This window comes from Fundulus heteroclitus, unplaced genomic scaffold, assembly GCF_011125445.2.
Source record: "Fundulus heteroclitus isolate FHET01 unplaced genomic scaffold, MU-UCD_Fhet_4.1 scaffold_28, whole genome shotgun sequence".
NCBI lineage: Eukaryota > Metazoa > Chordata > Actinopteri > Cyprinodontiformes > Fundulidae > Fundulus > Fundulus heteroclitus.
Genome location: NW_023396689.1, coordinates 5,402,989 through 5,545,627, shown reverse-complemented (window position 1 = coordinate 5,545,627; position 142,639 = coordinate 5,402,989). Strand labels below are relative to the sequence as shown.

At 44.9% G+C, this 142,639-nt stretch overlaps 5 protein-coding genes across 11 annotated transcripts; 4 read left to right on the top strand and 1 right to left on the bottom strand.

Annotated features, from left to right (window-relative positions):
* Positions 1-992: 992 nt before the first annotated feature.
* trappc11 (trafficking protein particle complex 11) lies at positions 993-16,731 on the top strand. 4 transcript variants are annotated; one of them, XM_036130129.1, is made up of 31 exons: positions 1,024-1,349; positions 2,512-2,737; positions 3,289-3,458; positions 4,088-4,158; positions 4,471-4,585; positions 4,655-4,754; positions 5,387-5,460; positions 5,685-5,781; positions 5,889-6,022; positions 7,426-7,567; positions 7,666-7,759; positions 8,414-8,493; positions 8,847-8,925; positions 9,050-9,104; positions 9,196-9,341; positions 9,425-9,486; positions 9,560-9,692; positions 10,897-11,027; positions 11,207-11,332; positions 11,413-11,606; positions 11,688-11,836; positions 11,989-12,110; positions 12,190-12,309; positions 13,473-13,538; positions 13,670-13,826; positions 13,916-14,027; positions 14,444-14,535; positions 14,643-14,776; positions 15,990-16,157; positions 16,254-16,320; positions 16,423-16,731. In XM_036130129.1, exons 2-30 carry the CDS (start codon positions 2,534-2,536, stop codon positions 16,296-16,298), a joined length of 3,372 nt encoding a protein of 1,123 aa, XP_035986022.1. In that variant the 5' UTR covers positions 1,024-1,349; positions 2,512-2,533; the 3' UTR covers positions 16,299-16,320; positions 16,423-16,731. The 4 variants fall into 4 exon arrangements, with proteins under 4 accessions (XP_035986020.1, XP_035986022.1, XP_012733885.2 ...); XM_036130127.1 differs by having other exon boundaries at positions 993-1,038; positions 16,254-16,731; XM_012878431.3 differs by having other exon boundaries at positions 1,025-1,349; positions 16,254-16,731.
* Positions 16,732-19,034: 2,303 nt separating this feature from the next.
* Positions 19,035-30,552, top strand: spdl1 (spindle apparatus coiled-coil protein 1). The gene is made up of 14 exons (XM_036130118.1): positions 19,035-19,172; positions 22,548-22,709; positions 25,592-25,768; positions 25,950-26,144; positions 26,289-26,438; positions 27,575-27,673; positions 27,783-27,893; positions 27,972-28,112; positions 28,999-29,105; positions 29,251-29,371; positions 29,567-29,633; positions 29,704-29,886; positions 29,986-30,055; positions 30,268-30,552. The coding sequence occupies exons 2-14, from the start codon at positions 22,548-22,550 to the stop codon at positions 30,404-30,406; spliced, it is 1,722 nt and encodes a 573-aa protein (XP_035986011.1). The 5' UTR covers positions 19,035-19,172; the 3' UTR covers positions 30,407-30,552.
* Positions 30,553-31,591: 1,039 nt separating this feature from the next.
* On the top strand, positions 31,592-40,975 carry sil1 (SIL1 nucleotide exchange factor). 4 transcript variants are annotated; one of them, XM_036130112.1, is made up of 12 exons: positions 31,592-31,730; positions 31,864-32,021; positions 33,602-33,728; positions 35,817-35,922; positions 36,010-36,094; positions 36,181-36,267; positions 38,372-38,467; positions 38,542-38,663; positions 38,854-38,950; positions 39,028-39,192; positions 39,907-40,071; positions 40,169-40,975. In XM_036130112.1, exons 2-12 carry the CDS (start codon positions 31,935-31,937, stop codon positions 40,364-40,366), a joined length of 1,335 nt encoding a protein of 444 aa, XP_035986005.1. In that variant the 5' UTR covers positions 31,592-31,730; positions 31,864-31,934; the 3' UTR covers positions 40,367-40,975. The 4 variants fall into 4 exon arrangements, with proteins under 4 accessions (XP_035986005.1, XP_035986006.1, XP_035986004.1 ...); XM_036130113.1 differs by having other exon boundaries at positions 31,593-31,730; positions 31,803-32,021; XM_036130111.1 differs by lacking the exon at positions 31,592-31,730 and having other exon boundaries at positions 31,752-32,021; positions 40,169-40,364; positions 40,406-40,975.
* Positions 40,976-44,371: 3,396 nt separating this feature from the next.
* uvssa (UV-stimulated scaffold protein A) lies at positions 44,372-88,223 on the top strand. Its single transcript, XM_036130065.1, is given in 16 exon segments — positions 44,372-44,822; positions 45,407-45,560; positions 45,679-45,855; positions 47,133-47,253; positions 47,326-47,491; positions 47,876-48,117; positions 48,197-48,306; positions 49,226-49,354; positions 66,567-66,678; positions 72,055-72,086; positions 72,088-72,263; positions 72,379-72,516; positions 77,957-78,140; positions 78,234-78,345; positions 87,164-87,341; positions 87,445-88,223. Coding segments are annotated over 16 exon segments (2,235 nt in total). The 5' UTR covers positions 44,372-44,712; the 3' UTR covers positions 87,539-88,223.
* Positions 88,224-90,869: 2,646 nt separating this feature from the next.
* nkx1.2lb (NK1 transcription factor related 2-like,b) lies at positions 90,870-99,371 on the bottom strand. Its single transcript, XM_012878395.3, has 3 exons — positions 98,222-99,371; positions 96,601-96,829; positions 90,870-92,048 (listed from the first exon to the last, which is right to left on the bottom strand). Exons 1-3 carry the CDS (start codon positions 98,516-98,518, stop codon positions 91,315-91,317), a joined length of 1,260 nt encoding a protein of 419 aa, XP_012733849.1. The 5' UTR covers positions 98,519-99,371; the 3' UTR covers positions 90,870-91,314.
* Positions 99,372-142,639: the final 43,268 nt, after the last annotated feature.

Genomic DNA, 142,639 nt, shown 5'->3' with positions numbered 1-142,639 from the left:
GTAACAAGGAACGTGCACGCACACTGGCGTTACGTGAGCGCGTCACAATGATTGGCATGTAGGACAACCAATAGATAAGGCGATATCCCCGGAACTCGAGGGACAGAGGGGGTTGTGGCCAGGACCAAAACTCGACCAATCCCTGCCATTTGGACCTAACAGCAGGGATTGGTGAGTTTTTCATAGACCTCCAGCTCTCACAGAGATAAAAAAAAAATTGAATCCTTTTTGTGAATCCATAATTTATTTACCACTTTAAGGATGGAGGGACAATTTTACCCAGTATAACACAGAATGTTTCTGAATAGGATTACCAGCTATAGCTTTAAGTTAGATTATGGGCATGTTTTATATATGTTTGAAAGGTCCTTATGTATAGTTATGTCTCACCAGCGCAGGCACTGCAGTTTCGAATGCTTATGATGAAGTCGATCAATGTTTCAAGTCTGATAAGGAGTGAAACTGAACTTTTTAGAGGAATCATCATGCAGTCTGGCTGCAATTCACCACTTTACCATCTTTCTCCAAAATGAGCGTAGGCATGGGTCAGAGTTGTCATTAAGACCCCTCATTTTCCGTTTTTTTTTTTTTTTTTTTATAGATGACGAGCTTTGTCTGAAAAGTGACGTATAGTTTCAGGCCCCATTGGTAACGCACGCAAATTTATAAATGAGAGCCCCTTTGACGAAGGAAACTATATATATATCCTGAACCTTTATAAGGGTAAAAAGTTTTTTTTAGAAACTATGTTTGCTATATAAAGTATTCTAGATTAATGCGTTTAAGTTGTAATTTAATGTCTGATTTGTTCAGTTTTGCCACTTTTGGTTCTTATACCTGATCAATTGTTTTTTGGCTTTATAATTGTTGGTGTAATTTAATAACTGATTTAATTACTAATTTAATAACTGAACTATTTAGTTCTGTATTTCTTATTAACTTTGTTAGACATTCTTCACATGCTTTTATTTTTTTAAATGGGCAGTCTGTGTCACTTTTATTCTGACAGGTTGAACCGGAAGTGATCCTCTACCGGAGGTAGCTAACTAGCCGTAGTGTTTGTTGTGGTTTCAGCGGCCGCTGCTGACTAAACTAGCCGCTGTTGTGTGTGTGGTTGGGGTGGTCAGGCCAGGGACGAGCCGCTCGGCAGCAGAGCAATGAGCCAGCAGCGGAGGCGGACAGCTTCCTGCTAACAGGGCGCCGAGGCGTCGCCCAGCAGCAGCTAGCTCCTCTGCTTCAGCAGCAGCTAGCTCCTCTGCTTCAGCAGCTAGCTTCTCTGCTTCAGCAGCAGCTAGCTCCTCTGCCTGCTGCGCTGCTCCCATCAGGTCCTCCAAAGGGATGCCACTGAGGTAGTCTGATCCCCCCCTCCACAGAACATGCAGGGTCACCTGTAGATGTTGTTTAGTTCAGAATAACCAGAATCCGCGGCGTTAGCCTAGCTTGGTTGTCCTGCTAGTTCCGCTTTCGTATTGGGATCTGATCTGAGCGTGGGGATTATCTGTATTATGTAAACTCCAGGCTGTCCGCCTCTCGGTGAAGATCCTGTAGGTCGCCGTGTCGCTGTCACGCCTTGCTGCGGCGTGGATTGGGGTGATCCGGGCTGGGCTTTGGTCCGGACCGGGTAAACAGACCTGTCACTGTTAGCAGCTCTGCTAGCAGCTCTGCTAGCCTCCGAGTCTTGTGACCTGTGGCTCTGCAGCTGGTCGATCGGGCTTCTCCCCTGTCAGCTGAACGCCAGTGGGGTTTGAGGCAGAGATGATTGTTTTGCTGTCAGCTCCCCCACTGTGGGAAGAGACCAGTAGTTAGTGCAGGTATGTTTGCTCAGTTGTTGCGGCTTCGTTACCAGTCTGCAGTCTTCCTGAATTCACATCGAGACCTGTGGAAAGCTGGGAGCGAAAACCACGCAAAAAAAGAGCTAAAAGTTATAAACTGATTTTTAAAAGGAATTATTTTGAAATGTGTTTGGTTATTACTTCAAAAAGCTTTTCAACCTGTGATGAGTGAGTAATGAACTGGTAACAGAGCCTTTATTCGGCCAACTTCACATTAATGTACTATAAAAGATACTCAAACAAAAAGGCATTCAGCTTGCATTGTTTCTCAATAATAATAATAATAATAAACTTTTTTTAATTTCCGATCTGTGATTGAAGCTGCACTTGCAGGTGCTCATTGAGTGTATGATCAGGCTGTAGCAGAAGATATTTGGAATCTAGTCGTTTAAAAACATTCGTAAATCCTGCTCGTCTTCAGTTACATCAGACATGGTGTTGTTGGAGCTTTTAACAGGAAACCCGGCTCTGCTGTTTACAGGAGTGAAAAAAGAGAGAATCCATGAAATCCAGTGTAGGTTTACCTGCGATCTGGCAAACAAAGGAAAAGCAGCTGTGGACTCGCTGATAGTAGCATGCTGAATATGTCTGAATGTATTAAAGATCAGCCTTCATGTGTGGAGGGTTCTCTGTGAAGCGGGTGACTGTTTGCCTCTGATGGTGCGTTGCTGCTCCGCAGGTCTGTGTTTTGAACCTTCGTGATGGCAGGATCCCAGTGGGAGCTTCCCCCAGAGCTATGCTGCAGGCCCATGGCCTTCGTAGCATTAACCGGGCTGGACGTGGTCTACAACGCTGTGCATCGAGCCATCTGGGACGCTTTCTGTGCCAACCGACGCGCTGACAGAGTCCCCATCTCTTTCAAAGTTCTCCCAGGAGACCACGAGTATCCCAAATGTCGCACCAAGGTGAGCTGTGGCCTTGGCCGGGGGTTTAACCGGCCATCATCAACGCCCAAACACACAGGTTGGATTAGGACTGTGCTCTCAGGGCTCTGAAAGGGGGGGTCGGGGTGCACAACAAATGGTATTTAACAGCATCTATGTCTAAATGAAGGACATACAAACATGTAGTGACACACGTAGTGACCGGTGCATGGCTGAACATGCTGTTATAGCTTAATGCAGGTTCTTCAAACATGCACTCACTTCTAAAGACACACGTTTCCTCCCTGGCCAAAGGGAACAGTAAAGCAGGTCAGCATGCAGTGGTTGTGCAGGAGCTCCCACTGTGTCACAGCAGAGCTGTGTGGATCTGACCTGATGAGACTACTGTACACCTGTTGATTGGAAAAGTGTAATGGATGCTTATTACCCCCCCCCCCCCCCACACACACCCACACACACACACACACACACACATGCACACACATCAGTAACACCAGCTTAACACCCCCTGATTAATGCATCTAAAATGATCCTTTTGTGAGTTACCGTGAAGCTCTCTGCTCTGTGTCCAGCGGACGTCTTACGAGTGGTACATCCCAAAAGGCATCCTGAAGACCGGCTGGATGAACAAACATCTGAACCTGGTCCCCGCTCTGGTGGTTCTGTTCTACGAGCTGGACTGGGATGACCCGCAGTGGAAGGAGAAACAGTCCGAATGTGCAACTAAAGTGGAGATCGTCAGGTGTGGGCTCCCTGGGGGAGTTAGTCATTGGAAAGCGGACTCAGTCATAACCGCGATGGGTTCATGTAGGGCTGGGCAATATGGATAATTTTTTTTAATTTATTTTTTTATCAAATCCGATTAATTGATTGTCCTCCCTCTTGTTTGGTAAAAAGAAATTGCTGGAATTATTTTTAGACACTTTTATTTCAGTATTCTCATCTGGGAGTTGACCTGAACTCAAAGTGCAACTTATTAGGAGCTTTAAAACATGCCTGTAAAGCAAGATGGCTGCCCTGTCATCGTCAGTGATGACAATATAACACAAAACGTTTGCTGCTGGCTGTATTGAACGTCTAAGAACAGGCTTCACTAGTGTAACTGCACACCAACTTAAAAAAATAAGTAAATGAATAAAGGTTTACTCATTGGAGTATTTTGACAATATATTTTCCTAAACATATATTCAACATCGCAAAGTTTCATGGCAAAAATCTCAATCTCCCAGAATGAAATGCTGCAAATTGGAATAAATGTCTGAAGTGGATTTCTCGCCCAGCCCTAATTGCCGGTGATCTCTGCTGTGTGGAGACAGAGGAGGAGGTTTCAGAAGGTACCAGAGGTATAAGCAGTGCTTTTTTTGTCTCTAGGACCAGTCTTCAGGGCAGGAACACCAAAGTGGCGGTGGTTTTAATCCAAAAGAAGACTCCTCTACCTCCAGGTACGTCTCCCGCCGAACAAGATACAGCGTCTTGCAAAAGTAATCCCCCCCCTTGACCATCTCTACCACAAACTCCAGCGTAACCTTTGGGGTTTGAATCAGAGACCAGCACAGCGTAGTGCTAGGCTGGGAAGGAGAAAACAGAGACGTTGGGGCTCAGCTCCTCCAAATGTTCCCCCACCAGTAGGGGAGGCTTACTGGGGTGCGAACACCTTTGCAAGGCGCTGTGTTGGAGTCATTATGTCCATGTGGTTCTGACCTGTGTCACCGTCACTGACGTTGGAATGACACGGGCCCCTGATGTGTGCACAGGAGAGGACCTGGTGGCGTCAGAGAGAGCCTCGGCTCTTTGTAACTCCTGTGACCTGTCAGGCAAGAGCCTCTTCGTGCTGCCTCACACCGACCACTTAGTGGGCTACATCATCAGGTACGGTACAGTGGGGAGGGTCTGGCCCGCGGGAGCCTGAGCTCAGCATGCTGCTCTGTCCCCTTTCAGGTTGGAGAACGCCTTCTATGAGCACGCTCAGACGTACTACTACACAGAGATCCGTCGGGTCAAATCCCACAAGGAGTTCCTCAACAAGACCACCCACCAGGTAGGAAGCGCTGCCAACCACGCGGTGGGACATCCTGCGCCTGATGCTAGCACAAAGGACCTTAAACCTGTTCCCAGTTTGTCACGTTAAAACTGCTAGGTCCACAGGAGCCCTGTCTGTCCCCTGGCCCCCAGGATCTTAGGGTCCTTGTTCTCTAAATGCTGTATTCTTCCTTCTGTCCATCCTTTCCTCCTCCTCTCTCTACTCCTCTGGGTCCTCCATCCCCTCCTTGAGGTCTACCTTCTCTTCTGGGTTGCCATCCTTCCTTCCTTCCTTCCCTGGGTCCTTCTCTTCTGTGTGTCCTTCCTTTCCTTCCTTCCCACCCTCCTTCCCGTTTCTAGACGGGACAGGTTCTGAATTTAAAGCCTGCCCCCTGTAGGAATATCTGCTCTAATTGTGTAGTGGACAGTGTTTAACCCTTTAAAGTGAACGCAAAGGACTGAGGAGGGGAAAATTGAGCCAAACCCAGAAGAAAGAATGGGAAAATGGTGCTAATTTTTTTGAACTGGGAAGACATGTGATGTGTTTTTCTGGGTTTGTCGCTGGTAAACGTTTAAAGAGCGTGTTATCGCGTGCCTCCAGCACGGCTCTTCCTACTCTGAAGTTGTTCTGTCCGTGTTTTCTCCCTGCAGCTGCTGTTTGTCAGACACCAGTTTAAAATGGCTTTCCTCAGTGAGCTCAAACAGGACACCCAGAACGCTCTCAAGTAAGTCTAATCTCTGACGTTGCTCGGAAACCGTCAGTATATCAAGGGAAAAAGCTTTTTCTGAATGAAAGCCCTGCACAATAGCGATGTCGGAGAATCTGAACCGTCCTTGGTGACGTCTGACCTCGTGTTTGATGTGATGGCTTATCAAATCAGTGATAATTTCCCTGAGTAATACTGACTTGGAGCTGCTGAGAGCTGAATGTTCCCGTTTGGGGCTGCAGGTACTACAGAGCTGCCTACAGCCTGGTCCATGAGCTCAGAGCACACGAGACCAACATGCTGGAGATCAAAACCCTGGCAGGGTTCATCAACTACAAGGTGTGTGGCTGCTCTCCTGCGCCCTGCTCTCCACTCCTGGGTGGAATATTGATGGAAAGCCTTTGGTGTGAGCCTCTTTCTCCTCTCCGTGTGTCTGGTCGCTGCAGATCTGCCGCCTGTGTTTCCAGCACAACACTCCTCTGGATGCTATAGCTCAGTTCAGGAAGCACATCGACCTGTGCAAGAAGAAGATCGGCAGCGCCGAGCTGGCCTTCGAGCACTCCGCATGGATGTCTAAGCAGTGAGAGACGCACGCTGCACCTGCACACACCATAATGTGTAAATTCAGTCAGGATATGGAAACCTTTACCGTGTGTTCAGGTTCTTTCAGTCCACAGCAGAGTTTGGGTTCTGGATTAATTGATGACAGTGTAACATGTGAGCGTCGCACCCCTGAGCTTGTGTTAAGCTCCTGTTAGAACCTGGAGACAACATGATTGTTTCCTGGCAGGTAGCACCTAGAACCATGCCTGGTTATCATCAGATAATTGTCAGGTGTGGATGTGTGGAAGGAAAAGCTTTGTGTTTCCAGGCTTTTTCTCCTGCGCTCCATGTGTGTACACCACCCCCAGGTGTAGATTATAAACCTGACCACTGCTCAGCTATCTACCATACACTACGTTCACGCTGCAGGTCTTCATGCTCAATGCACTATTTTTGCTGAAATCAGATTTTTTTTGAGGTACTACTATTAAATGGGGGCGCCATCAGACTTCTGTCTGAACGTCTCCAGACCGCAAAGCGACCCGCATGCACACATGGAGATGTCACAGAGCAGCGCACTGTTTGCAGAAGCAATGGTGAATGGAATTGTTTCTAGAGATGTTCAATAAAGTTTCGGTTAAAAACAAACTTGAGAAAATGTAAAATAGTGTATACTGGCATCTCGCCTTGTCATTAGAAAGCTGTATGGGAGGCGAGAATATTAAGACCACATGATAGTGAGATGAAGGTAAGAAGAAAGCAGCAGAGCTATCAGCAATGGTCTGTTATGGAGCGCTAACTGCTGCTGCTGTGTGTGGATGTGATGTGTAGTTTGAGTCAGGAGAGTAACGTGAAAGACGGATAAACTGTGACATGACCGATGCGTATCTGAATTAGTATCACATATGGAAGTGGCCCAGATCGTGTTTTGGGGGGATGAGAAGATCATATGTGGGAGGCATTTCCCTGCAGCGTGAATGTAGCTACAGATCGCTCTCTAGCTCAGGATTTCTGCTTTAAAAAAGGCTCAGCATCCTGAAAAAGTCTGGAAGTTGAGCCAGAGAGCTGTAGGAACCCTTCATGCATCTCAGCAGCAGAAAGTAGCTTTCCTCCGTTTCTGGTGTTATCGGCTAGTTTGTATTGTTTGATAGGACCGTGATTAGTCCTGAGAAATAAGCTTAGATATGTGAATAAAAACTCACTGGAACAAATAATGGCCTTTTTTTTCTACTTGTTCCTTTATTGCACCATTTATTTTTCCATTTTGTTTACGATTATGTAATAACGTTCACAAACCAGTGCAGTAGGCAAAATCTCGTGCAGATGCGCACTGGAGAGCCAAGATATGATCAGAACTGAAGCCGGGGGGGGGGGTGACCCGGTGTGACCCGGTCAGGGCTGTGTGTCAGGGCCTCAGGCCGTGCTTGTGCTTCCCACCAGGTTCCAGTCTTTTGGCGAGCTGTTCGATGAGGCGATAAAGTTGGGTCTGACGGCCATCCAGACCCAGAACCCGGGCTTCTACTACCAGCAGGCTGCCTGTTACAGCCAGGACAGGAAGCAGATGGCCCAGCAGCTCTGTCAGGTCAAACCCACGCTGCGCTGTCTTTCTGCATGTCGCCGTTAACGCTGCTCTGCTTGGTAATCCACCTGGAGGAACTGTTGCTATGTTTGTTTCTCCAGGCTGGAATGACCTACCCTTCCCCTGACCCCCTGGACACCCAGAGTGGAGGACTGGACTTCTACGGCCAGAGACCCTGGAGACAAGGACACCAGAGTATGTTTGTTACCCTGACCTTAGAGAACTAGAGCTGGATCAGAGTCGTGATGGCAGAGCTGATGTGTCCTCACAAAGCAGACATCTGCTCACTTGTTGCTTTGAAAACATTTTCTGCACAGGTTCTAACATCATCAGCTGCTGAAGACCTGTCTACTAATCTGTCATGGTAGTCAGTAGAGACGTTTACATGCAGAAGTTCTCTGAGTTAGATCAGTTTTGTTCCACGCTGAGATTAGACGGACAGAAGCTGCGTTTTCATCAGTTTCCGTCCCGTACCTGGTCACTTCAGAGCAACGCTTTTATTTCTTTTAGCAGAAGCTGAGAACGTCACCAGACTCCATCTTTAATTGGGTGCACAAAGAAACCACAGATAAAATGATTGGATCTATACAATGTATCAATTTTAATCCAAGACAGTGATTGTGGCGCAGTTAACCCAGAACCTGGCCTACTGTAGCAAGGTAGCCCTGCAGCCTTTGAAATGTTGAAGAAAGCTGCTCAGCTGACCTGGAAAACTGTAGTTCCAGGTCCCTCTGACGCTCCTCAGCCTACAAAAGATATTTACAAGAACAAAGCAGTCATTGGTAAAGACGCTACGGTAGAGTTAGAAAGAAAGAGCTTCTAAAGTCACAGCATTGCCGTTATTTGCAGGTATCGATCCAACAGATCCAGAGAAGGAGAAGATGGGGATTCTGGCCCTGCAGATAAAGGAGACAGATGTCCCACACTCGGTAAGCAAACACCTCAGTAACGTGGTGCTTCATTCATTCTCCAAGAGCAAAAGTCCCAGTCATGGTAAAAACAACGTACACAGCTTATTGGTATTAGCTTTTAGTGATGATGTCTGTTTATGAGCTTTAACATGGAGGTCCTGCAGCTCTGAGGGGTTCCCACAGCACCACAGTCGCAGTGTTTATGACAAAAAGGTGAATTGTAGGTCAGTACAGGAGTGGCCATGGTCACGCTGAGTGTAGAGGGTGTCTGGTGGTGAGCACGCCCGGCTCAGCAGGACCTGTTCTGGATCCAGCCTGGCATTTAGAGCAAGCCTCAGCCTGACCCGGTAAAGCTGTGTCTGCCTTCACAGGAGCTGATCATAGCGCTGCTCAGCAATGCCGTGGCCCAGTTCAAGAAGTACAAGTGCCCTCGAATGAAGAGTCACCTGAGTGAGTAGTGGCGCTCTGCGTTGTCCATGTGGACTGCTGTGCTCCCTTCCTGACAGGAAGCGCAGGGTGTCCCCCCCCCCGTGTCTCAGCTTTCATTCTGCTGGCTCTTTCTTCTCCTTTGCAGTGGTGCAGATGGGAGAGGAGTACTACCACGCTAAAGACTACACCAAAGCCTTGAAGTGAGCCCTCGCTGGCTGCGTCTCTGCCGCTCTGGGTCTGGTCAGTCAGTCAGTCAGGACTAACTGGCCGTCTGTGTTTGCCTTCAAACAGGCTGCTGGACTACGTGATGTGCGACTACCGCACAGAGCGCTGGTGGCCTCTGCTGACGGCCATCTTGACCACGGCGCTGCGCTGCGCTTATCTGATGGCCAGCGTCAAAGACTACGTCATCTACTGCATGGAGCTGCTGGGCAGAGGTACCACGGGCCCAGAGGATCACTTTCAGCCGACTCAGGCTGAGCACAGACTAACGCTTCTCCTGCTGCCATGTCGCCCTCAGCTTCTACCCTGAAGGAGGAGCAGAAGTCAAGGATAGAGAAGAACCTCTTCAAAGTGTTGATGGTAAGCAGCCGCAGGGTACGCACCCAGAACCAAGGGGCTTCAGCCGGTCCACACCGCTCTGTCCTGTCTGCAGAACAAGGTTCCTGAGGCGGAGGCAGAATGTGACCCAGCCTCCGTCAGCGCCGCCCGCTCGCTGTGGACCGACCGCATGGCTCTGTCCGGGTCAAACGAAGTGATGGTGGACATGCAGGACTACATCCCCTTCAGTTAGTAAACACACATGGCTTCACTTAGAGCGCCGCTTTTCTGTTGGGCCCCCCTTTGGAGGAGGAAAAAGCTTCTGGCCCCCCATCCCGACAAAATGGGTCAAACATTTACCTTTTTTCGTTTTCTGTTTTTAATGCATTAAAGCTGTTGTTATGAAGATTACCCAGAATTCCTGATAAAGTTTAGAACGTATAACAATGGTTTCTAGCAAGTAGAATGTTTCAGCGCTGCCACATTTTATAACTATATAATATTAACAGTGACATAAATGGCTTTTAGCCCGACTCGTACCACAGGCATCTCCAGTCCCCAGAGGACAGGAGACTGGATACGGGTTCTTAAAAACATCATTTCTGTTATTTACATTTGAAGAAAATAGCAGTCGCACCAACAGGAGTTGAACATGTCGGCTCAGCACACAGGCCTGAGCTACGCGCTCATTGGTTAATGGTGTTTAATGGCAGGTGGGCCCGGGGGGGGGGGGGGGGCAGCTGGAGCAGCTTCCACTGCTCTGGGAGGGTTTCCCCCACGTTGTGACATCACGCTGGGATCAGAAGGCCTGGCTCCCACTGTCAGCTCATCCCTCAGGTGTTCTGTTGGGTTAGGGTCTGGACTCTAGGCCGGTCACATTCTTCCACAACACACTGGATCATGCATGTCCTTATGGCGCTAGCTTTGTGAGCCAGGATTCATCCCTCCATAGAACATGTGGCTTTCTGGTCATGTGGATTTACAACACTTCCTCCAAGGTAGAGTTGTGATGTAAGACTAGGCTGCATGTTTTCAGCCAGGGAAGCACCATCATTGGTCCTTAGCTGATCTGGGGTCTGGGGGTCTGTTGATGGGTCTATTGACCCTGCAGGATGCTGCTGGCCTCTGGGCTCCTCAGCATCCTCTGGAACAAGGTTTTTGCACTTAAAATAGGAACAACTCATCTCAATCGTCGTTTCCTCTGCAGTACATCTAATTCTCTTACTTTAGGGGTCGGTAGATCTTCTTATTTACCTGCTCAAATCAAGGACAAATACTCATTTGAAAAGGTTTCTTACTTTTAGTTCCCTTTTTGCAGCGTGCTGAGCAGGTTTTTGCATCTTTCCACTGATGTTTGTGAGGAATAATTTCAACATCCGCCTGTCTCTCTGTGAGCGAAGCACAAAGAAGCTTCAGCGTTTTGATCTTAGACTTTCCTCTCTCTCACACCAGTTCAGTGCAAAGCCAGGTTCCAGTCTCCAAGCTTCCACGTGGACCAGCCCATCCAGCTGCAGGTGTTCCTCAGAGCAGACTGCCCCCACCCCGTGTCATTCAGCAAGCTCACCGTCAGCCTCAGCAACCAGGTACCCGCCCCCTTTGCTTTGCTTTGGTGGGATTCTGAGCTGCCAGCAGCGTCCAGAGACCTCAGAGACTTCAGATGGTGCCATCTGACAGCTTTCTGTGCTAATGCCAGCCGGGTCATCTTCTGAAGCCTAACCCAGCCACCGCTAACTGATGCTGCTTTGTCTGTTTTCCCTCCCAGGAATACAACCAGTGGTGTGTGGCGGAGTCGTCGGGTCAGGACAGCATGACGCTGTTACCGGGAAAAGCCAGATGCTACGACTTCAGCTTTGTGGCTAAAACGGAAGACGTGGGGAAGAAAGTGGAGGTAAGCCTGTGTGCCAGCCTGTGTGCGGCAGACAGAGAGACGGGGGCAGGGAGCGGGACTGACTGGGCCTGTTGGTGCAGATGACAGGCGTGGAGATGATGCTGGGCAGCGACAGCGGCCGCTGCGTCTTCCTGAGCTGGAGAGGCGCCGGCGGAGACGCCGCCTCCACCCAGGAGGCCCTGCAGGCCAGCAGGTCGTCACGGCGCTGGGGGCGCGGCGCCGAGGCACGTCAGGAGCCGGACTGGGACAGTCTGACGCTGCAGCACAGCACCATGTAACGTGATGGACGGCCTTCACTCTTCTGTCACGGTCCGCTCGGCTGAAGGCCTAACGAGGAGTGTCTGCTTCTGTTCAGGATCATCTCCAGAGTCCCAAAGATCCTGGTCCAGCTGTGCCACCAGCCTCCTGCACTCACCAACGAGATGTACTGCATCAGCCTCTCTGTCCAATCACAGGAGGAGGATGTAGCACGAGACGTCAAGCTCACCGCCGGCCTCAAACCAGGTACGCTCCTTCCACGCCTTCAGCTGCAGCAGCCGGTCTGCTGCCTTTGTGGACCTGAAAGGATCCTCGTCATTCATGTCGTCGTCTCTGGGAACCAGAGAAGCACGTTCTACCCTGTATGAGAGCAGGCTGTCATCTGCTGGTGTTTTCAGGCCAGGAGGCAGGCTTGGGCCAGTCCACCCATGTGACTCTTGACGGGTCGAGCGTGTGTGACGACAACGCTCCGGCTCTGCTCACAGACGTTCCTCTGGGAGATCTGAAACCAGGAGAGAAGGTGCCGCTGCCCGTCTACGTTCCCAGCTCTTCCCCGCTGGAAAGCCATCCCTCTCACCGTGTCTTCTGTCCGCCTCTAGTTGGAGAAATGTGTGTATATGAGGTGTGTGTCGACCGGACCGAGGGTCTTCCTGTTCCACGTGGCCTACAGCATCGATACAGCCGTGGAAGGACGCCACATCGTGTGCAAATGTCATAAGGTAGAGAGCTTCCTCTGCTGCATCTCCACGAGTCAGAATATCTCGTTATACAGAATCATTACACACAAAGTGAAATAATTAGAGGTAACCTTGATGATTCTGGCTTTGAGGTAATCTTATCTTATCTTATCTTATGAAAACCCAACGTTCAGTTTCTCAGAAATGTCCAATATTCCATCAGAGCAATAAAAGCGGGTGGTTAAGGCAGAAGTATGGACCTACTGAGAGGTCTGTCCATGTTCTGTACGTTACCTGAGTGTAAATACTGCATCAGTGCAGCGCGGCATGAGGCCATCCACCTGTGGTTCTGCTGAGGTTCTGCTAGGAGCCCGGGTTTCTCAGAGAGCAGCCATCACTAAACACAGGGGGAGGATTGCGCTTCTAACTCCCGTGTTTACAGAGATTACTTCAGCATGTCATCATCATTCTGATGACCCAGGAAAGTGATGGTGGGTCACTGATTTGCAGCTGACTTTCTAGAACTAACAAAGACTCCTGGATAGGTGTCGAATCGTCTTCAGAAAGAACTGAACTAAAGTCCGGTTGCCTTCCCTTTAACTTGGTTCTGCAGCCGGGTCAGCTCGGCCGTACTGAGTGCGTACCGGGAGCCGTGGTGACGGCCTGCAGATGTTTTATCCTTTATAGTCGGGCATACCAGAGGCATGAAGCGGGGCGTAGTTAACGTATTTATTAAGATAGGCGGCACCCAGACCCGTTTGTTCTGCAGCGGAGATCCACCACACCACACAGAGAGGCTGCAGCGCCACGCATCCACGCCTGCTTGGAGCATTTCAGCACATCCGCTCTGAATCACAGATGAACAGTTTGATGGGAAGACACCTTCCTGCCGAGCAGATTTCTGGGTGACTGTGGTCGTAGAAACAACTTTGCCTGCCTGGACTCATGTCCACGAGGGAGGGAGCCTCAATGTTTTTTTTTTTTTTTTTTTACTTTTTTGTTCCAAAAAAGTGATCAGCTCTTTGCTGGCGCTCGTGTTTCCATTTGACGGCGGGTGTGCGCTGAGCCCCCCACAGTTCTGTTTGTCTGGTAGATTCATGGTTTACTTGTTTACTGTAAATTAGTGTTATATGGGCCCCAACAACTAGCTACTTTATTTATCCCTTATAGAATAGTTAATAAAGGTCTTTTTCCTGTGTTTCCAGGATGAGACTGTGACTGTAGAGACGGTGGTCCCCTTTGAAGCGTCTGTCAAGTTTGTATCTACTAAGGTCTGTAGCCCATGCCTTTTACCGGTCCTGCCGTACGAGTCACCGTGTTTACACGCATCTACGTTGAGGTTGTGTTAGCGCACTAGCAGCCAGCAGAGTGTGTGTGTGTGTGTGTGTGTGTGTGTGTCCAGTTCGAGCCGTTGGAGCGGGTAGCGGTGGACATTCCCTTCCTGCTGATGACAGACGTGGTCTCCTCTTCGCCGTGCCCTCTCCTGCTGAGCTCCTCCTGTCTGCAGCTGCAGACCATAACCAGCAACACCCCCCAGCTTCAGTCGCAGCTGCAGCAAGGTGCCGCAGCCGCTCCAGCACACACATCTGTCCCCATCCACAGCCGCAAAGACGCGGCGAGCTAACCGCGCCTGTGTTTGTGTGTCCAGTGGTCCTGCAGACGGGCGAATGCGCCAGCGAGTGTTTCTGTCTTCGATGTCCACCGGGCACCAGCAGCAGTAACACCGTGGCTACAGGACAGTACGTCATATCATGGAGGAGGTACATGGACACACGCAGACAAACCTGTAGAGGAGCACCAGCAGCTGTGAACGTCTGTCTTCTCTAACCCCCAGTAGGTCGAGGCTGATGAGCCTGGTTCTGGTTCTGCTGGATGTTCTCCTCCCCGTTAAAGGGGAGTTTTCCTCTCCACTGTCGCTTCATGCATGCTCAGTATGAGTGATTGCTGCAAAGCCATCAACAATGCAGACGACTGTCCACTGTGGCTCTACGCTCTTTCAGGAGGAGTGAATGCTGCTTGGAGAGACTTGATGTAATCTGCTGGGTTTCCTTAGAGAGGAAACTTTTTGACTAATCTGCAACATTTAATTGATTTTGACTTTGTAAAGTGCCTTGAGATGACACGTATCCTGAGTTGACGCTATATAAATAAAATTGCATTGAACTCTGTTAAACAGGAAGTCTTCCGGCGCAGACAGCCCCCTCATCCAGACCACAGTCTCTCTACCTCATGTCATCCTGGAGTCTGTCCCTCTTTACGTCTACGCTGGTCAGTGAACGCATCGCGCCAGGAGCCGTCCTGCCGCTGCTTTTGTTTCCACTGGAAACGTTCCTCCAGTCGTGCTGTGAGTTTCTCTGTTTGATGTCTCCGTGCAGATTTGCCTTCATTTGGCCGGGTCCGAGAGTCTCTTCCAGTCCGGTACCACATAGAGAACAGAACAGCGCAGGTGCAGGAGGTGGAGATAGCCGTTGATCCATCAGACGCCTTCATGTTCTCCGGACTCAAACAGGTGCGGCTGGTGGCCATATGCTGCATGTTGACACAGAGTGAACCTAACCTAACCTAACCTATGGCTCGCCTGCTTCATGGGCGGTGTAGGACTTTAATGTGATGGAGCAGCAGACATGAATGTATAGTTGTGAAGTGGACCATGTAGGGCTGGGCAATATGGCTTAAAAATAAAATCTCTGATTTTACTTTACCAAATCCGATTAATCGATTTATTTTTTCCTCCTTTTCTTTTCATAAAAAAACCCGAAAAAAATTAATTTAAAAACTTGCTTTTAAGAGCAGGCTTCACATCACTAAAAAAATAAGTAAATGAGTAAATTAAAATGCCTCGCATTACGGTAAAAAAAAAAGGTTTCCTTTTACACTATTTTGAGAATATATTTTCCTAAACATATATTCAGCATTGCGTGCTGATCTCTTCACGGAAGCCCAATGATTAATTTGGAAAAATAAAATCCAGATTTTCCAAAAATGTATTCTTAAAAAAATGTAAACTTGAATGAATCGCTTAAATCGATTTATCGCCCAGCCCTAGGACCATGGTCAGCCCTCTGTAGAACCACCTGTCACTTCAATGACATTCCCAAGGCTTCTTGGGTCCGTCTCCACAAGCTTTGCGCTTGTAGAGACTGAGATGTTTCCTCTTTTTTTTTTTTGCAAAGTAGCTCAACCTCAGACAGAACGGCTAGAGCGCATCTGTGAGCATTGATTTAGAAATGAGTTGGACTGGAAACTTATGAAAGAAATGCACCAAACGGGACTAAAAACAGCTGCCTGCACCACTTTCCAGCTTTTTATTGTCGAAGCTTTTGGAAACCATGTTTGTTTTGGTTTCACGTCACGACCATGTGCCCTGTAAGGTGAGCTGACACGTGGCGGGGCAAGAGGCCTGATGTCACCAGCGCTGGGGGAACAGTGGTGCTGGGGGGCGTGTCCTCTTACAGCAGAACCGCCTAAAAAGTCCCGCCTTAAGATGGCAAAGGAATGCAGTGACCCTGATCTGACCCAGGCTGTGTGGCCGGTCAGATCAGATGCGTGAGGAACCATCAGGGAGGTTAAGGGGAGACGTTTGGATGCCTTATAAGCCCTTTGCTGTTGTTCTAGATGGTGCAAAGGACACTGATAGCTGCCCTAGTCCAGGTTTAGACCACTAACATCACCCAGCCAAAGGAGCCCTAAAGCCAGCTGTGCCCCTGTGTGTTGATATGCAGGTGCGTCTGCGTGTCCTCCCCGGCACAGAGCAGCAGATGCTGTATAATTATTACCCCCTGATGGCTGGATACCAAACACTACCGCAGCTCAACATCAGCCTGCCACACTGTCCGACCTCCACCAGCCCCGCCCTGAGACGCTTCCTGCCGCAGCGTATCTTCGTAAAGGTAAGGCGGGAAGCGGGCGCTCCGAGCCGGCAGCCGGTCTCCGCTGAATTCCTGGACGACGTCTGAATCCTTTTTTTTGTGTTTCCTTGTGTTCAGCCTCAGGGCCGGCAGCCAGACGACGCCTCCATCGCCGCAGCCTGAGGAGAAAACAAAAGGGTTTCCTGTAAATACAACAGCAAAGCAACGTCGTGTGTGCTCTTTTAGCCGCCTCATTCCGCACAGATGTGGTCATTAACACATCTGGTCCCTGTCGTCCTGTAAAAAGCACCGTGGACCCCATCCGTCGACCAAACATTTGAAGACTGTCGTTCCCGGCGAGTGAACGCGGTGACTGGAGTTGTGTAAGCAGCTAAGACCTGACCTGATGCTCGTTTAGCCGTGAACCTCCTGTCTGAGTCTGATGGGGGTTCTGCGTCGCTCCGGGGGATGTAATCCACGGCCTCAGTGTGTTGAAGGACTGGTTATACTGAAGTACTTGCTGTGTCTTATCTTTGCATGTCTGCAGAGTCCTTTGACTGTGAAAATGTGATGCAGTTGAGGACGGGTGGGGGGAATAAAAGTTTAACACCCTGTTTTTACCAGTCGGTGTAATTCTGATGTGCTCAGGTGTTTTCCTGTTTCTTTGTGTGCCGGGGTTATTTCCCTGCTGGGAAATTCCTGCTAGTCTGGACGTGAGGTATGCCTGGCTCCTTTCATCCCGCCTTTTGAACGGATGGAGTCTGCCGTACGGGGAAAGGCGCCCAGGTGTTCCCATGTCCGAACCTCAGCGTTGGTATTCATTCATCTGCCGTCCTAACGTGGTGTGGAATGACATGCAGAGTGCGTTGGACCGTTTGTCTCATTGGAGCAGATTCTGGCTCCAGTACGTCAATAAGGGATCCAGACTTTTTGCAGCAAACCTTACATGAGCTCCAGCGCCGCATTCTTTTGACTCTTCGGTCAGAAGCCGCTGGTTCATGGTGAAATGAGCTTCACTCTTCTACTTTAGGATTACAGGCCCAGCCGGGCTCACTGGAACACGGGGAAGGAGACCAACAACAGTCTGGAATAAGCCCCTCACTTCAACCCAGCAGAACATGCTTGTGCCAAACTACTTCTTCTTCTTCTTCTTCTTCTTCTTCTTGTTTTTTTTTATGGCGGTTGGCAAACAACTTTCAGGTGCATTACCGCCACCTTCTAGACTGGAGTATGGATCAGATGTAAAACCACTATAATCTTCCCATAATACCTGTTCTCCTTAGAAAATTAAAAATACTATTAAAAACTACATCCCCCGATGATCTTTGAAGCAAATTTCTAATATCTAACTTATTTTTATTCCTATTTAAATTTCTAAATAACTCCTCCCTTTCTCGAACATACTACATTCTAAAAAAAATTTTGTATTGTTTCCAATTTCCCACAATAACTACAGAAACCTGTATCATGTTTATTAATTATTTTAAGAGTACTGTTTAAACCTGTATGTCCAAACCTTAATCTAGATATAATATCTTCTTCACTTGTGCCAAACTACTAATGATCAAACCTTTTTAGGCCATTAATTAGCACTAAACCCGCAGATATTAGCTTGCACTGATAGGGAGGCGTGTGGTTTTGTAGACTTACAGATTTCAGCCGGTTTCTTGGCTTTCTGTGCCTTTTTGCAGCTTCTGTACATCATGTCCAGCGCTTCTACCCTGTGTCCACTTTATAACCCTGATGTCTTTGAGATTTCTCTGCATGTGTGGATTATTTGGCCCAGTGGCGACATCTTTGAGTCTCTGGTCAATAAGACCGTTATAAAAATGTTGCCGTGTTCATTACTTATTGGTTCCCTTGTATTCTCAAAGTTTAATTTAAAATATCACAATGTATGCTTAGATTTTCTCTGTATGACTTTAGTAAATGCGGGATCTCCTAAGTGATGGAAAAGTGGGGTATTTAGCAGCTTTTCAGGCAGAATGAGACCTGTTCAAAGTGTGAATCCACAGCGATCACGCCTCACTGGGAAGCAATACAGCCAGGTACCAAGCTGCTTGACCGTTCTTTGGGTGTTTCATTCATGTTGCAACAACGTTACTGGAACAAAATGTCAAGTTATGCTGCAAAATACTAGAATATGAATTGGTTGAAACTAGATGAATATGTTCACTAAGAACATGTGTAGAATAGGTGGGACCTTGAAGCACATGGGCTTCTGCAGCAGAAAGCCACACCTGCTTCCACTTGTGTCACAACGCTCAGATCATCTCACAAATCATTGCCTCTGAACAAGGCAATGATTTGTTGGTCCTCAAATGGATTCCACAGCCAACAGATCCCAGTCTGATAGCAACCTTAGGGTGAAGTGGAACAGCAGGTTCCCATCATGGATGTGCAATCAACAAGCTATCATGTAAACATAACTGAGGAATGTTAATGACACCTCGTTAAATCAATGCCATGAAGAATTAAGGCAGTTCTGAACCCAGTTCTATTAAGGTGTAGCTATTAAAATAGCCAGAGTAAAACGGGTAAATGAATCAAACGTCTGAATGAACGAAAAAAGTGAATTCAGAGTTATAGTAACGTTTATTAAAATGTATAAAGCACCTTTCAAAAAAATCAAAAAGGTGCTTCACCATAAAACAAGGAATTAAACTTCCATCTTCAGCGGGCAATGGTACACCTGGACAGATCGGCAGCCTGTAAAGGGGCAGAACTAAACACCATAAAGAAGTCACATAACTGATTAACTTAAGAAGAAAGGGGAAATTAACAACACTGCAAAACAAAAACACTTCCATTACCTTTATTAATGAATTATACATGTTATTTTAGACCAAATGTGAAATTGGGATTAGTTTTTAGCTTCCATAAACGATAAGCGTTTGCTAGAAACAGAGCTGACCTCTTAATGATCGGTAGAGGTCGCTGTGGCTAAACGTCATGGGGCGAAACTCTCGTTAGGAACGAGCCAGCGCTATCGCGATAGGTCAGTGAGGAGAAGTGGATTCAAACTGCGGCGGGTTGACAGAAGGGATTGTTGAAAAGGTAATGTGTTACGATCGTATTCCATACGGAATGTTTTTGGTTCTCAGCGAACAGGTATGCTGATGGTTTTTGTGACATTTGAGCTGGGATCAATTTTAAAAGAAGAAGAACGTTAACCGACAGCGTAACTATGTTTGTGAAACGGCTGCTGGGCCTTTCAGACGCTTACTTCACTGCTGCAGTATAACTCTGCTGGAACCTGACTAAAGGCTTTCCTTCCTGGAGCTTCGGTGATGTCGCCACGGTGAACAGAAGTAACTAGATGTGTTTCTACCGGGGCGTCTGCCCGTGGCCGCCATGTCTGTTGAGAAATAAAGCTCCGCGAGTCCCGGTGATGGCATCAAGTGTTGGCCCACTTAGAACCATCATTAAACCCTCCTCCAGCAGTAGAACTGGCTGCACGGGATATATATATATATATATATATATATATGCGCTTGCAGCAAGAAGGTTCTGGGTTCGAGTCCAACCCTGGGTCTGCATGTTCTCCCTGCGCATGCGTGGGTTCTCTCCGGGTACTCTGGCTTGAGTGTGTGTGAATGGTTGTCTCTGTGTTGCCCTGCCACAGACTAGTCACCTGTCCAGGGTGTACCCCGCCTCTCGCCCATTGAATCCTGGCGATAAACACCAGCACCATTATATAAATAAATGTTTGACCTGCCGGGAAAATGGGCTGAAGCAACGTAAACTTTTTCAGTGGACAATAACAAACCACAAAGTAGTAAACCTCACCCGGATACACTGGAGTCTAACTCCGTTTAGTGGTATTTAACTCAAGGTTAAGCGAAACCGATGTTTGTTTACATGAGTTGGATCTTACAGAATCACATAAACTACAGCAACCTCACACACCTCAAAAATGAAGGAAACGACCTCAGCCAGACATAAACTGATCACTCCTCTGTTTACGTCACATGTAGATGGAAATGCGCGCCATCTACATGTGAAAAAGAAAACGAGGTCTGATCGGCAGATTTATTTTCTAACAAGCAGGTGTTTGGACTCCTCAGCTGGAGACAGCCACACGTGTCCTTAAATAGCTGCGTAATCTGCTGCGTAATTGTGGAACGGCGGCAGCGTTGGCACTGCTGGAGGGTCGCCGGTGGAAGGATGTGGAGGGAGCTGGGGTCCAGGATGATGAGTGGCTTCGTCCAATTTTACTATTAGACAGAGGTAGCCTTAGTGAATGCTAAAATTAGTTTAGAAATCATGATTTAATTTATTAATGGAACAAAGCGTAGGTTCAAACCAATCTGGCCCTGTGAGGAAGAGTAACCCAATACCTGGTTGTCTCAACCTTGGTGTCAGCGACTTCCTTTATTGTGATAACTACCAATGAGCCCTTTACGTCACTGTAGACGAATTTTCCATGCAGTGGAATTTTTCCAACATTTCCGTACAAAACACCGGGTACTGCTTACCCTATGGCCTACCCTATGCCCTATTTTTTTGCAGGGCTGGTTACTTGTTTCTCTAACAAGAATGGGCAACTCTGGCTGCCCACACACTTTTTTTCTGAAAAAAGTAGCTGCCTGGACACAAAGGGATAGAATATTCTCCTCAAGCGCTTTCACTTCTATGTAAAAGTACAAATGTAAGTAATTTATGCTGAACTAAAACAGCTATGCCCTCCAACATAGGGCTGCACAATTAATCACATTAGCAATATAATTGCAATTTTAAAAAACGTAATTTCCAAATCCCAGAGGTCTGCAGCGTTTAGCTATGTAACAATTAATGGATCATGGAACAATTAATGGATTAATGGTCCTTTAGGCGTCGGTAAGATGTTTAAAGTGGGTTTGCTCCACATGGAAGGGAAGAGAGTTGCAGCAGTGAGATAATCTCATTTTATTATTTGTTTCAGAGTTTATATAATCATACTGTTTTTACCAGAATCTCCCCAGCGTGAAGTACCGGTCAATCAGTTTAATACACAGACTTGTTTGGTGGTTTCACGTTAGGTTCAACAAGGATTGATGTCCAGCTCAACAAGCTCTTCTCTTCTGATTGATAAAATCAGTTACATTCCTTGTTTGAAATAATCCTCATTTACCAACATCTTTATCTACAGACCATTTTTGTTGCTTGTGGTTAATGCAGAGAAAAGTCAAAATTAAATCGCAATCATGGTTGAAATATATCCTTATTTAGATTTTTGGTAAAATCGCCCAGCCCTACACCACCATGCAGTGTGATGGGTGTGTAGGTGCAGCCCCTTTTATCTGAAGATGTGTCACACAGATTGAGTGGCAGCCCCTGGCCTGGAGTTAGCGGCTATCTTCCCCAAACTTCCTCATTTATCATCTGTTTAACGGTAGTGAAGCTAATATTTTTGTTTGCGGAATATAAGCTGGAGAAGATAGCTTTATGCTCAGCTGTGCCCACCACTGTCTGACGCTTAATATGCGCCGCAAGTTTAGAAATTTGTTTGCGGTGCCAAATTTGTAATGAAAGCTGTGCACTCTTTTATGCATGAGGCCCCAGGTCTGTCAAGAGATACTTGTGTACATAAAATGTAATTTGGATATAATAACAATGCAGAACAAGTTCTGACCCATAGATACAAACCAAATCTGACAACATGGACTGAAAACACATCTCTAATGGAGCTGTAGTGTAACTGTGTGTAACATGGCGATTCTTTAGCTCAGCTTTAAATATGTGTCTTATTAGTACTTTTCAAATGGGTTCTCTTCTACTTGGGAGGGACCAGAAATCTGACACATTCAGGCCTGATAACTTTAACTTCCACGTTCCTCAATGTTCTTTTTGTTGTTGTTTTTTTAGTGTAAATGTTCTATCAGCGAGACCAAGAATCCCTGTTTCTCCTTTGTTTTCTCACAAAGGCGTTGTTACGCCTCTGATCCGGAAGGTTTACAGCTTTTTATATTAGGTGCTAAATAAAGCGCTGACATTTTTCTCCCTCCTCTTCTCTCATCTGTTTCCAACCCGGACTGCACAGTGGTGCAGCTGGTAGACTGTTGACCTCCAGACTGACTAAAAGCTTTTTCCCGTACGCCATAACTACATTAACTCTAGCCTCTTCGGCCCGATATCGCCAATTCTTCGTCTGTGTACACGACACATAACTGGCAAATAAAGCTGTAATCTGAATTTTGTTGTTCTGCCTCAGTTCATTGACAATAAAGGCTTTCAATTCAATACGATTTGGCTCTATCTGTATGGAACGTCAGTGGGCGAAATGTGAAAGCTTAGGGATACTGATGGGAACATTGTGATGACCGACTAAAGAAGAGATGGTAAATGTGGGTTTACCACCACTAATGATCTGCTATACTGCTGTGTTTCAGTGTGACTGGTTGAGCTGTTCTGAATAACAAGGCATAAACCTTCTGTTTCTCTCCCCCTCAGATGGCACCAGAGGATGAGATTGAGCTGCTCAGGAGCCAGCTGAAGGAGAGCGAGGAGCAGGGCCGTCGGGCTGCTCAGGCGGGCCTGGATCTGCTCAAACAGCTGGATGAACTCCAGGACAGGCTGGACGAACAGAGAGTGGAAATGACCAATGCACTAGAGGTGTGGAGCTCTGTCCAAATGACAGAAACACAACGGCATTAGAGGGTGTCCCGTACATAGGCTGTAGTTGGGCGGCCCGCCCAGGAAGATAAAATCCCCCTGTAGGCTTGTTAAACAGCGCACATAGACCACACGCTGCCCCCCAGGTGTGCATCACGCAGCGGCCAGCATCAGCAGCCTCCTTCATGCTCCTACCACTCTGTAAAGCTGGTGCTTCAGTAAAATTTCTCCCATATAGGCTAACCCTGGCAGTAGGTGACGCTGTGAACTCTGGGAAGTGTGCACGCTACCGTGGTGTGCGTCGAGCTAATGACAGCTAGCATGTTAGCTATTTCGACTGGGAGATTTTCTCCCGTACAGGAACTTTACTCACCGTTTTATATCTCTCAAACATCCACGCATTTAAAATTAACAGACGACAGTCTGTGTGAGTTAAGCCTGGCGGCCTACCAGGCTTATAATATGCTGGGAGAAACCCTGGTGATCTATTATATCCATAAAGTAGCTATTCACTGGGGCCCATAATTTCACCGATGTGGAAAACATGGACTTGTTGTGCTATTACACACTGTTTAATAAATAACTCTGTCTGTTAGGTATTGTCCGGTGAATATCAGCCCAAGAGCTGATATCAGGACAATAGCTGAAAGGGATGATACAAGCACTGGCAATCTTTTAACAGCAAACTGCACACATATAGAATAAATGAGTGACAACTTCTCTTCAAGTTCAAGAATTTATTAACAGAAACAAAATTAAGATCCAGAGAACATCACTATAGAATGCTGTTCACCTGAATTAACACTATATTTCAATCAACAAATCCTCTCTACTAGGCTAGTGAAGCTTAACTAAACTACATAGCAAAATGAAGGTAAAAAGGAAGGGAAGCTAAGGAACTATTTACACACCAAAAAGAAACAAAAGACAAAACAAAGTGGTTGATCATCATCAGAATAATTCAGTGAATCCTGGTTCACTGCAAATCTGAGTTAAAGAACCAAAGTTCAACTTAAAGAACATGGAATAGCGTTAAATTAGCTTAACTAATTTAGAACAACATTTGGCAGGTGTTTCAACCCATTCACAATTCAAATCCTGAGTTAAACAAAACATTATTTGATTAAATAACACTTTAAAGAATGATTTTCTTTAAACTATTAAACTTTAGGGATGCTTAAGTTTATTAATGCGATTATTCTTCCGGTACGCTAGGGGTCGCTGTAGCGTTCAGTCGCTAAAATAGGTTAATCCTAAAGTTATACAAAACCACCATTAAATCGACATTAATATTCCATATTAATGCGGTAATAACTCTCAGCACTATCGAACGATAGTGGAGCGAAACGAAACAAACCTCATGTTTGAAACGAACCGTAGTAGCATGTCCGGGAAGAGTGGAAGTTATACGGAAGCTAATAGCATTAGCTAGCGGACATTCGGAGCTAATTTTAAAAAGCGTCGACTTTATTCTGGTCATAATGAGCGGACCGGAAAATGCAAACATCAATATCCCATCTATGTATAAAACCCTTGTGGAGATAATGTTTGTTATAACCATTAAAATGCGTTCGAATCACATCAGCATGGCATGGTTCGAAGAAGCTAGGGGAGCGCTATCCTGTAAGCTCCTTGTGTTTCAAAAACACAGTGAAAACGCATTAAGTAAACCTTCTTCTAAATAAACCATTTAACTATCCCTGTTTATTTCTCTGCCAAACCTGTTGATGTCTCTCAGTTCGGTTAAATTTGGGGCATCCAGTTGGAAGCTGTTGAATTACTCCAAGGGAAAGCTACTTATATCAGCAACGGGCAGCAGCTAGCATGCGGCTCTGGGTCTCTGGCATGTGAAACTCAGCCATGCAGCGGGCGACTTCAGCTCAGTTTTTGCTCTTAGCTCCGGCGTCTGGTTACGCAGAAGCTAGACTGCAGACTTAGCTTCGATCCAGCCTGCAGCTCTCTGAGTCCAGTCAGGTCCTCTGGACGAAGACAAATCCCCCCCTTTGTCGCTCCAGGAGCAACGGGACTGAGAACGATTGTCTGTGGGAACAGAGCTTTATAGCACTGATGGCACCCTGCTGTGAGAGGCGGCCTCTGCGTGGATGCAGCAGTGTGAAATTCCTTTGCTTACAACCCATTCTGATTTCTCCTCATGGCTTGATGGCACAACAGACAGGACCAAATAATTTACAGTGAACAAATAAACCCGGAATCTACCAAACGAACAGAACAGTGCGGGGGGCTCAGCACGGAAACACACCGTCAATTGGAAGTAGTCCGAGCACCCAAAGCTCTTGTTTTGACGACCACGGTCACCCAGTAATCTGCTCAGCCGGATGAAATCTTCCCATCAAACAGTTTTCTATGTAGGGTACTGATGCACTGAACTGCTCCAAGCAGACCAGGACGTGCAGCGAGCTCTTCTGTGCCACATGGTGGCTGCTGCCTTCTGCCTACTGGAGAAGAAACGACTCTAGGTGCCGACTAGTTTACATGCTACTACCAATCACTTACATTTCACAAGAAATGTAAGTGATTGGTACGCTGGATAAAACATCCGCAGTTCACGGTATGCACGCAGGACGCCCGATCAATCAAACCCGGCTGCAGAAAGAAACTAAATGGGGGCTTTCTATTTTTTTTTAGGGGTGCACACTTTTTCGGCAAAGATTTTATTTGCTTCAGGCTGAACAGTGGCTTTGTGATCACTCCTACAGAGTTGCGAAAAAACAACAACAACTATCTCAATAAAATCCCAAAATCTAAAAACAAAATGTCAATTGTGCTTCTTTTGAACGCGTTGGGCTGGAAAAAACACAAGCCGTGTGTGTGTGTGTGTGTGTGTGTGTGTGTGTGTGTGTGTGTGTGTGTGTGTGTCTTAGGCTCTTGAGCAAGACAAGTACTCGCTTCAGAAGGAGGTGGTGCTGAAGAATCGGATGCTGGAGTCTCTGCAGTTGGAGTACGAGAGCGTGAAGAAGCAGCAGGCACAACAGCTTCAGGAGCATCAGGAACATCTGGAGAGGAGCCACAGCATGGCACTGAATGAGCAGCAGAACAAGGTAGAGCTGTTTGCTGCCGGCTTTGGTTAGTTAGAGAGCACACACACTCATCACATGCTCCTTCTTACGGGCTGCTGACGTCCAGAGGCTAGGTTTCATGAGTGTATATCAGCAGAGAGGCCTTTGTGTCTCGGTCCTGGCAGCTCCACGCCACAATGGCTGGCTTTTCTTGCGTGTTCAGGTCCTGATGCTGCAGGCAGCTGTGGAGGAGTACCAGCTGAATGAAAAACAGCTGAAGCACAAGCTGGAAGTGCAGGCCGAGACGCTGAACAACAAGACGGAGGAGCTGCGAGCTCTGAAAGAAGACACCCAGAGCTCCATGACATCAGAGATGATGGAGGTACAGCTGAAGATCAGGGAGCTGGAGAGCATTAAGGTGAGACTAAGGATTCAGCTCATCTGCACAACAGCTATGTTTGACCTCAGAGAAGTGAAGACTCAGCGCATGGATGCTGAGTCTTTGTTTCGTCTGAGTCAGGTGTTGCGTTAGCGAGTGAGATGAAGTGTCCTTCTGATCCAGGTGGAGTTGGAGCAGACCCTGCAAGAGAGTCGCTACAGGGAGCAGCAGCTGGAGCTGAGCAACAGCAACCTGCAGAGGCAGGTGGAGCGCATCACCGAGGAGAAGGAGGAAAGGGAGAAAGAAGCTGTGTCCTGGTTTAACGCTTTGGAGGTAACTACAGGGGCTCAAGTCGTTTCTTTTCAGCTTGGTTTGACTCTGAACCTATGATGATGGGGATGGACGTTGATTAACTTACTGGTAGGTACCTGGGTGTTTATTTAATTGTGTTTCAGTTTTAATCCGGACTCCGAACATTTACTAAAACTATCATTCTCATTGAAGTTATCCCGGTTTACAAATTCCTTACAGGCAATGAGAGCACCAACAACTACTTGAGGTGTGGGCACAACGATGTACAATCTACTGCTTAATAATTACATTATTTGGAAATGAGGTCAATGCTGGAGACTTGAATTAGACAAACCTATCCTTTCATTCCCTGAGGCAGTTTTCCTCATTGATTCTGGTAACAGCAGTTGCTGTCTGACTGGTGCGTTTAATGCTATGGGATGTTAGACAACTAATCCATAGATATCACAAAACACCGCATGCAATTGTGAGTTATCCATGTATTCTTTTTTTTAGGTATGTTTTCTACATAGTAGACAGGGTTTGATGAGTGTGCATATATATATATATATATATATATATATATATATATATATATATATATATATATATATATATATATATATATATATATATATATATATATATATTATATGCCCCACTTGCACATTGTGCGCCTGTTTCTACGTTTTCCTGCAGAGTTTTTTATATTTTATATATGATGTAGTTTGCTGTCTGTGTTTTTATGATGCGAGCGTTGAAATCAGAAGTGCGGTTTATGTTTCGACCCACAAACTTGCAGAATAAAGTTGATTCTGATTTAATGGTATAAATATTTTGCAACTTTAGTCTGGGGCAAACAGAGATATTCATATTAATCCTTCATTTTCTGTAGGATTCAAAACCACTACCTATTTTACAAAATCTGCCTCACACTTTGTACTTATGTGCAATGGTTCTTAGACAGAAAAACACCCAAACAGAAACCGTAAGTTGGACTTTAACAGAAATCAGTGTCAGCAACAAAAACCCAATGGTTGTAGGGAGAGGAAAATTAAGTTTCTGAGTGTTTCTGTCTTGGATTTATCAACTTGATTATAATGAGATGCAAAGCAGTGGGATTCTGTTTATGTCTCAATCTGAGCACACTCAGATGTGTTTGTTTTGTGTCAAAACAGAAATCTCGAGATCTGAACCGGGATCTCCAGATCCAGTTAGATCAGGTTCTTCAACAGGCCCAGGACCCCAACAGCAAAGGAAACTCCCTGTTTGGTGAGGTAAAGAAATGGACTGCACACACTGTCTCTGCTGGATGGCACACTATCATAAGCAAAGCGTTATTTAGCACTAAACCCTCTCAGCAGGACTACGTCTGTTGTATTACAGCTGGAAGATAAGAGAGCTGCAATGGAGAGGCAGCTCATCAGCATGAAGGTCCAGTATCAGTCGCTGCAGAAAATGCACGCCTTCAGAAACCAGCAGATGCAGTGCATGAAGGTACCGTGGCTCCCAAAGCACAGCTGGATTGAGCATGTGGTAAAGTTCCTGCAATGACAAGGTTAACATACTGTGCAGGTCCAGATAGCCACACTGATGCAGCTGCAGGGTACCAGGGCTGACCCTGCTCAGCTGGAGAGGCTGCAGTCCATGCTGTCAGAGAAAAATGCAGAGATCTGGAATCTGATGACCAAACTGCAGAGGCTGGAGAAGATGGAGGTGAGCATCGAGTTTCTGTTCTGCCTGCAGCACAGGACTCAGAAAGGACTGGACAAAACGGATATTTACCAAGTCCACAGACATGTTTCAGCCAGGGACCCTTTGAATGTGAGGAGCTTACTGGGTTGTCTGTTACAGATTATCCACTTTAGTGCGTGGAATAATTCTACTCCTTGAATTTGATCAAACTGTGTCATGTTACAACCAGAAAGATCAAGTTATATCACTGAGATTTATGGGATAGACCAACATAATGTAGTACACAATTGTGAAGTAAGCAAAAGCAATAAATTCTATTAAATTATTTTTTTTTTACTTTAAGGTAGAGTTGGCAATTTAAAAAAAAAATGGAATTTTGAATTCTTATTTGTTTCTGCTGAGGTCTTCATCTCATAAATATGTACTCAGTTTGCTTCTTGCACCTATCCATTTCAAAGTATACGGTGAAAGAAGTGGAGCTATACTGAACGGCTAACACCGAAGCTAGCCGTTTAGCTAACCAGATACATAAACAGTGCGCAACCGCAGCCAGCAAGCAGAAAATAACAAGGAGCATTGACGCATACTGGCGTCATGTGAGCGCATCAGAATGATTGGCATGTGGGACAACTGATAGATACCCCCGAAACTCGAGGGACAAACGGGGTGTGGGTAGGATGAAACACTGAAGGCATCTGATTGGTTCTTTCCAATCGGACCGAATGGCAGCGATTGGTTAGAGCTTTGCAGGCCTGCAGCTCTTACAGAGATCTAATTTTTTCACCTCCTTTTTCTGAATACATAATGTATTAACTACTGTCAGGATGGAAGGACCGTTTTACTCAGTGCTATAGCTTTAAAGTCTGAAAATGTTGCCATGCAATAGTATGCGTTTCTGTGTATGTAGACGTTGCTGAAAGGCCAGCCAGCCAATCCTGTCCAAACGGAGGCTGCTGATGGTCAAGATGAGACGTACTACACCGACCTGCTCAAGCTGAAGCTCAACAGCTCTGTGTGAGTTCAAGTGCTGCACCGCTGTCAATGTGGGGCAATTTAGACAGCTGAGAAGCATAGGAACCCCTGTAACAATGAAACCCATGGAAGGAGCTTAGTTTAAAGGACCAGACGCTAACATGAGCCTGTGTGTGTCTGCGCTCAGCAAGGATGCAGAGCAGCTGCGAGACGAGCTGTCACAGCAGAGGATGAAGTCGCTGTCAGAGAGCCAGAGAGCTCTGGAGCTGGAGAGGAAACTGTTTACGTCTGAGCGGCTCCTCAAACAGGTAACCGCTCTTTGTTTCTGCTCCCATCTCTCACTTCCTAAACTGTCCGTTCACAGCAGCTTCTGCTGCTGGAACCAGCTCCGTGAAGGCTTCGATTTAGCATCTCACAAGAGCAGCTCTGATCTTCAGGCTGCACCACCGTTCCTTGGTAGGACGTCTGCCTTTTTACGAGCTCCTTTGTTTCTTTTCCTACAGACTCAAAGCGACAAGATCAGGCTGCAGCTGCGTGTGGAGGAGCTTCAACAAAAATATGAACCCAAAGGTAACAGAACGGCTCAAACATCTGCTGGTTAGCTGTTCTGCTCTAACTCCGCTGCTTCGAATCTATGCAGAAGTGAAGAAGAACCTGATCCAGTGGAAAAGAAAGGAAAAGCTTCCTGTTGATGTGAAGCCAGAACCTGACGGGACCACCCATAGAGAGCAGACTGTTGCTGTGAAGACGGAGGACACGGACAAGAAGAAAGTGGCCTGTCAGGATGAAAACAGGCCTGCAGAGACAGCTACTGCTACCCAAGGTAGATAGTGAGCCATACTGGGAACCGACTACCACATCTGTACCAAACACCTGGCACCAAAGGAAAGTCTGACTGCTCATCATTCCTTCTCTGTTCCAGAACCTGAGGTGAAACCTGCAAAGTGTGTGAAGATCAGTTCTGCTGAGCCTGATGTCATCCCTGGTCCCAGGTCAGTGTGAGACCAAGCAGACAGTCGTTGACTGTGCTGCTACTGCTAGCCACCGCTAATGACGCCACTTAACTGCCTGAGGAGCATTTAAACTCACTTTTTCTCTTTCTTGGCTTTTTGTTCTTTTATTTTTGAACAAGAGCAGACGAGAGCTTGACAAAACCGAGTTGCCGCCTGAGAAGTGATGTTTGTTTTTGTGGTTGTGCCCTCAGTTGGCTTTCTGACCTGAAAGAAGAGACGGAGGAGAATAAGCAGCAGAACAACCCAGAGGGAAGGAGAAAGAAACCAAAGACAGAAGGGATCTACGTGACGTCCAGTAACACCATGGAGAACCAGTGTGCTCAGCAGTAGAGTCTGCCTCAATGTGTCTGTGGGCCTTTGGCCGCGCTCTGAAAACTCTTTCTTGCAGATCTTTCTCTCCCCACTTTCTAAACTGTTTCCCAGAACATTTGCTGTGTTTGCTATGGATTTAAATATTAAAGTTACTGTGGAAAGTCTTCTGTCATTGCTTTCACTTTGATTCCGACTTGTCTGAGGGGAATTCACCGTATCACTCCTTCCTGGTTCTATGGAGATCCACTGACACTATTGTAAGCCTTAGAACTGTTAGACATTTTCAAACCGTCTTACAGTGCCTTTGAAAACTACACCCACTCAACATGGTACTGTGTATGAATTAACTCGGGTTAAATGGATCTCTGCAAGAGTAGCTAGACACTCCGTAGCCATCAACAAGCTTTCCTAGCATGGTCTGCATCTTAAGCGCAGTCCCAAAATGTTTAATTGGGCTGAAGTCGGCCCCATCAACAAAGAAGGACCTACTGAACTTTATTGTAGTTTTCTCTAGAAGGATTTAGTTCTTTCCAAATTAATAAGTTTGCTTTTCAATTGAGCTTTCAGGTGTTGCTTTTGAAGCAGGAGTTTCTCTGTTGACACCACCCAGGTCCGCTGGTTCACCCAAGCTTAACAAAATCAGAGACATCCCCGGTTGTCAGAGAAATCTGGTCACCTTACTCTAAAATGTTAATGGTTTCCAACAAACGTCACGACTGATTTTGTATACAGCAGGCTAACGGTAATCTTTGTGAAGGACCTGACTTGCAAGGAAACCAACCAGTTTAATGGAATGCCACCACTGGTTGGACATGCTGCTATAATATGCCAGAGCTTGTTGGTGTGCAGCTTGATGAGGGCCGTTTTTACCAAATAGTGCTTATACTTGTAATACATTCAACCTTCTGTAAAGAAACTTGAACATGTGCATACCAGTTCTAGTTTTTAAAAATTCTACAATTTCATCCAGACACAGACGTCTCCCTAAAGGCACACAGTGAACAACATTTACTCTGATCTATCTGCCTTCACCTCATCTATGTTTTTGATACATTTTTGCATGGAGACCTAATAAAATGGAAAATAGCTGGATCCCAGTTAGGCGTAAGCTGAAACATGATTGGCTGTTTCCAGCCTGTGGCCGGGCGGCGGGCGTTGTGTTGCATTTTATTCCCCATTCACTGGCCTGTTGATTGGCTAGAAGAGCGCTCCGCGCCAGCAGGTGGCGCCACTGAGCAGCGTCCCTGCTGAACGACCGCGGACTACGTGGACCAATGGGAGCGTTGGAGCAATCCCGGTGAGGGTGACAGGTGGAGGATACACTCCTGCTGCTGCTCTCCAGGTGAGTTCGGGGTCGCGTCTCTTCGTCATACGTGTTTAATGAGCGGTGGTCATGGTAACCATTCGTGTTCAGATTTCCCAGGCCGGACATGGCGCGTGTTCTTCATCCCCACCGTCTTCCTCTGTGCTGACAGCCAGACCCAGCTCAGAGACGGTCCGCCGGCGCGTTCCCCGCCTCTCTGTTGTGCTGGTCTCCTGTTCCAGGATGTTCTCTCATGCCGGAGGAGGTTCCCTCACATGGTGCTTCCTGGTTCTCCTGCTGCCGCTCCTCGGCTCGGCTCTCAGCCACAAGGTGAGCTCTGATCCTGCTCCCCCGTCGGAGCTCGTTTTTGCGTCACACGTTTGTTTCTGAGCTCTGACCTGCAATGTAGCACCTCGGCCCTTGAATATAACCAACAAACATGCTACTTTCAGCACAACACTTCCAACAATGAAAGGTTTACTGTAAAAAACAAACCCTGAGTTACTCAGGCGGCGTGTCTGCGTCCCCGCAAGGAAACCCTCCAGAGTGGAGGACTGACCCAGCTGTTCAGATAAACCCAGCTCCACACGGTGTTACCCAGTCATTTACTCTTTTTTATTTTTTTTTATTATTATTATTTCAGCTAAAGAATAAACAAGTTCAACAGTATAAAAAAAATATACAAATATGCCAGGGGGTATGTCACAATAAACAAGTACATAAAGTCAGGAGGAAAGACAAACTGACAAACATGTGCTGTAAAAAAAAAAAAAACTTTTCTACAAACATCTACAACATTAAGTTGTTCAGAATTTTAAGTTGGGACAGATTGATATGATTGTTTGTTTGCCTTCTGGTGAGTGGAGGGTCCAATGGTATAAAAATATTGCTTAAGATCAATCAAATTCTGGCTTTTTCTTTAGACATTTAAATTTATGCAAGTGAAATTTGCCTAAGATAATTAAGAGATTGATAAGGAACGTTTAGGGAAACACTTTACTTTGCAGCTGAAAACCAAATAGAATGTTTTCCCATCAAAGCTGAAAATCTTTTAAAACATTTGAATCCGCATAGTTACAAAAGCGTTGCCAGAAAGTTTTAGAGTACGGACACAACCAGAACAAATGTGTAACAGATACGGAGTGTCAGGGTTCAGCTTTCGGCCTTCCTGACTTTGGACAGTTCTAGTCCTGTCCACTTCTCAGCCAGCCCAGTTGCCTTTGGTCTCCACTCACTCATCATCTGCACCTGTTGTGTCTAATCAAGCCTTGACCCAGCGCACCTGTCAACACCTACTTAAACCTCCCTCAGTCTGCTCTTCCCTGCTGGATTGTCATCATTCTTCATTTGTACCTCATCCTCGCCTTGCCTCACGTTTACCTGCCTCTGCTCCTACGTCTGCTCTTAAAAGTGGCTGAATTCCGGCTCAACAACCTACTCCTGACAGGGGGAAGATCACAAAAAGTGCAGTTCACAATAATATCAGATTTGAACTTTTTTAGGTAGTTTTTGGCAGGATTGGATTGGCTCCGATTTCCAACAGGCAATCTGAGACAGACGGCTCCCATTCATGTCCAGCCATAGAAGAATCCTGGTCAACCCAAATTCACTTGATTCAGTCCAGTTCCTTTCAGTCACATCCAGATTCCCAGCCAGTTGGATGCAGACGATACAAAAACACGATCACTTTATCGGTTAATAACTCTGAACAGTTTTTTTGTTGTTGCTCTTGTTTATAATTGAAGGAACCTGCGCTACCTGACATTAACTCAGACTTATCCTCCATGAGGTCTGATAGGATTGCTGTTCTCTAAAGGCCACAATAGTCATGCTTTTATTTAATTTGTTTACACATGTTGGCTTTTTGAAATGATTCCAAGTAAATGTTCTTCCTCGGTCTGGATCGGCAGTCTGAGGGCGCCCTGACTGTGGTGGAGGATGCAGACGGAGGAGGAGGAGGAGGAGTGGGTGGTGATGAAGAGGAGGATGCTGTAGAGGTGTTCCAGCCTAATGAACAGTGGCAAACTCTTAAACCAGGTAAGGTCAGCAGGTTTATTCAGCTGGTGTTAGCTCTGGATGATGAAGGAGTTGGTCCATGGCGGAGCCACGCACTGTCAACGTGCCTTTTAGCTTTTTTGATCAGGGAATCGTCACCAAGCAACCACTAATGAATTACTGCCTCCTTATATTTTGATGGTTCCTGATTTCTGCCTAATGGCTCTGGTCATGGCAGATAACCGGAGGAGAGGCATCTTTTGACGTAAATCATGACTGCCTCCTGTCTTTCTGTTCATGTGAGCAGCTGTGAGGGATGAAGCCATGGGGGCTCTCTGGTTTATGTTCACTCCCACTGCGCACTGACGCTATGTGTGTTTCTCAACTCGGCTTTATTCAGAAGTAAGGGCTAATGGCCGACGAGGTTTCCGTTATCAGAAATGAATGGATGGCATGAACCGTCCGCCACAAAGCAGAAGTCCTTTAATTTCTGATAAGACACTTCGCCGGCCATTATCCCGCTTATACCATGGTCACTTAGGAAATAAATATTAAAGCAATTCAATAATTTACAACAATCAGGCTGTTGGACCGGAACTTTTTTATAGGTGTCCTACAACACTTTTTAACAGACACCCCGCAGCCAATCAGAATCAAGTATTCACCCAAACCATGGTACAAAGTACTTTAAAACATAACTCAGCTGGCCAAAGTGCTCTAAAATAACAGCAATTCAAAGCTTAAGTAAAACCTTAAAGGCAACAAACACTAAATGTGAAATAAAGCTCAAATTCAAAAAAACAAACAATAAAACCTCAAAAGCCAACATCTCCAATAGGGCTGAGAGCCTGATTTATTTAGACATCCAGTCATATCTCATTTATTTTGTTCTTTAAAACACCTTTTGCTTATACCTAAAACATAACTTTATAGTCCTCCACAGCATAATCAAATTGTGTTAACCACACAAAAAAGGCCAGAAAGCATAAATTAAATTAGGATGAGTTTGATTTGTTTTCTGATCCTCTAAGGTCTCGTTTAGTTCTGCTTGCAGTGGGTGATAGTAGTTAGGTCAACACTGTATAGTAGGTACACCTGATCTGGCGTTCTGTTAACTGTGACATCATCCAGAGAAGACGGCTCACCCGCTACTACCATCTAATGTAGAACAGATTACTAGATCAATGTGTGCTTCTGTGCTTTTTTGTTTCTCTTGTTGTGTCTCTGTTCTGTCTTCTGTAACCCCAGTCGGTCGAGGCAGATGACCGTTCATACTGAGCCCGGTTCTGCCGGAGGTTTTTCCTTCCCGTTAATGGGTGGTTTTTCTTCCCACTGTCGCTTCATGCTTGCTCAGTATGAGGGATTGCAGCAAAGCCATGGACAATGCAGACGACTCTCCCTGTGGCTCTACGCTTCTCCAGGAGTGAATGCTGCTTGTCGGGATTTTGATGCAATCAACTGGTTTCCTTATATAGGACATTTTTGACCAATCTGTATAATCTGACCCAATCTGTATAATATGATTGAACTTGACTTTGTAAAGTGCCTTGAGATGACATGTTTCATGATTTGGCGCTATATAAATAAAATTGAATTGAATTGAATTGAACTGTGAGCTAGAGACAGGAATATTTCTGGCTCTGTGTTGACTGGTGTAAACAACATGGAGCTTCATGTGCAGCAGCGTGTTTCTGGATTAAACCTGAAATTGTTCCAAATTAATCCTGAGTGCTAACAGAAGGTCAGCAGGCGACTCCTCCTGCTCCTCTTAGCTGCCCACATCTCTGAAGTCAACGCAGACTCAGGCGGCGCTGCTACAGAGAGCCGAGAACACGGAGCTCACAGGATGTCACGAGGAACCGAGCTGAGATGGTTTCTATCAGATCAAATATGGCAGACGCCACTAAAGCACTGGGAATCAGAACTTTCAGTCGCAGCTCACAGGAGCAACATGTGGATGACACTCACTGCCTGAATGAATAGTGTTTAAAATGCAGTTCTAAGCAAAAAGACAGCAAATGAAAAGCTTTTTTTATTATCCATGGCGGTGTTGGCTCTGCTACACGCCTGACTGTCTGCATGAAAGATGCACACTGATGCCAGCATGGTGTTCTGTTTGTGGGAACCCAGGCCAGGCGGTACCAGCGGGCTCCCACGTGAGGCTGAACCTGCAGACCGGAGAGAGGGAGGTCAGACTGGGGGAGGAGCAGCTGAAGTACTGGACTCAGGAGCACAGGTGGGCTCTGATCAGGCCAATCAGGAGCAAAGGCTCAAAGGTGGGCGGTAGAACGGAACGGCCAGCAGTAACGGTGTGTTGTGGCAGGGAGGGGGAGAAGAGCACGGCCGCCATCGATCCCGACGAGCTGAAACGGGCCATGAAGAAGATCAAAGAGGACCTGAGGAGTCAGGTGGGGACGCGGAGTGGAAGCCCCCCACAGCACAGCTGACGGCTGTGGCTGCAGTCACTCACACACAGTCCTGTCTCTGTCTGCAGGACTCTAAGCCATCCGGGTTCCGGCCCCTAGAGGAGTTGAAGAAGGACATGGCTGAGCTGGACCTGCTGGTGGAGACGGATGTTCAGGTACGCAGTCTGGCCCATCGTGTGCTCTCTGTAGATGTTAACTCCCTCACATCACCCGGAAAGACGCAGACGCTCACACTCTGCTTTAGCCAACATTTAAGCTTGGATCTGCATCTTCCCTCACGTTTGACTTCTCAGCTCTTTTATTCATTTATTTATTTGAATTGGGACAATGCGCATTTATCAACATGTCAGCTTAAAGCATCAGTGTAAATATGCCAGAATTAGCACAACGGCTAATTTGCATCCGCTGTCCTAAGGCAGGTAAGAACAGTGAACATTAAACAAGACACTACGGGAGAGAACAGAGTGGACACAAAGGGATAAGATGCCAATAACATAAAATCACAATAAATTAGGTTTACAGGCCCAAGGAAACAGATCAATTCACCTGTGAACACCTGTCTGGTTAGCCTTCAACCAATGCTTCCAGTGTGTGTCAGTCAGATGATGCCTGGGAGCTGAGCGCAGAGATGCGGAGAGGAAAACGGCTGTTTTACCCGATTCTTTCCCGCCGGTACCGATTAGCAGCGTGTTTAAACCGGACCTGGTATCATCCGTCCTAGTGGGACACTACAAGCGGGTCAGAAACCTCACAAAGCTTCAGCAGAAAACAGCAACACCTGCCGATCCAAACGGGTCCATCACAGGAACACGGGGCGAGCGCCTCAAACCTGCCAGAGGAGGCCTGCAGACGCCTGAACACACGTGATCCGGGTCTTTAACTCTTTTCCACGTCCTCAGGATCAAAGCCGCAGCCCTGCTGGAAGACTCTTTGGCCTTCAGCTCCTCCATCCTTCATCCACCCAGAACATCACTTGTGTGTATTAGTAACTGGGATACTTCTCTGCACAACTATACACTACATTCAGTTTAATTACTATTTTACAAGAGATGCATCTTTTTCCCTCCCAAAGCTCTGATGAAAGGATCGTTTTCAAATGTCTCTTCTTTGGGTGTTTTATTGTTTATTCTTATTAGGAGCAGAGGCCTGCTGCTTTGGGTTGCATCGCTTTAAAACAAAGATGGGATGTTTTTTCCCGCTGGCTGTAGGACCTTATAGTCGCAGTTAGCCATGCTCAACGCTGAGATTTCCATGGAGCTGCCAGCACCTCCACTCCAAGCTGTGGGGGTGGTGGCCCAGCGTCCCCTTTGTAGGAGCTCTGGCTGTGGGGAAGGAGCGCCACCCTGTGGTACCGCCCGGCACACTCCTCCCCATCATTGTGCATCTGGTTGGACACCAGCCAACCAGCCTTGGTGGAGCTGAGTGCTGTCCAGCAGCTTTCTAGTTGTAGAAACTGCGGGTGGTCCAGGTTCCATGGGGGGTTCCTGGTGAGGCAGAAGCTGAAGGCCGCACATATACCAGCATCATCAACATGTAAGAAGGTTTCAGACACGGTCAGTCAGCACACCTTTTCTGTAGACCCCCCCTCTACTTGCAGGGGCCTTCCTGACCCCCAGGCGCTACAGAATACACTACCAAGCTATTTGATAAGGAGCTGAATCCTAAAAGTCCTGCATCTTGCTCCGGCGCTGAACTGAGTGACGTCCCATCCTGCTTCTTTTCATCCTCTGAGCTCTGTTGGTTTCTCCTTTCTCCTGTGTCACATCATGAGCTAGAGGGAGGAGCTGGAGCTGGTGGTGCTCCTCCACCCAGTCCTCTGAGGGCTGACCATGACCCCCGTCGGTTTCACTCAGTCCCACCAAGAAATCTACGGGCAACCGAGGTTCCCTACCTGACGTTAGAAAGCAGGGTGTCATGGCAGCGGACTTTGGAGCAACCTTCCTGTTATCTGCTGGAGTTCTCGCTCTCTCTCACCGTCTCTCATGGAATGAGCCACAGACGTGTTTCCTTTGAAATCGCTGTGCTTCCTCTGGCTTCCTGCATGAACACTTCACTGAAACGGTAGCTAACTCTAAGTTTTCTTCCCACAGCTAACGTCCGCTCCAAGGAGTGTTACCAGATTTAGCTCAGGGCTGGTGCATTCCCTGAACAGAGAAGATGCCGTCCTTATGCTTCACCCAGCCTGTTGGCAGGTTTTAGATCAGATGATCATCCTTCATTCTCTCTCTGTCTTTTACCTCTGGCTGCGTGTGACTGCAGATAATGCGGCGCCTCCTGGACCAGTTCAACAGCAGCGACACCACTACAGAGCAGCGGCTGGCCATCCTGCAGGAGCTGGAGTATCTGGTGCATCAGGTAACGCAGCGCATGCACAGCCAGCTCAAGCTAAGCTGCCATGGTGTAACTTTGCATGTTGGTGTGTGCGTTAGGTGGACAATGCTCAAACGCTGTGCTCCATGGGGGGTCTGAGCTTAATCCTGGGAGGTCTGAACAGCTCTGATGTCAGGTTACAGGAGAACGCTGCCTTCGTCCTGGGCTCTGCTGTGGCCAGGTACACACAGGGAGGGCTTTCATCTTTGTGCACCGCCATGTCAGCAATCCTCATTGACTTGTTGTTATTGACTAAATGGACTCCTAGCTCCTAGAGGACCTTCTGCCTCAGCTGTAGAAGCCATCAGACTGTAGAAAAGATGCGTTGGTGTTCACCACGTGACTCTGATCTGTCCGTGCTCGCCCTGCAGTAACCCTGTGGTCCAGGTCCAAGCTGTGGAGGGGGGAGCTCTGCAGACCCTGCTAACAACACTGGCCACCACACAGCCTCTTCACGTCAAAAAGAAGGTACCACCAGACCCCCCGCACCCCCCCTTCCTTTCCCCCAAAACCACACCTTTGCATTTACGCGTCTGTGCTTCCAGGTCCTGTTCGCACTGGCCTGCCTCTTACGTCACTTCCCCTACGCACAGCACCACTTCCTGTCCCATGGGGGGCTGCAGATTCTGTCGGAGCTGTTCAGGGCGGATGCTGGGGGAATCCTGCGCACACGCATCGTCACCATGTTATACGATATGATCAGTGAGAAGGTAAAACACCAATCAGAAGCGCCAGGTTTACTGATTCCCACCTCATCTTTAATATGACCGCCGGCAGAAAGCCAGTGTTCTTGGTTTTTAACTGTTCAGCTTATTCCTAAAACCTTCTAAGATGCTTCATCTTTGACTACATATAGGATATACGTTATAGGGGCGACGTGGCACAGAGGTTAGGGAGTTCGTCGGCAATTGGTGGGTTGCCGGTTCGATCCCCTCCACTGACTGTCTCTGTCGTTGTGTCCTTGGGCAAGACACTTCACCTGCATTGCCTGCTGGTGGTGGTCAGAGGGCCCGGTGGCGCTGGTGCATGGCAGCCTCGCCTCTGTCAGTCTGTCCCAGGGCAGCTGTAGCTACTAACATAGCTCACCACCGTCAGGGTGTGAATGGGTGAATGACTGAACTGTAGTGTGAAGCGCTTTGGAGGTCGTCAAGACTAGTTAAAGCACTATACAAGTACAAACCATTTACCATTTACGTAGATGAAAGGTTTTACCAGCAAATGTACCCTGAAGTGATAAGCATTAGTATTTTTGCTTGACTTGTCTTCTTTACGGAAACATCAGGATCCTCCTCTGTAAGTTTCCCTCTGCAGTTCAGTTTAGAATGACTGCATTTAGGTTGAAGCGTGTGTTTTTACTCTCATGGATCAGTGAGCAGAGGGCTTTCTCCTTGTTCCTGACGCTCTTCTCTGTCCTGCTCCACCAGGAGCTCATCTTCCAGGCGGGCCTAGACGCCGTCCAGGACCCGTCCCACAAGGAGCGCCAGCGTCAGTACGCTGAGGTGTCGCTGCAGGACCAGCTGATGGAGAAGGGCTGGTGCCGTCTGGTGCCCCAGCTGCTGCAGTCTACGGAGCACGACTACAGGGAGAAGGTGGGCCGACCCGGTCACAGGCTCTGGGCAGCTCCAGCTGATGGGGCTGGTTTCATCAGCAGGACCGTGCAGTTACTCGGTGCCGTCTTGTTTGCAGGCTCTCCGGGCTTTGTTGGCCATGGCTTCTGTGTGTTTGGATCAGTACCGCTCGGACTCCTCTCTGCTGGGTTCTCTGCACTCTCTCCGACTCCAGTACTCGGAGCTGATCCAGTCAGAAATGATCCTCGGTGAGGAGAGCGGTTACTTCGCAGAGATGGTGGAACTTATAGACTCGCTGCAGGTCAAGGTGAAGTGAGCAGGATGTCTTCCTGCAGAGCGGGACGGTGCCGGGAGCGAAGGAACCGCCCCGTCCTGGTGGACCAGCCACTCCTCAGCTGGAACGTCCCTCAGATTCATGGCGATTTGGAACCTGAGCTGTGGACTCTGATTGAAGACTAAACTAATCTGTTAACTGACAGATTTTAGCTGCCAGTGATGGCTACATGTGTGGATTCTTTGTGTTGAAGATCAACACAAACGCCGGCTGCCTTCTGTACAGCAACCAAAGGTTGCCTAGTTCCTATGTTTAACATAAAACAGCAGCCAGATGCTCCCTCAGTCTGCTGCTGTAGTCAGACCAAAGTCTGGTTTGGACCTGCTACTAAAACACACGTCCACTCCGGCTGATCAGGACTGAAACAGACTTGCCTTACAAGGACTAGTTACATCTGCAGGGGTAGGACCTCACTTACCTGTGCCAGGTGTGGCTGGGGCTGCACAGTCACTCCAGCAGCATCCAGTGAGCTACCCGGCCATCATCCATCTCATCTTCCTCGCCGTCTACCACAAGCTTCTACTTGAAGACCTGGTCTGTTGTGGAAAATCGAATAAGTTTTATTTAAAAAATAAATAATTTAAACATAAATGTTGTCTTATCAATTTTTTCACACACAGACATCCATTTGTTGCTGGAGGTACAGTAGCTTGCAAAAGTATTCACACCCCTTAAACTTTTCTACATCCTGTCACATTACATCCACAAACAGAAATAGATTTAATGGAATCTTGTGTGAAAGACCAACACAAAGTGGTATGCAATAGTGAAGTATAACATTACAATTATTTTATTTTATTTTTTACATATAAAAAACTGAAAAGGGCGTTGTATAAAAGTATTGTAACAACAGGTTTTCATCTAAGATTGCCCGGTGTTTGACTTTCCATCAACTCTGACCACCTTCCCTGTCTCTACTGAAGAGAAGCACCCCCAGAGCGTGATGCCACCACCACCATGTTTGACAGTGGGGATGGTGTGTTCAACACGATGTGAAAGTGTTAGTTCTTCACAACTTTATCCCTGACCTGTCTGGTGTGTTCCTGGGACTTAGTGATGTTGTTTGACCCCAGTATTCTTTTAACCAAAACCTTTGAGGTACTACACACAGGTGGACTGTTCAGTCATTAACAATCACCAGGAAACTGCTGAAAGCAATTGGTTGCCCTCAGATAAAAGGGGGCGGAATACTGGTACACATTGCACTTTTCAGTTAAAAATGTTTAACTTCATGTATAATTTTCTTTCCACTTTACAATCACATGCCACTTTGTGTTGTTTTTTTTTTTCATAAGATTCCAACAAAATAAATTTGTGGTTGTATATGTGGAAAAGTTCAAGGGGTGTGAATACTTTTGCAAGCCCCTATTCATGGATGGAACCCTCCTGATCATTAATTTCAGGGGATATGACCCCTTCTTATGCCCTATGACGTATAAATCCAGCTCTTACTCATGCAGAATGCTTCTGCTAACGTCTGTGGAACAACGGGTCGCCGTGAGGATCTCAGTGAATTCCAGTCTCAGCCATCCTTACTGAACCCTGTAGAGCACAGCGTTGAGCAGCAGAGGCATGTTTGGAGTGATAACTCAGGCTTCTGTCTGGATTTGGCTGACCAGGGGAACAGTTCTTGCCTATTTGGTCCAGAGGAGGTAATGCTGAGGGGCTTTTTTTTAGGCTCATCCCGCTAGTTCCAGTGAAAGGAAGTCTAATGCTGCGTTCCATTTACCTTGGAAGTTGGAACCCGGAGCTGGGAATGGCGTAGCACCCGCACGAACACGCCAACAGCGTTCCATTTAGCCAGAGAAGTCAGGATTCCAATCTGGAAAGCTGCTGTTTTGTTCTTAGTACCTCTTATAAAAGTAATTTAAAGCTTTACTGTCCACATGCAAACACCACTTTTATTTTGTCTGGTTTAGACGTGCAGCTGCTACTTGTATCGTTGATTAGACATTATCTTACAACCTTGTCTTGTAAAATAAACAAGTTTCTATCAGAGCTTGCTGTTGTTAATGTGTGGAGCTGCCATATTGGATCCAACAATGGGCCTTAAAAATGTCTCCCACTTTCCGAGTAGGAAGTCTAACTTTCAACTGATTCTTCCAACTCAAAAGTCAGAATTTCCAAGTTGCGACTGCAACAGAATGCAACATTAATTCTTTAATTTCATGCTGGACTTGTCAACCTTGACTGCACAACATTAGTTACATTTACATACAGCCGAACAGAATAAAAATGTGTCATGTAAACAAGCCAATCGTAATCTAGTGATCGGATTAAGCTAAATCGGAGTGAAATTGTAATCCAAACGAGTACCGTGGTTTATTCAGTTCTATTTTATTTATATAGAGCCAAATCGTGATAAATGTTATTTCTATTCACTTTACAAAGTCAAATTCAATCAAATCATACAGATTGGTCAAAAAGTTTCTTATCTAAGGAAACCCAGTAGATTGCATCAAGTCTCTCCAAGCAGCATTCCCTCTTCCTGAAAGAGCGTAGAGCCACAGGAACAGTCGTCTGCATTGTTGATGGCTTTGCAGCAATCCCTCATACTGAGCAAGCATGAAGCGACAGTGGAGAGGAAAACTCCCCTTTAACAGGAAGGAAAACAACCAGCAGAACCAGAACCAGGCTCAGTGTGAACGCTCATCTGCCTCGACTGACTGGAGGTCGCTGATTGATAATCTGATCAACATTCACGTAAACACTTGACAGGATCAAGTTATTCTGAATGTGGCAAACTGAAACGAGTGAGCATTTCCTGATGTAAACGTGATGTATGTCTGCGTTGTTGAGTGCGGAAATACGTCGGGCAGCAAGTCTGTCTGGGCTCCTGATACACCTTTCTATTTAAAACATTAAAAGAGCTCAGAAGTATTAGTGAATCAGTAACGACTAAACCATAATCAGAATCTGGTGCAAGTCCATCCTGGGCGCTTGGAATACAAACAAACTTGTACACAACAGGTCTGTTCACTGCTTTTTGTTGTTAAGCAAAGACAGAAGTACTTCTTCTGTTTATATTAAGGGAAATTTGATAATTTTGCATGTCAGAATGGTTCTATTCTGAATAAAGACAGGTGCATATATACGCACATTATGATCAGAAGTGATTGTGTGCCCATATAAACGGTACAATCTGATTATTTTTTTGTTTTTTAATCCAAATACATTTTAATCCAATCGTGAAAATTGTGTGCATGTAAACAAGGCTAATGTATCATGTAAGGCCCATCCAAGTCATGGAAAACCGAGATTGGTGTGAAAGAATTTATTGGCCCTGCTCCTTTGGGATGAATTAAGAGTTTAAGCCTTATGTTCTGACCCAACATCAGTGTCTGACCTCATAAATGTCCTCTAGGAAAAATGGACAAAAAATCCTATATAAACTGTCCAGAACCTTGTGGGAAGCCTGGAGCAATGATACTAAACCCTGTCAATTAAGAATTGCTGGTCAATCAAGTTTATGTATCATCATGGCAGACTGAATACTTTCAGTAACATAACTATTTTTACTAATAAGTTCAGGTTAATTTTATTTTTCCCATTGATTCAGTTTCTGAACTGCACAGTGATGCAGTTGGTATGAAGATAACCTGAGAGTACAGGTTCCACTTCAAAAACGACAATCAAGCCAGCCTCGCGCGTTTTTGTTGGTCGCGTGAACACCATGAATTACGGTAGCAACGCTTAAGACTACTTTTCAAAAATTAAAAAACAGTGACATGTGTCGACCTTTTTCATTTAAATTGTATTTTATTTGTTCATATATCGACTTGAGTTAGTTAATATAACTTTTACTGCTGTGTGTTTTATTTATATTCTTCGGGTCTGCTGGTGAATATTGTTGCTTTTATTTTGAAAGTAGTCTTTAGGGCTACTACCGTAGTTCATGGTGTTCACGTGACCAAACGCGCGTGAGGACTGGTTTGACCGCAGTGGAAGCGTCGCTAAATTGAGCGGGACTTTTATTCTGAAAAGTCAAACCGGTAGTTATGTTTGACGGAAAAAAGATGGCGACATTGTTGTTGTTCAACTGCTTGACATGACTTTTTAATGGCGCTATTGTGTAATGGAGAGGCGATCCCGGCTCTTTGTTTCTAGATCCCAGTCCTGGAGCTAAACTGAGCGTCAAGAAGCAGCTGGAAGAGATCCGGAGCGCTGGGACTGTTTACAGTCCGGGTATGTAACAGATCCCTCCGCGGCGCTGTCTGGCTGCTCATCAGGAGGAAACACCAGGACCGGAGGGGGTCCTGCTGGGGTTCTGCCGAGGTTGACCGGATGTAGAGCTGCCGAGAGTCTGCAGCATCTCCTCTCTTCCGGTGATGGAGCTGTCTCAGAGGGAGAGACTTTCACAGCTGGTGGAAGAGCTGAGCACATCTGGACAGCCGCAGCTTGACCAGCAGAAGGTGAAGGAGCTGAAGAAGATCTGCAGGTAGGAAGCCTCACTCTGACCCACTCTCAGCCTTCTAGCCTTCTTCTGAAAACAACCCTTTAATGAGCCTGCTGATAATGTGATGAACAGTGTACCTACTCTGCAGGGCCACAGCAGGAGGCCATCCACAATATAGATCTTTATTAGTTAACAGCCGGTTCACAGTCCCTGGTGCCACACTTCCACGGCCCCCTCGCCTGGCTTCTCCTCCACAGGGAAGCTGGTCAGAGTTCATGGATGGATGGATGGATGGATGGATGGAGGAAAAGGCTCCAGAAGACCTGAGACTGGGCTGGAGGTTCTCCTTCCAGCAGGACCCCCCCCCCCCAACATCTGGTTTAGATGGATGCATGTTCATGTGACGGTGGCCTATCCCAGACTCTCTGTCCCAGTCTGACGCAGCCGTGGCGTTTTTCTGCCGGCAGTCTCTAGCAGACACATGGTGGAGAACGGGGGCTTCTGCACCATGAGAAAAACAGAGAGCATGTTCTCGCCTCTGTCTAATGGTGCAGTTTGAGCTCGGAGCGGGACAAAGAGGGACAGGAAGTGATTCTGGTTTCTGATTGGCTCCTTGTTTCTGCCAGAGTGTCCAGTGACTGCATAGACCACGTGTACCATTCGGTCATGTCCCAGCTGAGCCAAGACCACGCTGAGATCCGCCTGTCCGCCTTCCAGATAGCCAGCGAGCTCTTTGGCAGATCGCATCACTTCCGGACGCTGCTGGTGGACAACTTCCAGGTAAGTGAAGCGCTCCAGTGAACGTCTCTGGACGGGTTTAGCTCTGGACCTGGACATGTCTGCCAGGGACGGTCCGGCTCGTGACACGTGCTTCCTGTCACGCCTCTGTGTCCATCAGGAGTTCCTGGAGCTGACGGTGGAGACGGACGTGGAGCAGCCCCTCCCTCCTCCTAAAGAGGTTGCCAGGAAGCTGAGGTCGCTGGCCATCCAGACCATCCAGTCCTGGCAAAGCTCCTACGGCTCGGCCTATAAGAAGCTGGACCTGGGCTACCACTTCCTGCGGCAGGTTAAGAAGGTGAGTCGCACGCTTCCACCACCGCAGCAGCGCCGTGCAGCTCACAGACTCGTCTGCCCGGTTACTGGCTGAGTAGGATGGCGGTCAGGCCAATGGCGGAGCTGCCAGAAGTCTGCTGTGTGCTTTATTTATTGGCTGTCTCATGCATAACATGCAATGTTCTTCATGTTTCTGGAGATCTGATGAAAAGAAATGAAGAGGCTTCAGCCTCAGAGTGGCCTAGTCAAAGTTCTGCTTCCTCACTCGTGCTTTATTAGTGTTGCCTCGGTGCCTCTGCTTCCTTTCTCCTCATCGGTGCATCCGCCGCCTGTGAGGCATTCAGGATTCCAGCTGTTGCCTGTCACCGTCAGACATCTGCTGCAGACACTTGACGGTGATTGGTCCTCAGTGGTTTCAGTGGGGCCGCGCAATAAATCCACTTTATTGGTTCATTTCAGCGTGCAAGTTATGGAGATTGTATTTTTGGAAAGTCAGATTTTTATTTCTTTTACTGCTAATACTCTCCTCTGACTTCCAGGCATCTGTGCTCTGCATCCGTCCGTAAAGAACTAAACTGCGATGTTGGATATCGTCACTGCCCTAAAGTGTCATTTCTGTGCCAAGATGACCATTTATGCCTAAATCAGCTTAATGACTTATTGCTGTATTATTTCATGTTTTCTGAAAAACCTGAAAGAAATGACTTAGGCCGAAATTTTTTCTTAATTTGAGCAGGTAAATAAGACTATTTGCCAACGGAATAATATTTTTGCACTTAAAATAAGTTCATCTCCATCATCTTATTTGGAGGATATCTAATTATCTTATTTTAGGGCTAAAAATTCTCATTCCATTGGCAAATAGTCCAATTTAGTTGCTCAAATTAAGGAACAATAAAGTGAGTTCAAGAAAGTTTAACTTACTTTGAGTTCCCTTTTTGCAGTGAAGATGCTGAAAAGAAGAAACCTTGTTATAATAAGACACGGTTGGTTAGCAGCTGCACCAGTGGCACCTTTTTTAGAACCATGTCGCCGTGGAACGCCAGCAGCAGCAAACATTTGTTATGGTTACACCGGCAGGGCAGCCATCTTGTTTCACCAGCATGTTTCACTCCTTGAATTCAGGCCAACTCCCAGACAGGATGATTGACAGCAAGTTTAAACAAACTTTTTATGAAATTAAAGGGAGAAGAAAGATGTCTGAATCTGATTTGGGATAATGAGGCCGGAGCTTTTTACTGCTTGGCCGTATCCCCAGCCCCAGGCTGCAGAGTCTGAAGGAGTCTGCTGTGTGTTCAGGTGGACTTCCAGGATGCTGAGGCTAGGACGGTCTCAGAGAGGAGGCGGGAGGAGGAGAGGCAGAGGAGGATGGAGCGCATCTACAAAGCCAGAGTGGAGGCAGCAGCCAAAGACATGGAAGGTAAGCACACACACCAGGAGAGCTTCCAGTAACGAGGCGGCCCGGCCACGTCTGACAAAGCTTCTGTGCCAGAGTCGTACCAGGACATGGAGGCGGCGCTGACTGAGATGGAGTCCTGCATGAAGCTGCTGTTCCCCGACTTTGGCCTCAGCGATCTCCACACGGTCAGCGGCCGGCCTGCCGGGGACGAGGAACCCTGCTGCAGCTCTGGGCTGAACCGCCAGGACCCGGACGGCCGGCCGGACCCCAGAGACAAGAGCGGCTCTGAGAGGGGACCCAGCGGAGGAGGCGCTGAGAGGAGCCACGCTGAGAGGAGCCACGCTGAGAGGAGCGATGCTGAGAGGAGCCACGCTGAGAGGAGCCACGGAGACAAGAGGAGCGGAGGTGAGAGGAGCAACGCTGAGAGGAGCCACGCTGAGAGGAGCCACGCTGAGAGGAGCCACGGAGACAAGAGGAGCGGAGGTGAGAGGAGCAACGCTGAGAGGAGCCACGCTGAGAGGAGCAACGCTGAGAGGAGCCACGCTGAGAGGAGCCACGCTGAGAGGAGCCACGGAGACAAGAGGAGCGGAGGTGAGAGGAGCAACGCTGAGAGGAGCCACGCTGAGAGGAGCAACGCTGAGAGGAGCCACGCTGAGAGGAGCGGCGCTGAGCAGGACCACAGAGACAAGAGGAGCGGAGGTGAGAGGGAGGAGGATCAGGGAGGAGCCGCGGGGGAGGAAGAGGAAGGAGGCACGAAGGCAGAGATGGAGGAAGATGCAGAGCGAGCCGAGGAAAGTAGTGAAGAGGAGGATGACGAGGACTCGTTCATCAGGAACTCTGGGCTCATCTCTCACACCTACAGCCTGGACGTCAGCCTCAGTCCTGGTGGGTCCGACGCACACAGAACCCAGTGGGCTTCTGATGAAGCAGCTCTAAGAACGCTCTCCCTCCCTTCTTCCCTCAGTTCTTCGTGTGAAGGAGACGGAGGACAACGAGGCGGTGGTCTCCACCGTGATGGAGCTCCACAGACTGATCAGCACCAAACACCTCCCCGCGGTGCAAGGCTGGGTGCAGGTCAGCACTCACACAGGCCAGCGGGGAGACCCCCCCCCCCCCCCTGCACATCAAACACCAGGGTGCATTGACATACAGAGCCTAGGAAAGTATTCACACCCCTGCAGCAGGGGCTTCAGCCCTGGTCCCCTGGTGCCGCTGTCCTGCATGTTGTAGATGGGTCTCTGCTCCATCCAGCACACGGCCTGTTAGCCCCCGTGGATTTAGGTCAGGTGTGTGGAGGCAGGGAAACATCTACACCATGCAGGACAGGGGGGCCAGAACTGAGGACCCCCGCCTTAGGCCTTGATACAGGTTCAAGTGTCCCAGTCAAAGTACAGACCTGAGATTTTCACAGCTGCTCTCCATCCAGTTGGCCTGAGCAATGTAGCAAAGCACTTCATTTGCAGCTGGCAGAGGTGCACCCCCCAGAGGCTGCAGCCGTAACTGCACTGAAAGGTGCTTCTACCTGAGGAGGGGGCGATTAGGAGTCAAATCAAAACCTCAGTGTAACACCGGGTACGGGGTCCCCAGAATCCCTGCAAGTAAGAAACCGCCCTGAAAACAGGTTGGATCACATTTTAAATGGAAGCATTAATGAGATGTAGCCATGGCAACCATGTCAGGTCATTTCTCAGACACGTAGACGGGGTCTGCAGCTGCAGGACGCATGCTGCTAGCTGTAGTGCCCCCAGGTCTGGGGACCTTTGAATGCGTGGACAAGCAGTTGTGAGGCTTTGGGCTCACTTGTGTCGCCTGCTTCTGTCATAAAGAGGTTAGCAGCGCCAGTACCGGGTCATGGAGCCGCTGCAGAAAGCTAGAGCTGCTTGGTGTGGATAGATACAGCCTTTACAGAATGGGCTGCATGCAGCGCCTCTCATCAGCATCCTCCAGCTGCCGATGCGGGCCTCAGACCTGACCTGTCTGCCTCCATGTGCAGGTCTTCACCAAGTCCCACGCCGAGCCGCAGCTGCTGAGGAGGGCGCTGAGCCTGAGGAGGTCCCTGGAAGCTGCGCTGCAGAAACACCAGGAGCTCCACATCGACTGCAAGACCAGAGTCCGCAGAGTGGTGAGTCCGACGTCTCCGGGGCTGGTCCCAGATCACAGCGTCCTCCGCCAGCCTCGTTGGTTCTTCCTGTCACCAAGACGGAGCGGTGTGGTGCCGCTTCACTGGGCCTGACCTGAGTTATGCAGAACCAGGTCCTCCTGGAAACGGTTCAGTCTGTGGACCTAGCAGAGGTCACACATTACGGCACGGGCCCATTGCCAAACGCATGACGTAGGATGAGGGACGTCACCAGATGTTCTGCTAGCTCCTGCTCAGCTGCCTGACACCAAAAAACGTTTTTTATTCTACCAAGCTTGCTGTAAGAGGGGGCTAGTGATGGGTCCGGCAACACCGATGCGTCGGCGCATGTGTCGGTCTCATAGAGCGAAACCCGTGTCGATGTGTGTATTGCTACGGAAAAGTCACGTGACCAATACAGCACCTGTTTCGAACTGACTGACACGCCAAACTGTTTCTGTTCCCTCTAAGCTGCACGCGTGTGCATTCACGCACAGCAGCGCGCACAGCAGAGCTATGCTGCGCAGTAAATAAAATCCAAGCTGAACTGTAAACAAAATAACGGTTAATAATGGTTAATTTTTAACTATTTTGCAACTCTGGTGTGATGGTGTTGTACCACAGTCTCGCTCTGTGAGCACCAGGTGCTGATCGGAGCGCACCACTGATGGATGGGTTCTGCAACGCTTTTTTGGTTGGGCGGGTTGCGCTGTGCGTCTTTGTTCTGAGCGTCGTTTCAGAAAAAAAAAAACGGCTGATCTACACTGAGTAGAAAGTTGCTACTCTGAGTAGTTTTTCCTCCCTTTGTCATACTCAGCATTTCCGATTTCAGAACAGATGATATCAGTCAGGTAACTAAACACAGCGCCCGATCAACCATTTGTAAAAAAAAAAATTAAAAAGCCAGTCCACAAGCATCCTCCTTCACATTATTTATTGACTGTATCTAAAAAAAATCAAATATATGTTTAATTCAAATGAAAATATAAAATAATACAATGCAACATACAATGATTTAAATTGTATTGTGTATACTTGGTCATCAAATCAGTGTCAGTTAACTCTGTCAACCAGGTTGCCTGTAGTGATTTTTAAGGTCCAGCAGGTGTCAGTATTCAGTGGCACAGTATCGGCACAGAGTTGCAATGTGTCGAAACGTTTCATGACGCCTCATCGACCCATCACTAGAGGGGGCCATCAAAGGGACCCCTGCATTCAGCCTTGGTGAGTGGTATGAAGCTGTCCAGCAGAGGGCAGCATGCCACCACTAGTCAGCCACACCAGCATCATTACTGAGCAGAGCGCTGATGCTGGGAGCAGAACTTGCTGGCTTTGCCTCCGCTTTCCGTCTGTCTGGTTCCATCAGCTAGGAGCTGTGAGATGCTCCCTCGTTCTCAGGTCTCAGGTGTCCCTGTGCTGGTGGAGACGTCCTGGATGAGCGCTTACCACGGCCTGAGCTTACTCCCAGACAGACAGTGGTTCTGGCTGACAGAGACTTGGATCAGCTCGCTGACATCAGAACCACAGAGAGACGAGGAGGATTTCTAGGGTTCTAGAGATAGATGAGTGGCGAACCTGGCGGCTGGAAGCAAAGCCAGCAGTAAAGGCCACAGCCACTGTCTGCATAATCACTCCCCTTTTCAAAGTTAGAATAAAGAATTATTATTATTATTATTATTATTATCATCTGCTGACTATTGAGCCGCTGCTGTCTGCCCACCCAGAGTTGGTTTCAGTGCTCATTAGAGCTGAAGCGTCCTGCCTTCACCCGCTGCAGGGCAGTGAGGTACCTGGACCTGTGCAGCAGCGTTCGTCTCTGACAGAGCGGCCGGTCTGCCCTGAGTAGAAAGCTGCTGCTCTGACTAGTTCTACCTCACGCTGTCATACGCTGTGTTTTCCGTCTCAGAACAGGTGATATCAGCAGCTAAAGTCAGCGTCCCATCAACCCTGAGTTAAGCGTGACAGAAGCCCTCACCAATGGAACGCAGCTAACGTGATTCACCATGGCAACGGCAGGAAATAAGCCTGGAAGTGCACGTTTGAAAATAGAAATAATATTAAGCCATAATTAACAGAACGAAACAATGTTACTGCTGCTGAAAAAAAGTGAGTTAGACAATTTCTGAAAAAGTCAATGCATGAGTGATAATGAGAGTTATTTAACGAAGATTTAAAGCTGTTTTCTCGTATTATACGCATTCAACACGCAATAAAAAAATTTAATAATTTAATAATTAACCAACTAAAGCATTAACTGGCTATAATCAACATTTGCAATCAATGATGGGATGGTGTGAGTTATTGAAGTAACTGATGTGTTCACTCATCCTTCTAAAAATGAGTTGACATTGGTGAATAAAGTGTATAATTTGTGTCAACCTCACTTTATATTAATCATATAGGCTATATTTATATTGTAAGTTGAAGTAAAGGTAGCATTATTTAAGTGATGTAATGTGAGTGCCGTGCAGCCAATTAAACCTAAAATATATGAATGGAAAATTAGAGCTGAACGTCTCAACATTTGATACAGAATAAATTATTGCTTTCATTCTGTGTAGTTCTTTAATTATTCTTGTGGGTCTCTGACTATGGAACAGTGCAACAGTAACATTCCTGACAGCGCGACATACAGCTGCCTCTGCATCACCTACATTATTAAAAAGCTGCCGTTGGCATAAAAAGGAAGTATAACACAAGAGATTGTTCAGAACTGAGAGCGTCCCCTCGCCGTGTTAGAAGAGCGGTGTGCAGGCTGAGAATATTGAGATAAATCTGACGGCAGCGAAAATAGTAACGCTTGAAACTATATTAAGTCATTTAATTATGGTCTGATCAGCCTGTCCAGACAGACTGCTGTGGAGTATTTGTGCTCCAGCATACAGGCTCCTCCAGAAAAGGACACGCCTTTCATGAGGCTTCCTTGTGCAGAAAAACTCAGAGTTAGCTCTAACAACTCTGCTTGGTAGCAGGGTTGTTTCAGTGTTTTGTTGTGATGATTTCACTCAGGGTAGTGGCTTCTGAGCTTTCTGAAACGGACAAGCCAGGGTATGCAGGACTTTACCCCAGACATTGCTCTGGATATCCACTAACCCAGCTTAGGACCTGATGCTGATGCTGCAGAGGTGGGAAGGGAGCAGAGTGAGGCTTAGCAGCATCCACCATCCCATCAGTGTACTGCATGGTTCTCTACCGTCCTGCAGCTGTGGGCTGGGAAGTTTCAGATAGTGTTCAGTAATGAACTTTATGGCCTTTATCTGGCTCCACGGCTCCTGTCTGAGCTCACCTGGATCAGGACCAGGCGGGTCACGTTGTCAAAGTTTGACCCTAGAGATGCACGGCTGGAGAAATGAGGTCTAGTCTCACTGCGTGTGTTTGACTCTTAGACGTGTTTTCTAAGCGTGATGTGGGCACCCGTACGGGCCGGGGTGTCAGAACCGCCACAGAGGCAGGCGGGATGGATCCAGTGAAGGACATGCGGGAGCAGAGGCACCAGGATGCATAATGCAGCAGAGGCTGGAGGAGGAGCTGGGAGCAGGGGGGAGGATGCTCCCATTTATCCACCTCAGCAGCACTGATGTGCCCCGCCATGTGGCAGCTCCTAGGTGGGTTCTGGTGCCTTTGTATCGGGCTCAGCGTCGCAGTGCCGTGTGCGCCGGCCTCTTACCGGATCCATGTTGCCTCCGTTCTGAGCTGTCCCAAAGAAAACTTTAGGATCTGTTCCCCCGAGGAGGTGCAACGTGGCGTTCTAAGAGGTGTGGAGCGTCACACGCAGAACCGGAGAGACGTGTGGGAGAGGTCCACAGCGGGCCGGTGGTTCTGCTCTCACAGAGACGAACCCGGGCAAAGCCACTTTATGCATTTGAGACAGAGCGGTGTGAGCGTTGCCGTTTAGCCGAAGGGAGAGCTGCAGAGTGACAGTGACAGAGCGGCGGGCGCCTGCCGCTGCCTGGTTATCACTGTCAGGGAACAGTCTGCTGCACCAGCAGGCCCAGCTCCCCGATAACCACACAACTTACAGCCCCTTTATCATAATTAGCTTTTCCTTTTTAGCCTTAAAAGGCCTTCCATTACCGGGTCCTTCTCTATCGGCCCGCTGACACGCCACGCGATTGCTTTCTCTGTCTCAGCGGGCCCCTCAATCTCGGCTGGCGCACCAGGGGAGCCCGGAGAGAGGGCGGCATTATGGATGCAGATAGAGGCTTGTTTGTTGCAAAGCACAATAATAAAAGGCAGCGGCACTCTGGGAAAGAGAGATCCACATCCAGCTGGGAGCTTCTCAGCTCTGTTCACGTTTACGCAGTGATGTCAGCTGGAAAGGCCTGGAAACCTCTGGTTCTGTTCAGCTCTGTTTCTGGGCCGGCGCTGATTCAGGGCTAAGGTCCAGTTCCTTCCAGTACAACCCAAATCTGATTCATTTGAATCCAGCGCAGTTCATTCCAGTTCTAGCCCAGCGTGTTCAGCCTTAAGGGCCTTTAATGTGAGGCTGCAGAGGGGCCGGTCATCGGCCCCCTGATTGGGCCCTGCAGAGAGCTGCATGCTGGATACGTTTCCCTCTGAGCATCTGTGGGCGTATAAATGACACCTTGGCCCTAAGTAAGCCGTATAATCACCTCAGACACACACCAGGAAGCCATTTCTACATGGGTGTGTTTTCTGACTGATGGTTCTTGGGTGCATCTTTGTTCTGCCATGTTCTGAAAGAAAACCCAAAATCCCAGTCCAATCAAGCTGGATTGGTTAAAGCCGGGCGTACACTGTACGAGTTTTTCAGTGGTGGTACTTATATACATCTCAAACTGTGCGACGGAACCGCGGGGTTTAAAAAGTTCACCGCTCACGATCTGTGCGGCGCGATGCTCGGACGAGACCGGACTGCTCACACTGTACGTCGTGTCCCCTCTGGGACCGCTCGCTGTGGTGGCAGAGGCAGGCGAGCGACGGTAGGTGACAGGGACCCAGAGCAGGGGTTCGAGCCCAGCTCTGGCGAGGCCCGCAGGAGGCACCGGGCATCGGGGGAACGGAGGGGAGAGAGGAGGGACGAGACGCACCGGCGGCCGCGCGGCACGGCAGGTCGCCTCGCCCGCACCCACAACCCCCCCCCCCCCCCCCGCCCCCCCGCGAGCGGAGGAGTGCCGAAACAGGCGGCCAGCGCGTTGCGCGGACCGGACGGCTTGTTGCCCTTCCCAACACCGGCCGGAGGTTGCTTCAGGGACGCCCGCTTCCCTCCCTCCGCTGGCGGGGACGGAGAGGAGGGGAGGGCGCCCCCTCGTAGCTCTGCTTGAACAGCAGGATGCGCTCACGAAAACCTCACGACGGCCGACTGAATTTCAAACATGTTTGATTTTCACCGACCGTCCGATTCCTGATCGGAAGGTAGTCGTGAGAAGCCATTCCCCCCTCCTCCCCCCCTCTACGATCAAGCTGAAATTCTGAAATTCGGCCCGATTCAAAAAATGCTCGCACGACTGAAGAATCGGCCCGAAAAGGGGAAAAACTCGTACGGTGTACGCCCGGCTTAAGATGCTCAGGACTGGCCCAGGATCCACCAGAGCTCTGTGTGCCGTGGACCCGGTCCACCGTGAAGCCAGTCCAGCGTCGCCATGCCCTGAGAAGATGGCGAGGAGGAACGTAGGCCGGCGTCACTGGGCCGCTGACCCGACAGAAAAGCTTCGGTGACGGGCAGCACATGGGAATGTGAGAGCACGGCGCTAACTGCCCCGCATGGTGGTGGCAGCGTCATGCTGAGGGTCTGTTCTGCTGCTGGTGGTACTGGAGCATCACACCAGGGGAGGAGAGGGTGGAAACAGCTGGACGCTCCTGCAGGACCAGAGGTTCAGAGGTGGTTTGGGAACGGATGAGGCCGGCTGACGGTGGGGTGGAACCCGACTGAACATTTAGGGACTGGGATTAAATGATGGCTTAGACCCATCCTGTCCCCTCATGTGGACAGACTCCAGCTCTCCTCCAGGACCCGGCTGTCTCCTGGTGTCTCCCTGCGGTTATTTCCAGGCAGGCGTTAGCGGGGAGACCTATAGCGGCATCGGTGGGGCGCTGCTAGCTGAGCGCATGGGCCCGTCCTGAGGAATGGATCTGATGCGCAGACTTCTTTAAACACATCTGTTTTTCAGAGCGTATTCAGTCACTCTGGGCTCCATTCATACGGGCCCAGGCCTTGTTTACTGCTGATAACCCATCTTATCACAGCACAATGGATGTGGTCGCTCGCTCTGCACTGCAGATAAACAAAGAGGGACTGTTCCTCTGTTCCTTTATTCCAGAGCTCGCTCCTTCTCATATGTACATTTACTGGCTGAATGGGCCCTGCATACCAGCAGCAGGCTTCTGGAGTCTTCCTTCATGGCGCCGCTCGTTTCCACAGAGTCTCGTTGACTAACTGCCCTTCAGCAGCTTGATTTCTCACTTGTTTTACTTTTATCAGCGGCACATAGTGGAAGACGTTAGAACAGGACAATAAGAGTGCACGGCGGTGGCCTCTGAGGTTTTAGTTACTGACTGGTTAGCAGGGACACGATGTGGGGCTTGACCGGGAGCTCCGGGTAGTCATTATCTTACTGGATGAATCTTTCCGTCTGATTACCTGACCCTCCTTGTGGTTACGTCTGGAATGCAGCAAACGCTCTCTGACTGCTGTGAAATCAGCTCCTCATGACCCGCTGTAACGCTTTGTTTGAAAGCTCTTTCTTCCAGGAAGAAAGGATCGCAGAAGCGTTTGTGTCGCTTCCATTTTTTGACATTTTGCTGTGTCACCATTGAGTTGTATTGCGTTCAGCTGCTCTGCCTCTGAGGACTGCAGCTCTGAACATCAAACAGAGCGCTGTGTGGCACAGCTGCAAACCTGCCAGGACATTCACCTGAACTGACCGGCTAGGCAAGGACAGCATTCACCAGAGAGGCGGCCAAGAGGACCATGGTTGCTCTGGAGGAGCTGCAGAGAAGCACAGCTTGGGTGGGAGAACCTGTTCAGAGGACAACATTCATAAAGCTTACATTCGCATCACTACGTCACTTTCCATACAAAGGCAGTGATCTGGAAGACAAACTTGGCACCGGAATGATGCAAACTCAGTCCTGGTGTGCTGGTTTTGGAGGCCGAGGAAACTGGTGATGCAGATGGTGAAGTGGTGGATTGCAGCCAACCCTCCCCGTCTCCTAGTGTCTCCACCCATCAAAAGCCTCCTCGTTGTTTTGTGACATTGATGTTTAAGATGTTTAACCACAAGGTTCACTTTTTAACAGGTTCTTGTAATGTGGACACCTGTGCTTTCACCTCTGGTTTACACCTTTTAATAAACTCCCCTCTGGGACATCTCTGCAGTTTCTTTGCACTTTTCTCCCAGGGTTGCCATGGTAACCATGAAATACCAGCGATCGGCTGACCCGTTTAAATCCACATGGACATTCATGAGGTGCTTAGCCCTCTGTTTATGATTGAATGTGGGCGTGTAGCGGGCAGAACATGAGGCGGAACCACAGGCACCAAATGTCTTAGGTACAGCTGGGATCATGAAGGAAAACTGTGTGAGGGCGTGCGTGGTTTTATAATTCGGGTCTACTTTTTCTTTTTTTTTTTTTGCCATGTGCCATGTTCAGCTTTTGGGCGTATGTACACTTTTAGTTTGGAATCTACGCAACGTTTTATGAGGCTCCTGGTCTATAGGAGAGTGGCAAGAAGAAAGATGTCGGTGAAGGAAAGCTGGGAGAGGTCCTGTCTGTAGTTGCTCTAAGGCACGTGGGATGATGTGAAGATGTGAAGATGTGACGGATGCATCATGATTCGGGGAGGCTGTTCCTGAGCAGGGAGCGGGAAGCTGACCAGAGCTGATGGATGGAGCTAGATCCAGGACAAAGGATCGCCTCGGCCGAACCTGACTGCCTCAGATGCATGCCGCACTTTTAAGATTTTCCTGCGCTAGCAAACTTGAAACCATGTGTGCTTCTTCTTCTTCTTCCTCCTGAAGTCATGCGCAGCGTTGTTAGGGTCTGTCACATGAAACCAGACGAATACGTCACAGGTTGTGCTTCAAATCCTGACTAACGTGAAGCGCTGCAGATATTTTCGAAAACAAAACTGGGCGCCGATGCTTGAATTTATCGTGGATTTTCTGTAATCCACAAAATGTCAAGCTCAGCAGGCTCTTTGGGCTTGCTACAAAGAAACTTCGCAGAGGCTGAAGATGTCAAACGGGAGGAGATGGAAACGGGAGGAGAATAAAGGGGAGGCCTGGAAAAGCTAAATCACAGTCTGGTTCCATCTGAGGTCTCTGATAGTGGGAAAGAAATGGCTTCCAAATTGGAACTGATGGATCCACTGGGACTGTCCTGGGGGAGATCAGAGGAGGAGGAGGAGGAGGCGGGGAGCGAGAGACGGGCTGGCCGTGGAGACATCTCTGAGCCAGTCTCCTGTCCCTAAACACTGGGCTAAGCTGGCACTCTGGGCTCCAGAAGCCCCGCTGGGTGTCAGGACTCTGAGGCTGGCGCCGCCGACCTCTCAGGTGCCGCTAAGATTACACGTGGAAACGAAACGGCGTAATCTCTGGATGGCAGGGGGCCAGAAAGTATCATAACGACTGTTTTAATCACAGATTGAGACAGACTGGGAGGGGGAAGTGGAGCAGACAGCTGAGAATGGGCTCTTTGACAGGAAAAGGTTTGGGAAGCTCCGAGCCGGCTAATAGACCTGCCAGGATAGGTTAGTGAAATAAAGATGTCACCTTATACATCATATGAGCTGACTGCTCCCCAGAGACAAAGGCTGCTTCGCTGTGTTTTAGGCTGAGAGGGGGTTGAGAGGAATAATGTGGAGACGCAGGGAGGGAGGGAGGGAGAGGAGCGCAAAGCTTTTTCTCATTAGAGGGACATCCCAGGGGATCTTTTCAAGGTAGTAATGAATAGAAGTGCAAGGTGGTAATAGAGATGTGGGATGTTGTGGCCAATCAAGCCTTGAATAGGTCAGACTCCATGGGACGCTTTGGGCCTAATTAGTTTGTAAATATCTTCAAATCAGTTGCATAGAGCTGACCTGGAGTCTCATGGCCAGAACAATATTTAAAGATGGCTGAGACCCGGGCCCGGTTCCGGTCCAGGGTGGCCTCAGCAGGAGCAGCATCCACATCTAGCAGCACAGCAGCCAGGTTTCCAGCGGGCTCCGTTAGGAGTGGAGGCTTCCTGTCGGTGGTGTTCCTGGACAGGACCTCCAACGGTGTTGATGAAAAGGGCCGTTTGGACCGGGGAGTTCAGGATCCCATCCTGCTCCTGCAGATAATCTGCTGCTCCTGCCTTCTGTCAGTGTCCTTCAGTGCTCACTTGAACCTTGAGTCATTCAGTTAAACGGACCAGACGGTCCTTTCCGTTACAGAGGTTGATCAAACGTGGACCGCTTCTTCTAGACTGGGGGTGAGGTGCATGCACAAAGATGAAAGCAGCACCTTAAGGCCCAGAGAGACAGCCCAGGATTAAAAAGCAAAGACTTTTGGTCTGACCAGGCCCACACTTAGATAAATCACAGCCTAGTCGCAGATTTAGGCTAAATGAGGAATCTCTGAAGACACATCAGGTGCTTATGTCGAGTCGGTCCATGGCTGCGCAGCTCTGAGCTCGGGGCTTTCATCTTCTAAGTCCATGTGAAGTTTGAGGTCCTCTTATGCCCGGGGGCTCAGATTGTGCTGCGGTGACGCCAGTGTGCTCGTCTTGTGTGTGATGTCTGCATGAAGCTGACTGGCTCTCACCCTCCCACCGTTAGTTCATGTCGTTTAGAAATGGGACACAGGAGAGATTCAGCTTTCATTTGAGCTTTTAGATGTAAAATGAAGTCGTGTGTGTGTGTGTGTGTGTGTGTGTGTGTGTGTGTAGTCAGGTGGAGAGCTATATTAACTTGTCAGAACAGACAATGGAGACATCTCCAAAGGCTCTCTCACCTCCTCGCGCTCTGCCTCCCTCTCCTCCCTCACCTTTTACTTACTCCTCATCCCCCCCCCTCCTCTTTTTTTTGCCTGTGTGATGCGTAACTCCCCCCCACCCCACCATACACCTGACTTATGGTTGTGCAGTAATAATTTGCCAGACCTTGGCAGGCCCAGTGTACATTAGCATATAAATAGCAGATGCACTGAGTGCCCATCACAGTCGACTACATTTAATTTTTGGTTTATAAGATTGAATGGGTTTTTAAACACAGCGCCATCAAACTTGCCACGAGACAAATGAAGTCAGGGAAGCAGTTGTCCGAGGTGGCGCCCTCACATCAGTTTTGCACAGCCCGGGGCTTACTTCAGGGGGCGGGGGGGGGGGGGGGGGGTTGTGGCGCGGTGAGGTGGTGCTGAGGCCGGGGAGACACCTGTGGAGGCCACATGTAGACACGAAGACATCAGGAAAAGGCACCGAGCCTCAACCGAGAGGCTCAACCGGGGTGAGCCGTGTTGATCGGGAAGTGACCCGTTGCTTCCCCTCCCCCACCTGTTGCTGTGCACTGCTAGGCAGCTAGCTGAAGAAAGGCCATCACACTTGGCCCTCGCTCACATGAAAAAATCTGTTATTTGGAAATATTGTTAAAATGACATATTCATGACATACAGATGTTTGGAGGCAGCTGAATCAAAGCTACTTTTCTTGTTCAGATCAGAGTGGTCAGTTGAATGAAGTTGAGCTTCTTCATACCAAAGTCGGGGAATTTCAACCAGCAACCTCAGGCTAGACATACTGGCTTCCTGCACTTCTTCAGTTTTGTTTTTCACCGAGATGTTTTGTTGATTCTTCTTCACCTTGACCAGAAGCATAGCTGTAGAATCAGCAGAGTTGCTCCAGCAGTTGATGGATGAGATAGACGGGACGGGTCACCAGTCTATCACAGGGAAACACAGAAACACACACAAACAACCACGTACGCACACATTCCTAAGGACAATTTAGAGACCAATTAACCTAACAGTCATGTTTTTGGACCATGGGAGAAACCAGGAGTGCCCAGAGAGGACAGGGAGAACCTGCAACCTCTAGAAAGAACCCGGGGCTGAACCTAGAACCTTCTTGCTGCAAGGTAAGACTCTTTATCCCTGCAGATAAAGAGTCTACATACAGTCATCACATAAGCATTTAGCCTTTAAACTAGAGCCTGAAAATCCCCAGCAACCTATGTATGCACAATTTGGAGCTGTGTGTACTGCTCCCCAGCAGGGATCGCTACCACAGTTACAGCAGTCTCCAGGTGCAAAGAGTGTGGCCGGAGCGTGTTTTCTGTTTTTGTGCTGCGGAGATCAGCTGTTGTTGCGTTTTTCTGCTGTTGTGTGCTGTTTGTTGTTGCAGCCAGGAGAGCGGCAGGGCGCCATGTGGTAAGTTACAGGATGATAAATTCATTTCAGCACGTCTTGCCTAGTGTGGGCGTAGGTTGCCGTTAGGTCAGTGAGGGTACTCATCCTCCACATTCTCTGGTGTCCAAGCTGTCCTGGTGTATGTGGCCCACACGCCATGTATAAACTGCTGCTGCTACCAGGCTTCTCCACAGAGGACCGGGTTCTACATAATCATCTTCTTTGTTCATCGCTCTAACTTTGTTCTTTCCAGTGCAGTTGAAACCAACAATGAAAACACCAGATTTCTCATCTCCCTGCTAAATAAAAACATGGAGCAGACGGATAACGAGGGCATGAGTTCATTTTTATCTGATCTGGTGTGGGGTGACCTGGAAGTAGTTTTGGGAGTTGGGGACGGACACCGTAGGGCTGCCGTGAAGTGGTCGCATGTCTTTTTCACATTTCAGCGTGAGGCTTTCCGCTTTCCAAACGTTCTCTGACTAAATCTGCCAAGCTTTCTCAGCTTCCACTGAATGCTCTCTACTGACGCGCCAGCTGTCTGCTCCTGTTGACCTGCGGACCTCTCACCTCATCAGACTGCTTCCCGTCCTCATAGACCCAAACTAAATAGGAAAAATGAATTTATACGCGCTCTATCTGTGTTCTGCATGTTTTATTGAGTAGGGAAATGTAAAAATGAAAAAGGAACTGCTCTCCATTTTTCCCTATTATTTTGTGAAAGGATTTAAAGAATAAACAGCCTTTGTTTCTCGTTTTTTCCCTGTTGGTTTCATTTCAAAGAAGGAGTGATGCCTGGATTTTCTCTTTACCCTGCGTGTTTGTTATCTTTGCGGCAGCATCTTTGCCATTATAGTCCCACCCGGTCCTCTTTTACTTTAACAACGTTCTTATTTATCCAGCTGGATTGCGGAAGTCTTTTCATTTCTATCTGGGCCGGTTTTTAATGCCGGAGTAACCAATATTTGTTCTGTCCTTTTCGTCTTCCAGTGACTCATGGCTCTCCTTTGCCCGAAGCATCGCTTCTAATTTGTCTGCTGAATCTGGAGTTTCATTTACAGCAGCAGTTTTTATCTGCCGCGGGCCGTTTTCTCCCCGTGTGTGTCCCGGAGAATAAACCAAAGCTTCGTTAAAATGCAAAGCAGCCCCTCATGCAGCCATGCGGGGGAATAGAGGCCATATTTTAGCCGCGCCGGCCGTCAGCAAAATGTTTCTGGAGGAAAGCTAATCCCGCTGTAAGACTTACAGCTCTGCCAGGCCGCGCGACAGCACTCGATGCTATCAGGCTTAAATTAGGGTGAATTAGAGACAAAGAGGCAGAAAGCAGGGGAAAAGGGATGATGTTAGGGCAGGATTTTCCTCCAGCTGGGTGATCACTTCTTAGTCTTAGGTCATTGATCAGAGCAGAATAAACCAGCTGGGATTAAAGTAGACAAGCACAAAACCTATAGAGGTTATATCGGTGCGTAAGGCTGTGGACGGCTGCTGGGAGGGAATCCATCGCGCTCTGAGGATGAATAATAGTTGCAGCAGCACGGAGTAATGGAGAAAGTTTGCTCTGGTGCTTCAAATGTTACACGTTGTTTAGCAGCATTGTCTCCTCCATCTGTAGGGGAATAAATAAGACGGCCGCACATTATCGCAACTCTCGCTTTCATTCACTTAAACACCTTTTCTTTTTCTTTTTTTACCCCCCAGAAGTAAAAAGAATCATTTGTGTGGATGTGAATGTGTTGTTTCTGAGTCAGCGGGAATGGAGTGAGCTTCCTTACATGTCAGACAGATCGTTCAACCTGGTATTAGAAAACCTAAGAGCACAAGAGCCAAGCGGTTTGGAGATCCTTTGCTTTGCCTTTATTTGACCAGACAGCTGGCCTTCAGCCTGCAGCGCTGCACAGAGGTGTCCACGGCCCTCAGACCTGTCCACAAACTGCCATCCATTCTTTAAGGATGTTATATGATGTAACGTCAGAGAGTGTGTGTGTGACTGTAACGTGGAGGGAACATGCTGCATGGCTTGCTACATCTTTTCCAGGTACAAATCTGAAAGGTGTGGCATGCATTTGTGTCAGCCCTTACATGGATACCCCTAAATTAAAATCTAGTGCAGCCAGTTGCCTTCAGAGGTCTCCACAACACTGAACCAAGTCCTCCTGTGTGTAGAAATCCAGCTGCTGGGTTTGTGGCCCCAGAGGTTCGTTAGAGCAATCAGGATCCCGAAGACCCCAGAACCCAGCGGACCGGTCAGGGAGGATGTTTAAAGAATTGAATGCTCGCAATATGGCAATCTAAAGTCTTAATAATAATAATAGTAATAATAATAATAATAATAATAATAATAATAATAATAATAATAATAATAATAATAATAATAATAATAAAGTTCTTCTTCTTCTAATTAATAATAATTAATAATAATAATAGGGCATATTTGCCGATAAAGACGTTTTTTTAAATGTATATATTTCTGGTAGCATTTTGACTCAATTGCTGCTCTATGTTGGTTGTTGTCTGTATACTCCAGTTAACTGATTATTCAGTTACTAAACAAGTTGCTGATTATTTTAAAAATTGATAAATCTGATTAATTGTTTTAGCAGATATCTACGGTGTCCTGACTGGGCCAGAATACCTTAATGCCCACTGAAAACATTTCCTGCTGCCTTAAACCAGCATCAGCTAGCAGATGACTGGCATGTATAGCATGAATGCGTTTCCCAACAGTTCCTTGTGGTTTTGGTAACGTTAACGCTCAGTGATGCTTCATGACTAGAAATATGTGATAGGTCATCCAGCCCTACAGGCCAGTGGCAGAACTGCCAGCCCATCAATAAAAGGGCCACATGGCGTTCTTCACTGGCTGAGCAGAGAGAACATGAACGAGAGAAGCGGCTGAGAGGCCCAAGCCGGGGAACTCTGGAGGAGCTGCACAGATCCCAGGCTGAGGCAGCAGAATCTGTCTATAGGGCAACTATTAGTCGTGCATTCCAGTAATTCTGCCTTAAAAGAAGAGAACCCTTCTAAAAAATAAGTCTGTTTCAAAAGTGGTGCTGCGGGCCATGAGCTGAACACCTTTAGAGGACCGGGTTCTGCTCAGGAGGAACCAAAATAAGTTTTTTTAACAGGCTGAATGAAAAACAGAACCCCACGGTGGTGGCAGCGTCATGCTGTGGGATCACCGTTCTTCAGCTTGGGTGGAGAAGCTGGTCTCCAGCTGTAGGAGCACTTGAGCAAAGGGTCCGTTCAGCAGATAGAAGCTGGAGCCGGTGTCGGCAGCGGTGGTTCCCTCTGGCTCCAGTCCAGCTGTCGTTAAATGAATGTGGCGCAGGTTCTCAGCCGATGGTGGTGGACCGGCTCGCCAGATGGGAGAACAATGTAACAGCAGGTGCCCAGAAAATGCCTGCATGTGTGCATTGCACGTGTCATAACGTCTCTGGCTCACAGAGCTCCCTCAGTGTGTGCTGTGGGAGCTTTAATGAGCGCTAATTAGCCTTTAATTGTTTAGTTGCCTGTTAACGGAACAGCAAGTGTTGTAATGTAAACGCTTTTAATTGTTCTGCGCGCGCCGCCTCTGGAGCTGCGGATGCAGGCTTGTGACATGGTTAGCTGACTCTGTCCGGCTGGCAGCGAGGGCGGGCGTGTGGTGGGGGGAGGGGGCTTCTGGGTAATCACTCACAAACTCATCATTTGTAAACTAATTCAAACATGTTAATGGTCTTTATCTGCCGAAACCCAGCAGCTCTGCAACACACACACACACACACACACACACACACACACACACACACACACACACACACACACACACACACACACACACACACACACACACACACACACACACTGAGTGAGCCAATGCACACAGATGCAGTGAGTGAATGATAAAGAGGCCTGTGGGAATAAGAGGTTAGTTTAACGTTAGGTTTTACTGCACCTCATAACGCTAATCACCGTGATTATGATGCTGCTGAGCTGGAGTGTGTGTTTGCGTGTGCACCCCCAGCGCCACACACACCCTGCTCACGCTTGTGTAATGGAAATGACCCCTCTCCGTACAGGAGTGTTGTGTTCTGCATTGTAGCCCAACCATCGGCTAACAACCTCGGCAGGAAATTAAAAAGCATAAATTTAGCTGCGCCTTGATGGCTGATCATCAAACACAGGCTCACACACACATCCAGACTCCATTACCCCCCCCCCCCCCCAACACAAAGAGATCACACATCCACTTTTAACTGTGTGTCAGCTGCTTGGAATGCATTTCTTGTATGTTTGAGGTGTTATGAGCATTTAGAAGGAAAAGCGGGAGGCATCCAGCATTATTCTCACCATCCACCAATCTGCTGGGAGACAGCAGAGGAGGAAGCTACCCTTGTAACAACTATTGTCTGTCTGAGGCGGGAAGCTGTTTTAAGAGAATGAAATCAATGAAACACGGTGCTGCTCCTTCATTACCATAAAAACTCCCCCTTACAGCGATGGAGTTCATCGTCAGTCAGAGAGCAGCCTCTAAGGGAGGCCGGCCCGCGCCTCAATAATCTGCAGCTGGAAGTTCAGCAAAAGCAAAACAAGTGAAAACTGCACTCTTCAGCTGTTTCGTCAAACTGCTTCCATGTTTCCAAAAGAAGAACCCGTCCAGCTTCTCCGTAGCTGCTGTCTGATGCGGCACTCTGCAGATAAAGGCTTAAAGAAAAATCTGACAGTTCACCACTGCAATTCAAACATGTTCTGTTAACACGACTACCTCGTTTTTAAAGCTCTGTAGCAGAGATTTGCTTTAGGCCAATTCATGCTTTGCTTCGACAGAGTCTCCCTGGCAGCTGTCTGTCACCTCTGAAACAGCGTCATGAGGATCACGTTCTTTGATTTCTCCAGTGCATTTAGTATAATCCAGAACACTCTGGTGGAGGCCTCAACAGTGATCTGGATCAGAGACTACCTGACAAACAGACCACAGTTAGGGCGACTGAAGGGTTGTGTGTCTAACCAGGCAGTCAGCAGCACAGGAGCACCACAGGGGACTGTACTCTCACCATTCCTTTTCACTCTTTACACCTCAGACTTTCAGTACAAGACAGACTCCTGTCATCTGCAGAAATACTCTGATGACTCTGCAGTCGTTGGATGAAACAGAAAGGGACAGGAAGCTGAGTACAGGGAACTGGTGGACTGCTTTGTGGCATGGTGTGGAAACAATCACCTCATTCTAAATATGGATAAAACAAATAGGAATCGTACCAACGTGGGAGTATAAGTGGAGGTGGTGGAGGAGTATAAATACCTTGGTGATCACCTGGACGACAAACTGAACTGGAGACACAACTGTTAAGCTGCCTACAAAAATGGGGCAGGGCAGACTGGACTTCCTGAGGAAGCTTAGGTCCTTCAGAGTTTGCAGCTAGATGCTGCAGGTCTTCTACAAGTCTGTTGTGCCGAGTGTGATCTCCTCTGGCATCATCTGCTGGGGTAGCAGCATCAGCAGCTCTCCAAGCCGATAAAGAAGGCCGCTGTGTTTTATGGACTAGTCTGGAACCTGTAGAGATGATTGTGCAGTGAAGGGTGGTCCAGTTCTACCAGGAAGAGAAATGAGTCTGTAAGAAGCATCGTCACTGTCTACAGCTCTTAAACTGGTTCAGCAATCCAGATTGATGCATCAAGCCAAGTCCAGAGTTTGAGTGTTCTGATCTGGGCCCAACATTAGACTTTATATTTCAGATGTTTCAGTCAAACATTAAAATGTCAGTTGTCTGTAACGTTCAGTCCTGTAGCTAACAAAGCCAGTGATTTGTTGCAGAGTTACCCGTATGTGGGCCCAGTTACGCTGATTAACTACGCACCTTTATATGTCAGAGATGTTTTCTAAAACCCCATTGCCTCCTCTTCCTCAGATGAAGGCGAGCTCAGATGGCGAGGAAGAGGACGATGACGACGAGTTTGAAGAGGTTCCAGAAAAAGAAGGCTATGAGCCCCACATTCCTGAGCATCTACGAGCCGAGTACGGTCAGTGTCCCTGTCCAAACACACACGTCTTTACTCCCGCCCACACACACGTGCACAAACACTGATGGGCAGCTACAAAAGAAGACCCGCTGCTGCCCTAATCTGCTCAGATCTCCACACGCTCAGTAAACAAACACCCAGCAGGGCCTCAAGGAGGCAGCTGATGGAGAGCAGGTACCGTGTTTCAGTGGGTTAAACACTCATTTTAAACGGGTTTAACACTCATTTTATTCTTTATTCCGTGAAATCTTCCAGCCACACACCCCATACCATGCTTACCATATTTTAATAACTTTTAAAAAATGAATCTCAAGACAAAGATTTGAGATGTTTTGATGATTTGTGGGATATTTTCCTCCAGCATATTAGTTTAGTGGACATATATCCTTCACCAAGTGAACGGTAGTAAGAGTAGAAAAAGGACTAGGCCTAAAACTGATGTTAGAAACACTTCTTTTAAACACCAAAGAGGGTCAAGAGTATCACGTTTTATATTTCCACACCACAATAGCCCTTCAGTTTTAAAAGTTTACCAACTCAACTGAAGAGGAATGCTTAACGATCAAATACCCATTTTCAGCACCAAATTCCTCCCAAACATGGAGGAATTTCAAGTGAGCCATTGCTTTGTTTGTCCAAAGCAGGTAAGTATTGTTAAAGCGTACGTTCTGTCGTGACTGAACAGAAAGTGTGCTGGGCTGATTACCATATCTGGACTGAAGGCGGCTGCTGAAAGTGGTTGTTCTTGCTGCTCAGGAGAGTTCCCTCTCCTGGAACACAGTCTAGTTGCTCTTACCTTTTCTGGCTCTGAAAATGATGCTAAGCAGTCAAAAACCCAACTTTAAGCTTCTAAACAGCCACTGAACCGTTTATGTAGCTGTTTCTTTCTAATACAAACATGTGCCCCACTGAATGGTCTGTTCCTGTGTGGGATTATCACAGATGAGCATGTTTTATCGAAATGAAAATGCGACGTCTTGACGCCGGCTCTGGTCTGCATGACGTTTAGCCTCCAGGCAGCGCGCTGAGAGAGACGTCATGTTTAGGTCGATAACCAAGTGGCTGTTTATTTTATTGCTCTGTCAGCTCCAGAACAACATGCTGTTTTCTACCTATAAGATGGTGTTTGAGTGCCTTTTACCATTTCTCTTAGAAAGGAGGTACAAGCCACAGGCATCAGTGAACACCAAAGCCACCATGCTGCTGCTAAGTCAGCCATATTGAACATGTATGTTTTAACTGGGAGGCTTTTTTTATGTCTGTGTTAATGGCACAATATTACAGTTATTGCTGGGTCAGCCCGTGTTGTTTTTGGCCAGGGGCAGGTGACCTTTGGCCTCTGGCTAACACTCCCCTCCTTCTTCTTCGTGGCTCATTCCATTCAGGATGAGGCTTTACTTTACCTACGATCCCGCCCCTCTCCACTTCCTTCTCCTTCCATTACTAATCAATTAGAAGCCAGAGTAATTAGATTGTATCTGCTGGGCCCCAAACAGCTGTGTCTATGTGTCTGTGTCGGGGTGATTAGTAGGGTGAGGTAATGATCTAGAGGGGCCATACCAAATTAACAATGCAACCTCTTTAATGAGCCCCTATTAGCCCTGCACCTAGATTGTACCACCCACTCTCTCTCTCATGCCATCCTGCTGTGGTCTCGCTTGAATAAGAAGGAATGCTCCCTTTTAGTTTACCTTGTATTCTTTTTATTAAACGTATAAATAAAGATCCTACAGGCTGGCTTTAGTCAACTTTTCATCCAAAATAGGGTGTATTCGTTAGGGTGCTACTCTCCAAAAACAGCTTATATCGCTAGCCAGGACAGCATATGATTATCTGAGTAGCCCATAGGTCAAAGTGCTTTAAAAGGAGAGCAGTGATGGTGCGGCTCCACCTTGCTGCTGTGGGTCAGAACCAGCGTGATGAATGAGCGGTAGCTGCCTGATATATCTTTTCTTTTACTAGTGCTAACAAAGACACCAATGCAACAATCTAACCTCGTAAGAATAAACTTCGGTGCTAATTTTGACAGTAGATGCCGTGTTCTTGCAGTGATAGACTCCGATTAAGTGATAGACTCTGTGTTGCGTTCAGTGTTGAGGTCTGAGTCCATCAGTGCACTCCTTGGTAAGTCAGTGCTGCTGCTGGCAGTAGAAAATACAGTCTTCTGAGTTTATCTTTACTTCAATATTCTCCCCTTCTTATCTCATTCATTATTATTTTTCCTTTTCCAGTTTCTCCGATTAGTCTTTTTAACCTTTTCCATCTGTTTTTCCCGTGTCATCTTTGTCTATATTTGCGACCATCATTCTTGTCTCATTACTCATCTGGTTCTTGTCCTCTCTGATCTCTCTCTCCTCTGTCCTTTCTGTTCTGTCTCTCTGGTTATCGGGTCTCTTATCCCTCCCTCTGCTGTCAGGACACCAGCTCTCTTTCTCAAATTAACATTTTAATTACAGGCCCTGCTTAACCCTGGAAAATCAATACTTTCTGCTTTTTCATCCTCTTTTTCTTAAGCTTTGGTAAACCCCCCCCCCCCCCCTCCTTCATGTTTTCCTCACTTTGTTCTCCAACAACCCTCTTGCAAACATACACACACGAAACACATTTCCTACATTGATCTGTGCGTCTTAACATCCACAACAGCCAGTCAGATCTGAGCCTTTGGGCGCTCTAGAAACAGCACATTGACTGTTCACCTCCTGACGGTGTGTGTGTGCGTGTGTGTGTGTGTGTGTGTGGGGGGGGGGGGGGGGGGGGGGGGGATAATGGTCTCTTAACCACTGACATATGTGTTTGATACAAATATTTTAATGCAAACTGTACAAAGAAACCACATATTTGTGACAAACCCAATGCTATTTTATCCTGACCATTAATACGTTGGAACCTTTTTACCACATTTTTTCTTTTCTGGTGCAGCTAATTGGTCTCAACTCTCTAAAGGTTTTTTTTTACCTTCAAGATAACCACAAGCCAAAATAATGGAACTTGGGTTTTAAAACAGTTTCTCCTGCTTTACCCGTAATCAGCATTTACTATCATGACTAGAGATGCAGCGGGCAGAGAGCTTGTGGTTCATTTTTACATCCCAGATTTTGTGATGCTCCAATGCTACAAAATAGCTTTCAGCCGATGAACATCCATCCAGTGTTTGTACCTGCTTATGCGTTCCAGGTCACCTGGGGGCTGGTTCCTATTTCCAGCGATGATTGGGCGAGAGGCGGAGTACAGGCTGGACGGTAGGAAGCTAGGAGAACCCTGGAGAACCCATGCAGTTTGCATGGTGAGAACATGCAAACTGCATGCAGAAAGACCCCAGGCTGGGATTCAAACCCAGGACCTTCTTGCTGCAAGGCTACTGGGCTACCAGTTATTAGGCCCTTAGCCGATTCTAATCTCTCTTTGAGAACACATTACAACAAATACTTTGTTCATGCTTTTTGCCTAAAGTGAGACTGAAGCTGTGCTACCAAACTTTTTTCTAATAAAACAAAACAATGACTCTACAAATGCAGTGAAATCCCCCAGAGGTTTGGACAGTAGTCTTCCTACAGTTAAAACACAACTAAAAAGAATCATGCATTTATTATTTACTGCTACCCAGGACAGAATGTTGCTTCTGTAAATATGATGTGCCCCATGTTACCAGGCATTCACAGCTGGGTCTAGGTTAATATTTAAGAGAAAAAGTTCTGGTTTGCTGTCATGTTCTCCAGTGTTAGACTGTTTGTTCGTTTGTTGTCTCTATAGAGAAAATGAAACATCTTTTCTGTCATCATCGATCATGAAATATCATATTTGGGGTGGAGGAAACGGCACACCATGTGCAGTTAACCCCAGTTTAGCAATTCTATCAAATCAAAGATCAATGTTATGTCTACATTTGAAATGGTCCTTTGCACCCCAGATTATCAGTTAGCATTTACACAACTAGTGCTGCTAACAGCAGTCTCTGTAGTCCTGTACCCCAGCAAGCTTTCCTAAAGACAACCAACATTTCATTGTCCTGTTGTTCACAGAGTCACTGACAGACAGAACGGGACTCCTCCAAAGTGTAAAACTTTTCTAGAATATCTTCCTGTTCTCTCCTGAGATCTGGCTCTTTGTCATAGCAGCCTGAATAAAAGCCGACATGCCTTGTTAAAAAGTGCCGTTTTCTTTATGTAGCTCCTCAGACCGTTCCTGCTTCCTCAGACTTGATTATTGAACACCTCACCGATACCGAAACTAACCGAGTCTTCTCCTCACAGTAACAACGTTCACACCAAAGAGTGATTGCTCAGTGATAAGAACAACGTCCCATCTTTAGTTTCTGATCGACCAAACTCAAGCCGCTTCCAATCACCTGCTGATTTGTTAATGCAGCTTTAATTATAACCTTCAGTGATTTAGTGAAATCAAATACTATCTAAAAATACCATATCTAAATTTGCCTCTTTGATTAGTTTTCTTTGATTATTCAGTGTTTTTTCCTATTTGGAATCAACAGTCATGAGGAGTCGTTCAGTAACTGGATGATATGACCTGTAGTTTATTTCACCTGTTGTTTTAAAGCCTTAAAAGCCTTCATAGCTTGACCAGTAGAGCGGACTGGAGATGGGTTTAAATAAGAAGGAAAGGGTCTTCCTCGGGTTCTGAAGTTCCAGGAGAACTTGTCACACGACGACCAGGCAGAGATTTAGTTTATAATAAGTCATACAAAGGAAATGAATAAATAACTGGAACTGGCTGAGAATAAATGTGTCTAGAGATGACAGGTTTTGGCATCTCCTCCTGGTGGCCACTGGTTGCATTGCATTTACGTCTTTTTTATGGAAATGAAATCTTGGCTCGTTTCTGCGGGACACATGGGTCAACCTAAAGGCTGCTGGTCTCCTCTGTAGTTTCAGAACTGTGCTGCAGTCATGAGTTGAGTCTAGTCAGAAGTTTGGATTTTGTCGCTTCTACAGGTTTTGGAATGCAGCAAAACAGAAATCCTCTTGTTTTCCTCCAAAGGTGAACGAGGAAAAGTTTTCAGACTGAGTGAAGGCTTTTGATAGTGTGTCGTAGCAATGAGTGAATGTGAATCAAAGCGCCCCAGGTCAGGCCTAATAACAGCTGGGATCAGCTCCTGGCTTATGGCTGCTCTCTGATCCTTCCTGCTGTTTGTGTGCAAGGATGTGACTGCTTAAGTCCTGCTCAGCCCCCAGAGACCCCCCCCCCCCCCCCCACACACACACACACACACACACACACACACACACACACACACACACACACAGCATACCTGGGTTAATGTTTTAGTGAATGAACATGTTGGTGGAGTTTCTCATGTGATGCAGGTTTTCACCTCTCAGAGAAATGGACCTAACGTTGAAGCACATATCTTTTGTTCAGGTCTGGATCCCTCACCTTCCACATCAACTGCAGGCGCTCACACCGAAAAAGGCCCCCGCCAGCAGACCCCCAGCACCCCCTCTTCCCTCCACCTCGTCTTCCTCCTCCAGGCAGCTGAAGAGGCTTATAGAGGAAGAGCAGGATCCAACTTGTGCAGCTGCCACACTGCGTGTCCTCAGACAGAAGATCCCCCTTCTTGCAGAATCCAGGTGAGGACTTCTCTCCCAGACCCTCACACTTGATTCTGTTCACTTTTTTCTCCCCGACCGTTCAGTAAAAGCAATAAATAATGGTTAATCTGCCCTCCATGTGTCTCCCTTTGAGCAGCAGCAGCAGCACTGCTGGCCCTGCTTCATCTCAGTCAGGCTCTGAGCAGAAGGCCGCTGAAGCTCCAGTTGTTCCTTTTGGTCTGGACCTGTACTACTGGGGCCAGGAGCAGCCCAACGCTGGCAAGATCATCAAGTAATTCACACCATACATACACACTTTGCACATGTGGGCTTGGGCAGGCGCACACATGACTGTACGCCACACGGGTTAAACCACAGAAGCTGGGTAAAGGGTTCTCAACTGCTGAACCTTTTCACCACCAACAACTGTAATGTGGGTGTGACCTGGAAGGAAGATGATACATGGTGTTCAAAAGTTGTTCCAGTTTGTGGTATGCATTTGTATTCAGTGTCCCTGACTCTGATAATCCTAAAAATCTATGGTTGACCATTGATTAGATTAGATTCAACTTTATTGTCATTACACAGGTACAAGGCAACGAAATGCAGTTTAGGTCTAACCAGAAGTGCAATAGCAGCAAGTGCAGGATAAACAATGGTTCCATAAGTACAGGACACGGATATGTACTGAATAAATATAGAGATGGATACTATTATAAACAGAATTTTACTGATAGATTTGCCCTATGGATATAAGATATAGATAACTAGTATTGTGAACTAGATTTACAGCTGGATATGTACCGAATATAATATACAGGTGGATATTACTATAAATAGAGTTGTTACAGATATGTACAATAGCATAATATACAGATGATTGTTATAATAACAGAGTTTACAGGTGAATATGTACTATGAATATATGTACAGGTGGTTATTACTATAGGCAGAATTGTGAGCATAATATTCAGATGGCTATTACTATAAAATGAATAAATAAAGTTTGGACAGAAGCTATTTAAATTAAAGTGCAGTGGAAGGTAATTGCATATTACAGTTAAAGTACGGTATTGTAAATGTATATGTAAACAATTGGTACTGTGAATAAACAGTCGGCAGTGCAAATCAATATTCAGTCAAGGTGAGTAGTGCATATAAGCAAATAAACAGTTGTTACTATAGTAACAGTCAGGAGTGCAGGTGATCATTATAGTCTTGCAAATAACAAAATGGAGGTAGGTGTGAGGAGGGAGGTGAACATTGAGTTAGGAAATGGAGTCAAGCTTTGTGTCATTTTTCCTTTGCATGAATGCAGTTGTTTGGTTTCTGGCCTCAGAGGTTTGTCAGGGAACATCAGAGAACAAACAGCATCATGGAGACCAGTGCTATGCCATAAGCTGGTTGAATATGCTTATTATTATTATTAATTATAATTTGGTATTATAATTTAAATAATAAAATCATTCAACTCAAAATTTCGCTATAACAAATATAGTTCAAATGGTGGTGATGTTAGCTATAAGCTTATAAGTATTTATACCACTAATGCATTAGTTAACTTTCTGTTATGAACTCATTTATGCTGGAATAAATGATCAGGTCGGACTGTTAACCGACCAGGTTTATCCAGCAGGCTGTGAGAACCCCAATGTAACTGCAATTAGAGTTTAAATCCTTATTCCTTATCACCATCCAATGATATTGTCTCTGTATTAATGTCAGATGTTAACTCCAAAGGAGGTTAGCTCTGATTTCTGAATACCCAGGCAACTGTGAATTGGACTGAACACAAAACAATGTCTATTCCGCAGTGGTTGGTTTTATTGAACCAAAAGCAATTCCCTGTTACAGTAATTCTCTGATTCAAACAACTTTGGAATTCTTACTCATTACTAAACTAAAACATGCAAAATATATATGTGGAAATAAAGAACAAAACAAAAATAAACAATGGATTAAAATGAGCGGTTAGCAGATCTTAACTTAACTCAAAGTTGTTTAACACCGCCCTCGAAACATCGGCATTTCACGTATCAGCATTGACAGACAGAACAGCTTCGGGAATCTCACTGGACGCTTTGATGTCTTACACAAAGCTAGTTCAGCTAAGCTACCTACAGTCCAGATACACGTGACCCTCCCAAGATGGCTGCTACGATGACGTATGAGGGGAGGTCCTAATAACGTAACCACGCTTACGCTGATGGGACAATGCCTCGTTTCGAGAGGGGGGGGGCTAACTAGGAGTTTAAAGCAAAGCCCGCGACTTGAGCTCGGACAAAGAAATTAAACTGATAAGGAGCGAAAAGAGAGAGAGGGGGGAAGCAGGGAAGAAGATGAAAAGAGATAAATCGGTAACCCACGGCGGGGTTCTTGATGGATCACAAATCAACACAGCAAAATCAATTGTAAAATGCATGCACATACAAAGAAAATGTTCAGCAGAATAATTCCAACTTCGTCGTGGAATAAAAGCATTAACCAACACCTACAAAGTTCTACCGCCTGCCCAGGCACTTCTAAACACCCTGTTGGTGAAACAGAAATAAAAAGGGGAAAAACCCCGTTACTTTGAGTTGCCTCGGGGCTGGTCCGGAACGCTCCGAGTGTGGCTTTCTGGACGCGCTTCGACGAGCGCAGTTGTCCACAGGCTGCAGCGGGACGGGGAAGAAGCTGCTTCGTTTCTTCCTCCGGGTTCAACAGTCGCTTTGTTGGCCAGACAAAAGCGGGGTCCTCTTCGATCAGTGGGAGATGCGGCGTCTCTCAGTCTTTTGATCAGAGGGAATTTAAAAGTACTTATTTAAGTCGACCTCCTGTTATAAAGCAGGGAATAACCGTTGCGTCGAAAAATCTCGGTCCAGCGAGCAATCGAACACGTGGCGTGGGAATCAGCTGTGCGTGTCTTCTCGGGTTGGCTAAAAGCCAGGGAAGAAGAAAGATGGTCGTGGGTGATCGGCTTTTATAGCCATCACTATAGCAACCTTATCTTGATCGGCGGCCATTTTGCCGTGTGCGTGATGGGAGTTGGTGGCCATTTTGACCACATTGCATCATGGGTAACGCAGTCCGTTACGTCCCGAATTGATGCTGTTTCCTTGATCGGCGGCCATTTTGCCGTGTTGCGTGATGGGAGTTGGTGGCCATTTTGACCACATGAGTTGGTGGCCATTTTGACCACATTGCATCGTGGGTAACGTAGTCCGTTACCGCTTTCTGTCACGTCTGAACTGGCACAACACCAGGCAACACAGCAGACAGGCCAGGGGGAAAGGTGTGGAGAAGCTTAGAGCAGGATTGGGTTCTAAAAGAAGACCAAACATCTCATGGCGCTCAGTCCATCATCTGAACACGGGAAGAGTACGGCACCACTGCAACCTGGCAAAGATAGAGCCGTCCATCTGAAGACTGTTCAGGCAGGCGCCGCGGTAATCAGAGAAGCCAAGAGGCCCGCGGTGACTCTGGAGGGCCTTCAGAGATCCACAGCAGAAGTGAGAGAATCTGTTGAGAGAACAGCTATCTGGGTCACACTCCACAAATCTGGCCTTTAGAAGAAAGTCATCGTTAAAAGAGAGCCACGAGAAGTCCTGTCTGCACTTCCCCCTGGCCCTGCTGGTGTCCTTCTAGATGATTTTAAGGACTTTTTATGGTCTTTAATAAAACTAGACACAGTTTTAATTCTTGGGCACTTTAAGCTCCATGTTAACGAGGATTCATCAGCCCAGCAGTGGAAATCCTATGAATGACTGAAGCTTTTAGCTCTAACTGGCCAGTCTGGACCTGCAGCCGTATGGAGGATGCTCACATGAGTGTCTGCTGCTGTGTGCTTTTTGATCTCATTGCACACGCTGAGGTACCCTGACTATCACTGCGACATATAATCACTGAGACTGCTGCAGAAAGATTAGCTGCCTCTCTTGTCTGTAGCCCTTTGAGTGAATGCTCTGATGGGGACAGCTTTATGCCTTACTTTGATCGTCATTGTGCAGCCACCTTAGATCAGGTGGTGCCACCCAGCCCTGTCCCTGGATCAATGAGAGCATTTTGAATCTCGGGAGGCTATGCCGGAAAACTGAGCGCCTCAGATAGGTGTTAAACCTGAGGTCCATGGACTACATCTTAGGGAGGTATCGTCCTCTCTAAATGACAAGATAAAAGTTGCTAGGTCTGATTATTTTTGCCAGCTGATCGCATGAAATAAAAAACTCAAAAGTGTTGTTCCACATAATTCTACTGTGGCCTGCTGTTCCGACTGCCCCTGTGCAGCCTCTGCAAAGATGTCGTAGACTATTTTATTGGAAAGATCAGGAGTATAGAAGGTAAAATTCCCGTCCTTGCTGCAGTCCAGACCATATTATGGTCCCCGCCTCTAACACCGGGCCCTGTTTCAAATCCGTTTCAGTGAAGGAAAGCAAGATGAAAGCCTACAATAGTGCAGGGATCTTCAACTCCTGTCCTGCAGCTTTTACATGTGTCTCTGCTTCAGCATACCTCAGTCAGATTATCAGGGCATCAGCAGGACTCAGGAGAACCTGACTGCAGATGGTGGAGGTAATCCAGCCCCAGATGGACCAGGGACCCCCGGCTCTGGTCCATCTGTCCTCCCCACCAATCACCTACTAAATGTCTATGGCTCAATCGGACCTTGGGTTACCAAACTGTTTAACTTCTCCCCGTGATCCCGTGTATTTCCCAGCTCGTTATAAAATGCTGATCTGGAACCAAAACTCAAAAAGCCATGCCTTGACCCATCCCACCTAAAGACCTTCAGACCAGTGGTCAAGCTCTCGTTCCTGTCCAACTTATCAGACAAGGTGGTGTCTAAACAACTTACATCTTTCCTAGAGGCCAACGATTTCTATGACACTTTCAGAAATGCCACTGCACTGAAACAGCCTAAAGTCTTGATGGGTGCAGACTCAGGGAGACGCTGTGTTTTAATCCCGTCGGACCTCCTGATATCCTGATAAACTGATTGAAGGACATGGTCGGCATGACTGGTCCACTGTCAGAGTGGTTCTCTTCTTATCTGACTGCCAGGAGCTTCAGTGTCTTACCATATGACCTCTGACCCTGCTGAACTTTCCTGTGGAGTACCTCAGGGTTCTGTCCTGAGATCAGTTTAATTTTTTTTGCTCCCCTTCGGCAGGATTATACAACACTTTAGGGATGTCTCCTACTATCTGTTTGGAGATGATATACAACTTTATTGTTCCTTTAGGACATCTGAGGCCCAAACATGGAGCTTTGTGATCAGCTGGCTTTCACATATAAAGCAGTGGCTGAGTGATAATTTTTGACTATTAACCTGAATGAAAGTGAGACTCTGATTATTACTCCAGGTAGAGCTATCCATGGCAGTAAAAAGCATCTAGGTAACCTTATGCTCTTTTTTTAACACGCATTATAGCCTCACTGGGCCCTGGGCTGCTAGAACTGATTAGATATGATGTGTTTTACATTTTTTATGTTATACTTTAGTTTTTTGATCTCTCTTTTAAATCTTCTTTCAAATGTTTTAAGTTGTACACAGTGTGACTATATAAGTGAAATTCACTTACTATTTACTATAATAAAACCAACAAATAAGGCCTCCACACAGACCTTTCAGACATCCATAGGTGCTTTTGGTCATTTTCCAGACATTATTCTGCCAGCTGCTTATTTTAGGTCTGGTGCCTGAAAGCAGTAAAACGTGCTCCCTAAAGGCTCCCTGCTCTGTCGTGCCACAGGTCAGCCTCTCAGCATCAGTTCTGGGTTCCTGCAGAGGTGGAGGAGGAGGTGGAGAACCAGGATCTGTTGGCGCAGAGTAAGAGCAGATTCATCTCCTTCCCTGGGAGCTTTGTGCCCGTCAGCCACTTCTGCAGAGCCCCGCTGGGAAACGGCACGCTCTGTCAGCGGCAGGACCGCGTCAAGGTAGCAGACGGGACTCTTTACAGCACTCAACCCTCGTTGAAGCTCTGTTTTAGTTCTATGAAGGGCTCAGTGAGCTCTGTGTGTGCCCCTCAGTGCCCTTTCCATGGCCCGATCATCCCCCGCGACCAGGAGGGCCGACCGTGCCGAGAGGAGGACCGGCGAAGGGAGGAGCAGGAGGAAAGGAGGAAGAGGGAGCAGGAACCCGGTGAGGAGACGAGCTAAAGAAAATACGACATTTGAAAGAAATGAGATGGTTTTGATAGGATGACTGATAAATCACAGCCCACCTTCTGCTTTCGGTCTGGTTCTCCTAAACCGTAGCTGAACCTGTTTGCTTAGTCTTCCAGGAATTGCAGAGGCCTTCTTTGCCCACTTCTTGCTAATATTTGGACTGATCCAGAAGATTCAGAAGGATATAGACACTGAGCTAGGCTGACGATTTGTGCTTGGTCAATGAATTCTTTGTTGTAGCAATGCTTCAAGCAATGCATTTTATACTATTAGGAAGCCTGTTTATTACTTGGTGAGTGGAGCCATGTTTGTTGGATTTAGCAGCAGAGTTGGGTGATGAATAAGCATCTCCTTCGCTGGAATAACGAGGCCTCTGATCATAGGAGGACGTCTTAACGCAGAGATTTACAGATCAGATGCTGCCACCAGTGCCAATCCCATATATTCTACTCTTAGGGGCCAAGCTCTAGCCTCCATGATGGCAACACTAGCCCTCATAGAGCGCAGTTTATCAGAGAGCGCCTCCAGAATTTGGGAAGAGGAAGGGATGAGCCGCCTGCAGTCCTGACATCTTCAGTCACCCAGTCCGATAAACGACACCAAGCAAGAGTCAAAAGCTGATTGAGCAATTTGTCATGTGTTTCATGAGGGTGACCCACAACTGTGGCACACTTAAAACACAGTAAACATGGTTTCCATCAGTATAGGATTTATTGCCACGAAGCAAACCCAGGTTTCTTTCTATTTTATGTGTGATGCGCAGAATGTTTGTAACATCTTGTCAACTATCGGCCATTCTCTGAAAGATCATCAAATGCAGATGGTGTGGTGCTTCAGTCTCCCCTCTAAGAACGGTCTGAGGGGAGCAGATGAGACCCGATCAGGGTTCCTTTCCTCACACAACGCTCATATTTAATATTTAAATTCACAGTCTGTCGTTGTAGGATGTGTGAGCTGAAGAGCCACCAGTCTGCAGTATGTACACCCAGCTGCTTGCAGTGTCTTGTTAACCACCAGCTCTGTGTGTGTGTGTGTGTGTGTGTGTGTGTGTGTGTGTGTGTGTGTGTGTGTGTGTGTGTGTGTGTGTGTGTGTGTGTGCGTGTGTGTGTGTGTGTGTGTGTGGCCATGGCATGCAGTCCAGTGAGATGTGAAATAGCATCTTTTGTTACCAACTACACTATTGATCAGTGAGTCAATCTCACACATATACCTACACACACACACACGCACACACACACACACACACAAATCAATCCCACAGTAGGGGGGCCGTGGCCTGACAGAAACTGATGGACCATTGGCCTCTGCTCTCTTGGCCACACATTTATACAGAACACACACTCACACAGCAGCGTTCATGGTGCGATGAACACAGGCCACACCATCTGCTCTGAAGTTTGCACCTAGCAAAGCTCACACTCATGTTTTATATCCAGATTGGCCACATTTGCAGAAAGAAGCCCGTTAAACCTGTGGGTACTTACAGGGTGTGTTACCTACTTGAAATATGATCACAGTATTTTCTGCTGTTGGTTGAACTTCACTAGATTTGTCATGTTAATATTTAAGGTCAAAGATAGTCATAAACTCCCAGATCAGCAGCCCAGAGTGCTTACCTTATTACTGTTTCAAGAAGACCAAATACTGAAACGGATCCAACACGTTTATTAAATGTTGGTTTTAGGCAGAGTAATGTGCGCAATCAGGCCTCTGCTGAACAGCTTTATTATTAACACGGTTCATACTTACGTAAAATGTTCTGGAAACCAAACATAAACAGCTTTGTACAAAACTCTACTGATGTTGGAACTACGGCACTATTCTGGGCTATTTGTATGAATGATCCATAATTTCCTGTTTGATATCCCCTTTTGCTCCCAAGAGTTAGGATCAAGTAATTATGAGTAATAAGCCCTGATCAGTCTAAAACAAGTATCATCACAAGCTAGCAGGTCTATGCCCTTAGAGGTCTTTAAACAAGCACACAATGCACTCTGGTCCTTTAGAGCAGTGCACTCCTAGCTGCCCATCAAAACATCTAAAACATTGCCTCTGAAGGAGCAATCACCACAGCAATGCAGGGAAATGTGATGCTTTGAGTGAAGGCACTGGCTGAGACGCTGAGAAATGGACAACTTTGAGTCTCACCCCAGTAGAGTGAGCGTTGGCAAACCCTCCTAATACCAAGTAACATAATGTAAATGTGCCGCTAAATAGCACACAGTGCTGTCCCAATCATGCATTACGAAACATACAAACAGCTGTTATTCCTGCTTCACGGAGCAGACTTTGAAAATAGTCCCAGGTGTAGGTAAAGGGTCATCTGAAAAGTTTATTATAGGTTGTTTCTTAACTCGGCAAATGTTCAAAGTACATCATAAATGACCAGATAGTGTCCAATTAAAAGCAAATCGCTCTAATATGTCTTGTCCGTATGACATAAAAACACTCATACTGATGTCAGTAATGATGTCATTCATTACTGCACTATGAGATTGGAAGTCTTTAATAAGTTCAAATAGACTTTGCTTGCACCAGTCCACTATTTCTAGAAAGGTTCTGACTGTAGGAAATTGGTGAGGCAAATCCATCTCTCCTTCCATCATACCATCACTGGTGAACAAGATACTAACACTTCTTCGCTTGAGACAGAGACTGACCCCCGACCCCGAGGACCAGTCCACCATTTTCTGGCCTGAGATTTAGAGGAGCCGACTTTCATCCCCGCTGGTTCCCAATCAGCAGCGAACCGGTGCAGTTCGATGCAATTCGCTCAGTGATCAGTCGTGTGATGTTGCCTGGATTGGAAATATGTCTAAGTTGTACTGGCACTGCAGAAGAAGCCAACATAAAACTCCAGACGTTCTTTATTGTTCCAGTTTGCTGAGTCAAACAGCTTGGTGATCCAGAGCTTAACTTTGGCTTCTTCTGAATGTCTTATACGACTGTGCTCTATGAACTCGTTCTGACGCTGTTAAAACCTCCTCTGGTAAGGTGACCAGATTTCTAAAATCAAATCTGGGGACATTTCTTGCTCGTGGTTAAAAATCAATACATCTAATCAAGATGAAATTAGGAAACGGGGACAGTAATGGTTTCATTTATTTTTACATGTTTATTAATATTTAAACAATAAAAATCAAGTGTAAAAGACAGGAATGTGCCTCTCCAGACCTTTAGTGCATCCTAAGATTAATAAAATCAATAAATAGTGTTACTAATAGAAACTAGAACTGTGTCTCTGGGTTGGGGCAAAGTGGTGGGAGTGGAGGGGTCCAGAGTGGTTAGCAGGGTTTTCCAATTTTGTGGGGCTCAAAGAGCTCTGCCACCCCCTAAGGGGAAAGTGACATGAGGAAAAGAAAAACCAGTAAATACAAACATTTAGCCTGTGGCTGTCTGTGGAGACAGAGCCCCCCAAATTTAAAAAAAACTGCAACAAATACTCATTCTGTTCACATCTACATACCTATGAAAAATAGGTTTTTCTGCGTTAACATCAAAAAGTAGCAGTCAGGTCCGCTGGTAAAGGATGATATATGTTTCTTACTGTCAACTGACCACATAAGGGTTCTGTGCATCACAAAGCAGATTAATTTCTCCCACTAATGAGCTATAAGCACATAGAGCACATAGTGCATAGAGCCTGTTTGGGACAAGACATTGTCCAATGGATTGTGGTGATGTGAGGTAAAACAAAGGCACAGACTTGGAAATCCTCCTGACATGAATGCAAGTGATTTTGTGTGTAGTGCAGCATGAGCATGTATAAACTTACATAAAGTGTGTATAACTACATTATGTGTATGTGTATGGTAGTAGCTGATGTGTGAGTATATTGTTTGCTCCTATAAGGTTAGTTAACTCCGGTCAGTGAGTCAGCTAACATGAGATCATCTCTGGTTTCTTCAAGGCGTTTTGTGTCTGAAGAGCCATCAGCCCCGGTATCCAAAGGTCTGGATAAAATAAGAGGAGAAGAGGATATATTATGTGCAGAACTGAAATTTTTAAAACACAAGAAAAAAATAAATAAACTAAACTGCCTCTTTATTGTGCCACAGCTAGGGAAGTGCAGTGAAACTCATGTTCAGTGCAGAGACTCAGAAAGAGTTTATATCCTCAGAATATTGGGCTTCTCAGCTCAAACCTGAGTATATCATGTCAGAGCTTTATCACTTGAACTTTATTAATAATCTAAGTAAATATTTCTCCCTTCTCGTCAATCATTCTTTACATCAATATTCCTATTTTCCTCCACTCTCATTTAATCTCCTTTCTGTCTTCCTATCCTCTTCCTCTCTCCTCTTGTATCAATCTTACATTATTCTAAAACAGAGACATTATATATTTAAAATCACTTCCAAAAACATTAGAATGTACAACATGAAAACGTCCTATTATTATTATTATTATTATTTCCTCTGATTAAATACAAAAAATGCTAATTACCACAATACTAGGAGATACAAGCAAAAACAACATAATAAATGAACCTTAAACAGGCAGTTATCTCTTCCTCCATCGTTCTCAGATCATGTAAATATTTTCTCATTCAGTTTTCCTGTTACTGACTCCTATTTTTTCATGAGGAACTTTCATAAATTCAAACTGAGCAGTAGAAAAGCTAAACCTAAGCCTGGAAGTCTATGCTCATAAATCACAACCATAAATCAGCAAAACAACTTGTAATAACTTTACTTATAACTAACTATCTGAAATATAAACTAAAGGTCACCAATCAGTTCTAAAACATCTTTAGACGAACCCTTGTTGATCCCTGGAGAACCAGCGTACCAGATTAGCGCCTTACAAAGAGTTTTCAATCATTCTGTTACATTTTATCTGAGTGTCTTTTACTCATGTGAGCAGCAACTCGTGGTCTTGTCTTTCTTTTTATTGATTATTTTTTAACCGGAAAAAAAAAAAACATTTCTCACAGGATCAGCTTGATCCAAATAAAATGAATCGATTAACACACTTACCATAACACAGCAGCTCCCCATCAGTTGCCACCAGTTGACGACTTTCCACTTCTTCTTCTTCTTCTGTTTTAAAAGTGGTGCGCTCGTCTTCTTCTTCTTCCTCTTCGTGTTTTAATGGCATCTGACATCCAAAAGGATCATTACCGCCATCTAGTGGTGCACTCTGTTCCTCGTCTTTATATTATCAGCAGCGCAACCAGCTACCGCAACACATATTCCCCTTTGGTAAAATCGGGGACATTTCCGGGGACAGCTTTAGCCGGGGACAGGTGGTCCAAAACGGGGACAGTCCCCCGAAAACGGGGACGTCTGGTCACCCTATCCTCTGGGCTCCTTGCTGCATTCAGTTACTGAACAGATTTAGCAGAAAGGCAGAAGTTGGCAGGTCATTCGGACGCTGCGCTGACTCTTTCAGTTTAATACATGTACCATTACTGGTTGGGGCTTGTAGGCCGTCATGTGAATTTCTGTGCGTTTCCCAAAGTGAAGTGCAGTGAGGGGTATAGAACCTCCTCATGTCGCTGATGAAGCTCCTTAGTGACAGATGACAAGAAGCAGGTGGTGAAATCCATCAGAGGAAGCTGATGATGACCTAAAATCTTAGACAGAGCAACAACAGGACAAGCTATAGGGCGCAGGCAATGATTAGGGGTTCATTTAGGAGAAGAGAAGGGGAACTGAAAGTATTTACTGTATGACATGTTATATTATCAGTTAATACAATTAAAGGGTAAAGTGAAATAAAGATGTATAAAGTAGGCATGAGGCCTCAGATGAGCAGGTTATGGCTAGCTGCTAAGCAAGCTATTGCTAGCATGACCCGTGGCTACATTGGTTCTCAAAAGTTTACACACCTATTAATTATCCAATGCAATCATGATGTAAAATATAAGTATTTCAACGCATTTCCACACAAAAACAATTAGCTATAAAGACTTGATTGCATAAATGTTCATACTCACAAATTAATTTGTTGTTGAAGCACTTACAGTAAGCTTTAGCATTCAATTTTCTTGAGGTAACATCTCCTATCAGCTACAATGAATCAGATAAACCTGAAACAAAGTTAAATTTAATACATTTTTATTCGTATAGAGCCACAGTGGACAGTCGTCTGCATTGTTGATGGCTTTGCAGCAATCCCTCATACTGAGCAAGCATGAAGCGACAGTGGAGAGGAAAACTCCCCTTTAACAAGGAAGAAAACCTCCAGCAGAACCAGAACCAGGCTCAGTGTGAACGCTCATCTGCCTCGACCCACTGGGGCTTAGAGAAGACAGAGCAGAGACACAAAAGCACAGAAGCACACATTGATCCAAGAATCCTTTTAATGTTATAAGGTAATAGTGGATGATCTGCCTCCCCTGGATGATGTCACAGCTAACAGAACACCAGACCAGGTGTACCTACTGTGAAGAGAAAAATGACAGAGAACAAAAGTTTAAAAGCTGAAATAACAACAAACAATGCAAACTGGAGAACAGTAGAACTCAGCAGAGTGACAAAAATAGACCCTGATGTCCTCTGGTAGCCTAAGCCTATAGCAGCATAACTATAGATATAGCTCAGGGTAACATGAGCCACTCTGACTATAAGCTTTGTCAAAAAGGAAAGTTTTAAGATTAGTCTTAAAAGTAGACAGGGTGTCTGCCTCACGGACCAAAACTGGGAGTTGGTTCCACAGGAGAGGAGCCTGATAGCTAAAAAATCTACAAGCTAAAGCCATAGTTTGCAGGGATGTTACGAAGGATCCTATTGAACAAATGTATCAGTCAGGAGAAGTTATGTTGTGGTCTGTGTTTTAAGAGCTGTTAAAGTGCATGATGAAAAGACAAAAACCACCAGGTAGATTTTAAGATTCCAGGATACTAGTCACATTTACATGAATAGAGTCCAGGTTGTGTTGTTACTGGTCTGTGCTGCTGTCCATTCTTGACCAGCTGATGTTGATTCCAACCGTAACAAACAGACTGCAGCGCTGAAATGCCATTGTCTGTGAAGCCCTCAGACTGACTGAGACGAGAGCAATGGATGCGCTGCTGCACTGGGATAGTCTGGATTTATTCTCTCACACATAGACAGGCGAGGCCCCTCTGCTTAGTGGAGCGTAGCTTAGAGATGAACCAGCCAAAGACCCCTGATACCTCAGAGGATGAGTGTGTGGCTTGGCCCCTGCCCGAACACCCACAGACCCCAGCTGGATGGGCTAAGAGGTGTTGACAGAGAAAGGAGCCCTGCTGCAACCCTGATTGAATTCAAAGGCTCCCTTTCCTTTCTTCCTATTCCCTTTCACGCCTTTAACCTTCATTTTCGTTGTTTTTGGGTTTCTGCTTGTGTTGGAACAACAAACACATAGAAAACTGGATGGAAATGCAGCTCCTCCTGTACTAGTGACTACTCAATTAAATTCAGTTACATCCACGTGTGTGTGTGTGTGTGTGTGTGTGTGTGTGTGTGTGTGTGTGTGTGTGTGTGTGTGTGTGTGTGTGTGTGTGTGTGTGTGTGATGGCTAGCCACACCCACACTGAGCTGGGGTCAGTGTTTTGACAGAGCAGAGTCAGGCTTCAATCCCGTCACAATCGCGGTGTAATTACTTTGAATTACTGCAGGTTTATCTCTAATTCTGCCCCAGTACATCATTAACGAGAGGCTTCTCTTCGTTTAGATCGTCATTACTCTGCGTTACAGCCACTTTTACTTTATCAGCCAGCATTATGGCGCTGCACTTTTCATTAACACCAGAATGGGGTCCAAATTAGCCCAGAGGACGCGCTGTTTGCTAGCCGTGCTCCGTGGAACCGAGTGCTGGGAGCTCATTTACCTTATCAGCTGCTATTACTTCATTACACTTCTCTGTCAAATTGCCTTTTGTTTAAGTGTTATGAGAAGAAACTGGAGACGCCGTTAGGTGCTCATTTTTTGGAACGTGTTGGATACCTGAACTGCTGAAAGGACAAGCAGATGAAATAAAACTGATGATTGATGAATGTTGAAAAAGCCATGATAGAAAGAAATCTACCTGTGGCGTCATTGAACACGGACTGGATGGAGGATCTCATGAAGGAAATGATATTAAAGAAAAAGAAAACAGATAAGGGGCCAAAGGTGTCCTTTCTACCTTGTAGGTGATTGAATAGAAATAGCAGCTGTAGATATCTCTGCCATCCTCTTGTTCTCTAAGCTGGATTTGTTTGGGTATTTTTGTTTGTGAAAGCAACTGTCTCAATATTCAGGGAGAGGGTTTGGTCCCTACAGCCGCCATTAGCTACCATTACTTTATTAGTTTGCTGTTGAATGTTAACACGGTGCTAGTGTCAGTATGTTGTAAAACTGCACTGTCATGAAATTCAGTTAAAAGCTTAAAAATGTTTTTAATGCCAGCCATGCAATTTGATATCGGATCGAGAAGAATCGATTGTGAATCTTGAGAATCAGAATCTACGCCTGATAAAACCTATTTATCTGTTCGAGAGCTGGCTCAACAGACATGACCAAACACGGAGAGGAAACGCATAAAATAGCGTTGATTAAACCGCTGCTAAAAATAAAGTACCAAACAACTAAAGCAAAGCTATGCAATAATAAAACTAGTGGCACAGGCGTGAAGGGGTTTAGGTGGATGCACACGTCTGATGCCCACCACAGAGAAAAGGAAGAGGGCCTTTATGGGCTGTAGACAGCAGGTCCGGGTGTCCCACTCAGCTGCGGTCGGCTCCCGGTGCCGCAGCATAGATCTAGAGCAAAAAGATGTGTGTAAGCAGGACTAGACCCGGTCGATTAATGGAGCCTCTGTTGTGTGAACATGTGTTGCAGACTGGCGCGATGGAGATTTGATGCGTGACATTGAAGCGGCGACCGGAGAGGACCTGGGCTCCAGTCGGGTGGGAGGCAAAAAACGGAAGGGGAAGAAGAAGAAGTACCCCAACCTCAGTGATCTGAAGCAGAGCAGCAACACGTCGCGCTCCAGACTGGAGAAAAAAGTCTTCAACAAGTACGTGTGGCAGCGGCGCGTCCATGAGCGGCAGGGTGTCGGCACTAACCGCGGGGACCGGTCAGGACGCTGTCAAACTCTGCCTGTGTTTTCCTTTCTCTAGGAGCACCATGCGCAGAGTGGCCCAGGTGTTGAGTAAAGCCGACAGCAGGAAGCACGACAAGTTCTCCAACCAGTTTAACTACGCCCTCAACTGACCGCCATCCAGCTACCGTCACAGCCACAGTCAGCATAACGCCGGGGTTCTGTGTCTCACTCCTCCATCCTGAACAGCCTCTTTCTAAAGGATCAGGCATTATTTCTACATATTTATTGAAACTGAGTCAGAGTTTGTAATGCCATGTGTGTGTCTATGTGCAGGGATCTCTGAGTGAAGGAGCCATCACAAAATTGATGTTTTTGGGGGGATTGTCAGTAAGTAGCTGTGATAGTTTGGTGTCCATTAGCCTGCTAACAGGAAGCTCATAATGGGCTGTATGGGCCAGTGTAATATTCGCATTGTGTAAAAATAAGCACGGTTTGATTGTATCACAGACTTTTTTTTAAAATGTATGACATGATCCATTTCCACTTCTTGACTGTCATTGTTTCACGGTACCTTCCCAAACATCTGAATTGGCCGTGAGCAGCCAGCTGACCAGCAGTGGGCTCTCCCTTACGTTTAAGGGAAGGACGTCTTCCTGCAGACGAAGATCATTTCTGTTAAACGGACAGAGTTGAGTCTTCCGTAATGTTTGTAGAACCCTGTCTTTCTTCTGTAGCCAGCCTGATTTCAACTCTTTTCTACTCTTGCTAATGTGTTGGCTGATCTCTGTGTTATGGGGTTTAGTACATGGGCCGGGTTTAGGACTGCTGTGTGTATTAAAATGATTTGTACTGGAAGACCAAACGTTGGGCGTCGTCATGTCTGCTCTTAGTAAAGGCGGGGCCTGCTTCAGTTTGGGAGAAATCAGGATTTGCCCCGGAAAAAACTGCAGGTATCTTTGAAAGAAATTCAAGACTGAGATTAGCACTGCCAAACATGCACATAAAATAAAGTTTCCTCTAATAAAACAGCAAGGCGATGGATGAAAGCAGCTCCTCCCCATGCTTCAGGCTCACTGCCTCTCTGCAGGCACGCACCTGCCCTGTCTGCTCAGACGCTGCAGCTACGTGGTCGTGATGGTGAGGGGCTACCTGCAGTCACACATGATGGTACTCACCCTGCCGTGCTGAGACCCCCTTGGACTCCTGGTGAATGAGTTCATCCAGCAGCGCAGACCGCACTCTGCAGACCCAGGGGGCAAAGCAGCCTACACCTAGACCGATCCCTTCCATAGTTCTGTCCCACCAGCTTGTTTTACCTTGTGAGGACATTGATGCAGGCCGTCATGTTCTTATTGAGGTGGTTACGTTTGGACACGTTGCTTCAGTAAGACGTACGGACTCATTGGTTGCTGTTTCCCCAGTTTAACCTATTACACACAGGCAGCTTTCCATTTACAGGCTGTACACCTTTGCTAAGGATGTAAATAAATTCATGTTTTGTTGGTGTGGCAAGATCTAACTAAAATATGTTTTCAGGTGTGGGGGATAAACCCGGTAATTGTTTCAGATAAAATAGCAGCTTCCACGATGCGGTGTCCTTAACAATTAAAATGAAGTAAACGTAATTCAACTCACACTTTAGAAGTGTTTGATCAGAGGAACCTTTATTTAGGAATCCATCGTATCGCGTTTCCTTTACGAATAAATACATGTTTCTCTTCACCGCTGTTCAAAATGGGTAAGACAAACATTCAAATCGGGTTGTGTTGTTCTTCAAAACTCAAAGAAATAGCTCCCAGTGATCATTCAGGTAAATCTGCTCTCTCTGCACTGCAGTCAGAACAATATTCAAAAAGTTCAAAACAACTGGAAGAGGAGGAGGATCTCAGCTCCACAGTTAAAAATAAATAAATTGTATTGTTGGAGAACCACAGCAAAGGGTGCCATCTTGTCCTTATCACCAAGTCTCAACAACAACTATGTGTTTGACATTTTTAGTGAACATCTTTCCTTCATGCACCACTAAGCAGGGAGGGTGCACTAGCCTAGAATAATCAATGCCTTTCACCAGTGAGACCTGAAAGTTTTATTTTTTTCAGATTTGTTTTTTTATTTCCACTGTGGGGTCCATTACGGCCGACTAGTCCTCCCCTCCCAGCAGTTTGGACCGGCAGTTGTGAGGGGGAGTAAAACTTCAATCATGGATTAATAAAGCTGTGATTTTCACCAATAAAACATGTATTCTGTCGCAGCGATCACGCTTCATAGCTTATGAAGTCGCTACAAACTCCACAGAAAGATGTAATAGATTTTTAAAGAGATTTCGCCTCTCCAGACTTTCCTGTTTTATTCCATCTAGAACCCAGGGTTCTAGCCTTAAACTTGCAATTGGTTCACGGCGTTTACACTGTGAACCTGTCTTAGAATCCTTTCAGACTCTCAGATGTTTAATGATTGAAGCTGGGAGACGTTTTCCAAGGCAGCATCAACACACAGCGAGGCTCCTGTGACAGAAAGACGCTTTGGGCCAGAATCTTCAGGTAATCCTGGAGTAATGTGGGAACGGACAGGATAGACTGGAACCACTAACACAGGTGTGTTAAATGTATTACTTTTTATGAATCATTTGCCAGAAATAACACAGCATGACCGTGTTTTTCAAGACAACACTGGTTGTCTGAGGGTTTTGTGTTCCATGCAGGTGTTTTCTAATGCTTAATAAAATTTCTTTAACCAAGGAATCATTTACTTTTTATCTAATTGGTTCATGCATGCTCACACGGACCCTTAAAAAGTTAGTTTTACTTTGGGGGTCACTGGTCTTTCCCTCAGTGAAGCCTGACTTGTGTTATTCTGGCGAGCTTTAACAGTCAGCACCTGCAGCTGAATTGGGACGAAACTCAGATCCTTACAGGGTGGGAGTTAAACCAAGCTCTGCGTGGTCTCTGCGTTCCAGAGTCCCAATCAGTCTGTGTTGTTGTTTTATTCTTTCTGTGAATATATGTGTCATCTTTTATGGGTTCTTTGAGCCAATGTAAAATTTCAGACTGTAGCAGACTTGGGGGCTCGTCTGGGATGTTGCATATCAGATAAAACATTTTGGTTTTTGATGGAGAACCTCTCCTCTCTATCTGCCCTCGTGTTCTCTGCTCCCAACCTTGGTGGAATATGCTCAGAGAAATAAAGACAGCCCGCCTAGCTGGATTTATAAGCTAAGTTTGGCAGCAAATAGTGAACTGCCATCTTGTTTTGTTTATTTATACAGGAAGGTGGAACTGAATTTCTTTTTGCTTTAACTCATGGTAATAAATACAGTTCTGCATTTTTAAAAGCTCTGATCCCACAGAAATATCAGATTAAAGCCCAAGGCTTCGGCTGACAGCGTGTGTGCCCCCTGTCCTCATCTGTTACACCTTTGGTAGGGAGGAAGTGAGGAAGTGGGATTATGCTTTTCCCACACCCCTACGTGACAAAAAGCAGAAGTCAACAAGCCTCCATCTCTTGGTTTAATTATTCATCTTTTTTAATATCAAAGGACAGTTTCATGTTGGGCTGAGGATTCAGTACATCCAGGGATTTCATGGCAACTGGAACAAATAGAATAAATAAGGGAAATGAAAACAATCACAGCTGGAATTACACAGTACTGACAACAGATCAAGCCATTCCTTAAGTCTTAAATAAACATTCAGTATTTGTACAGACGTGGGATCAAACGGAAAGGAAGAACTCAACTATTGGTCTATCACGCAGGTCCAAACAGCATTCAGAAGAGGAGGAAGCTACAACATAGATGTATTTACAGGTTCTGGTACTTATTCACAATCTATCAAAATAATCCACTGATTTAAAGCCTTCAGATACTGGTAGTAAAAAGGTGTGCTGAGCTGCAGTTCATGTCCACTGCTTGTGCTCTTGGGCACGGACCTCTCCGCTGTGCGTGGATCTACAGGTGTGTGCTGTAGAAGGCAGGCGCAGCGTAGCTCTGTGTCCCCAGCATAAACGGAGACAGGACATGGCTGGCGGTGAGGAAAGGCAGCTGCACCAGGCTCCCTGCTGGGGGGTGGTGGTGGCCGGCGTAGCCAGCGTGCATGGCCAGGTGGCCGCTGACCGGAGGGGACGGGCTCAGAGGACTCAGGCTCCCTAGGCCTCCACCCGACCCTCCACCCGTGCCGCCTGCTCCCCCCGCGGTGGGGGCCGAGGTGTCTGCGCCGGGATTCTGCTTCTTCCACTTGGTCCGTCGATTCTGGAACCAGATCTTGACCTGGGTCTCGGTGAGGGAGAGTGACAGCGCCAGGTTGAGGCGCTCACACACGGACAGGTAGCGCGTGGACTTGAATTTGTTTTCCAGCGCCACCAGCTGCTCATAGGTGAAGGCAGTCCGTGCTCTGCGGGGCTTCCCCGACTTGGAGTCCGAGCCAGAGCGTTTCCTCTTGGGTTTGGTTCCCTGTCCTGCGTTGGGCTGACCACTGTTGATCTGAGCTGTGGGGCCTCCACCGGGGCTCTTAGCGTCTCTGTTGGGGTCAGAGTGGCTGTGCTGGCCCAGCTCTCTGTCTCCGTTGCTAGGAAGAGCAGAGCTGCTCTCCTCGCTGCTGTAGGTCCCGTCTGGACCCTCAGAGTCTGGAGTCCCAGATCTGTGGTAGTCCTCCTCGTCTGGACTGCGGTATGCGTAACCGTCCTCTGAAAAGGGCAGACGACAACAACAGTTTAAGGCATGAAGCATGATCCTTAGCAAACTCTTCAGGCAGGAGTCAGAGCCAGACGACGACGTCTCTGATCTGCTATCCTGCTCCAGGCTGGGATCAGATCTGAGCCAGCATGCTAAGAACTGAAATGCTCTGGTTCAGATACACAATAATGCGGATTAGAAGTTACGTTCTCTAACAGCCTTTTCTTAGCTTTTATATTGCTCAACAACAAACTTGGTGGCATTGTTTTGGGAAACCAAGCATGAATTAACTGTAGACACTCTTGACTTGTTTATTGTGACACCAGCTACAACCTGCTGGGCAGTTGGACAAACTATTCTGTGCCAGGGCGACAACTTTTTAACTAACTTCTAAACCTCTGGGTTATTTGGCACAGCTAAGACAGAAAAGGATGGATGGATGGATTCTCATAAATGTGAAATATTAAAAAATCTTCTAAATCCAGAACTATAAGCCTGCCGACAAAGCATGCCCCTACAGACAGTATTTGCACCCAACAGTCAGTTTAGGGCTTCTTTAACATGAACTATTGGGTCAATACTTTAGTTACTGCAGCCGTGGCCATCTTGAGACACTTAACCCAAAATCTGGTGGATCAGTTTCTGCTTCAGGATTTTCATCTCATAACCCTGACTGAGTAGATAACAGCGCCTGCCACAGCTGCTTGAGCTTTTCCCACATTTGGACATGTGGCCACAGTCGGCATGATATTTAGTTGAGGTGAAACATCACAGACTGACCAATGATACGCTGTTATTTTATTTGTAGGAAACCAGTCCGAAATTAACTGAACCGATGACGTGCGGAGCTCGCGGAGCTAGGTGTGCTGTTCTGAAACAATATTCTATGTTTCGAGTGTCGGACGCCACACTGTTCGATCCGACCGGCAAAAAGGAGAGAGAACGGAATAGCCACAAACCTGGGCAGGGCAAGGACAGCAGGAATCAAAGCAGCAGCCAAGAGGCTCATTGTAAGTGGAGGAGCTGCAGAGAGCCACAGCTCAGGTGGGACAACCTGTCCACATCTCTTAGGTGTGCACCCCACAAGTCTGGACTTGGGGAAAGAAAGCTCTCCTGGTCCTATTTAAAGTTTGCTGCAACCCATGGGGGATATTTTATATTTCTTTGACAAACTTGTCAAATGAAGTTGATTCTGATAAACGTGGAAGAAGGAGCTCTGGTCTGATTGGTGGAAGCGTCATGCTATGGGGATGTTTTTATCTTCGGTAGAGACGGAAAGAGGGATGGAGCTAAATCCAGGAGAATCCTGGAGGAAAACCTGTCAGAGGCTGGAGAAGACCTAAGACTGGGACCGAGGTTCACCTTCCAGCAGGACAGCCACCCTGAACATGAAGTTCATGTCTGATCTAAACATATTCAGGTGTCAGAACGGCCTAGTCAAAGTCATACACATAAAATTCCAATAAACTACTCATGTTTTTGGCTGTAACAAGAAAAATGTGACAGTAAGGAAGGGATGTGAATGCTTCTGCACGATACTAGTTAAACAGAAGGTGTTGTTGCAGGAAACAAGGTTCTAATATAAATGCCAATGAACTGAGTTATGGCTTCAGATATGTGCAGATGGTTGTCATGGTTACAGACATTTTGAGCCTGCCATTGGACACTTTTTTTCTTTTTCTTTTTTTTTTTTTTTTTTACATTTAAGCCATTACTTAAAGTTATGTGTAAAATTGTACCGGAGACATAACTAGATTTAAGTTCTTTTTCATACATCTAGGAAGTGTATTTCTGATAGGGAATGAGACAGGCATCTGTTAAAACATAATAAAGCAATTTAAAAGAATAATGAATTCTAAAAAAAAACAAAAATATTTTTGTTAAAAAACTGAATGTTAAATAAATTATTTACACACTTTTCAATAATCGATGGGAAAATGTTTATTGAGCTTAAAGATCAGATAAAAGGTCAAATCCTTACTATGACTTTTTGCATGTTTTTCGTGCTGTTTATCTCCTCAGCATCACTCTAACCATCAGCTTCCTCCACAGAACCACAGCAAACACATTAATACTGCCAACGTTCAGAAGAGACAAGTTGGTCAATATTAAATGAAAACTTTTTAATTTTTGGCCTTCACGGTATTAATTTACTTATTAACGATTTTCACCTGTTCAAATATTAAACCATTCAAAACGCAATACAAGAAAGTCATCTTTACTGGATATGAAAAAATTATTACCTTGTTATTTATATATCATTACATTATTGTTATCATTATTGGTTGTAATAGTATTAGCATTAACAGTGGTATATCAGTATTACTCTTATTCTGTATATGAAAATTGTTTACACATTAATGAATCTCAATATATTGAATAAATGAATGTATATTACTGTGAAACTTTATGAACAGGAAGAGATGGTAGCTGTGATGTTGATGAGGAGGGGTGGGTTTTAATAAACTTTATACTTCTGCCCACTCCTTTAGCATTTATCACATGGTGTATTTATTGTATTCTTTATTTTTATATCTTTGTTTGTACTTTACAACCTACAATAAACAACATGTCATGAAAAAAATTACTGAAAGCTTAAATTAGATATTTATTCAGGGCCAAATATCAAACAAATTTAAACATAATTTTGTAAATCCAACTAGACTTCATCCTCCTTGTTTGTGCTAATTGAACATGGTATGAATTGTTCCCAAAAAATAAGCAATTGCCAATAAACAATTTTATATATACATATATATTTCAGGGGCTCTGGCCTTCAGGGGGAAAAAAGAAAAAGTACTAAATACCACAGAAAATACAGAAATTAATGCTGCAGCCACCTTAAAAATAAAACTGTGACATTTCAAAGATGTACGTTTAATAAAAAGCAGTAAAGCCCCAGGTGCAGGCTTTGCCGCGGAATCACATCAACTTTGCAGCAGGCCGGATCAGACTGCCAGTAAAGCCACAACGAGAATCTGAATAAAAATTTTTTAAACATTCAGAAATGTTACCGCCTGTATTTATCAGGGAGAAATGCTTTGCAAGCTGAGAAAGAAACACATTCACAGGCTTTGAACAATGCAAAGGTGATGTGTGTCTCCTATTGTTTTCAAATAGGCCCAAATATATATATATATATTTAAATCTACACTAATTAGTTCCACTATAAAATTTGACTTTTAATTTAAATGCTAGAGGGCCCAATTGGACATTTTGAACACATAACAATTACTAAATAAAAGTAGATTTCAGCTTCAAATAGTGGCTCCTTCTGATTGGCTAGAGCTCCATCAGTAAAAAAGAACCAAAAAAAAAAACTTTATATGAACATTTGTCACTGTGCAATTAAATTGATAGTTTAAATGTTAGCTTCAGCTTATAAAACTGTAATCTGATTTATAGCACTACAGAATTAATTAATCACTCCTCAGCGCTCTGGAGCTCCGATTTAAAAAAATATTTAGCATTATATAATGCATGTTGCCTTTCTCAGTAAAAACATTTACTGTAATTAACAACATATTGAATACCAATCAGATAAGAAGGATGGCTCAATCATTTGGTAAAATATTATGTAGAATATTAAGTCTCCTTTAAATGCTATTATTATTATTAATAATAATATTATTAATGTATAAACATAAAAAACTCTCTGGTTTTTATTTTATTTTTTCCAATTTTTCCAAACGGATTTAAGGTGGGCAAATTGATTGAGCGTTCTTGCAGATTTGATTGGCTTATATCGCCTGGTTTTCCTCAATGACTGGAAGACGCCGCTACGTGTGTGTCAACTGTGCAAACTGGTCGAACCAGAAGATCAGAAATGGGGAAATTCATGGCGATGCGGAAAAGAAAACGGACTGAGGACTGCGATGTGACAGCAGCTGAGGCGGACTGTCTCAGTTCCCTCCTCCAGTCAGCAGCTAGCAGACCATCCGCACGGCACCGTGGCACCGCCACTTGCTTTACTTTGAACTGGGCTCCTAATAGATGCCGAACTGTGCTTTTCCTTTGGAAAAGGAAAAATAATCAGAGACACGCTCAGACATGTCTCTTGTTTTTTGTTAAAACGGTGTTTGTTTATTTATTCTTGCAGTAGCTGCGCATGTTCCAGCTTTAAATCTATTTATTGGTGTGTGTTTGTATGTGTGTGTGTGCGCAGTTATGGACAGCGTGTCCCCTGCGCCTCCTGATGACAGGGAGACTCCTGCTTTAGGTTCATGCTTCCGTCCAACTTCAGCTGGGTCCCGAGGGATGTGGTGCTTCGAAAACGAAATAATAGTCTACTTCCCCGACAAAAATTAGAATGAATCACTATTTCATTAAGCGAACCATCGAACAAAGGAGGCCAAATTAAAAATATTAACCACACTAGAAATACTAAACATAACTAAATGGAAAAGGGGAATCGGCACTCTGATATGGTTGAAAATATTTTAATAAAAACCTCCACTGCTGGCTTTTAAAAAAGGTCTTAAAGAAAAACAGCCATAAAAATAAAAGGAGCAAACTAAAGAACAAGGTAGGCCCGCCATTAAAATAGGAATGGACCCCACTTACTGCTCTGATATTCCTCCGCGACGTAGCAGCTCTTGCTGGGCTCCAGGCTGCTGAGCTCGCGCTCTCCGGGGCCTCCCCTCCGGTTCTCCGCGTCGTACGCGGCCAGCTCGCGCTCCCCGCGGTGGCTCACGTGCTGCTGCGGCGGCGTGTGTCGTCGGCTGCTCGTGAACTTGTTGGGGTCCAGGATGTCCAGGACAGAGAAGGAGGTGGTACGGTGGCCGGTGGGGCCCTGGGGGAGGAAAAAACTCTTAGCTAGCAGGGAGTTTTTCGTTTTTCTTTTCCTTACTTCTGCTTTCTTTGGCAATTTGTTTCTCCCCGATATTTTCAAAAACGTTTAGATTTATTCAAACGCATTAAATTAATTGCACTGCCTATAATAATAATAATAATAATAATAATAATAATAATAATAATAATAATAATAATAATAATAATAATAATAATAATAATAATAAGTTGTTAATATTATTATTACAGCAATTATCCACAATAACCCAAATCTAATGGACTTGCTGCCTCATTGGGCTATCAAAGAAAAAATGTCTTGTACTCCCAAACTGAGTGGAACGTAAAGGAACAGCGTGTAGGCCCTGGTCTTTATGTAAGGGCGAACACAGAAGCTGAGTGAAAGTGTGGCGTTTCAAGTACTGGATGTTTTCAATTTTCCTTTTGGTGTGACCCTGTTTGTGCGCAGCATGTTTACTGTGCTGTTGATTTGCACATCCTGATTTATGTGGAGCTCAGAAGGGGTCCATGCATGTCTAGGCTGCCGGGCAGATAAGAGTCCCCACCGAGGCTGCAGATAAGCATCGTTCATTTATTAATGAGGCCGGCCTGGAGCATGTCCACAGCAATAATCCCACATTAATAGCATCACCGATCTCGGTTTAAAAAATACGAGTGAGTAAGAAAAGAGTCGTTAAAGTTTGATGACAAGAATATTCCAGCAATCGTACAAGCATAGCTGGGATTAAATGGATTGATGTGCTCTAAACGAGTTCATGGCAAACTTGGAGTTAAATGAACCTTTCCTGGAAATATATACTGAAAAGCCTGGCTAATTTAAAATAATATATGCTCTAAGTTGCCTTTCAGAAAGACGTTTATATTTCAAATATTTTTAACGTAATTAAATTAGTTTCAAAAGGGAATTAAGTCAAATTAAAAGTTACATTTTTTTTAATTTTTTTTTTTTTTTTGCTTTGAGGCACATTTGGATTAGGCCTATAATGCAACAAAATTACCTGGATATTTTGTAAAATGCCAGTTTTTATGTGGCGTGGTAATTTAAAACAATTTTAAAATACATTTTCTCCGTTTGTATTGGTTTTGCGTCGGTTGTCTGTTTTTTTTTCTTTCTTCATTTGTAACTTTTTTTTTTAAAGGCGCAGGCGCAGCAAATGAACGCAAATTACCAGCAATTTGAGCACAACTGAAAAGCCATGCTCCATGCGTAAAGCAGTCAAGTTTTCAGGCCGTGCACTTTATGTGAAGTTTCTATTTCCGCTCGGTCGTCCCGCCACTGCAGCGGCTCGTTTAAAGCTTTCCTATAAACGCCGAGCAGCTCTCTGGGAGCTCTCCGCGGGGAGCCTCCGTGAAGTTTGGCCCCCGTGCCACTCACCTGTTGTGGCGGAGCTAACACCGGCGGGGGCTCCGTGTGGTTCTCTACGGCCTGGGGATCTCTGCTCCCGGCTACGGAGAAGAGCCGCTTCTCCCCGGTGGCGCCTGCGTCCAGCAGCTCCCCGCTCTCTGGGCCCACCATTGTCTGGACCCCGTCCCCGCTGCCCGGCCTGTCCCGACTCATCGCGGGCTGCAGGGTGTCCACCACGGGCCCTCCTGCTGCGGCTCTGTCCCGGCCTATCACCACTTGGACCCCGTCCGATCCAGGCCCCGGTGCCACGCCTCTGTCTCGGTTCATCACTTCACTCCCTCCTTCCCATAGACTTTATTTAATCGAAAATCCGGAATGAAATGCAGCGAAGTAAAAAAAAGTAAAAGTGAAAAGGGTAAAGAAAAAAAAGGGCAGAAAAAAATTGAGTCCAGCTGGTTTTAAAACTCTTGTATGACATGCATGTCAGAAGATCAACTTGACGCGAACTGAGCTCATGAGTCCCGCCCAAGTCCAGCCTGAGGTGGTGCTTTCTGCTCCCGCAGGACGGCCATGAACGGACAGGTGAGGAGCTTCCAGCCTGGCCGAGGGCTACTTTCAGCCCGCTTCTTTAAACTTGTCCTCTCTGGCCAGCTGCCTCCGGCTCTCTCTTCTGCATCTTCCTCCGCGGTAACAGAACTTCTCCAGAGAGGCAGCGCGTGGCTCTTGTCCCACGCTGACACGCACGCATACGCGGCGCTCGGAGCCCGACCTCTGCCCGGTGACCGCGGGGCGCGCGCTCTAGCAGCCTGACAGCAGCTGGAGGCGGAGCGGGACGGACGCTGATGGATCTCTGCTCGGACCAGCTCGCGCTCCTTTTCTCTCCTTCAGTTTTGTGAAGCCCCCTCTCTCCTTCCCGTCGCCTCTGTCTCTCGCGCTCTCTCCCCCGTTCGAGCTCTCAACACCTTCTTTGGCTCACAGCCGGCCCCCTGAGGACCCTCTGACACACACCCACACATGCGCGCCCACGCGCACGCGCCCACACTGTGGCGTGTGCGTCGGTCTCTCTCCTTATTTATGCATTCCCTTTCAGCTCACGCCTTGTAATTGGCTACAAATTAATCCCACTTGCGCTAATAGGCTATTATCTGGCTGGTGCGCGCGTGGGGCGGTGCGGCCCGGGACGTTTTGCTCTGTCCGGGCACGAGAGGAGCAAGGAGCGGGAGGCACGCGGGGTTGCTGGATTTTAATTTGTTTACACACAGCTAACCCCACACCGTAAGTTGCTGCGCAGCAATAATGCGCATACTTCACTAGCAGGTGTAAATGGCAGGAGCGACGTACGTCCTACAACCAGGCCAGCTCAGCAGCAGTCATTTATAAGTTATGAACGTGTGTTTATTAGTTAGTTACAGTATAGTAAAGCTAATATGTTGCAAGGCCGATGGACGTGAAGCTGAGGTGTAATGGCCCCAATGAACGGCAGCCCTTATCTCTAATGCAGATTCCAGGGCAGGGCCTCTCCTCAAAACTCAATTACGGCCTGAATAAAGACGGTAATGTCCCCGCTGCAGTGAAATATTGATTCCTAATCCTTGGCAGTCATTACTATGCCAGAAAATAATAGACCACAGAATTGGATTTTGATTTAACACGCGACGTGTTTATTCTAATGCCGGGGACTTAATATTCCGTTGACTCTCATTTTCAGCCAGGGAAGGGGGGGGCGGTGGTGGGAGGGGGTGGTGGCGCCCGCACTTTTTATATTGTTGGGAGAGACATTTAAAAAAAAAAAGAAAAGAAAGAAGGATGTGATGGGACATCTTCCCTGTCCTCCTCTCCTGCTTTAATACACAAGGTCAGCTCCATGTAATTGCCTTGCTCAATGATCCTTAGGAGGAAAAAATTAAAAGTTGAGGAAAATAATGGCTAAAACAATGAGACATGATTAGCCAATCACAGGGCTCCACCTATTTGATCTACTTCCTGCTTCCACAACAATCTTTATGGCTTTATTTAAAAACGCCAATATATTAACTGCATTAAATATCCCAGCACCTTACTCACCTTGGGAAATATTTGCATTTTAAGTGGAAGCGAACTATAAAGCACTGCTATCGCACTCTGTTACAGCTGGGATGGAGCGACGTGGTCGGGGACAACACAGGAGTCAGGACTGTTTAATGGTACTTCTAGCAATTATTCTGCAGATGAAGGCTTTTTTTTTTTTTTTTTTTTTTTATTTGCAACAAATAAATCTGACGTTTACCATGTCTAATGAAAGGAATTTAATAGTTCTGTTTTTTAGAGGAAGTGGATATTTAAACACCACCACCTCTGGGATGGTTTCTTTTGACCCTTGTTGGAATTTAGCCTTCTTCAGTTTGTAAATCTCACCAAAATGAAGAAAACAACAGCAACAATGACACGCCACACAGGAGATAAAAGCAACGGTCATTGAGATAGTAATGAACACAGTAAAGTAAAGCATAATGCTAATGATCTAAAATGTATTAAGGTAACTATAATAACAGCCTTTAAAGTGTGCAGCCATTTAGAACATAAAGTATGAGCAAAGATGTTGAATAATAACTAGACGGGCCGCCTGCTGGCTCAGTGGTAGAGCAGGAGCATCATAAAGTCCTCAGTGCAGCTGCCTCTGGTTAAATTCCTGGGCTAAGAGCACTTACTGCATGTCTTGCCCTTCTCTCTGTTTTTCCTTCCTACTAGTGAATAAAGACCACTAGTGCCTGAAAAATAACAAGCAAATACAAACAATTCAATTTAGGGGAAATTCTCCTAAATGTGCTCATGTCATGTTCCTGTCTTTCAGATTTCCGTTATGTCAGCGGTGTGTCAGAGTGACCTATTCAATCTCACAAACGTGAAAGACACCCCCCCCCCCCCCCACACACACACACACACACACACACACACACACACACACATATCCCAGTTTAATGTGCATAGTGAGGACTGCGTCTTGACTTCCATTCATTTTGGCCTAACCCTGACACCGGTTTATACCTAACCCTAACCTAAACCTAACTGACACCTAAACCAAACCCCTAGCCCAGAAAAACAGCAAGGACCTTTTTTGGTCCTCACTTTACACCAAAGTCCTCATTGTACTAGTAAAAAAGAGCAAATCCTGCAAATGTGAAATAGATGGTTGGACACAGAACAAGAATTCTTTAAAAACAGAATGATTTTGTATGGTATGTATGGTTTGGTCCTTCTTCTGACTTTGCAACCAGCCAGGATGGAGGAAGGAGTTTAAAACTGTAACATACAGATGTGTGGATTTTATTACACTAAATAAAGATTTTTAGAAGCACAGGTTCCTTTTGTAAAAGCTATGCGTGAAAACCAAAATATCGGGCTCCTTTTTTCCGTCTCCCTCCTGTTTTCACAGACCCAGCAGGTGGGTCCTGCGGGAAGACTCTCTCCCTCTCAATGCTGAACATGGATGTGTGTGTGTGTGTGTGTGTGTGTGTCTTGTGTCTACAATTATTCTAATGAAGGTTAACGAGCTCTGCTCAGCCTCCTCTTTATTAAATTAATCTGAGCCATGTAATGAATCATAATTACTATAATTAGCAGCTTGAGCTGCCTGATCTGGTGGCTGGTCAGAGTCAGAGCGAGGCTTTCATCACTCCCACAACCTTCATCTCCTCTGCCCCACACCTTCTCCTTCCTCTGTCTCCTGAGCACAAAGCCTGCATTTACTGCAAACATTTGTGCTGCGGAATGTTTCCTTCTGAAACGCCGACTTTAGCGATCTCTCCAACGATTTTCATGTCAGAACATTTACATTAGAATCTTATTTGTAAAGTGCCCTGCCTCAAATAAAAGCCAAGGTAAGCTTATTTGTACAGTGAGAAATATAAAAATATCTCCTTGTACAAACAGAGGGCTGTTCCGGTGATTTATTGGGACTGTGGCAGAGTCTGTCGGACTGATATTTTCTTACCCACACCTATAAAGACATTGCATTTATTCCAATTTTCTGGAAATCAAATAATCCACCAGTATTCTGTGTCACGTGTTGACAAAAAAAGAAATAAAATAAAAATAAATAAATGTTATGTGGCTGTTGGAAATTCCGATCTGGATCAACTTCACCTGTTTTTTTTGCAAAGACCTGTTGATTTAAGATCGATGAACAAAAGGATATTTTAAGCAGAAATGTCAGGCTTCTGAAACGTATGTTCACTTCTATGTACTCCTTGTGCATGGATTTCTGCATAAATGTAGTGTGGCATTGAGACCATCCACCTGTGGTTCTGCTGAGGTGTTCTGGAAGCCCAGGTTTACTGATAGCAGCCTTTAGGTCATCTACATAGTTGGTTCTGGTGTCTCTCATCTTCCTCTTGACAATACTCCATCCTTTCTTTGTGGGGTTCAGGGGGTTCTTGATTGGTCAGGCTAGTTTGCTGGCGAATCATGCACAGTACCATCATAGTGTTTGGACCAGGTTGTGGTACCTTTGACAGCGTGGACCAGTACCAACTCCTGCTGGGAAATGAAATCAGCATTTCCATCAAACTTGTCTGCAGAAGGAATCATGAAGTGTTCCAAAATGTCCTGGTAGATGGTTGTATTGACTTTAAATTTCCAAAAACCCAGTGGACCAGAACCAGCAGATGGCATGGCACTAAAAACCATCACAGACAGTGGAAACTTCACTCTGGACTTCAACTTCTTCTGTGCCTCTCCACTCTTCCTCCAGTCTCTGGGACATTGATTTCTAAATGAAATGGAAACTTTACTTTCATCCTTGGACTTTGGCCCACTGAGCAACAGTCCAGTTGCTTTTCTCCTTAGCCTAGGTTAGATGCTTGTAGCTCATGTGTAGGACTGGTCTGTGCTTGATGCTCTGACTCCAGCCTCAGTTTATTTCGCGTGGAGATACCCCTGCTGTTATCCCTGCATCTTTTTTTACCACACTTTTTCCCTCCTTTCTACTTTCCACGAATATGTTTGAATACAGCCCCCTGTGAACAACCCACTTCTTCAGCAGTGACATTTGTTACTCATCTTCCTTGTGGAGGGGGTCCAGAACTGTCTTCAGGACATTTGTCCACTCAGCAGTTTTCCCCTTGATCGTGTACAACATAATAGACCATTACACGACAACATTTATACATTTAGAATGCACACATTATGTAAGATTCTAGTTTTCTGAGAAATTTTTTTTGTTTACATTATCTGTAAGTACTTATCAAAATGATGAGAACATATCATACTCTGTCTGAAACGATTGACAAACATATTGAACTTTTTCCCTATATTCTAATTATATTAGATGTACCTGCATATATATATATATATATATATATATATATATATATATATATATATATATATATATATATATATATATATATATATATATATATACAGGACTGTCTCAGAAAATTTGAATATTGTGATAAAGTTCTTTATTTTCTGTAATGCAATTAAAAAACTTGAAATGTCATACATTCTGGATTCATTACAAATCAACTGAAATATCGCAAGCCTTTTATTGTTTTAATATCGCTGATTATGGCGTACAGCTGAAAAAAACTCAAAAATCCTATCTCAAAATATTAGAATATCGTGAAAAAGTATACTAGTAGGCTATTCAACTAATCACTTGAATTGTCTAATTAACTCGAAACACTGCAGGGTTTCCTGAGCCTTGAAAAACACTCAGCTTGGTTCAGTAAACTAAATCACAAGTACAGTATGGTAGTGGTTAAGAGACGACATAAGATTCTCACAGTAACTGGTGTACTGACCATGGCATTACTGTCCTTGATTGGCCTGCCTGTGGGGTATTGTGAAGAAGAAGCTGAAAGACACCAGAGCCAACAATGCAAATGAGCTAAAGGCCGCTATTGAAGCATCCTGGGCATCCATAACACCTCAGCAATGCCACAGGCTGATTGCCTCCATGCCACGCCGCATTGATGCAGTAATCTGTGCAAAAGGATTCCCAACCAAGTACTGAGTGCATTAATGGACATTTTCAAATGTTTGATTTTGTTTTGCTGTTATAATTATTTTTTTACTTGGTCTGAGGAAATATTCTAATATTTTGAGATAGGATTTTTGAGTTTTCTTCAGCTGTACGCCATAATCAACGATATTAAAACAATAAAATGTATATATATATATATATATATATATATATATATATATATATATATATATATATATATACTATATGACTGTTACCTGTAAATTAATGCTGTCATTTGCAATTGGAAGCACTTCACAAAAATCTGATTTATTTGATTTATTTTTAATCTCTATAGCTCAGATGTTCAGTGGGTTGCCCACAAATTACCGTGTTGGTGGTTTGAGGTCCCGCTTGACCTCTGTGACACTGTACCCTGAGTTGCTCCATGTGGCAGCCCATCACCTCAGGTCTGTACAACAGAATGTTTTTTATGCTCTGCTGGTTATGATTTTCACCCTCAGCCTATTTAACATCTTTTTTAGTTGCCGACAGAAGAATTGGACCAGTCAGTGTCACTATCGGTACAATCGCTGCAAGTGCCTCGCAGCACACTCGTTTATAGCCCAATCTAAATGGTGTTTCTGAGCCCTGTCACAGCTGACAGGCCTGACAAGAAGCAGTGCTACAAAACACTGCACACTTGGAATCATATTTTAAAACTGTGAAGGCGCTGAATACTCCCACAAAATGTCTGCAATAAATAAATAAATAGAAATATAAATAAAAAAGCTCCGCTTGCTTTCTAACCCCAGATCAACAAAACCTATTTGTAATGTTAAAGTCATACTTTAATGTCTCGCTTTGCTCGCTCTGTCGTCCATCTCTCCGCATCCTCCATTCCTCTTGTTTTTTCTATTTTGTCCCATTTTAAGGTTCTATATTTTAGGTTCTGCCCCTCCTCTTTCCCATTACAGTAGGAATGACCCCCCCTTCCCTCCCTTTCCTTCACACACACACAGACACACACACACACACACACACACACACACACACACACACACACACACACACACACACACACACACACACACACACACACACACACAGTGCCCCATCCCCTTCACACACACACTCAGACACTCAGATAGCATCTGACCTGAAGAATTAATTAAATATGATAGCTGATTAAAAATAGCATAACTAATAGTGTAATATCTCAAGCTGTCGTCTTTAATAGTCAACATTGTGTGTGTGGGTCTTATCTGCTGCAGACAGACGCTCTCACTATTGATTCCTGTTCATTTCAGTTGTCAGGCAGAGCACTCATCTCATCTGGAATCATTAAACTCTCCGTCTCTCCGTCTTCGCTCTGCCTGCATGCCTGTCTGTCTCTCCGTGCCTGTCTCACCTGATTTTCCTACAGTTGCTGTTGTCTGTTGACATGACTAGAGTGGCGGAGTTGCTCCGCATTAAGGTAAGGTTGAAATGTCATTTAAAACGGTATTTAGCTCAGGGATAGCAGGTTCTGTCGCATACAGCTCCATTGCTCTAAAAGAGCAGTTAAAGAAACACTGACGGTTTGGTTTTACTTTGTCATAACACACTGCCTGGCCAAAAACCTGGATTTAATTAAATAAATAGGTACGAGCCTCCCATTGGATAATTACTGCATGGGCGATTATGTTTCAGCTGGCAGCTAGTTATTTAACCCCAACTGGTGCAATGATTGCTTCTCAGTTCTTAAACATCCATGTCAAGCGACACATCCTGTCGTCGTGGAAAAGATGTCAGTCTGTTTGAGAAGGGTCAACTCACTGGCATGCATCAAGCAGAGAAAACATCTAAGGAGATTGCAGAAACTACCAAAATTGGGTTAAGAACACTAAGGATAGTGGGGACCCATTGTCCTCGAGAAAAAAACCCAGGTTATTCCATCAATGGATTTTTTTCTTCCCTGATGGCACGGGCAAGATGACAATGCCAGAATTCATCAGGCTTGAATTGTGAAAGAGTGATTCAGGGAGCGTGAGACATCATGTTGACACGTGGATTGGTCAGCACAGAGTCCAGACCTTAGCCACATTGAGAATCTTTGGCATGTGCTAGAGAAGGCTTTGCTCAGCGGGCAGACTCTGCCATCATCAATGCAAGATCTTGGTTAAAAATTAATGCAACACTGGGTAGAAATAAATCATGTGACATTGCATAAGCTTATCGAAACAATGCCACGGTGAATGCATGCCACAATGAAAGCTAAAGGCGGTCCATCGACACATTAGAGTGTGTGACCTGTTTTTTTTGTGGCAGCCATGCAGTGTATAATATACACAGTCCACAAGTGGGCTCCTGTCTACCAGAACACTACATGTTGTGGGCAGTGGGTAGAGTAGTTGTCTAACTGCCCTAGCTTTGAGTGGTCAGTATGACTGCAAAAGCACTATTTAGATACAGACATACTATTCACCATGTTGGTTTTTAATTGTCCAATCACATGATATAAGCCTAATTATTATTATTATTATTATTATTATTATTATTATTATTATTATTATTATTATTATTATTATTATTATTATTATTATTATTATTATTATTATTATTATTTAATTTATTATTATTATTATTGCTGTGCTCCTTTACCTGACATGCATCCCCATATTATCACTGACCCCAAATTACTGTATTTTTCAGACCATAAAGTGCACTGGATTATAAGGTGCACTGTGAATTAACCTGTCTATGTGTGTCTTTGTCCACATATAAGTCACACCAGGTTATGAGGTACACTAAATATTCTTTTCAAGTGTGTAATCTAACTCCGCCCCTTCATGTACACAGCTCTCTGCACGTCTCTGTTGGGAAGACAGAGTAGTTGGACTACACTGTACTGTTTCTAACATAAGGTAAAAAATAAACAACTTTTATCTTGAATTAACTTACCTGGTTTATTGTTGCTAGCGTGTACTCTGGGTAAGGGCACACTTTCTGCCAGTGGGATGAAGCAGCGGGATGGATGGTAAAATGTGTGATTAGCTAGCTGAGCACCTAGAGCCGTTTCTTTTCCAGCTCCCACTGCACACCTGTCAGTGAGAACAGAGAGGGACTGTGATGCTGCGTGTCCTGGAGACCGCCTGCTTGGAGCAGCTCAGTGTATCAAGCTGGTCACATAGAAAACAGTTCAATGTAAAAATCCTAAAAATTTAGCCTGCAAATACTTGTACGTGTGGACCTCCGTGGTGTGAACTATGTCCAAGTATGTGGGGGCCTTTAATTCAATTTAATTAAATTTATATAGCGCCAAATCATGAAACATGTCATCTCAAGGCACTTTACAAAATCAAGTTCAATCATATTATACAGATTGGGTCAGATTATACAGATTGGTCAAAAATGTCCTATATAAGGAAACCAGTTGATTGCATCAAAGTCCCGACAAGCAGCATTCACTCCTGGGGAACCGTAGAGCCACAGGGAGAGTCGTCTGCATTGTACATGGCTTTGCTGCAATCCCTCATACTGAGCAAGCATGAAGCGACAGTGGGAAGAAAAACTCCCATTAACGGGAAGGAAAACCTCTGGCAGAACCGGGCTCAGTATGAACGGTCATCTGCCTCGACCGACTGGGGTTACAGAAGACAGAGCAGAGACACAACAAGAGAGACAAAAAAGCACAGAAGCACACATTGATCCAGTAATCTGTTCTACATTAGATGGTAGTAGCGGGTGAGCCGTCTTCTCTGGATGATGTCACAGTTAACAGAACGCCAGACCAGGTGTACCTACTATGAAGAAAAAGAGAGAGAACAGAAAGTTAAAGCAGAAATGACAACAGTCATTTCAATGTAATACAATGCAAAACTGGAGAACAGTAGACTGAAGAACAGTAGAAATCAGTAGAGTGAGAAAATTAGACCCTGATGTCCTCCAGCAGCCTAGGCCTATCACAGCACAACTATAGAGGTAGCTCAGGGAAACATGAGCCACTCTAACTATAAGCTTTGTCAAAAAGGAAAGTTTTAAGATTAGTCTTAAAAGTAGACAGGGTGTCTGCCTCACGGACCAAAACTGGGAGTTGGTTCCACAGGAGAGGAGCCTGATAGCTAAAGGATCTGCCTCCCATTCTACTTTCAGAGACTCTAGGAACCACTAGCAGACCTGCAGTCTGAGAGCGAAGTGCTCTGTTAGGAACATACGGGGTAATCAGAGCTCTGATATATGATGGAGCTGGATTATTAAGGGCTTTATACGTTAGAAGGAGAATTTTAAATTCTATTCTTGATTTAACAGGAAGCCAATGAAGGGAAGCTAAAATTGAAGAAATATGATCCCTCTTGTTGATTTTCATCAGAACTCTTGCCGCAGCATTTTGAATCAGCTGAAGACTTTGAACTGCATTTTGTGGACTTCCTGATAGTAAAGAATTACAATAGTCCAGCCTTGAAGTAACAAATGCATGGACCAGTTTTTCAGCATCACTCCTGGACAGAATTTTTTCCAATTTTGGCGATATTCCGGAGGTGAAAAAAGGAAACTCTGGAAACCTGTTTAATATGGGACTTAAATGACATGTCTTGGTCGAAAACAACACCAAGATTTTTAACTTTATTACCAGAGGCAAAGTTAATGCCATCCAGATTAAGTGATTGATTAAGAACTTTATTTTTTGAAGACTCTGGCCCAAAGATTTTTTACATGACTACACTTCCAGTTTAGACATTACAGTCAGGCACTCTTGTAGACTGCCCAGGGGTCCGATCAGGTAGTAACACAGTGCACCGTAATGCTCCGAATAGCAATTGAGCGGAGCGGCTTCGTTGCTTACCAAAGTCATACTTACACATTTTTTTATGCATTGTACCACATAGAACTAGTTAGTAAGCACAACGGTAATCATATATAAAACACACCACCAATTTTTGAGAAAGTTTAAGGCTTTTGAGTGCGCCTCATAAAATATGGTATCCTAATATGGTATTCTCTTCATCAGGCTGTCGTACAAAGTTTCTCGAGTCAGATGCTTCTCCAGATCCACCGTAAGACAGACTGCTACAGGAGATCCATCCTGCCTGAAACCATTAGTACCTAAAACAATTTGTTGAAGAAACCCATATAACACCCTCTGGGATTAATAACGTATTTTTGAAATGAATGGAAATGAACATCAGACCACAAAGAACGGTTGTGTGTGTTATATTGGGTAATGGGTCACCTTTTGAAGCAGAAGCCTGGACGAATGTAGATAAGGGAACTGTGGGGATCCTGAGCTGTTTAATCAGACTATCATCTATGAGTTTATACTTACATCCAGAGTTAATAAGAGTGTGCAGTTGAAAGAACTGTTTATTGACAATAAGTTAGCTGGAAAGGTTTTATCTAACTCTGAAATGCACTCACAATGCAATTCAGAGTTAGATAAAATTATTCGAACAGAAATATTTCAAAGAATGATTTGCTTATTTAAAAATCAGTGATCTTTAGGGTGGGCTGCACAGTGTGGCAGTGGGCAGTGCTGTTGCCTTCCAGTGAGAAGGTCCTGGGTTCAAGTCTGACTCAAGCATGGAGTCTGCATGCTCTCCCTGTGCATGCGTGGGTTCTCTCTGGGTACTCCAGCTTCCTCCCACAGTCCAAAAACATGACTGTTAGGTTAATTGATCTCTCTAAATTGTCTTTAAGTGTGAGTGTTTGTGTGAATGGTTGTCTCTGTGTTGCCCTGTCACAGACTGGCGACCTGTCCAGGGTGTACCCCGCCTCTTGCCCACTGACAGTTGGAAATAGGCATCAGCACCCCTCGCAACCCCATGAGGGGTAAGTGTGTAAGAAAATGGATGATCTTTTGGACATTTGATTTTTAATTAATCTAATCTTTAGATTAATTCTTTAGAAATAATTTGATTAGATATAATCAAATTATTTCAAGAGAAATGATTAGATTTGAATTGGTAGCTTAAGATGGTGGTGGGAAGTTTTAAACGGACAGACGACTGGAAGTTATGTGAGAAGCACCTCTGGGTCACGCGGCCTAACCTTGAGGAAATTAGCTTGATAGCTTTCTAAAAAGTTTCACAAAATACCAGTAATCAATATCAATGTCCCTTATTAATGTTACACAAAAGCATTTGGTATTATTGAAAGATTGCAGAGCGAACAAAAACTTCAATAAAATTTTATTTATACAGCGCCCGTTCACAATAACTCATCTCAAGGCACTTCACAAAGTCAGTTCAATCAAATCCCCCAGACAGATTAGTCAAAAAGTTTCCTCTTTAAGGAAACCCAGCAGGTTGCATCAAGTCTCTCCAAGCAGCATTCACTCCTCCTGAAAGAGCGTATAACCACAGTGGACAGTCGTCCGCATTGCTGATGGCTTTGCAGCAATCCCTCCTACTACCCCAAATTACAGTAAAAAAATTCTGACTTCTCTCTCTAATTTAATATCTTATGTCTTTTTCTACAGTGTCTGTAAATATTTGGTTTTAACTGTGGGGGGAGGTCAGTAACTTAAACAAAGATAGTCAGCAACAGGGAAAATGTGGCACAGAAGGAAAAGCTTTTAAAAATAAACTAGACAAAGGGTAAAAGAAGGGTTCTGGGACTGTGCAGACAATAGCAAAGACCGGGTGCCTTATTTTCTGGAAGCAGTAAAGCATTGCTGGAGAGGCTGATGAATGATTAATTGATTAATCAATTAGCAGACAATGAAGGGGCTTTTCTAAACTTTATACTACACTGACATAATTTCTTGCTTTGTCATGAGCATGATAGCTCATAAATATTGATCTGCGGGTCCACTGTGGATTTGTGTATGTGTATGTATGTGTGTGTGTGTGTGTGTGTGTATGTGTGTGTGTGTGTGTGTGTGTGTGTGTGTGTGTGTGTGTGTGTGTGTGTGTGTAAAATCACAGTGCCGGGTCAGCAGTTTAGCAGCCATTGTTTGTTAGATCAACCAGAACCATGCTGGAGCTTCATGCAGGAATATTAGAAACATTAAAAGGCTTCAGATCATCACATTTGTCCGCGAGCTAAAAAAGCCAAATGTCAGACATTTTCCATTTTTGCTGGAGGTGTTTATTTTCACTCCCAGTGAAACAGGAATGACACATGTTAGTATTTTTTATGATTTGGTTTATCATTGCTTAGAAGAGCCCCACACAATGTGTTTTTTCTATATCACTTTCATCATATCAGCACTATGTCTCCATTGGGTAGAGATGAAGAAAGGTTTGGTCACACCACACAAGTGATCTTATTTATTCATACATATCTATTTAATAATGGACAGCACACAGTTATATGAAGTAACCATAGCTCTGTCTGTACAATATAATTTGCAGATAAACTTACTGTTTGGACTTTTCAATTAAAGATAAAGGGCAGTAAAATAAACCTCTAAACGCTACTTAAAGCTTATAAGAGTTATAGAAATAACAAATATAACTAACAAAACCACTTACTTTCAAGAAATGTCCCAACTAAATCAAGGGCATTATAAAACAAAAATACAAAAGAAAAGAAAAGAAAGCACTTCAAACTGGAAATGAGTGCACAGTTGTCACAGATTCCTGATATTATCACAAAGAGGTAGAGGTGCAAGTCCATTTAGATATTAAACGCTAACATTTAGGACAAAAAAAAAAAAAAGCAATGCGGCTCAAGAATTTCTGTTTTTGCACAATTTGGCAGTCATGCCACCATGCTTGTTTCATGCCCAGAGTTTCTATGCTCTATTATAAATTTTACAGAAATGATGACGAATTATGGACATAAAAATATAGCTTAAGTTAAAAACAGTAACACACATTAAATGTCAGATGGGTTCTTATTATCTTTACCAGGTTTATATGCTGCTATATTACCAAGTGCATACAGTGCAATAGAAAACCTGTAAAATGGCATGACCCTCAATTCTGAACAGGAGGGACTCTAGTCTAGGAAATTTGTTTATATGGAAAATAAATCAATTTTATTTTCCTGCGATGTAGAAATGAGCAAGAAGCATGTAGCCACACTGACACTACATTTGTTTGACATTTCCTAGAACAACAACACTGCTGTACATCTCAAGCCCAATGTTAGGACCGTCGTAAGGAAAGACTGTTGATACACAAACCAAAAAGGATGGAAAATGGCTCCCTGTGGAATTCATATTTCATTTTTTGAGAAAAACAAACTTTTTTTAATTGCAGCTCCCTACTGACATGCCTTTAGAGATGATTAAAATGTAATGTTGACTTCTCTGATAAAGTGTTGTGTGAACTCTCAAATGAGGATTTAGAGTTTTACTGGTTATATTTCCTTAATTAAATGACCATTAAAACTTTCTACTGTTTACTGGTTATGTTACAAAACAAAGCTGTATTTAAACTGGTTTGTTTCTGCAGAATCTAAATGTTGCTTTGAGATCACATTCTCCAGCACTTCAGGCTGGATTAAAACAAGCTGATAGGCTTATAGTTGCTTATTTCTGCCACACTTTCAGATTTTAGGACAGCTTTTGTTAGGATGCTGTTATTTCCAACTTTCTGGTAAATGTAGAAATTGACAGTGATGGGAGCAGGCCGTATTGGGGTGATGGGAAAGAAGAAGTGAAACCATAAGTCGTCTTAATGGTTTGAATGATTACACTATCCTCATGCAGTGATTCTGGGACAGACGATGAGTGGAAAATTAGAGGCAGCTGTCCAATACACAACACCCACTTTCTGTATTTGGACTGGCATGTTACTCTTTTTTTATTTTTTTTATTTCTCTGACTTGTCAAAAAACAACATAATGTTGTGTAAAACTGTATCCCCATCAGTAGAAGCATCTAGGGATTAATAAAAGCAGAAAGCATACAGAAAAGGTTTTAGATTGCACTTGGTAGAGACATTGTGTAATGTGCACAGTCCTTTGATGTTTCTGTGTACCCCCCCCCCCCCACACACACACACAGATGATCACTGAACTGTGACTTCCCACTAATACAGGCTCGTACGGCCCCAGCCTGACCTTAGTCTCTTGGTTTCCATCGAGGTGACCTCCAGTCTGGAGGAGTCAGCTGTCTGTAATCCCAAACCTGTCCATCAGTCTGTTCATCCTTGTTTTGCGGGTTTTCAAATGAGAACACACATAAAACAAGAGACAAGATGGAAAGAAAATATTTTTCTGTACGGTTAAAGTATATTTATTTATTATTTAACAATATTGCATATTCTTTAATATTTAGTTTCACAAACCGAACAATTAAATGGCTTCTTGAACCTTTGCTAGCAATATCCCTCAGTAAATGTTCCCTGTCTGGATTTTACTAACTCTTCTGTCTTTTTGTAGGATTTTTGTTCCCCTGATACAAAGTGGCCTCAGTTCAGTGAGCTTTGCCAGAAATACTTTCTGTGTGGCTCCTTTAAGGTCCTATCAGAGAACTGTTAGGCTAGGGCTACGATTGGGCCATTGTTGTCGTGTTTTCAGAGGCGGGTGTAGGACAAAAACACAGACAAGAGCTTGGTTGCTGCATGATGAGATTATTAATAGTTTAATGAAGAAAAATAACACTCCCAGAGGATGACCTGGAACAAACCGACATGGAGCAGGGAAGAAACATGGTAACGTAACGGAGAGGAACAGGTGGTTGAAATAGAGGGGGAAGAACAGAGAGGAAAGCAGCAGGGCAGGTGAAAGTAATCAACTAATAATGAGTGACAGCTTAAAACAATGAAGGTGACGAGCTGAGGAAGGAGTCTGATGACAGGCAGACGGGGAAGACTCAGAAATCTAACAGAAACAAGATACAGTCAGAACTAACAGAAACCACTAAGGAAAAGTAATTAGAAAAAACAAAAACACATCCTCAGTTTATGTTTTATTTTTTGAACATAGGGGCTGGGTCTTTCTGCATGGAGTTTGCATGTTCTCCCTGTGCATGCGTAGGTTCTCTCTCGGTACTCCGGCTTCCTCCCACCGTCCAAAAACATGACTGTTAGGTTAATTGGCTTCTCCAAATTGTCCTTAGGTGTGAGTGTGTGCGTGAATGCTTGTTTGTCCTGCCTGTCTATGTGTAGGCCTGCGACAGACTGGCAACCTGTTAATTTAAGGGTTATTTTATTTAATCTTGAGAGTGGCCACTTTTGCATTTATTTTATGCAATATAATATAATATAATATAATAAAATAAACAAAAATATGTGAAATATACATATGTGTTATAGAAGTAAATCATATGTTAACATATGTTTTCCATACATGGTTTGTATGTATCTCTTAGATATAAAAAGCTAAGGTAACTGCACAGAAGTTGGTCAGAGGTTCTCTTATCAGAACTTAACTGAGCTAAATGTCAACCATCCACTTTCCCCCAGACTTTCTCAAAGCAGTAAATGCAGCTCAGATAGTCAGACCGTGTATGTAGGTACAATGCCCACTGCCCAGCTCGACTGTGTGTCGGCTAGTCAACAAGAATTACTGTAAATTATTGAAAAAGAAGCTCAATTTGGGTTTCTGAGCTGATAAGGAAACTTTCTAAACACTTATTCATGTAACAAATGAAACTGCACGTCAGTGAAAAAAATGTACATTTGTTGTTATGCGAAGCATTGTACAATGACTGTTATCAACACTGATGTATTTTGGTGAAAGTTACAAAAGTACAGTTGTTAAGTGTTACAAGCATCACTATAATGAACTCGGGTTATGTGAATAAAAAACAAGTAATGATATTTTTTCTAAATGTGTCTTTTTGCAACAAGAAATGAATGAATATCTTTTATGAAATACTTAAAATGATTCTAAAATATTTGGCAAAAATCCTAAAGTTGGCAATAATTTAACAGTCAACTGTCACCTGCTTTTTGTATACTCATTCATTTCTTTATAATTTTGTCATCAGATTGGTTGTAGTTTATATATATCTTACATTTGTGACACCACAAGTATTTTCTAAGTTTTCTTGCAGTTTCTTGACCAGTCATGGAAGTTTGATATTACATTTTCCCACTAAGGATATTTTAGGTGAAATTACAGTCATGTATCGTTCTGATAAGTAAGCCAAATCATATAAGTTTTGTACCAATTTACTAAGATTGTTGTATCTGGTTTCACAGTCTGATGCTTTACATACAAGCTTCTACCAAAATACACCGATCTATCTTTTCCATATAAGGTAGAAATAAACAGACAGCCCAGGTCTGACAATTGCATGACTTTGTTTACTTCTTCAGCCATTCTGATGTAGGTTGGCAGTTGTGTTTGGCGCTTGTTAATGACCCGGTATGAGCTAACATTTAGCTGCCAGACAGATGGCCTCACATTTGAAGCTGGGACACTTTGGGATACAGCGACGTTAGGGTCCATTTAGTGACAGCAAGGTGCCTATATCCGGTGGCTGCACACCAAGTCCAGATCATTACCCCTCCACCGCCATGTTTTGGCATGTTTTTACTGACATGCTGTGTCTAGTTTTGGCCAAAGGAGCTGTATATACTGAGATCTGAGATATCTCCATTTTGGTCTCAACTGTCCAAAAGACATTGTTCCAGAGGTGCTCTTTGCTGCATCTTTGTGTACCTAAGTCAGGCTGTCCTGTTCCTTTTAGAGAATATGACGGCTTCTTGTTGCAATCCTTCCAAACAGCCATATTTGTTTGGCCTTCCTAACTGTCCCTTCATGAACTTTAACATCGGACATGCTCAGGACTGGAGAGTCTGAGATATAGCTCTTGTAATATTTGCAATTTCTCTGTCTCAGTCTGACCTTGGGGTAATTTTACCAGGACATCTAAATGTGGGAAGATTTGCAACTGTCTCCTACAAAATGTATGTTGTCAACCTGAGAGTGACCTTTCATTGTGTCTTTGAAACAACTGTGTTTCTGTTGCTGTTTTTCATGTTCCTTTTTTACTACATTAAATAAAGTTTTAACTTGTTTCTGTCTGATATTAGGTTTTGGTAAGATCAACATACTCTACGTTAAAAGAGGCTGGTGCCCTTGCTGAAAGTTCTGTATCCCTTACAATATATTTTAGTACTCAAAAAGAATGGTCTGATTTCAAATGAACCTTTTTGGACAAGAAAAGAGTTGGCACATTCAGATTGGTGGTAACTGTGAAGCAATATTGTTAGAGACAGTTGCTGGAGCCTCCAACCATCCAAACAGAGAGTGACGGTCGCGGCACACAGCGGATGCTTCTTAGACCTGAAAATCAATCGCGAGTAGGGGGCACTCTGTCCCACACAGGGTGAAATGTCATTATACCTGCAGCTGTCCAACATCTGTATACACTAGGCAATCACACAATACAGCCACTCAGCCCCATGCAAACCCAAAATGCAGACCCCTTCAAACTCCATCAAGTGCTGATAATGCTGCCTAGTGTATGTACAACGCAGGTGTTTTCACTTACTGTGGGCTTCTCTAACAGTCTGAAACCCTGCAGGGCGACACCTGAAGCCACAAGGGAGCTTCAGCCGAATCCTTTCCATACCCATCACTGGTCTGCATGTGTACCGCATCTCTTCCAAATCCAAATGTTTCTTCGTTTTGTCTGTGAGCGTCTTTTCATGAAAACCTTCACCGTAGAAATGTGTCGCCCAGCATCTCCTTCTGGACCACCAGTTTAATGTTAATATTACAGCTGGTTTATCTTGTTTCTTTACACCTGTTCTTAGTCCAAAAGGCCCGGGAACATGGATGGTTAATAGATTTCAGCTCGGGACATTAAGACTGTGCACTAGTAAACAGAAAGCCTCCTGAGAGGAGGAGGGAAAAGGAGGCTGTCTGGCTTTACAAAGCTGAACCCACTTGAAGACCTTTGTGAGGCAGAGCCAAATGGCTAAACATAACAGCTCTTTCTGTGAGTGGCTCTTTCACACTGTAGCAATGATATCTCCGCTGCACAGTTCCGCAGAGTGAGCGTGAAGCGTGTGTGTGTGTGTGTGTGTGTGTGTGTTGATGATTGGTTTCTGTTTTATGGACTGGCTAGCAGAGAGCTAGTAATCCGTAGAAATAAATCTGCTTTATTTGACCTCAGTGTTAACTCCAATAAAATACATTTACTGCAGCGAGGACACACGCACATGCTTCTGCAGACGCGTGCACACGCAGCTATCAGGTCATAGCTGGCCACAAGACAACATTTATAAGGACACAGAAAGTCCACTCTCTGTCCCCCAGCTAATGAAAGTCCAAGCTGCTGCCCTATATTCACACATTACACTGCACATGCACTCTACACACTATGTAATAGCCTACAGTTTTTTTCACTGTGATAACTCTCTGTTTGTTTAGCATTTAGTGTTTCCATTCCTTTAATGAATGCTCTGGGCCCTCAGCTCTAAGCTGCTCTGATAATGAGCTGTTACAGCTCTATTCTCTAACACTATAATTAGTTCACCCACATGAAAGCGTATTAAAGCAAAGCCTTCACAGCTTGGATAAAATAATATACTTGGTATAGTGGTCCAGGTGAAACCAAAGAGGAAAGGTTGCCCCTCTCCTGTGAGGGGGCAGGGGGCTGTCAAGACTAACGGTCTTTTGCTATGTTTTATTTAACTCCGGGGTTTGTGGCCCAGGACCTTCTATGATAATTCTGAATATTTTAGATGGAGGATCTGAGCTGAGCACTGAGGTGACTCTATAGACTCTATTGAACCAGTGCTGAACATGAGCTCTACAAAGAGCTCATGTTCAGCACTGGAAACACTTTTGTCGAAAATCTGTGTCAGAGACTTGGCAAAGAAGAGCTTATCCACTCTGTTCTTGAGAAGACGAGAAGCTGGAGAACACTTCAGATAAGGACCTGTATCTCTTTCTCTGCTGTGGTAAAGATGAGTAAAAATTCTCAGTGTCAATTCGTTTTTTTTGCAGCATAATCTCCCACTGATAATCTATTCTTTAACTTAAACCCATTTACGGAATTAAGAAAAATTCTGAAAAAAATGTATGGGTGACACATTTGTTTGGATTATAAATACTTCACATAAATAAACCAGTGGACATTTTTTTTTAAAAGTGTAAACTTTAGGATGAAAATGATAGGTAAACAAATTATATTAAAGTTGTTTTCATGCGAGGGCCTTCTCTCGTTGCTGACCTGTTCCTGCTTCTGAGCTGCTGGAGGTTGGCTTTATAAAAAACCCTTCAGAGGCTCTGACAATGCTAAATCCAGAGTCCTAATGAAATGTGCTGTTGTGAGTGAGGACAGCACGTCTCATTAGGTTGGAGCATACAGAGAGAGGGATCTTTGACCTGTCCTGTTTGCACAATCTCTCTAGATGGTTCAGAGTCCTGGGTTCTCTCTTCTGCTCTCTTCCCTTCAGCTTAGCCCACAGGTTCTCTATAGATATGGAGACTAAGGTGAAGGTAGATTCTCCTGAAGTCCACTGTCTTTAGGGTGATTAGCTCCAGGTGGTTCTGGGTGTGTCAGTGGACCAGCCGGTCCACCTCCTGTCTGTATGCAGACCCGCTACCCTCCTGGATCAGACCAATGACCGTAGTCTCATCTACCAACTTCTGAGGTTTCAGTGACAGCTCCTCAGACGATCTGTCATTAATGCACAGAGAGAAGAGGAGAGGGCAGAGAACCCACCCCTGAGGGGCGCCGGTGTTGTCTGTTCTTGGGAGGTAGAAGATGCTCCCCAGCCTCGCCTGCTGCTGGCGGTTGGCCAGGAAGCTGGTTGTCCGCTGACAGGTTCCCTGGACGGTGGAGCTGGAGACTCGGACTGACAGCATCCTCTGCCGATCTGTTTGGCCGGTAAAGCAAACTGCAGGGGGGTCCAGCAGAGGGCCTGTGATGTCTTCAGCACCAGGTGCTCAAAGGATTTCATGACCACAGACGTCAGAACAACAGCTCTGCAGTTTAACCCGGTGATTGTCTGTTTCTTGGGGACAGGGGTTACATTTTTAGTTGGTGGGAGCCTCATACATCTCTAGAGACATGTTATAGACAGGTTTTCAGACAGAAGGCAGATATGGGGCTCTGTTTATCAGATCATAGGCCAGTATAATTTTTAAAAATGTTACTGTTTTTCTGAAAAACATTATATATTTGAGTTATCTGAACTTATATCAATATTTATATATATGCAGTAACTCTGCTCTGATTCTTGCGATGTTGCCCTGTTTTCTTACATAATGCTTTCCAACTTTTTTATCAGACATTTGAAGATGAACTGAGCTGTTCAGATTGACGAGTTATAGCAGAACAGTGGACAAGGCGATGATAGATAGAGGGAGAGAACACAAGAAGAGATATAAATTGTCCATGTAAACATTTTTTCGTTTTAGTCCGCTCTTGTCTAATTATTATGGCTGGGTGTGTTGAATCATGTAGTAATTTTTCCCCGACCAAATCATAGCACACCATGTCAATAGATACACCTGGAAAGTTTTGTAATTTTGGTATGTCATAAAATATACTCTCCAAGTATAATATTTTATATTGTACTGAATTAAAAATAGGATGACGAAAGTGAGCCTTTCATTAATTGGCGAACTGACAGGGAAGAGAAAATGTTTCTAATACAGGAACATTAAATTAGCCTGAATCCTTTTACAAAAGGAAATTATGCAATAAATAAATAAATTAGCAGAGAGCTTAACACCGTAACAGTACACTCAAAGGTGTCCTTGCCCACCAGTGTGGATGGATGGGCTGGCTGGCTTGTTGGAGAGCAGAATAAATCAGAGACCAATCACCCTTTTAATTTCAGCGATCCTGCATTATGGTCGAGTAAAATTACCAATTCTGATATTGTGAACATCGTACACGTAATGACAAAATTGAAGCCGTTCTCAGAGGGGACTAAGGAAGTGCCAGCAGATAAAGAGGACAGGAATTCCCAAAGTAATTGACTTATCATACCTCCCACCATAGATGGAATAAATGATCAGGCCTGAATAGTAAACAACAACTCAAAAAAGGCCTTATTTTGCTTAACATGCTGCCTGTGCTCTTACATAGTTGAGAAAAATTAAACTAAAAAGTAAACTAGTGCACCAAGTTACATAGAACATATCCTACATAAGATACAGAAAACTTTGTGAGAGCATGAAAGAAACAGTGGACACAGATGTACAGACCCAGGCCACTTATTTTCCACCTAAAAATGCCTTTTACACAAAAAACGTAATTTGATAATAACAATGAACTAATTGATTGTGCGATCGAGCAAGTCCAGGCTTTTTTTTAAAAGGACTGAGCAGCGAAATGGGGACAGTCTGGGATGACTTTTCTCGGTCAATCGCACAACAAGGTGTGGAGCCGTTGCTAAGCAGCAGCTCCTCCAGCACATGCACAACCGGGTGTCAGGGTTCTGTTTGTGTACCTGCTCTGATTGTCTCCACAGGTGGTGGCTGAGGGGGCGTGCCTCACACCTGCAGCTCGTCAGAGGCAGCTTCCTCTGGCTTCTTAAGCAGAGCGCTGACAGACGGAAGATGCCAGAGCCTTAAACCAGTCGTGGTATGACGTGGCCCTGACCAAGCCTTAGAAACCTGCTAGTAAGTTTTTCATCTCTCTGCTTTGAACGAATTTTGGATCTCCTGTTTTTGTCAAAGTTTTGTGTGCATGGATGCACTCACCAGTCTCGAAGCTCCGAAGAGTTTTTGAACCTGTGGAATCATCTGCTCAGATTCTGCTCTGGTGCTCCCCCTCTTACTCCCTTGGCGTTACCAAGGCGGGCTTGAGGTCCCCCCCCCCCCCCCCCCCCGGATTCCACAGGCTCCTCCAAGACTCCTGTACTCTGGTCAATCCGTCTGTCGCTCCCGCCAGCTGAGGTCTGCTTCGGGTCTCTCGCCAGCTCCATCTGCCACCCTCCAGCCACTACCCACCATCTAGAGTAGGCACACAGAGTTCCCTCGGCACTACTCTTCCCCGGTTAGGTCTCCCCTGCTACATGGTAAGCAGCGTACGATTCGGCACGTTCCTGGTTCTTGCCTTCAATTCATTTTCTCCCCTCTCTCTTACAGTCAACCCCACCCTAACGTTCAGGCCTCGTCCAGGCGATTATAATTGTGTTTTATTTACTGCACTTTCCTTAATAAACACCTTAAAACTGTGCTCTGGTCACCCGTTCTTATCTGCATGTTGGCTAAGCATCTCAAAAACATGACACAGAGTATGCTATTATTTGCATGAAATTGTTGACCATTTACATAAAAAACAACATAATTTAACTGAGACGTAGTCATTTATGTCAAAGAAAACAAAGAAAAGTCCCTCCATGAAGCCATGTTTCCTCCGGAGGATTGTGCATGGATTGTGATTCCGAATAGACCAGGAGAGAGCAGGTGGGATTCTTATGGGGGAAAAACTGTTGGGGCGGGGCTTACAGTTCAAACTAAACTGTTCTTCTCACTCATGGTTTGAATTTGTGCAGGAACAGCGGTAGTTCCTGTAAGGTGAATCAGTAGTTGTAGAGTGTGGACTGAGCTGACACCAGGACACATCTGTTTCAGCCCTGGGTGTTCACTGTCCTTGGTGCTGAATCACTGCTCTCCTGGAAACTCAGCTCTGTGGCAGCAAACCAATACAAGAGACCTTCTGCACATACAGTTGCAACCATGGCCTTTACGGTAACTAATGTGAAGTAGGTCCCTCTATTGCTAGAGACCAACAAAGAGACTTATTTTTTTCAGCAAAGTATATTTATTGATTTTTGTTTTTAACAGAAACAAGACAGAAACCCCTCAAAAACAGGAAATAACATATGGAGGAAAACAAGAAAAAAACCCTAATTATTATCCGTGTGACAAGGCAAAAACATACTTATAGTCACACAAAACAAAAGGGAAACAAAACCAACAAAGTCCACAGTGGTTATCCAAAAGATATTCAAGAAGAAAATAAATCTTATTTAGAGTCAAAATGCATAGTTGGTTGTTCTGCATGGGAGATAAATGGATGCCATGTCAAATCAAACTTAGTCACCGATCCATTCAGTATGTATCTCATTTTTTATTATTTAAAAAAAACACTACATCACATATCCATCTTCCAAACGAAGGGGGCAGTCGTTTTTCCAATTTTAAAGAATAAGCCGACATGCCAGAAGTGAGGAATAGGACATACAGTTCAATTGCGGCTTACTGAGGGAAATATAGTTTACTGATAAACCAAAGAGTCCAATGAAAGGGCAAGAGTAAATGGTAGCTCCAGAAACTGCAAAAAATATTTTAAAGAGACCTTTAAACAGCATTTGGAGTTGTGTTGAGTGTGGTTATATGATCTGAACAGCAGAACATTTTGGCCCAGTGAGATGTGGGTTATTCCAGTGAGGCCCACTGCTGTCCTGCTCAGGGTAATATACTGCAGTAGTCGTGAAGTAGCTTCTATATGATCTTGAAATGTCTTCAATCGGTGTGAAGACCTAGATGACTGGTCAGGATGCAGCTTTCTCAGTAGATTATTAGTTCTTACAGCTAAAACATTACCCCCTGGTAGTGGTCGTAATGTCAAAGAGCAGGTGTATAAATATAATGATATGTTGTTTTACTTTTGATTAAAAGTTTAATTTGCTGTGATATAAGACTATGGTTAAAAAGAAGATATACATTTTAAGGGGCAGGGAAACTGCTGCTGCTACTTTGCCACAAGGTGAATGAGTGTGAAACCTTGCTGAAACCAAATAAAACAAACAGAAGTCTATTTAAGAGCAGATGCAACCCAGTCACTTCCTCTGAAACTTGTGAAGTGAGCTGATAGCCATCAGTTTGTTATAGACCTGAACAGGGTGCTAAAGAACTGCTCTGTTACCCACTAACACAGACATACACCCACACACAATCAAACAAACAAAGAAACAAACAGATACCTGCACAGTTTCTTTTGTCTTATTGCCAGTCAACAATCACATTGTGTGCAAACTATTATGAATTCCAACATATTTGGTAATTAAACTCTTCCGGGAGCGGTGCACTCAACATTTTTAGATCATATATGACTCATGAAAACATTTTGTCAACAGAAACACACACACACACACACACACACACACACACACACACACACACACACACACACACACACACACACACACACACACACACACACACACACACACACACATCTAAAGTGTAACATCAGGGCTCGAGGCAGTGAAATGCTGCGTGTGTGCAGCAGCAGAAAAAGCAAATAAAGCAAATAGTGTTATCAGTAATTTAACAGCAGGCTGATATGGCCTATTGATCTGTCCACTGGAATCTTTTATCTCCACAACACAATGTATCCACTCTGCTGTTTATGACCTCAGCGCCGCCGTCACCGCCACACACTCATAGTAAAACATGAGCCATGGACCTCTCAACATACCGAGGTCACATACACACAACCACACACTTCTCTGGACAAAGGAAGAAGAATGGAGCTGAGCTATACTGTAGCATGTAAACATCTGGGCATTTTCTATTGTCTTTCTGTTCTTTTTTGAGGCAGTTCAACAAGCTTCTGGCATACTTTTGGCTGGACATGTCAGTATTTCTTGGTAGCTCGGCTGGAGTTCATTTACAGTTATTTTATAGATTGCTCACACAAATTAACCCCTCCGCCTCACACTTATTTACTGCAAACAATTACTACAATCCAAATTTACTGCAACACACTAAGCACATATATGTGTTTTAAACATAAATTCTTCTCTTTAGTCTTGTTTAAGCCCACAGCTATGAATCAACTGGTCCAACACATCTGCCAGCTTTCCAAAGGCATAAGACCTTAATTTAAAACACACCAATAAGGTATGAGCACTGTAAGAATGCCAGTAAATGTGTTCACCTGTTTTTCAGCAAAAAGATGTGGCTGAAGAGGAGACATCCACAGTCTGGAAGTAGAGAGAGAATGTTCAGAAACCAGAGCAACTTCATCAAAAGAAGTTTGTCGTAGTTCTCTGTGGAAAAGGCAGCATTTTGTACTCATTAGCTTGAGTTGCCATTAAAAAATGCAACTCCTCCTGACACTGTCTGGCCCTCCTCTCAGGCCCCGTCCACACAGAGATGAGATTAGGTCATTTAGACTGTGCATCCACATGGATGCGACACTTTGAAACCAGATCCCAGAGTTAAGAAATTTCAAAACGCCGGTAATGATGTTGTAGCTTCGCCTCTCCCGCTGTCCGGTGTTGTGCTCATGCTGAGGCAGATATTGGCTTTGTTATGGTTGTTGTTAGCTTCCTCAGACTCTTCCTTTCTAGCGAGCCCGCTTTACACGGTCTGTCCCCTCCCATCGCAAATAAGGATCCTGTTGAACATGTGTAGATGTTTGTGTCTGATCCCCTGCCATGGTGCTATGTGTATTCGTTTACACATGAGTTGACTGTGCATGCCAGGTGTTTCTTGTGTGTGGTGATGTGACAACGCCACCAATGTGCGGAGCTACTACAACTACAACAGCTTCTACATTTCGTGTGGACACACATTTTTTCTTAATCAAAAGGGATTTAAATATAAGGTCTCTCCCTCCAAAGACTTTGTTAGTTAATGAATTGATTTCTGATAATCAGATTGATTTGTTTTGTCTCACAGAAACCTGGCTACAAGAGGACTACGTTAGTATAAATGAGTCAACCCCCTCCAGTTATTCAAATTTCCACATTCCCAGATCTGTGGGAAGAGGAGGAGGAGTGGCAACTATCTTTCAGTCTGATTTATTAATTAGTCCCAGGCCAACTAATAATTACAGTTCTTTTGAACATTTAACCCTCAGTTTCCCTCATCCAAACTGCAAAGCAATAAAACCTCTTCTGTTTGTTGTTTTGTATCGTCCACCAGGCCCTTACACTCAGTTTTTGGATGAGTTGTCAGATTTCTTATCTGATTTGGTGTTAAATACTGATAAGGTTATTATAGTGGGTGATTTTAACATCCATGTTGACACTGAATGTGATAACCTTAGTGTAGCCTTTAAAACTATCCTAGATTCAATTGGTTTTGCTCAAAATGTGCATGAACCGACGCACTCTCGGCTCCATACTTTAGACCTTGTGCTGACATATGGCATTGATTGTGAAGAATTAACAGTATTCTCTCACAACCCTGTCCTGTCTGATCATTTTTTAATAACATTTGAGTTTAATCTAACTGAATTCTCCACCCCCAAAAGAGGGTTCCATTATAGTAGATTTTTATCGGATAATGCTGTATCAAAACTTAAAGAGTCTGTCCCCTTTTTAATATCCTCAGTATTGCAGAAATGCCCTGTAGATGGCAGCATTGCTGTTTCTTCCCATTCACAAATCGATACCTTTGCTAACAATGTGACTTCCTCATTGCGTTCTGCATTAGACAATGTAGCTCCCTTGAAAAAGAAGGTGATTATTCACAGGAAGCTGGCTCCTTGGTTTAATTCAGAGCTGCGTTCCTTGAAGCACAATGTTAGGAAATTGGAGAGAAAATGGCGCTCTACACACCAAGAGGAATCCTACTTAATCTGGAGGGACAGACTATTGTTGTATAACAAGACCCTCCGCAGAGTTAGAGCAGCATATTTTTCATCATTAATTGAAGAGAATAAAAATAATCCTAGATTTCTCTTTAGTACAGTTGCCAAACTTACCCAGAGCCACAGCTCTGTTGATCCATCCATTCCCTTAGCTCTTAGTAGTAATGATTTTATGGGATTCTTCATAAATAAAATTGATGCCATTAAAAATAAAATAATTGGCATCCTCCCAAACATGATTACCTCGTCCTCAGTAAGTGAGGCAGCATTGGAGGAATCTTTAGAATCTGTGCAGTGTTTGAACTGTTTAGAAGCAGTAGAGCTTTCTGAGCTATCTAAAATTTTAGCTTCATCTAAACCTTCTACCTGTATGTTAGACCCAATCCCAACCAAGTTGTTTAAGGACATATTCCCTTTGATCAGTGGCACTATTTTAGACATGATTAATCTATCCTTAGTAAATGGATATGTACCACAGGTTTTGAAAGTAGCTGTTATTAAACCTTTACTTAAGAAACCTTCTCTTGATCAAGATGAGTTAGTAAATTACAGACCTATATCTAATCTTCTTTTCTTATCTAAAATTCTTGAGAAAGTAGTTGCTAATCAACTTTGTGAACATTTACAAAGTAATGACCTACTTGAGGAGTTTCAGTCAGGCTTCAGAGCTCATCATAGCACTGAAACAGCTCTGGTGAAGGTCACTAATGATATTCTCATGGCCTCAGATAATGGACTTGTGTCTATACTTGTCCTGTTAGATCTCAGTGCTGCGTTTGATACAGTTGATCACAATATTCTCCTACAAAGACTTGAACATACTGTAGGGATTAAGGGGAAAGCATTAGGCTGGTTTAAATCTTATCTGTCAGACAGATTCCAATTTGTTCATGTTAATAATAAATCTTCCTCAAACTCTAGGGTCACCTGTGGAGTACCACAGGGTTCAGTCCTTGGACCAATTCTCTTTACTATATATATATGCTTCCGATAGGCAAAATTATCAGACAGCATGGGATTAATTTCCACTGTTATGCTGATGATACTCAGCTATATTTATCCATAAATCCTGATGAATCCAATCAATTACTTCGACTGCAGTCATGTCTTGATGACATCAAAAGCTGGATGACTTTAAATTTCCTGCATCTAAATTCTGACAAGACCGAAGTTTTAATCTTTGGGCCAGAGTCCTCAAAAAATAAACTTCTTAACCAATCACTTAATCTGGGTGGCATTAATCTGGCCTCTGGTAATAAAGTAAAAAATCTTGGTGTTATTTTTGACCAAGACATGTCAAACCCATATTAAACAGGTTTCCAGAGTTTCCTTTTTTCACCTCCGGAATATCGCCAAAATTAGAAACATTCTGTCCAGGAGTGATGCTGAAAAACTGGTCCATGCATTTGTTACTTCAAGGCTGGACTATTGTAATTCTTTACTATCAGGAAGTCCACAAAATGCAGTTCAAAGCCTTCAGCTGATCCAAAATGCTGCAGCAAGAGTTCTGATGAAAATCAACAAGAGGGATCATATTTCTCCAATTTTAGCTTCCCTTCATTGGCTTCCTGTTAAATCAAGAATAGAATTTAAAATTCTTCTTCTAACGTATAAAGCCCTTAATAATCAAGCTCCATCATATATCAGAGCTCTGATTACCCCGTATGTTCCTAACAGAGCACTTCGCTCTCAGACCGCAGGTCTGCTGGTGGTTCCTAGAGTCTCTAAAAGTAGAATGGGAGGCAGATCCTTTAGCTATCAGGCTCCTCTCCTGTGGAACCAACTCCCAGTTTTGGTCCGTGAGGCAGACACCCTGTCTACTTTTAAGACTAGGCTTAAAACTTTTCTTTTTGACAAAAATTATAACTAGTGACTCATGTTACTCTCAGCTACCTTTATAGTTTTACTGCTATAGGCTTAGGTTACTGGAGTATATCAGGATCTAATTTTCTCACTATATTGAGTTCTACTGTTCTTCAATTATGCATTATGTGTTGTCATTTCTGCTTTAACTTTCTGTTCTCTCTCTTTTCTCTTCATAGTAGGTACACCTGGTCTGGCGTTCTGTTAACTGTGACATCATCCAGAGAAGACGGCTCACCCGCTACTACCATCTAATGTAGAACAGATTACTAGATCAATGTGTGCTTCTGTGCTTTTTTGTTTCTCTTGTTGTGTCTCTGTTCTGTCTTCTGTAACCCCAGTCGGTCGAGGCAGATGACCGTTCATACTGAGCCCGGTTCTGCCGGAGGTTTTTTTTCCCGTTAATGGGTGGTTTTTCTTCCCACTGTCGCTTCATGCTTGCTCAGTATGAGGGATTGCAGCAAAGCCATGTACAATGCAGATGACTCTTCCTGTGGCTCTACGGTTCCCCAGGAGTGAATGCTGCTTGTCGGGACTTTGATGCAATCAACTGGTTTCCTTATATAGGACATTTTTGACCAATCTGTATAATCTGACCCAATCTGTATAATATGATTGAACTTGACTTTGTAAAGTGCCTTGAGATGACATGTTTCATGATTTGGCGCTATATAAATAAAATTGAATTTAATTGAATTGAATTTAAAAAGCACTGCTGCGAAATCTTTGAGTGTCACAGATTTAAAGTAGCTTAGTCCAACTTTTCTGGCGACTCTGATTGAGATAAGAAGATTAGAAGAATGAAAGCAAACAAAGAGCAAGTGGAAATTTTTTTTGAGCAAGCAGAAACCTGGAAGCAACATCCAATAATGAATAAATAAGGTAAAACTGGTTTTATATCACCTCAACAGTAGTCACTCAAAATAAACCAGATCTGAGCATTTTGTCACTTCTTTTCTTAAACTAAATTTTTGATTTACTGCATGAATTTATCTCCATTAGCAGTGGTTTCTGCACCAGGTCCCAGATGACCTGGTGCAGAAATGAAGGGACTAGAATGAATGCAGGCCTCTTCCTACAGTGGTGTCACAGTTCTGAGTTGTTTGGTTATGGTTTTCATTTTGGATTGATATTTTTTTAGTATTTGTCTTGTTGTGTTGTACAACTCTTGACTTGTAGTTCACTTTTCTATGTTCATTATCGTTATTTTTCCCCCTTTTTTGATTATCTTCAATTTTTTTTAGTAAATCTGTTTTCTTGAAATTATTATGTTTAGTTCCTATCATGCTTTGTCTGTTTTATTACTCTCATGATCTCTTTTCCACTCTCAGACATTGCCACCTTAATCTGTATCTTTCGGGCCAGCTGTGCATGCAGATCAGTCTCCTTTTCACTTGCATTATGCCATATGTAGACTGATCAGTTTCATTCACTCCTCATGGATGAATACTGTTTCCTGCCATGGCTGCCATATCCACAGCGGTTTGTTTAGCCCAAACCTGTCCACATACAGTCCTGCCTTTTTGCACTTTAAGAACTCCCCTTGACAGGTAGAAGCTGTCATTTGGATCTGGAGGCTATACTGTGCACCCTTTTCACTGATTCTATCCATCATAGAAGCAAAGTATGGTTCTGCCGTTAAAATGCCCAATAAATCTATGTTTATCTGTGCAGAAATTACACCCCCTTTATGGCAGCGCTGTTGCCAGCAGCAGCATCAAAGCTTTTGTTAATTAAGATCATCCCATTAAGACACTAATTAACAATTAGCATAAACATAATTAGTGAATGCTGACATTTGGCATGCTCTTGTTGAAATAATTTCTAGAAATTGCCCTCTGAGAGGTTTTTGTCAAAGCGGCATAATGGCATCACTTCATCACAGACACACAGAACGAGCGGGTCTGCTGATTGTTACACAATGTATATATCCGCATGTTAGAAGGGGTCAACTAATAAAAAGAGTACAAGCAATAAGTCAAAGAAGACTTTGTTTTTTAGCCACCCATTTTCTTCATTTCATTTCTTCCCCAAATTTCCTTTTTCCCAATTTTATTCTCTATTCACCATAACATAGATAATCAGGACCTATTCAGATTCTGACCCCCTACTCAATTTATCCTTCGCACTCTCCCTGGGCTGCCACCTTATAGTGGTCGAGGGGTTTGAGTGTCCCAATGACCCTAGGAGCTATGCTGTCAGGGGGTTTATGCCCCTAGCAGGGTCACCCAAGGCAGACAAGTCCTAGCTGAGGGACCAGACAAAGAGCAGCCCAAAACCCCCTTACGAGGAGTACAATTAATGGACGTTGTGTGGGTCACCCGGGCCCCACTCTGGAGCCAGGCCAGGAGGTGGGCACGTTAACGAGGGCTCACTAATGGGCTCACCACCTGTCGGAGGGGCCAAAGGGTTTGGGTGCATTGTACAATGGGTGGCAGTCGAGGGCGGGGACCTTGACATTCCAATCATCGGCTGCAGAAGCTGGCTCTTGGGACGTAGAATAGCACCTCTCTGGTGGGGAAGAAGCCTGAGCTAGTGCGCGAGGTGAAGAGGTTCCAACCAGAGATAGTCGGACTTACCTTGACACATGGCTCTGGCTCTGGAACCAGTCTCCTTAAGAGGGGCTGGACATTCTTCCACTCTGGAGTTGCCCCAGGTGAGAGGCGCTGAGCAGGAGTGGGCATACTTGTTGCCCCTCATCTTGGTGCCTGTATGTTGGGGTGAACGAGAGGGTAGTCTCCCTCTGCATACGTGTGGGGGGACGGGTTCTGACTGTTGTTTGTGCTTATGCGCCAAACAGCACTTAAGATTACCCACCCTTTTTGGAGTCCTTAGAGGGGGTACTGGAGAGTGCCCCTCCTGGAAACTCCCTCGTTCTTCTGGGGGACTTCAACGCTCAGGTGGGCAATGACAGTAAGACCTGGAGGGGCTTGGTTGGGAGGAATGGCCCACCTGATCTGAACTCGAGTGGTGTTCTGTTGTTGGACTTCTTTGCTCGTCATGGATTGTCCATCACAAACACAATGTTCAAGCATAAGGATGTCCATATGTGCTCTTGGCACCAGGACACCCTAGGCCGTAGTTCAATGATCGACTTTGTTGTTGTTTCATCTGACCTGTGGCTGCATGTCTTGGACACTCGGATGAAGAGAGGGGCGTAGCTCTCCACTGACCACTACCTGGTGGTGAGTTGGCTCCGATGGCGGGGGAGATAGCTGGTCAGACCTGGTAGGCCCAAACGTATTGTGAGGGTTAGCTGGGAATGTTTGGCAGAGTCCCTTTTGAGTCGGAGCTTTAACTCACACCTCCGGGAGAGCTTTGAACACGTCCCGAGGGAGACGGGGAACATTGAGTCTGAATGGACCATGTTCCACGCCTCTATTGTTGAGGCGGCTAGTCGGAGGTTGTTGGTGCATGTCCCGGCGGCCACCCTCGAACACGCTGGTGGACAGCAGCGGTGAGGGAAGCTGTCAAGCTGAAGAAGGAGTCCTATCGGGCTTTATTGGCCTGTGGGACTCCGGAAGCAGCTGATGTGTAGCAGCAGTCAACGTGGCAGGCGGCTCGGCTGGTCGCCGAGGCAAAAACTCGGGTGTGGGAAGAGTTCAGAGAGCCCATGGAGAAAGACTTCCATACGACTTTGAAGCGATTCTAGTCCACTATCCGGCGTTTCAGGAGGGGGAAGCAGTGCAGTACCAACACTGTTTATAGTGGGCATGGTGTGCTGCTGACCTCGACTCGGGACGTCATGTGTCTGTGGGCGGAATACTTTGAAGACCTCCTTAATCCCACCAACACGTCTTCCATTGAGGAAGCAGAGCCTGGGGACTCTGGGTCGGGTTCTCCCATTTCTGGTGCTGAGGTCACTGAAAAAGCTCCTCGGTGGCAAGGCCCCGGGTGTGGATGAGATACGCCCTGAGTGCCTTAAGGCTCTGGATGTTGTGGGGCTGTGTTGGTTAACGCGACTCTGCAACCTTGCGTGGACATCGGGAGCAGATCCCCTGGATTGGCAGAATGGGGTGGTGGTCCCCCATTTAAAAAGGGGGACTGGTGGGTGTGTTCCAACTACAGAGGAATCGCAGTCTTAAGCCTCCCTGGTAAAGTCTATTCTCGGATTCAGGAAGAGCAGTGTGGTTTTCGTCCTGGCACTGGATCAGCTCTACACCCTCAGCAGGATCCTGGAGGGTGCATGGGAGTTTGCCCAACCAGTCTACATGTGTTTTGTGGATCTGGAGAAGGCATTTGACCGTGTTCCTCGAAGGGTCCTGTGGGGGGTATTCTGGGAGTATGGAGTACCGGGTCCTTTAATAAGGGCTGTCAGGTCTCTGTATGACCGTTGTCAGAGTCTGGTCCGCATTGCCGGCAGTAAGTCGGACTCGTTTCCGATGAAAGTTGGACTCTGCCAAGGTTGCCCTTTGTCACCGATTCTGTTCATGACTTTTATGGACAGAATTTCTAGGCGCAGCCAGAGGGGTTCCGTTTTGGTGACCTTACAATTGCGTCTCTGCTTTTCGCAGATGATGTCGTTCTATTGACTTCATCAGGACGCGATCTACAGCTCTCACTAGAGCGGTTTGCAGCCGAGTGTGAAGAGGCCGGGATGAGGATCAGCTCTTCCAAATCCGAGACTATGGTCCTGAGCTGGAAAAGGGTAGAGTGCCTTCTCTGAGTTGGGGAGGATGTGCTGCCCCTAGTGGAGGAGTTTAAGTATCTTGGGGTCTTGTTCACGAATGAGGGGAAGATGGAGCAGGAGATCAACAGGCGGATTGGTGCAGCATCTGCTGTGAAGCGGGCGCTGTACCGGTCCGTTGTGGTGAAGAGAGAGTTGAGCCAAATGGCAAAGCTCTCGATTTACCTGTCAATCTACGCTCTTACCCTCATCTATGGTCATGAGCTTTGGGTCATGACCGACAGAACGAGATCCCGGATACAAGCGGATGAAATGAGTTTTCTCCGTAGTGTGTCTGGGCTCTCCCTTAGAGATAGGGTCAGGAACTCAGTCATCCGGGGAGGACTCAGAGTAGAGCCGCTGCTCCTCCACATCGAGAGGAGCCATTTGAGGTGGCTAGGGCATCTGGTCGGGATGCCTCCTGGACGCCTCCCTGTTGAGGTGTTCCAGGCACGTCCCACCGGGAGGAGACCCAGGACACGCTGGAGGGACTATGTCTCTCGGCATGCCTGGGAACGCCTTGGGATTCCCCCCAAAGGAGCTGGCCCAAGTGGCTGGGGAGAGGGACGTGTGGGCCTCCCTACTGAAGCTGCTACCCCCGTGACCCGACCCCGGATAAGCGGAAGAAGATGGATGGATGGATGGATTGTTGCAGGATTTAGAAATTCTTTGGAAGCAGTTCTGAACTCAGTATATTTATGTGAAGTGAACACATCTTTCACAAAAGATGGGTTGACTTTCGGGTATTATGTTCACATTTCTTTTGCTGTGGATCACACCTCCACAGCACAACTAAAAGATCCTTCTGTGGATACTGTATAGAGCTAATCTGGGACCATAAAGTTTGAAAGAAAACCCTCTGTTATTATACAAGCACTGCACAACACTTTCTGAGTGAGTAGCTTAAAATAGCTGATTGGTATCAAGCAACTAAAGGAAAAATAGTGTCAGGAACATGACCAGGGGCCTCATTTATAAAACTAGTGTACGCACAAAATGGAGCCAAAAACTTGTGTACGTCACTTTCCACACAAAGGTTGTGATCTATGAAAAAACTTGATGGTGTATGCTCATCTTGGAGACGGGGGAAATTGGTGACTCAGATGGTAAAGTGGTGACTTGCAGGCAGACTGCATGATGAGTCCTCTCAGACATTCAATTTCACTCCTTATCAGACTTTAAGCATAGATCAACTTCATCATCAGCATTCAAAACGTTATTCATGCTGGCTTTGGTGACAAGTAACTATACATAAGGACCTTTCAAATAAATAAGAAAATATCCATAACACCAACTTAAATCTTAAGTCAAAGTCTGCACAACATTTTATTGGGGTTTTCTAAAATCACATTCTCCCTGATGATCACCAGGGTGACATGTTCCACAGATTAACAGATAATTGTGAAGCAGTTGCTTTAATTGTTGTAAATGGTCAAAATACACTCATCCGTAATGCTGCTCAGTGGATGTATTGACACTGCAGGAGGATCTTGCAGTGCTGAGGTTATTCTTATTTAATTTGGGCTATAACTAGTACTCAGGTAGTTATTTTTGTAATAGCCGACAGGCAAATAGTTTGCACTGAAAAAGTCATTGTAGAATTATTTGGAATCATGGATAAACTGGAAAAAGCTCCTAGACAGCTGGTTTGTAACCCACTCAGTAAATCTTATGGGAACTCCAAGTGGTCACACCATGCCCAGTGAAATAATAAGGAATGTTGTGCAATCAGTCATTAAGGATAAAATCAGACTGTAAGTTTAAAGGCACTGAAATGTGAGACTTTTACAGGACCCCCAGGGGACTGCTCCTCACAGCATGGGGTGCCAACACTGCTATGTACCTAGCCCCCTCGGATCACATCATCCTCTTTGTTCGTTGGCCCTCGAGGAGAGGAGTCCTGCACTGGAGAGACCCATAAACATGTGCTCAAGCTGGAATCATGGTTAAGGCTGCAGTCTGTCCTCTGCGTAATTACCAGATCTGTTGATCTTGTACTTGTTTGAAAACATGGCCTGTTGGACTTTCAAGTCTTCCTCTTGCAGTTCACAATATTTGCAAACTGCTGCATCATTTGTAATGCAAGTCAGAAGGGAGTTTTTCAGTTCTTTTATTGTATGAATGCCTGGTTGCAAAAAACTCTGTAATGTGTATATCTACTGTGTCTAGGATGCAGTTGAACTCTACACTGTAAAATTCTAAGCTGATCCATGTGTGTATGGAAGAGCCTCCTTAGAATGTCTTTATGTGTGTGTGGTGGAACAATGGGTTGTAGAGACAGACGGCCACATCGGTCCTCATCCTCCTTAAAGATCGCCTCAAAGTCTTTTCTGTTTCTATTTTGATTTCAAGCTGATTTGGGCCAAGGAGACTGCAGTTAGCATGCCCTCCATTGTCTGAGTCTTTTTCTGCAGAGATGTGTTTAGAAGCTCTACTTCACTGATCACATCCAAAGCAAGCAGAAATCCCAGTCAGGTTAAGAGCTGAACTCTTAAAAAGCACATCTTGCCAAACATTGAACTACACTTTTTTAGAATGAGGACTTTAGGAAGATACTCACGGCTTGAGTATAAATGAGTCAACTCTCTCTAATTATTTAAATTTCCAGATTCCCGATCTACGTGAAGAGGAAGAGGAGAAGCAACCTTCTTTCAGTCTGATTTAATAATTAGTCCCAGGCCAATTAATAACTAGAATTCTTTTGAACATGTAACCCATAGTTTCCCTCATCTAAACGGCAAAGCAATAAAACCTCTTCTCATTGTTGTTTTGTATCGTCCACCAGGCCATTACTGTTAGTTTTTAGATCAGTTCTCAGACTTCTTATCTGATTTAGTGTCTTTGGACTGAAAAAGAGAAATTAGAAAAAATTTAATTTGAAAAAAGTTATTTTGAAAAAATTACATTTGAAGAAATAAAATTGAATACTTTACAATATATATATATATATATATATATATATATATATATATATATATATATATATATATATTAAAAAAATAATCTGAAAAAAGACCAAAGTCACTCTCAAAATTTTTTTTTTATTTAGAAGTTTGGCAACGTTTAATTGCTGGATTGCATTTTTCTTTTCAAATTTTCATTTACAGAACATGTTCTTTGCTTGCAACAATATTGGAACAGAATTCACTCCATATAATCATAGCACTGAAACAGCTTTGGTGAAGGTCACTAATGATATTCTCAGGGCCTCATATACTAGACTTGTGTGTACTTGTCCTACTAGATCTCTGTGCTGCATTTGATAAAGTTGATCACAATATTCTCCTACAACATACTGTAAGGATTAAGGGGAAAGCATTAGGCTGGTTTAAATCTTACCTGTCTGCCAGATTCCAGTTTGTTCATGTTCATAATAAATCTTCTTCAAACTCTAGGGTCACTTGTGGAGTACCACAGGAATCAGTTCCCACACTAGTTCTCTTTACTATATATATGCTTCCGATAGGTAAAATTATCAGACAGCATAGGTTTAATTTCTACTGTTATTCTGATGACACTCAGCTATATTTATGCATAAATCCTGATGAAGCCAATCAATTACTTTGACTACAGGCATGCCTTGATGACATCAAAACCTGGATGACTTTACATTTTCTGCTTTTAAATTCTGTCTATGCATTTGTTACTTTAATGCTGAACTATTCCTAACAGAGCACTTCACTCTCAGACAGCAGGTCTACTGGTGGTTCCTGGAGTCTCTAAAAGTAGAATGAGCGGCTTTTGAGGGATTGCAGGCTCCTCTCCTGTGGAAAGAAGTCCCACTTTTGATAAGACTAGGCTTAAAACTTTCCTTTTTGACAAAGCTTGCTGTTAGATTAGCTTAGGTTACCCGGAGCTATCTCTGTAGTTATGCTTCTACAGGCTTAGGCTGCTGGAGGACATCGGGGTCTATTTTTCTCTTCTGAGTTCTCCTACTGTTCAATTTTACATTGTTGTTATTTCAACTTTTAACTTTGTGTTATCTGTCTTTTTTCTCTTCATAGTAGGTACAAATGGTCTGGCGTTCTGTTAGCTGTGAAACCATCCAGGGGAGGCAGATCATCTGCCATTACCATATAAGATAGAAAGGATTCCTATAGCTATGTGTGCTTCTGTGCTATTGGTGTTTCTGCTCTGTCTTCTCTAACCCCCAGTCAGTCGAGGCAGATGACCGTTCACACTGAGCCTGGTTCTGGTTCTGCTGGAGGTTTTCTTCCTTGTTAAAGGGGAGTTTTCCTCTCCACTATCGCTTCATGCTTTCTCAGTATGAGGGATTGCTGCAAAGCCATTGACAATGCAGATGACTGTACCTGCAGCTCTACGCAATTTCAGGAGGAGTGAATGCTGCTTGTCGAGATTCGATGCAATCTACTGGGTTTCCTTGGATAGGAAACTTTTTGACCAATCTGTATGATTTGATTGAATTTGATTTTGTAAAGTGTCTTGAAATTATATGTGGTGTGAATTGGTGCTATATGAATAAAATTTAATTGAATTGAGTCAAACAGAGGTGTCAGAAGTATTCACATTTCAAGAATAAAGAATCATTATTGTCCTCATGTGTTACCATTGTGAGAATTATTTTAAAGCAGACACTGGCTCAGGATACACGCACACACACACAAAGACACACACAAACAGTATATATATATATCCATCCATTTTTCAAACTGCTTGATCCTTCATGGGGTCGTGGGGGGGTGCTGGTGCCTATATCCAGCGTTCACTGGGCGAGAGGCGGGGTACACCCTGGACAGGGTGTCAGTCTGTTGCAGGGAGACAAACAGGACAAACAACCATTTACACCTAAGCACAATTTAGAGAAGCCAATTAACCTAACAGTCATGTTTTTGGACTGTGGGAGGAAGCCGGAGTACCCGGGGAGAACCCACGCATGCACAGGGAGAACATGCAAACTCCATGCAGAAAGGCCCAGGGGTGTACTCGAACCCAGGACCTTCTTGCTGCAAGGCAACAGCGCTACCCACTGTGCCACTGTGCAGCCCCATATATATATATATACAGTATATACAGCATATATATATATATATATATATATATGTATATATATATATATATGCTATATATATATATATATATATATATATATATATATATATATATATATATATATATATATATATATATATATTATTTGGAATCATGGATAAACTGGAGAGTGCCAAAGACACACACACAAACACACATATATACAGTATATATATATATATATATATCAACACCCTGTGGAAGGTCTACATAAGCCACTCTAGCTCCAAAGAAATTGCAACTTTTGAGAATAACCATGAATAAAGTATTAACGCACAAATTCAGTTTTGTGTTAATGGCGGTGGAAAATTTCTCCCTGACTCTCTGTCACATAGATTCCAGCAACAGAAGAAAAATAATCTGCTTACAATGAAATGGGTCAAAATTATAGCCGTTTCGAATAAATTGTTCTAAATATACATTATGGGTACAAAATTGTTATTCATTCAATGCAATTACAAGACTAAAGAAAGGACATACTGATAAAAATTAGGGGAAACGTGTCACAATACTACCTCCGCCTGTGATCTTCATCTATCTTTTTTCATTCTGCATCAGGAATATTTAATGTTTACTCTCCTCACCAATTTAGAGCATTGCTTATGTGGTTGAGAAATAAACAAATGATCAGTTATTATAGTCACTTTGGCTTGAAGTCTGTGGTGTAAATAAACTTGGTCTCCAAGGCAACCCACCACAGCATGACAGTTTGTTTCCTTGCATTAGCAGTGATGTTTGTTAGTTAGTAGACATGGATGCTGCACAGAACACACTTTATATTAAATCTTGCCTCCAGTTAGTGTCGGCATTCTGTCACACTCAGTGCAGCTCAATGTTGGTGCGCTATTTAAAGGATTAAATATAAAGGCCGATGGACATTATTAACTCTAGCTTATACACTTATCTGATGCTAACTTTAGCCAGCATGCCATGCTACCCAGGACACACACATCTTTGTTTTAAATGCAAATAGAGGACCGTGCATTGACTTTAATTCCTTGTCAACCCATTCCTAACCGTGACGCTAAAGCCAACCTTTACCAATATATACCTATCCCTAACCTACCCAAATCTAAATAAACCTAATTGACACCTTAGTCCTAAACCTAACCACTAGCCTAAAAAAAACTAGGCCTTTCTTGGCACTCACTTTACATCAAAGTCCTCACTTTACTGGTAAAATGAGAAAATTATCCCTTAGCTGCAAGTACACACCTGCACCCCCCCCCCCCCCCTCCCCCCACACACACACACACACTGACCACACTCCTAGTCTCCTATCATCTGTGCTCCTCTCCAATGGGCAGCAGTCTTTAGAAAATTAACTTTGAGAAGTCTGGAAGAGACATACAATTCATCACATCCAACTCTGTCAACCACAACACTATTAGAGATAGTGTGTGTGTGTGTGTGTGTGTGTGTGTGTGTGTGTGTGTGTGTGTGTGTGTGTGTGTGTGTGTGTGTGTGTGTGAGACACTGCCACCCTAAAGAAGCACTTACTGTAGGCATGGCTGAGATGCTGTGTGTGTGTTTGTGTGTGTGTGTGTGTTGCCATCTTCAGAGCCTTTGATAAATGTGACTATTTGGTGGTGTGTTTCAGGCACAGTGACTGTGTGTGATGGATGGATAGAAAGCAGCTGCTAATATGTGGGATGGGACTAAACACTGCTAGACTGCTATCACCTACACCCATTCCACTATTAACACATCAGTTATACATACACAGTGCAAGAGGCCACCATAAACACTAGCTTATACTCAGACAGGGCTGTTCTTATAATTTTCACTTTAGATTAAACACACTCCTGAAGGATTCATTAGTTGTATCGTTCAGTATTTGCAAGGCTCACCATATGAACTACCAACATTTTTTTTTATCTTTGTCTTAAACATACATGCTGTAGGTCATCTTGCTTGAAGGTGCATAGCCACGTTATTTGACTTTTTTTTATTTATACATCAGGAGCTCACTCTGGTTGCATTCAACGTTTTTATGAAAGATTATCACATCCTGCTGGCGTGTTAGTTGTTATTTTGGTGTTTTATGATTTGTTTTTGCTCAGTTTGTTAGTAAATAAAGCCTTTCGGGTTTATTTATGATTTTAACGGAAGTATGTACTGCGCATGCACAGCAGGTGTTAAAACAAGGAGGCAGCTAATGGTTATTAGCATCTCCAGGAATGTCGCTTAAAATGCAGTATGAATGTTGGTGTTCACTGAAGCGGACGCTAAACCTGTGACCGCAGATTGACTGACGTGAGTAAGTGCTCTGATTTGTGCTCTGATCATTGACGTGAGTAAGTGCTCTGATCAGTGCTCTGATCATTATTTAATTTTGATTCATTATTAAGCAAACCGGCATTATGATAGTTCTGCGATACTGACACTAGATAGCGTCATGTCTGTTAATATCTGCTAATCACGCCTGGTGCTGGAGCTATATTTATCCACAAAAGGGACCATCAAAACATTATCAGGATGGAGGCTTGGTGTATATAACCTTATTTTATCATGATCAAACGTTTTTGGTCTTTTTTTTTAGCATATAATGTGTCTATATACCTTTAAAAATGATCCAGTCTTTCTACTGAAGGAATGCAATGCATAAAACTCATATTTATTCAATATGTTTATTCAATATGTCACCCTAGAAAACCTGATTTCATACAACACAGTAAATATCAAATTTGGCACACAAGGAAAACCCCACCTGGTTCCACCTTAAATTCCACCCAAATTCTACAACTGCACAATTCATTACATCCTGATAATCTGGATCACTAGCTATGTGTACATGGACCTAAGAATAAAGTACCAATTGTCATGGTGCAGCTTTGCCTTCTGCACCATGGACATATTCTTGGCACTCTCCACCCTCCAAACACCCCAGTCTCCACTCCACCTTCTAATCACCTACACCTGTCAGCCACTAATCAAGCCAGGATTCTTTCCACCTGTCATCACTCCTACTTAAACCTCCCTCTGTCAGCTCTTCCCTGTCGGTTCGTCTGTTTCTGCTTATTCTGCTCATTACTACTCACCTCACCTTTTCCTTGTCCAGCCCGAGTTCCCTTAGTCTTCGCCTGCCTGCCGGCCTGCCTGCCTAATAAAATATTGTTTGAATGTATTCTCTGTGTGTAATTATTTCCAAAATAGTAGTGTTGTGTGATATGACATGGTGTGTAATAATCAGACCTCTCAACTTTGATCAAAAGTTAAGAGTGAGATTATGCTAATTTTGGGGGGGGGGGGGGGGGGGGGGGGGGGGGATTATGGTCAACAATTTCCCCTCAGCAGCAGCACTGAAGCACACAGAGGTTCACGCTGCGTCTTTACGCACGATCCAGCTGCTGATGTCTCCCTCCTTTCAGCTCAATGCATTTCTAGACTGTTACAGTTTATAACATTCTCATCACCTTTCACAGCGACAGGTTTCTCAGTCAGTCGACGCGCTGACCAGACAAATTTCTATTGCTCTCGTCAGTGCGGCGGTGCGGTGGGCGGATTTTACCTCCGTTGGTGCGCTGCGTGCGAGGGATAAACAGTGGGGAAAATGCATAACTAAATACTGTAAAGGGCTCCTATACAGGGAACAGGGGTACTGACAGGTCTGAGATGAAGCCCCCTGATGTTACAAGTTCTTTAAAATGACCCTTAAAAGTGCGCACCTGAATTAAAGCGTGAGTCAGCAGCCCACCGAAGCGCCACTGATTCTATGTTGTTAAAAATAAAATAGCATGAAACACAGCTACTAACTCTCTAATTGACTTTAACTGGCACACGTTGCTACCGATCTGAGGGCAGTAAACATAGTGATTCACGTTTTGAATTGTGAACGGTGATAAAAGCACCTGCTCCGAGGGAAAGGAGGGGGGAAGAGGAGCAAGCGCTTAGGCACAGAAATACGGTGCATGTAGTTAAAAAATGCAGAATTAATAAATATGAAACTTATAAACAGACCAAGTGGCGTTTTAAACTGCATCTGGTTAGCAGAACTGTTTTATGATGCAGCGTGCAGCCATGACTGGTTCTGAATGAACCGGTCATCTGGCAAACTCTGAGCCACTTCCTGAAGCAGTCATGTGGTACAGCCGTGCAGCGAGGCTTCGGACGTCATCGTTTTCGGCTCCTCCCCTAAATGAAGCAAGCCTCGATACGCGCTTTACGGAAACGCCCCCTCCATTACTCGACACACGCCTCGAAGCCTCGGCACATCACGTAACATCACTATCTGCAAGTATTCACTCTGCTGTGCTGCTGGTCCTGCTTGCCAGTCCTGCCATCTACATCCTCTGGCTCCAGTCCAGTTCTGCCTCTCTGGTCTCCTGCTTCCATCATCACCATTCAATACAACTCACTAACTAACTTACTGCCCACAGCCAGATACCTTACCCTCCTTTGACCCAAAGTGTCTATGTCACACTTCAGATGTTTCATCATCCACCTTGGCCACGGACCCTTGCTGCTTTATGTTTGTTCTCAGCCAAATAGGAAGATGGTGCTGCTCCCTTTGCCTATGCCTTCCACAGTTCTGTCTCTAGAGGTCAAGTGAAGAGGCAGCTCGAGAGCTTAAACCGGAATAAGGCTGCAGGTCCTGATGGTGTCTACACCATAGTCCTGAAGGCCTGTGCAGAGCAGCTCTCTGAGATTCTAGCGCACCTCTTCAACCTAAGCCTGACCAAGGAGAAGGTTCCAGTGTTGTGGAAGACCTCCTGCATTGTTCCGGTACCGAAGAAAACTCACCCATCAGTCCTCAGTGACTTTAGACCTGTTGTTCTGATGTCCCACATCATGAAGGTTCTAGAGAGACTCCTGTTGGCCCACCTGAGTAAACAGACAAGTAACTATCAGGACCCTCAGCAGTTTGGTTATTCCCATGGAGTTGGAGTTGAAGATGCCATCATACATCTTCTTCAACAAACCCACTGTCACTTAGACAAGGCAGACAGCACTGTGAGGATCATGTTCTTTGACTTCTCCAGTGCATTTAACATAATTAGGCCTGGTTAGCTTTGTCAGAAATTCCAGAACACTCCGGTGGAGGCTTCAACAATCCCCTGGATCAAAGACTACCTGACAAACAGAGCACAGTTAGGGCGACTGAAGGGTTGTGTGTCTAACCAGGCAGTCAGCAGCACAGGAGCACCACAGGGGACTGTACTCTCACCATTCCTTTTCACTCTTTACACCTCAGACTTTCAGTACAAGACAGACTCCTGTCATCTGCAGAAATACTCTGATGACTCTGCAGTCATTGGATGAAACAGAGAGGGACAGGAAGCTGAGTATAGGGAACTGGTGGACTGCTTTGTGGCATGGTGTGGAAACAATCATCTCATTCTAAATGTGGATAAAACAAAGGAAATGATTGTAGATTTCAGCAGAAACAGGAATAGGTCCAATACGATTACCATCATGGGAGTAGAAGTGGAGGTGGTGGAGGAGTATAAATACCTCAGAGTTCACCTGGCCGACAAACTGGACTGGTGACGCAACTGTTATGCTGTCTTCAAGAAGGGAACA

Excerpts from the sequence above, each read along its gene's own strand:
- trappc11 (XM_036130127.1), top strand. The coding sequence starts at position 2,534 with ATGGCAGGATCCCAGTGGGAGCTTCCCCCAGAGCTATGCTGCAGGCCC. Across the intron at positions 7,760-8,413 it reads CTGGAGACAAGGACACCAGA|GTATCGATCCAACAGATCCA; the intron begins GTATGTTTGTTA and ends CGTTATTTGCAG. Across the intron at positions 9,693-10,896 it reads GCAGGACTACATCCCCTTCA|TTCAGTGCAAAGCCAGGTTC; the intron begins GTTAGTAAACAC and ends CTCTCACACCAG.
- spdl1 (XM_036130118.1), top strand. The coding sequence starts at position 22,548 with ATGGCACCAGAGGATGAGATTGAGCTGCTCAGGAGCCAGCTGAAGGAG. Across the intron at positions 29,106-29,250 it reads CTGAAGCTCAACAGCTCTGT|CAAGGATGCAGAGCAGCTGC; the intron begins GTGAGTTCAAGT and ends GTCTGCGCTCAG. Across the intron at positions 29,887-29,985 it reads GACAGCTACTGCTACCCAAG|AACCTGAGGTGAAACCTGCA; the intron begins GTAGATAGTGAG and ends TCTCTGTTCCAG.
- sil1 (XM_036130111.1), top strand. The coding sequence starts at position 31,782 with ATGGTAACCATTCGTGTTCAGATTTCCCAGGCCGGACATGGCGCGTGT. Across the intron at positions 35,923-36,009 it reads TACTGGACTCAGGAGCACAG|GGAGGGGGAGAAGAGCACGG; the intron begins GTGGGCTCTGAT and ends GTGTTGTGGCAG. Across the intron at positions 40,072-40,168 it reads AGCACGACTACAGGGAGAAG|GCTCTCCGGGCTTTGTTGGC; the intron begins GTGGGCCGACCC and ends TCTTGTTTGCAG.
- nkx1.2lb (XM_012878395.3), bottom strand. The coding sequence starts at position 98,518 with ATGAACCGAGACAGAGGCGTGGCACCGGGGCCTGGATCGGACGGGGTC. Across the intron at positions 96,830-98,221 it reads TGTTAGCTCCGCCACAACAG|GGCCCCACCGGCCACCGTAC; the intron begins GTGAGTGGCACG and ends TTCCTCCCCCAG. Across the intron at positions 92,049-96,600 it reads CGCGGAGGAATATCAGAGCA|AGGACGGTTACGCATACCGC; the intron begins GTAAGTGGGGTC and ends TGCCCTTTTCAG.